We start from the raw sequence: 144179 nt of genomic DNA on the forward strand, positions 1-144179 counted from the left end.
TTTGTAAATTTTGCAGATTTCTAATAAATTCCACACCCAACTCCCACTCCTGAATCTATTAAGCTTCTGAAGTTCTTTCGCAATACAACATTCATTCATCCACCACCGCATATCCATTTACATATTATTCAGTCTTTTTGATCATCCATTCATTCATTCATGACGTAGGCATCAAATCAGCCATTTTCCCTCAACTTCAAGAGTGTATTATTTTACTCAAGTGCAATGCAAATTAAGTAAGAAAGTTCTGGTTGCCTAGAGGCCGACAATCAAATCCTGGAATTAAGACAGGATGGAGTTCCCAGAATATCTCTCTCCCAGTAAGGCAAAACATAGTCAGCCTTCTGTGAGCTGGGTTCAATTAAGAAAGGAAAATTAATAAAGTTCTACAAGCCCTCTCCCTGCCTGACCTTGGTTATTTTACTATAGAAAGGGCAGAGGGTTCTCAGAAAGGGCAGGAAGACACAGGAAGACTAATTTTCCTATAAATGTTTTAAAATTAGGAAAAGCACACAAAAAAAGTTTACAATTGTTAAAACTATTTGTCTAACACTAAGATTCTTTGCTTCCATGTTCTCGAATAATACTGAACTTCTGTGTTAAATCAAAACAGCCCTGTCACTGACTTTTAAGTACGTGGACACATGATGTTATTATAACTGAAACAGAATCTCTCAAACAAACATAATACATATATTCATTTTGGGACAAAATAAATCATGTTATTATTTTTTCTGATTTGTTTTTCAATGTAACATGACATCCAAGAGTTCATCTTGTGTCTTGAAAATGGTTGTGTCTAATTCTTGCTTGGACATATTTTATAGAAATTCCAGCCAAGGGACATAACTCAGAAAAAGCTCATTGGCTCTGACTGGCTGCAGGACTAATTAACGATTTAGGTCCAGATTAATGAAGCATTTTTGCGTTTGCAAAAGGCGCGATTCGAACAATCTGACCATTTGCAATTGCGATAAGGTTTTTGGTCATGCATTAAACCCAAATACCGATTCTGCAACATGTTACCAAATTGCCATTTGAGTCTGCACCCAAACAGAAATTCTGTATTTGTGAAGGGTCCTCTGGGGCATCCTTTCCAACTACCGAATCTGAATGGTATGTATTAATATTCTGCAAACGAAATCCAGTCACAAAAAATTAATACTTTGCCAGCTACAAAGATTTAGCAGTAGCCGATTTCCAAACATGAAGGGGTCCCCTTTGTGAAGATTGACAAAACCATTTTGTCATAAAGGGCAGAGGTCCTAAAAAGTTACTTAAATTGTCTTTTTTTTGTTTTTAAACGCACCTGTTTTTCTTTAAGGAAAATGGGTTGCATTTAAAAAACAAGCATTTGCAATGCAATAGGTCTCGCGTTTGCTTGAGTTAGAGCTATTAATGCTGTAAATTTCTAACTGGACTTATCTTGAGACAGAAATTGAAAATGAAAAGTAAAACAGTTGACATAAGCATACCAGTTCAAAGCGCCATGGCCGTGAGCACGAAGGAGAGACACAAAAGGAAAAAGAAGTTCGCTCGCAGTCAAATGTATCTGCAAACGTGCAATTATCCATGTAACCAGGTTGATGGCAAAGGCAGTCACAAAACTGCCCCATAGAAGGGACAAACGTAAAGCATTTACCAATGATAACAAATGATTTTTGAAAGGCAAGCCCATGAATGAGTGATATTGATGTGCGTGCGGGCGTGGTTAAAAGCCCACAGAGAGATTCCAACACCTCAGAGAGCTGGTGCGCTCAACCTAATAAGATTGGTTTATTTAAAAGCAATCACGGACATGATGGTCTGCTGTCCCCAGCAGGTCACCACCCCGTGATGTCTGTGCTTCATAGTGGGTCACAATTTGCAATCTACCTCATTAATATTCATGAGGTAGGTCAAATCGAAACTCACTGAGAATCGGGTTTTTGCAAACCAGCCTATTACTATATAAGTTAGCTCCCAAAAACAGAATGGACTTAGTAGACGTTGGTGCGCAATTTGCAACCACTTTTATCGACTCCGTTCTTCGAAAAATCTGGCCCTTGGTTACACAGCAGTACTTAATGTGTGCCAGTGGCTGCAAGCGATGGGCACTGAAATTAAGTTCTGAGGAGTGGGTCTTATTTTTCATCTGCAGACTTTGACCCAGAGCAAGAGAAAGATAAGTAAATAAGAAATAGGAAGACAAAGATATGAAAATATTGACAAAGCGAGAATCCTGGTATAAAAGAGAAACCTGCTAGAGTGAGATAAAGATACAGAAAATGAAGGAAAGTGGAAGAAGGAGGCATGAAGTGGAATCAAGACTAACCACCTGTGGTATTCAACAACCTTGGCATTTGATGGTGTCTTTGTTGGGCATCTAGAATTTCTTTGGGCCCCTGCAATTATTTGTATTCCAAATAAGCACCACTTCAGAGTCTGACACAGGCCCAGCAAGTGCTTACATCTGGAAAATGCCTGCCACTCAACAACCACGAGCTGCGCTTGAAGCCATAGCATAAGAAGAGTATTTCCATGAGCTTAATACTTCTATGCCAACAGAAACCATTTCCGTGGGTTGCTAGTCTCGCAAACAGAGCCTGAAGAAGTGAGGACCTGTCATATCAAAAAAATAGAACACCAGCTATAGAAAATATTCTGATGAGTGAGCAAAAAAGAGCCCAAAGAAAAGGTAATTATCAGATACCACATACACAGGGCTGTGAGTCCACACAGGCGTGATCAAAGTACAACCCAAGAAATTATACAGACCTGAGGAATGATCAGACACCACATGGAAAGGGTAGAATTTACTTGAAGGACATGTGAAACCCAAGAAATCATGCAGAACCCAATAAACCATATAGACCTGAGGAACGACCAGACACCACATGTAAAGGGCAGACTCCACCTAAAGGTCATGTGGAGTCTGCCCTTTACTCGTGGGTGGTTTCTGATAATTTCTCAGGTCTGTTTGATTTCTTGGGCTGCACTTTCACCATTCCTGTGTGGACCCTCTAAGACATTTGACCCAGAAGTGAAGTGGCTTCTAAAAGACTAATCAACAGGCTTTAAGGAGTGGCACAACTCAAGGAAAAATGGCCTGCAATGTGAATGGAAGGGAGGGTGTGGGGGTGTGGTTGCTCAAGGTGTGAAGTGCACAGGATTAGTAGTTGTAGTGTGCCACTGGGTACCCACATCATGACATCACATGCTTGCCCACAATCACCTCATTGTCCCAAGATTTTGTGCTTCACTGCTGCACCTCAGTCTGAAAGCATTGCGTCCTCCCCTTAATACTCAACACTATTGTGCCACTGGGCACCCACATCATAATATCACGTGCTTGTCAACGATCACCTCATTGTCCCAAGATTTTGTGCTTCACTACTGCGCCTCAGTCTGAACGCATTTGCGTCCTCCCCTCAATACTCGACACTGGTGATGAGGACAGATCAACATTGGCATTCCAGAGTAGTGCATAACCAATACATCTATTCCTGAGACACGCCCTTCACGCTTAGTGAGCGACCTTACACCATCCCATAGACTTTAACATAAAGAAACACAGTTCTCTACATTATGCACAACACCCTGCAAAAGAAATGCATAAGCCCAGTTGAAGCATTGTTGAGTAGAGCTCATCTTCCCCATACATGATGATGCCACAACAGCATAGCGCAGTGTCATTATCGAGTGTATTATATGCATCCATGCATACAGACCTAGTAACTGTGGGTGCATGTGCTCTTAGCACTCAATACCTAAAGAACACTGACCACAGGGAGCACAACCCCAAGAAAATATTGGACAACAACCCAGAGGTGCACTAACATCTGTGGCAAGAAATAGAAAAATACAACTGAGAAAAGTACATAGGTGAATCACACTACAGTGAAAGCCAGTATCAACACATAAACCATAGCTACAACGAGGCAAGATGCTAAACAAACCTCTATGGCAAGCACATCCAGCAGCACCACACTTTAAATGATTTGAGGCATCACAGTGCTAGCCACTGCCAGATAACTCCATCAAATCCAAAAGGAAAGGTCATGAGTAAGCCAAAATGAGGGCCAGTGGGCAGACCTGGGACAAGCTGGGTGCAAGAAGCTAGGTTAGCTCCAGCTGTGCTTAAAGCAGCAGGAGGTGCTATACCCAGAACCACTGTCCATCATGTTGGAGTGGCCACAGAAATGCCTTTACCACCGTTAAGTTGACTTGAAGCCCTGGCGACAGTGGCACTGAGGTTTCATGTCTGGACAATTACTCCAGAACAACTAAAGAAAGAATTAATGGTGTGAAGAAGTTCTTATTACTGCACTATGTGGGAGAAGAAATCTTCAAATTATTCCAAAACCTCCCTAACACATGAAAGGAGGAAGACTGTGAGAGAGCAGTAGCAGCCCTCAAGGCATTCTTTAACCCACAGCTCAACTCAGATTATGTGAGTTTCAAACTAAGGCAAGCAAAAAACAAAAGCTTGAGTCCATTAATGGGTTTTAAGCTTGAGTGTGCACTCTCATCATCCAATGATGGAGATGCTCCATGCCGAGGCTACTAATCCTAAATCAACCAGGGATCAGACTGGGCATGATACTGATTCTGGGAAAATAGCATAAACAAATGAATGTCAGAGCTGAACAGAGAGAGTAGGCACAAAAATATCAGTAAAAGTCAGGCACCTTACCCCATCAAGACAGAAGTAGAGTACGACCTGCAAGGTACAGAGGGAATTGCCCAGGGAGTAAACAGTAGACCAAAAGTGGTAAACACAATTGTACATGTTTGCAAATGTGAATCACATCAAAAAACATAACCGTCAATGACCATTTACTATGGTGACAAGGACATAGAAATATTTCACATCTCCATCACTGACCACACTCAAACTAACAAATAACAAGGTCCAACCTGCAAAATACAAATCAAAGAACTCAGCATAAATCCTCTCATGAACATAGGTACGTCAGTGAAAACCATGGATATGAAACAATTCAAGGACTGAGGCCACTTCCAATGTTGTCACCAACTAAAATTTGAAACTAGACTTCAACTTGGTGTTGCACCAATGACAACTATATTAGGCCAGTGGTTAATTCACCACCTTTTTGGACATGTAGGCTGCCACAGGTACAATCACTTGAATAATGGAATACCATCTGCAGCAGAGGGCTCCATAAACACCATCAGGGAATCACTTTAGGGGCCCAAGGTTGTTTTAAATGTAAGCAATAAACTTAATACTTTCCAAGACCACAAAGAGAAGAGCAGACTGGCAAGGCCACCCTTCAAAGAATATCCATAGTGGCATCACATTGCACCGAAAAAATATACCTTTTATGAGTATATGTTCTCACTTTACAGGGTAAGCATCGAACGCCAAAAGGCCGATGGCATTAAAAGTTGTAAAAGCCTTACAAATTGTATTTGAAGCTGGGAGCTTCCTCGAATGGCCACCTCCTGTGAGCATTGCCTTTCAAATCTGGCCCCCCTGAACAAACCATTGTGGCATTTAACTAAGAGTATAAGCCCCAGCCCTTGGAGAGAGGTGCATCAAAGAGCATTCTTACAAGTAAACGATTTCTTGCTAAATGATTGTTAGAAATTGGGTCTCGATTTTGCAGTGGCTTGTATCCAGTCCAAGTAGTGACCTCACTCTAGTCAGGGAAAGGGAGCCACACAGCTAAGATAACACCTTCTGACGCTTTTGATTGCTTGGCACGAGCATCAGGCTTATCTAAGAGGCAATGTGTAAAGTATTTGTACATACATACAGTAATACAGTGAAAACAACACAAAAGTACTCCACTCCGTTTTAAAGAAATAGCCAATATTTATCTGAATAAAACAAGACCAAAAATTGCTAAAATCCAACATACACAAGTAAAGATATCACTTTTCAAAGGATTCAATGAGTCTTAATCAATAGGAATCAATGGTTGTATCTTTTTAGCACAAAGTACTTGAGATGCGTTGAAAACAAAGATGATGTGGGCAGCAGTGGAGGTGAGGCGCCAGAAAGCAAACTAATGCATTGGTTTCTTACTGGTATAGGGAAGGTGATACCTCAATTATTTCCTCACAGTAGAGGCGATGCATCCGTTCCTTACTGTTAGGGGAGGTGATGCATCAATTCTTTCCCATCAGGAAAGGCGATGTGTTGATTTCAAGACATGCAGCTTTGGTTCCTTACTATGGTGCGGGGTCCATGAGAAAATGACGCTAATGGGACAATGCGTGGAAAATCCAAATGCGCTGTGTTGGTAGAGTTGCAGGGAAACAGGTGCTGTGTCGATTCTGTAGCTGCGAGACAGGTGCTGCATTGATTCTCCAGCCGCAGGACAGGCTCTGCATGGATTGTCTCCTTCAGGTCAGCAGCTTACCCTTCCCAGGGCCCAGGGACTGGAGTTGGCACCTTTTGGCAAGTCAAAACTCTCACCAGAACAGCCCCGGCACTCGCAGAAGAAGCCTTTGATGCCCCTGAGACTTCTTAACAGGAGGCAAACTCAGTTCAAGCCCTTGGAGAATGTTAGAAAGCAGGATGTAGAAAGCAAGATCCAGTCCTTTCACTCCCAGGACAGAAGCAGCAAGCAGCAGGCCAGTACAACAAAGCAACAGGCAGAGTAGCAGATCCTCCTACAGCATCCAGATCTTCTTCCTATCAGAATGTCCTCAGTCCAGATGTGTTCCAACTTTGTGGGGTCAGAGGTCCAGTACTTATGTTCCTTTCTGTCTTTGAAGTAGGTAGACTTCAAAGACAAGTCTTTGTAGTGCACAAGACCCTGCCCTTCCTGCCCTGGCCCCATACTCACTCCTGGGGGTGGAGACTTCTTTGTATAGGGTCAGGCACAGCTCTATTCAAGTGCAAGTGTCAGCTCCTCCCACCACTCTAGCCCGGGAGGAAGACTCATCAGGATGTGCAGGGCACACCTCAGCTCCCTTTGTGTGACTGTCTAGAGTAAATTCATACAGACAGGCAGAGGCACAGAATGGTTTAGCAATAAAATCCCTACTTTCTAAAAGTGTCTTTTCCAAACTGTGAGTTCAGAGACTTCAAACTCTATATTAAGGGAAATTACACTTAAAAGATATTTCAAGGAAATTCCCATGTTACCTTATGGGAGAGATAGCCCTTGCAATAGTGAAAAACGAATTTAGCAGTATTTCACTATCAGGACATGTAAAACACACCAGTACAAGTCTTATCTCCTAAATATACTGCACCCTGTGCATGGGGCTGTCTTGGGCCCACCTTAGCAGTGACTTACATGTAGCACAAGGGAAGGTTTTGGCCTGGCAAGTGGGTGAACTTGCCAGATCGAACTGGCAGTTCAAAACTGAACATACAGACAATGCAGTGGCAGGTCTGAGACATGTTTACATGGCGACATATGTGTGTAGCACAATCACTGCTGCAGGCCCACTAGTAGCATTTGATTTACAGGCCCTGGGCACACATGGTGCACTATACTAGGGGCTTACTAGTAAATCAAATATGCCAGTCATGGATAAACCAATCACCAACACCATTTAGACAGAGAGCACTTGCACTTAAGCATTGGACAGCAGTGGTAAAGTGCCCACAGTCCTAGAACCAGCAAAAACGAAATGCAGCCAAAAACAGAAGGACAGAGGTAAAACATTTGTAGATAACCCTGGAAAAAGGGCCATTTCAACCCCAGTCTACAAACAGAGCTCATAGTTGAAACAGGTTCTGTAGGACTTAGCACTGTACTTCTCCAAGAACAGTGAACCAAAGCCTACCCATCAGCAGCATTCAAAAGTTGAGCCTGCTTATATCCCAGTGCTCTCAGGTATAGAAAGAAATGCAATCGAATGAGAATGGATACATTTCCACCTTTACTTGTGTGAACACGATCTGCGTGTGATCACTCATTACAAGCCACTGAAACCCTTCTTTTCAGCATACTCCCTCCATCCTCCATGAGGATCCTGCCGATCCTACAGCAGCAATGCCTTTGATTATGTGCCACATACTGCCGTGAATGTGACAGTCTGGCTGACTACCTCTCACAACAACCAGGGACCTGACACGCACCCAAAAAAATGATTCTGAAGGGCTTGTCAACCTTGTAACACAAACAGCGTCCCAGAGAGCAAAATACCTGCAATACATAGCCTAAACCACAGCTCTGGACACCTGCCTCCAACTCATGCTTGAAGCATCAAGGAATAACACGTGGAACACGTTCTTGTGCATTTTGAAGGCTAGAGACCCCTCCATCCATCAAACTCTCAAAGCCATATGGAGAGTCTGTAATAAAATATGTGCTTTAAACGGTGGTCTACTTCTCTGAGACAACAAGTTTATAATCCCTATGTCATTTAGAGGCCAAGTATTTGCTCACCAAGGGCACTAAGCCATAGCAAAGACCAAAGCGATACCAACTGAGAAGCTATGATACCCTGAATGGATTTGTAGGTTGAAGAAAGTGTTAGCCAGTGCCACCTGTGCCAGGAGGAAGCAGCCCTGAATAACAGCGTTGGCAATCAAGTAAGAGGCCTGCAAATCCCTGTGAACCAACCTCAGCACATACTTATGTGATCTCCCTGATGGGGGAAGCTACTCATCATTGATGCATGTACTAATTATCCAGTTGCAGTAATATCCAAACCATTGCGTTTGAACATGCCCAACCAAGCTGGAAAAAATCATTGGAATTCCCAAGATGATAAAACAGATAAAGGACCACTGTTGAAAGGAGTGGTATTTGGAAGCTACTCCTATACCTGGGAATCTCTCACTGGAAGATCGCTCCCCGCTGGCTCCAAAGCTAACAGAGATTTGGATGCTATGCAAACCCTCAACAAAGGAGTTCGAATAGGGGTAGAGCAAAACTTGGATGTAAAATGGCAATCCATCATTCTTAAGTGTATATTGCTCCCCCGAATTTGACCACTGATAAGTGTTCTGGCCATTCTTCTTCTCAGAAGCCCTGTAGGAGACCAATGTCATCCCAGCAGCACCATCCTGGACCACACAAGTGTAGAATTCTCAATTAAGCAAGGAGGGCAAACTCAGAATAACAATTATGCCAGCGTGGTTAAAAAGTCAAAGAAGTGCACAGCCATTTCCAACCACACAACATTGTCCAAGACCAATACCCTGGAGCAAGTTCTGGACCCTTTCTGACTGTGATCCATGGACCATTCCTGCCAAGGAATAAACAATGCTCATGGCCAGGCATGGAGGTTAGACAGTGACCCAGAACATCTCCAAAAGTCCAAGAAACCATTTCATGATCAAACTCTGGAGAATTCCTGAAACATGTATGAGAAACTCTTCAAGTGAGAAGGGTAGAAGAACTCTGATCAAGCCCCCAACCTGCGTTGCCTGCTTGCACCTTCAGACAGGCTTGCCTTCCTAGCAGCAGCATCATGTAATTGACATGAAGGCGTCAAGAGACAAACAAAGGCATCTGCAAGAATAATTTGGAGCAAACCTTGAGTTCGTCACAGAGATTCAGAAAGCATTTTTGCTAAACATAATGCAAAGGCTGTATCCAGCTGATCTTTTTGATTTAATTTGAGTTGATGAGATATGTATTGTGACGGTCGGCACCCACGTCATGACGTCAATAATCTCATACACTCTGAGGCCGGGCAGGCTGAAAGAGTCAATAGGAAGGAGCTCTCAAGCACCGGTTCCGAGTTCACCTTGCTGCTGTGGCAGTTTGTGCTCTGCAGCTGCACCCTAGCCTGAGCCAGCGCTTGCGGCCTCACCTACCACACTCTACAAATACTGGTCATGCCAGAGGTCAAAGTGCATTTAAAAAAAGTGTGGGAACTGTGATGATGCACCGAGTAGGGGCAGGGTCAATGAGCTTGGATGGGGTCAACGGTGTCACTAAAAAAACAAATCATTCTGTAAGGTTTTTTTGGTCTTTCACCATCAGGTAACTACAGATAAAATAACTCACAGCTTAAATCAAAAAAATACATTTAAAAAGTTGTTACTCAGTGGGAAATGCATTATAGTATATTATGAAACCTCTATTAGTTAATGCTCTGCAGAGGTCTGTGTGTAACCAGAAAGGCACAGGATTATATCTTGGTTGGTGCAGTGGAGTGAAGTGACTTGTGTATTTTAGTGCTGCGAGGTCGCAGCCTATGACAAAAAGCAATGTGAGTATGCAAGCCATTATTTTAAGCTTTCATTATTCACAATATAACTATTAGAAAGACTGCTACAATATGCATAAAAAGGTTTAGGATAAAATGTTGCTTCCAAACTATAGATTTTAGTAATACCCAGACTGTACATAATCCATTGTTTTACATTACTGTCCCTTCAACACATCCAGGGTAGGAAATCGCTATATAAATACAACTACAATTAAAAGCAGCACTTCACAGCTCAGTTGTTAAATGTTTGCGTTACCACTCAAAAATAATAAATCTTTGTCATCACAAAGCTTCGATCAATTAAAGCCATTACTGCTCCCAAGCATCTTTTGCATTTGCAGATTCCCCTTTACATTTTTAGATCAACTCGTAGTGCACATTTGCATGTCTTACAGGCAAACAGAGACCCTGGCAGAAAGGCTTGTTTAGCTGTCTGCCAGCTTCAGTTTCACAGCACAGGAGACTCACTGAATGACACTTCAGCTGAAGCATTTAAACTATCGGTATTAACCATCCCGCAATGGTTGTCTTTTTACAAGAAGTAGGGGAATGGTTTTTCCTAAATCAAAAAAGTATGGGTATGTCATGCACCTCTGATCCCACCCACCTCGACATCTGGGTCTTGCTCACACAATAAAAGAGATAGCTGAAGAATACAATTTGATTCAAAGTGAATCTTAAAATAGCTGGAGTGGCCAGCATCCCACCTTGATGCACATTTCCAAAGACAGACATTTGACTGGCAAGTAGATACAGCGAGCCAGTGGTTTTTAACATTGTTGATGACCCAGTAGTTCCACCAACAATAACGTTTTACAGAAAGCATGTCAAAACTAAAAAACAAGCTTTGAGAAAAGTCAAAAGCCTGGAGCCAATGACAGGCCAGTTTGCTTTATTTGCTTTGCCAATGTTTGTTTTTTAAGGATGCTTGTTTTTTGAGTTTTTACTACTCGAGTTTCCTGTTGTTTGCACCTTTAAGCAATTGCTTGTTTTTAACCAGGTGCAGTCAAGCATTTCAAATACACATACATTAAAACGTGCAACTTTGGGTCTCAGGGGATATATAAAGTCATTCCCTGTGAGATTACTGTGCACGAAAAGGAGTGTGATGCCACTTGCATTTTCCTTATATGTCAGGGAATGTGGTGTGTTATATGGTGAGGTTCTGTGACCTCACCATGGAATACACTAGTGTTACCGACTTGGGTCTAGTGAGGCCCATTTGTTAAACCTCAGCCCAACCCTTGGTACCTGTGGCATCGTGCAGTCAGACTCAAACTAGTGTAAGCATTTAGAACATGGATGCTCAAAGTACCCCCTGGGGCCTACTTGTGGCACTCCTGACCACCGCATGCAGCCCCTGGGCTACTGTTTACTTGACTCAGCTCTGAAGTTAAGAATGCAGTATAACGGCCAAGTATTTGTTTACATGTTTACTAAATTAAAAGGAAAAGCAAAGAAGGTGTCCTACACCACTTACATCTCCATTTTTAGGTCGACGTCTTGTAAACTTTTAAGTATACTTCTTCTGTGAACTAATAGGCATTTCAGTTGCTCGTTTCGGTGTCATTTAGAAATCCTTGCTTACTAGTGGTCATTCATGCCTCTTAGTCCCTCCTTTTTCTCTTTGGGACCAGGAACCAAGTACTGTATAATTATGCTTTGTCATGGTCATCTGTTCCTTGGAGGACTTTTTTTTCTTCACTTCCTATTTGTGTTAGGCAAAGCTTCCCTTTTCATTTGCAGAGCATTCTTGCTCTTAGCTTAGCTTCATCACATTTGCTTGGCCATGTCTGCCATCTGTTACCTCCATGCTCGCACTTCCTCCCTCCCATCAATGCTGCCGTCTTTCTTGTCAGCTGCTTGTTTCCGACGATTATTACCATTGCACTTCTGATAAACACTGTTCGGTCCAAAAGACTGGCAGAATTGTTACGAACTATGCTGCCAACCATTGATGTCATCAAATATGCGCCTGCAGCTGGCTGCAACATGGTCTCTTCTATATCACAGTGACCTTTGTGCTTGGGTTTCTCTTTGTTTACTGAATGGGAGCAGCCGGACCTGAAGAGGAGCGAACCGATGTAAGCTCTTGTATTGGGCAAGGCGGAGCCTTTTGTATCCCTGGGGATTTGAGAATGTACAGGAGGATGAAGGGGTTAAGATTTGTTTCTAAAAATCTGCTTTTAAGTTGGTGTATCCACACTGCGGGGGCTGTATAGTTGTGGGGTACAGCGGCAAAGAAACGTTTGAGTACTAGTACAGTTTTTATCAGGAGACAGGTCTCGAAAGATAGCAGTCTTTAGGCAAGCATCAATGAGGTAGTAAACTAATGACTCTCTTTGTTTGACAGAAATGTGTTGCCTGACCGTGTTTTAGCAACGTCAGGGCTTGGTTTTGGTTGTGCAATTTTGTTGAACTGCTTGAGGACGGATAGACGGTGAGTATTCTATACTGTTCTTGTGAAGAACTGGTTTATGGCTAAGCTCTCATTGACAATTTGTTTGTTTAGGGGTAAACCTGGAAGAATTGTTTTTGGGGATGAGACAGTCCTAAGGACAGATTGGTTTTGTGTGTTAGACTTTGTGGGGAAGATGGCTTTGTGACCAGTTGTAAGTATTGGAATGGAGCGGTGTTAATACAATTCCGTTTATATTGACTCTGTAGCTACTATTAGGAAATATGATAACTTCCCAATAGAAGTCAGTGCTCTTCGGTGCTGGTTTCTGGACAGTGTGGTATGTAAGCTTGTCACTTTTTGATGTTGCTTGTCTGGCGCATGATTTTTCAAGGTATGATAATGAAAAGGGGTGCCTACCAATGTATACAGCATCACACTATAAAGTTGGGCTTGTATAACATAATTTTGTAATTTTGCGCTGGCTTTTTAGGTTGAGCATTGCAGTCCGAAAGCGCTGCAAGGTAAATATAAATGCTATAGTTATATGCAGGACCACTGGAATTATGTGGCAGGAAAAGACCAAATTATGGGGCAGGGCTGGCCAATTTATGTGGCAAGAAAAGTCCAGTTATCAATTTAAAATGCAAATAGCTCTAAGTCAAGCAAATGCAGGACCATTTCATTGCAAATGCTTGTTAACGACTGTGCAACAATCATGTACAAGTATGAAACTCTTCAAAATTCAAAGAGGTGTATTTCATTAACATGCGGTGGGGTTTCATTTTAGTGCATCAGATTATATCAATGTTTTGGCAGGTATTTATTAAAAGGGATAGTCCTCAAGCATGTACTTAAAAACATTCATGCCTTCCCCATCCTGACAACCGTGCCATCAGTTAAACAATTGGCAAGTTAGTTCGCATGTGCACCCGCTGTGTGTTCTTGGTTTTTATAATATATGGAACAACATAATAGTTCATTACACCAAACACAAGAGGTTTTGTACAGGAAACATCTTGATCTCATGTATTTTGAGGTGCTCTCCTCATATATGATAATGAGCAAAAAGGAGACAAAGGGCCTCATTACAACATTGGCAAGCTGTAACCGCCGGGCGGCTGCCAATGCATCCGCACTCCCGCGGTGCCCATTTGGACATCCCTGCTGGGCCGGCGGGCGGAAACCAAGTTTCCGCCCGCCGGCCCAGCGGGGATGTGGGCCGCAACATGGGAGCCGGCTCCAAATGGAGCCGGCGGTGTTGCGGCCGTGCGACGGGTGCAGTTGCACCCGTCGCGCTTTTCACTGTCTGCTGTGCAGACAGTGAAAAGCCGCATGGGGCCCTGTCAGGGGCCCCTGCACTGCCCATGCCAGTGGCATGGGCAGTGCAGGGGCCCCTTGGGGCCCCACGACTCCCCGTACCGCCAGCCTCTTCCTGGCGGTGCAAACCGCCAGAAACAGGCTGGCGGTAGGGGAGTCATAATCCCCATGGCAGCGCTGCTTATAATAATACGCCTGGAAGCACCGCCAGCCTGTTGGCGGTGCTTCCGTCGTTTTAGCCCTGGCGGTCCCATACCGCCAGGGTCAAAATGACCCCCAAAGTGAAATAAAAGAATTGCCAAGGATCACACAGTTTCGTCAAGTGAGGAAGCCGGGATTCATTTGATTTTTCTGGAGTCTAGAGGCTGAATTTAGAACCCTCAAAATAACACCACAATTTACTGTGCACAGCACGCACATGCTTCGCTTTCCCTATGTCCAACCCCTCCCCCACAACCCTGGTGCCATCAATGATGCCCTCTGCAACAGCACAGGCCATACTTTTTGGCCCCTAGGAAAATGTTTGTGAATACACAAGATTTAGGAGTACCAAAACAACAGAATAAGAAAGTAATGCAACACAAAAGTAATCCAACACAAATTTATAAAAATAGATTGTTTTTATGAGTTTTTTGTCTTCAAAATCAGCAAAATCCACCAGCAGGTTCTGAAGATATAGATTTTTTAACAAGATGGAAATCTCTGCTTTTACTCCAAAACACAAACAAGCACCGGTAACTCCAAACTTTGGAATCTTTGTAAAATGTTTAAAGAATTGTGTTATGCTACTCCAGCCCAAGATGGGTGATCAAATCAAACAGGGAGATGGCCAGGGGACAAATAAGGAGTAATCGGACAGTTAACATGGTACCTCTTGGTGTGTGGAGCTTGCTAGTGCACTCTAGGGTTGTGGCTACCTGTGAGCTACACACCCACAGAAAAAACAATTTGGCAACTGGTCTCCCTCCCTACCCCCGATGCCGACCCATCTACCTGACCAAAAAAGAGCAGCTCTTCTTGTATGTGATCATTTGCATTTCAAAGGCAGCTTCTCATCTGAAGCTCTCCTTTTGGGCTCACAACCCATGTGACTTACTGCCAGGGAGAGGTGATATGTCTTCTGATGACAGGCTTGCATTCTACCCGCTCCTGGGAGTTCTTCACATTTCTCTACAGGAAGACAGAAGGCTGTCTTGTGGCACTGGAAATCTTGGGAACCAGATTGAAAACTTTCTAAAAGTTGCATTTCTTAAAAGGTCACATTAAAGTCACATTAAAGTTGACTGCGGCAGTCAGGTTTAATGCAAAGATTCTTTTGATACTTTGAAGTATCGACTTTAGTAGTTCCATTTAACAGTTAGCACAGCTGAATTGTCAGCATGTAACCCAGTACTTGCCATTGGGGCTTCTAGCCTTTCCACAGTAAAAAGAACAAGTGAGCATTTTTACCTTTAGGACATACAGGCCCATATTTATACTTTTTGATGCAAACCAGCGCCGGCGCTGATTGGCGTCAAACATTTTACCGCCGGCTAACGCCATTCCTACGCACCATGCGGGTGCCTTATTTAAAGAATGACGTTAGCCGGCGCTGCGGACTGATCAGAGTAAAAAAAAATGACTCAAGCCAGGCAGCGCCGTCGTAGGGGAAAACGTGGGGTTGTGCGTAAAAAAATGGTGCAAGTCAGGTTTGATGCAAAAATCATGCCTCAAACTGGACTTGTGCCATTTTATGAGGCACAACCCTCATTGAAATGACTCCTGTCTTAGCAAAGACAGGAGTCATGCCCCCTTGCCCAGTGGCCATGCCCAGGGGACTTCTGTCCCCTGGGCATGGTCATTGGGCACAGTGGCATGTAGGGGGGCCCAAATTAGGCCCCCCTATGCCACTTTAATTTTTTTTTAAATAATGCTTACCTCAACTTACCTGTACTTACCCTTGATGGGTCCCCCCATCCATGGGTGTCCTCCAGGGGTGGGCGAGGATGGCAGGGGGAGTCCCTGGGGGCAGGGAAGGGCACCTTTGGACTCCTTCCATGGTCAGAGACCATGGAAGTGAGCCCACAGGTCCCTTTACGCCTGCCCTCACCCAAGCGGAAAAAAAAGGCGCACATCAGGCTGTGCGCCGTTTCTTAAGGCCCGCCCCCTTCTGTGCATCAAAATGACGCAGGAGTATAAATAAGGAGCACAGGCCTTAAAGTCATTTTTTGGGCGGGAACGCCTACCTTGCATGTCATTAACGCAAGGCAGTTTCCCGCATCCAACAAATGACGCACACAGAGGAATTTTGACATCCGCGGGCTTGGGCGTCAAACTTTAAATATGGTGCACGGTTTGCGCCGAATGTGCCTCAAAATGTTTGATGCTCACTCGGCACAAACAAAGTATAAATATGCCCCACAGAGTCACATATCCTACTTTTTAATACTGCATCTTACCTTAGGACTCAATAGAACTGCTGTAGGGGTGGCCTATATATATTAAAAAGGGAGGTTTGAGCTCTGCCATACATTTAAATGGCCAGGAAGCCTGGTAAAGCATTTTAAAACTGCTTTACCAGGCTGCACTAGCTGACTGGAGGATATGTCTCAAATTGGCCCATCTAGGGTGGCCCAATCAGTGCTGCAGTCTTGGTGGGGACACTTTAATTTACAGGCCCTGGATACCCTAGTATCAGATGCTAGGGACGTATAAGTAAGTAAAGTAATGCCAATTGGTTATAGTCAATTCAACATTACACTTTTAAGGGTCGAAGCACAAGCACAGGGGTTTGATTAGCAGGCCTCAGTGCACTCTCAGAGTTGAAAAACCAACAGCATCAATCCAAACTTTGGAGGTGAACATGCAAAAAGAGGCTTTTCCTTACTTTGTGTGTTTGTTAAAATGCATCAAACACACAAAATGTAATGGGAAGATGTTTGCATTAAGTCTAATCACTGACAATCGATTGGGGTAGCATTCTAACCAGTCATTCATTTGCCCACTATTCCACCTCAAATTAGAACCCAGCCATATGCAAATCAGTTGACCCTTCTCCAATAGGAACAGTCTAGCCCGAACTGCCTGGACAGGCTCTATCTGAACCAGAACACAAACAACCAAAGATCGTTTTTGCCTTGATTTGGGCTCTTCATTCAGGTGTCGCTTGGTTCCAGTAGTAGAATGAGCACGAGACCAATTCTGGGCATAACCTTTGCCACTTAGGGTTTTACATCAAGCACACAAAAGGCGAGTCACTCACTATATTAATAACAATTAGCCTTTAAATACTATTGAATGCCCCAATCGTGTGCTGATTTGCAATGGTCTGAATGAGGGGTGCCACTGTTGCCAAACTCAATGGTCCTCGTTGTATGTACCACAGAAGGATTAAAGTCTGTCAGGCCTGCTAGCATTCAGAGATGACCTAAAAGTTAAAGAAATATCTGCTCCTCGGCCTTGCAATCCATGGACCTATTTTGCCTGTATACATATTGCTAAAATCACGAGCCACCTTCATATAGTGGGTCGAGGAGAGGGAGAGAATGCTGAGAAAGTGGAACATTTTACACAGTTTATTAAAAGATGTGAAAAATATACACACATAGGACTGTTCACAAACCACCTCATGGCATTGTGCTTGTCGAAATTCTAGAACGGCCACATGCATCTCTCTTTCTTTATCTAAGTCTCAAGTCATAGAGACATCTTTCATGGTTCAAAACTGTTTTAAAAACTACAGAAGTAGGATTTGCCCACTATCCCTGCGAGCTCTGGGACTGATCGATCCCATATTGATACCTTATTTCCGATCCTCTGTTGCCCTGAATATGTGATAAATAATTACCTTTTCTGTTGAGTTGTGAGTAGACCGGTGTGGAGGGGGGGATTGGGGAACGAGGTTGGAAGTTGTGTGTTGGTGGTTGTTTCCATTTGAAGTTATTTTTACTGGGTTTTTTTTGCACTGCAAAATTAATCTACTAAAAAACGAATGAAGAAAAGTAAATCTAGTTTCAATGTTTATCAGGTAACACTTATGCCCATCTACAACTACCGGTCGGTGGGAGAACCAGCAAAATAAAATTACACGATTTCTTAAAACTCAGCAGCCCTACCTGACCCAACTTCTGCTGTCATTTAGTGCGTCCTGTCTCACTATCAGGTGCTCTGGATGCTTTTCATGAACCTCACTCCGTGCATCTTCCCTTTTATTCCTTGATTTGGTAGTACACGGTTAATATGGCTGTCTAGTCTGTGTTGTGTAATTGGTGTGGGAGCACTCTCAAATATCTGGGGCACGTGATCTCAGAATTCCTGAGACAGGAAGGTGATGCATGGATCCTGTTGCAGCTGATAGGCTAATATGAACATATTCTAATGATTTTCGTATACATACTAACGAGAAATAATGACAATTTGAGCTAATAATTGAAATAACGTCTAATGTGTAAATTAATAGTATAAACCTATGTTTGTGATGCTTCATGTTGTTAATTTAGCCTAACCCGAGGCCTGGTCAGCGCTGGGCCTTGCTTACTTAAACATGGAGACACGATGAGCTGCAGCAGACAGGAACTGGAGAAAAGGACCTTGAACTGTACAGAGTTCACCATTGAACACTGCTAGAAAAATCTGCAAACTCACCAGCAGACAGGAGACGATCAGAACAAATTGATACAATTATGTGTAGAGTAGGCTAAATGTACTTTCCCAGGACTTGAACAATGGAGCTACAGACTAAGAGCTGGGGGCAACAATTTAGTTACCTGAAGAGCTGGATGAATGTCCTCATCGACAGAAGGACCAATCATGTTAATGGAACTTGACTCTCAAAATAACGTAGACAAGTGGTAAACAAAAACTATAGGTTAGAGTCATAACCTCTGATAAGGTTGACCAATTGGCGAATTGTGGGATGGAATAAGAGACCCTAATAAAAAGTCATGACACAGGAGGAAAAATCAGAACGGGGAGGCGAAAGTTGATGACGTCAGCAGACGCTGTCCGAAGTGCTGAAATTCTGGGCTTGCTTCCTGTGAGCCAAGCCTAACTGATGACTGATGACCTGGAGAAAGACTGACTTGTTGCTGATCTATCTTAGATAGGTAGCTATAACTTGACTGACTAATGTATGATTTTTCCTTTAGTTACCAACTGCGCTGTTTCAAAATGTTTTTCTCTTTTAGTTAGATTTTTCCAAATTAAAATTTTTGACAAAATTGTTTTTGCATGAAGACCCAAATGCTGATGCTAATTTGAGATAAATAGACTGACAAGGGTGACTAATGGTGACTTTGACTTAGACTGACTGACTCGAATTGCTGTATTGTTCAATGCTCATGAATTGCTATGCTTTGATTAACGTTGATTGCATATTAAGAAAATCTTGGTGATTCATTATTCATGTTGCTAATAAAGTTACAGTGACTTTGGTTACGTTGAATAAAGGTATTGATTAGAGTTGTAATCAATAGGGAATAAAATGAACTAACCTTTTTATGAGTGATGGTATTTTTTTTCCTTATTAGAGTAGTCTTTGGTATTATTTGATGACTGAATTTATTATTGTGGATGTTTCTTACTCATAACACTTGACTAGGATACCCTGTGCGATCCAAAAGATTCATCGACCTATATGCGTCCCCTTGTGAGTTTACTCATTAAGGACAAGGCGCGCTAGCAGTTTTTGGCAGCAGCCTGATGGTTAGTTTCCTTAGGGAACTAGTTAAGTGGTGAGTAAAGGTTATGGTGGTAGTTTCAAAATTGAGTATAGTTGTCTAGATTTTATGAGGTTTGAATTTTGTTTTTGTTTTTTTAAATGGTAATGATGGCAAAGATTATGGCCCTCATTCCTACTCTGGCGGGCTTTACCGCCAATTGGCCGCTACGTGGTCAAAAGACCGCTGACGCCATTCAGACCTTCCCGCTGGGCCGGCGGGCGCTAACTGTGTTAGCGCCCGCCGGCCCAGCGGGAAGGAGGGCTGCAACACAGGAGCCGGCTCCGAATGGTGCCGGCGGTGTTGCGGCCGTGCGACGGGTGCAGTTGCACCCGTCGCGCTTTTCACTGTCTGCTAGGCAGACAGTGAAAAGCTGGCTGGGGCCCTGTTAGGGGGCCCCTGCACTGCCCATGCCAGTGGCATGGGCAGTGCAGGGGCCCCCAGGGGCCCCAGGACACCCATTCCCGCCAGCCTCTTCCTGGCGGTGACAACCGCCAGAAACAGGCTGGCGGGAAGGGGGTCAGAATCCCCATGGCAGCGCTTCTTGCAGCGCTGCCATGGCGGATTCGCCCAACCGGGGCTAAATCGGCGGGAAACCGCCGGCCCCGGTTTCCTGACCGCGGCCTTACCGGCGCGGTCAGAATGGGCAAGGAAGCACCGCCAGCCTGTTGGCGGTACTTCCGTCATTTGTGGCCCTGGCGGCCGTAGACCGCCACGGTCAGAATGACCCCCTATGTCCCCTTAAACCTAGAAATGACTTTTCCAGATCCTAGATCCCGTTGGTAAAATTGAGTATGTTCCCGGCATGTTTTGGAAATAGTATGAGAGTAGTAGATTGCGCTTGCCTAAAAGCTTAAGCAGACCGCAGGTGAATCGCAATGTATGTGAGGTGATAAGTAGGGAGTTTGTGTACCCCAGTTTAAGGTTAGTAGGAGTGTGCGTACTCCAAGTGCGAGAGTAGGGAAGTCGTCGAACTTCAATTGTGTGTGGCGCTTTGTGCTAAAAAATTGTCCACGTGGTTGTTGGTGATGTACGGACCCTGCATGGTCTAAGACTCCGGAGTACATTGCCAAGTGTAGAAGACACTTGGGTATATGTTGTAATCTGTCTGGTTTAGTAGGTTGATCGGGCGTAGTCAACAAGTCTGAATGAATGTTAAATGAATAAGAGAAGCTTCCAGAGATTTGAGATTTGGCGAGTCCTATGTGCACCAGGACAGACACAAAGATCTGTTGAGAGTAAGGTTTGCGGGTCGAATTTTACTTGCGAATGTGGGGGACTGAGAAAGAGGAATAGCTAAGGAATTAGAAAGTGCCATTAGTGAAAATCTGTAAGGTCCCTGAAGCGATTGTGTCCTTTCCTGTAGTAAACCAGCAGGTTTGTTTTAGATATTATTTGGTGAAGACACTCGCAAAATAATTGCATTAGTCGAATGAATTTAAGTCAAGGAGGACAAGCCGCAAGACTTTGTCAGCCGCTCTGTGGTAATGTGACATCAGTGTGTGCCGCGCTGGGATAGGTCGGTTATTGAAAAGAGCCACGACCGGATTGGCAGCCGTCCGTGAGAGGAAATTGGTTGAGCGAACGGGTGAAGGGAATCTTAGGAGTAAAAGTCATTTCATTTATTAAATTTGTATTACATAACAGAGGCAAAATGAAGTTTTTCAAGGCATTTAGGAGTGTGATGAAGGGTGAATCTTACATTAAGGCTTCAGTGGGGGAACCAACCCCCCCCCCCCCGGAGGATAGTCCAGCACATCTCGTAATGACAGAGAAAGGCATAGCTTCGTGTCTTTGGTTAAAGCAATGGAGCGCATTGACTAAGAATCAGGGATCCTTAGCATTTCCAGAGCATGGAACGTTTAATCTGAGGGTTTTGGATCAATTGCGATTATCATTATATGATATGAGACTGCTACCGAGACCAGCACAGTTTGAGGCTTTAGCAGTCTGGGAGCTAGTGGCCAGACAGCAGCATGAGTTAAAAACTAATAGAAGAATAAAGAAGATAGAAAAATCACTAGGTGGGATTGGGAACAAAAGAGATGGAGAATGACAACCATGAACGAAATTAAGATTCTTCCTGCAATCACAGAAAGTGGGGATTCAGATAAGGGGGAAAATGGCAAGGAAAGGGAGGATGAGGAAAAGAAAAAAAGACAGAAATCTTATGTGGATGATGACGATTCTGATGTTGAAGACTACATTACGCAGTTACTGAGGGATAGACCTCCACCAATGACTACTTATGCAGGGGGTCCAGGGAATATCGCTACAGCTCCTCCTGCTATTCCTGGGACATCCCAGGAAGCCGCGGTGCTGTATCAATAGAAGGAGGACAGATACCATGGGCAGTGCAGAGTACACCAGTTGCAGGAACCAGAGCGGAAGCTCAAGTACAGGTACCTACACTTTCAGTACCAGGAATTTATCCTAACATACCAACTCTTGAGACTGTTTCAAATATTGTGGTGCCGAGGGAACAGGTGCAATCGCAGCCAATGTTAGTGCAGACTGACTCCACTCCAATGTTACTGCCACCAGCACAGCTACCGAATATATCAAGGTTCAATCAGTTAACAGGGACATCAGTGGATCTCGCACCAGTTATGAATCAGGCATTGGGAGTACCACTCACACAAAGTGTAGGGTCTAGAGCAGTCCCAGATGCAGTATCATTACCGATTACTGTAGGGCCAGCGGTACCTATGTATGCCCAGAAACAGACAGAGAGTGGGGAACAAATTGGGACATCACAGAGCTTAGGAAGAAGGGGAGTGGGAGGCTCAGCACCAACGACATCATCTTCAAGTATTTGTCTGGGTGAGCTTAAATCTCCTGTGGGATTTAGTCCTCTTGTGGCATTGCCAGATGCCAATCATAGTATGAGACTTTTGATACCACAAGCTGTGGGAACAGGGGCACAACAGCTGCCAGTGGTTAATGTGAGCAACATTTCATTACAAGGGTTAACAGCACAGCAGTTAACTAGTTGGCTGGATAGTCTAAATTCATCGCAAGGTGCCTCAAAAGGTGAAGAGCAACTGAATCGAGTAGGACTAAATATCTAGGCAAATGAACTAGTTTAGGGAACAATGGATTGAATAGGTTTGAATCCTATACCGAAGAAGAGCTGAGGTATTTATGTCCAAGAATTACAAAGGAAGTTGGGAAAATACATCAGAAATTAGCAGAAGTAGCTGAGAACCATGACTGATCTTAAAACAACGAAGCATTTGAGACGAAGTTACAGATTAGACTTCGAAGCAAAGGATTTTGAACACATGCAGCAGGAATGAAGGCACATTTGAGGGATTTGCTGCAGAGTGTGCAGATTTGGGGAGCACTGGAGAAGTGGGAAGGCAGGTGGGCAAAAAGGAAGGACAAACGAAAATGAAATTCAGAAGGTGAAACAGAGGGAGCGGTGAAAGGGGAAGCAGTCAAAATGTTGCCGATGAGGGAAATTCCAGGAGGGCAGTTTGTTCATGTCCCATGGCATCGAAGTGACATACTGTCTTTTACAAATGATTATCCTAAATTGAGGGAGAAGCCAGTTGAATGGTACCAACAAACAGAGCGGTTTGTGAAACTCTCTAACGGGGTCATTCTGACTTTGACGGGCGGCGGAGGCCGCCCACCAAAGTCCCGCCGGCAGAATACCGCTGCGCGGTCAAAAGACCGCCGCAGTAATTCTGAGTTTCCCGCTGGGCTGGCGGGCGACCGCCAGAAGGCCGCCCGCCAGCCCAGCGGGAAACCCCCTTCCATGAGGATGCCGGCTCCCAATGGAGCCGGCGGAGTGGAAGGGGTGCGACGGGTGCAGTTGCACCCGTCGCGATTTTCAGTGTCTGCTTGGCAGACACTGAAAATCTTGATGGGGCCCTGTTAGGGGGCCCCTGCAGTGCACCATTGGCATGGGCACTGCAGGGGCCCCGAGGGGCCCCACGACACCCGTTACCGCCAGCCAGGTTCTGGCGGTCAAAACCGCCAGAACCAGGCTGGCGGTAAGGGGGTCGGAATCCCCATGGCGGCGCTGCTTGCAGCGCCGCCATGGAGGATTCCCTTGGGCAGCGGGAAACCGGCGGGACACCGCCGGTTTCCCGTTTCTGACCGCGGCTGTACCGCCGCGGTCAGAATGCCCATGGGAGCACCGCCAGCCTGTTGGCGGTGCTCCCGCGGTCGTTGGCCCTGGCGGTCCATGACCGCCAGGGTCAGAATGACCCCCTAAGTGTTTGTGGGAAGACTTGAACACTTTGTTTGAGATAGTTGTACCAGCTGATTTAAGGGTCGAATGCAAGAGAGCAGTAGACTGGCCAACAAGTGAACCTGAGAGACATAAGATTACAGGCGCACCCTCACCTGAGGTAATGAAAAATTATTATAAGGTGATTGAGTATCTGAAAACTAGAATTTTGCTGAAAAATATTGACTGGCGGAGAATTGACAGGACGGTTCAGGAAACCAAAGAGTCAATACACACCTATTAGGAGAGATTGTTAAAGGCTTTCAAGGAATACAGTTGCAAGGAAGCGGTTGAACCAAAGGACATGCTGCATTTTGTGTTCAGATTTGTTGAAGGATTGAGACCCGAAGTAGGGCAGATGATTAAGAATCATTTGATTTATTGGCAGGCAAAACCGAACCGATTGATGAGGTGCTGCATTATGCTAAATACTGTAGTGATGAGAATGAATTAAAAGAAAAGAAATTGAAGGAAAAGGCAATGGTGATGCAGATTAAGGCAGCACAATCAGGGGTGCAAGGAGCTTTAGTGCCACTGATGCCGCCGCAACAGATAGCTATCGCATTTCAGCCACAAGTGAGGTGTAGAGGACGTGGTATGGATGTGATGCGTGGTCCGGATTTGATTACAGTGGTTGTTCAGAATGACATGCAGGGCATGAAAAGGATGTTGCCATGTCACCTGTGCGGAAACGTGGGACACATTAAGCGGGAGTGCCCATTGATGGTACAGGAAGGAATAGTTCAGCAAGGCGATGTCAGTACAGTACAAACTGTGAGAGTCCCCAGAATGAGGGGCCAAGTTCCGAATGTTCAAAACCGAGGTCAAAACTTTTTGCCTGTACAGCAGATGCAGGTGCCATTCCTAGTGGATACTGGAGCCACACGCTCCACAGTGAGGAGTGTGGAAGTGCCAGATTTACCACTTTCCGGGACAACCATGCAGGTTGTGGGGGTGGAAAATAGACAGCTATCCAACCCTATCACAGAACCGCTGCAAATTGAGATTGGAAATTATATGGTATTGCATAGATTTGTGGTGTGCGAATTAAGTCCTGTATCCTTGTTAGGCAGAGACCTATTGTGCAAAACCAAATGTTCCGTAATTGTACAGATGCAGGGATAGAAGTCCAAACTAACAGTGATGATGAGGAAGAGCAGGCATCAGCCATGGTCCTTAACGAGTCATTTGAAGAATACCCATTGATTGAGATTTTTCCAATGTTCACAATGGAGGAGTTGCATGCAGACTTGCAGGGAACAGTGAAAGAGAAGGTCTGGGATTTGACAGGAAAAGAAGTGGGGTTGATCAAAGGAGTGGAACTGATTAAAATCACTTTAAAGCCAAATGTTGAGTTCCCAAAGCTTCCACAGTATAATATGCCGCAAGATGTGATGATGAAAGCGACACAAATAATTGGGGACTTCCTGAAGCAGGGCGTTCTAAAGGAAGTGCTGAGCAGTCCATGTAATTCACCGATAAAGGGACTGAAAAAGCCTTGTGGGAAAGTGTGAGTTGTGCAGGATTTGTAAAAAGTGAATGAGATGGTGGTTAAGTGTTGTCCGATTGTGCCCAATCCAGCAGTGATACTGTTTCAGATTCTATGCGAGGCAGAGTGGTTCACAGTAGTTGATCTGTCACAAGCTTTCTTTTCAGTACCACTTCATGAGGATAGTCAGTTTCTTTTCAGTTTCAAATTCCTAGATAAAGTCTACAGCTGGTGCAGGCTTCCACAAGCGTACACGGAGTCACCATCCTTGTTTAATCTGATTCTGAAAAAGAATTTGGAGTCATTGGAATTACCCTGCCAATAGACTCTTGTCCAGTACATTAATGATTTGTTGATTGCATCCAGAACAAGAGATGAATGCAAACATGACTCAATTGCCCTGTTCAATCATTTAGGGGATTTTGGTCACAAGGTCTCACCTGCAAAATTACAATACTGTCATAAGTCTGTCAAATATTTGGGTCATCAGATTGAGAAAGGGTTGAGGAGAATTTCCAGAGAAAGGATTACAATGATTTTGCAAAGGAACCCACCGGCTTCCCAGAAAGATGTGCGCATGTTCCTGGGAATGGTAGGATACTGTAGACAGTGGATTCCGAATTTTGCTGAAATTGCCAAACCTTTACAACAATTGACACACAAGGGGGTCGCAGACCCCATTGTTCTAGATGAAGATCAGATGAGGGCTTTCACTGAATTGAGAGAGAGTTTGTGCAGAGCTCCGGCGTTGGGAATGCCTGATTACACAAAGCCTTTCACACTGTTTTGTTATGAACGTGATGCTTGTTCTTTGTCTGTCTTGACACAGGTCCATGGAGGTGCTTATCGCCCAGTAGCCTATTTTTCAGCTATCTTGGACCCGGTTGCAGCAGCTTTACCAGGTTGTCTCCGAGCAGTAGCCGCAGTTGGTCAAAGTCTTTCCCAATGTGAAGGGGTGGTCATGGGATACCCACTGACGGTAATGGTGCCACATTCTGTTAAAATTTTGCTGATGAGGACAAAAACACAACATGTGACAGGGGCTCGACTGACAAGCTATGAGACGAGCATGTTAGGAGCTCCAAATGTTACTTTGAAAAGATGTACATTGTTGAATCCAGCAACACTATTGCCAAGTGATACCATTGAAATTCAAAAAGAGGAAGACATAGAGCATGATTGTCTTGAGGTTACCGATCTCTGTACAAAGCCTAGACCTGATATCAGAGACACCCGTTTAGAAGAAAATGATCAAATTGTTTTCGTTGATGGTTCATGTCTCAGAGATGGAACAGGCACATTGAGGGCAGGATATGCTGTATGTACCATTACAGGAACTCTGGAAGCATCCTGGTTTTCCGGGTGTATATTCAGCACAAGTAGCAGAATTTGTGGCTCTCACTAGAGCATGTTCCGTCTCTACCAGGGTGAGAGTGACAATATACACAGATAGCCAATATGGATTTGGAATTGTTCATGATTTTGGTCAATTGTGGTCACAAAGAGGGTTCATGACCTCCAGTGGAACCCCAGTACGAAATGGTGACAGAATAAAAGAGTTATTGTATGCCATACAGTTACCTGAAGAGATTGCTGTAGTAAAATGCAGTGCACACCATAAAACACCCAACTACATTTCTTTGGGAAATGGATATGCAGATCAGGTAGCAAGATTTTGCGCCCTGAATTGGATATCGTTCAAGGATAAGTGGGAACTAATGCAAGAAGAAGAGACCAGTTGTGCAAATTTTGCTCTAAAAGTAATTGACACCTTAGAAGAATTGAAAACTTTGCAAGAAAATGCAGACAAGGAAGAGAAAAAGCTGTGGGTAAAGTTGAAGTGCATACAAAGACCAGATGAAATCGGGGTATCTGAGGAGGGCCAGATGGTGCTACAGAATTGTCTGTTGTCTCAGATGGCTCGGTATTACCATGGTCAGGCACACATTGGAAGGGATGCTATGATTAGACTATTTAAAGTTGATTGTTTCAATCAGAAATTCAGGCAGGCAGCCAAAGCAGTATGTCATAGGTGTGTGATCTGTCAGCAGCTAAATGTGGGGAAAGGGACAGTGGTGAATTTGAGCCACATTGGAAGAGCAGGAGGACCATTCAGCAGAATGCATTTGGATTTCATTGATATGCCTGCATGTTGTGGATTGAAGTACATGTTGGTAATTGTGTGTGTGTTCAGTCACTGGATCGAACCATACCCCACACGCAGAAATGATAGTCTCACAGTTGCAAAATTGCTCCTCAGAGAACTGATACCAAGGTTCGGATTCCTGATCTCTTTAGAATCAGATAGGGGAAAGCACTTCAATAACGAAGTGATTAAGCTCTTATGTGCAGCATTGAACATTGAACAAAAGCTACATTGCAGCTATCGACCAGAAGCATCAGGATTGGAAGAACAAATTAATGGAATGCTGAAATCAAGAATTGCAAAAATGTACGCTGCCACAAATCTGAAATGGCCAGATGCATTGCCTTTAGTGTTGGTGTCAATGAGAAGTGTACCTGACAGGAAGACAGGATTATCCCCACACAAGATTCTTATGGGGAGAGCAATGAGACTACCAGCAATACCAGCCAATGCTCTAGTCAATATTACAGATGTGTTGGATTACTGCAAGGGTCTAGCTGATGTGGTTCGATCTTTCTCTCAGCAGGTACAAGCTGCTACCCTGCCACGTATCCATGATCCAGGTCACAATCTGAGATACGGAGACTCGGTCGTGATCAAAAAGCATGTGCGAAAGACTTGCCTAGAGCCACGTTGGAGAGGCCCATATCAAGTGGTGTTGACGACTACTACCGCTGTAAAATGTGCAGGATTGCCTAATGTATACATGTAAAAAAAAGGTGGTGAGTCCTCGAGATCATGAAGAGGTGTTGCTGAGAACGCAAGCAGCAGCAAACCGAATGATTCTACCTGAGCCAGAGTCAGAACAAGTTGAGCCGGAAGTAGATCCTGAATTGGCGGAAGAAGGAGGGTGTGGAAAATCAAGAGGCAGAACGTGAAAACAATGCAACAGAAGTGATAAGAGATCCATGTACAGGAGAAGTGATAAAACAAGCAAAAGAGACTGAGACACAAGAAGACCCAGTGCCAGAGCCTGAGGGGGATAGAGTTGAGGCAGGTCAAAGCAAAAGTGATCTGACTCCTCCTGAACCCTTTGCAGGCCCATCAAAAGAGGGCACATCAGGCATGGTGAAAGAGAAGAGTCCAATCTTGAAAAGGTTGTTGACAGAAGGAATAAGAAAAGGAGATCAATGGCCTGAGTCACAAATAGGTAAGAAAAAGGACTTGGTAATAAATGAAACAATAGAGGAAGAGCAAGACACCACAAAGAAAGATGATCTGAGTGATGGAGAATTAACAGGGGAAGGAGGTTGAAAAGAAAGAGAGTGGCAAGTCAGAAATGCGTGGGACCAGAATGGGCATACGCCTAGACAAGTGACTGGCAGAACAAGTTTATGTCCTTTTGCTTTGAAAGGGAGGTTCCAAACCAGTATTTTGATGCAACTTGAAGGAGAAAAGCACTAGACTGTGTTGTCAAACAAAAGAAAATTGTAATTACTGATTCTACTGGAAAAAGACATTAAAACCTGATATGACACTTAAAAACCCAGATATTACCAGCTGCTAACCGGATTGACAAAGGAAGTAAAAGGGTCCTGTTGAATGAAGTTTAAACGTGAAAGAGAAGAAGTATATTTTTGATTTTTGGTTTTTGATTTGCTGCATATTAATTAAGAGTTGAAAATCTGCTTTCAGATTCTATATGGATCATGGCTAGTTTAGATAATAACTTTAGGAACACTAGGTGTTGCAGATATTTGAGTGTAGGAATGGCGATTGTGTGTGGAATATTGTTTATAATAATGATTGTGGGAATGTCATTACATGAAATAAAAGAAGCAAAAGTTAAATTTGTGCATGAAACTACTACACTAATAGCTATAGAGAAGTTCAAATTAGATGATCAATATTTGCATGATTATACTAATGCACAAGGAGAGTTGTCTTCTAACGTCTTCTATCCCTTATTGAGTACGTGGAAACGATGGATGCAAAGGATTGTCTTGTGTGTACACAAATACCCTCCTCTGTGGAGAAAGGGGTTACTTATCATAGTCTACCTCTGACACGGTATAACTTGTAGTCTGCTACTAACACGTTTCTATAACCAGGAGTATATTCAGTATTTTTATTCAAATTACGATTTAGTATTTTCTTTTGTTCCTATAATTAGGTATTTGAGTAGGGTAGCTAAAGATTATGATATAGTATTAGTTAAAGGATTCTTTGAGCCTACACTAACTTTTGGCACAGCTTATGCGCATCGTAACAATTTGACTTGCTTATTAACCCCCATGGAAAAGAGTTTTATTGGGCATACTGATGATAGAAGAAAAACATTGAAAGAAAAACTAGAAAAAAGATTAGAGAAAAGGACTTACAAAAATGATTATGCTTATACTGCTATTAAAACACAACGGAAGTTAGCTCTAGATGCCTTACATGTAGGGAAGCTTTGTATATATAGACCAAAATTACGCACTGAAACTTTATTTGTGGTAACGGGTGAATGTAGACGTGTTTTTGTTTCAGAGTAAATGGATGTTCATGTTGAATGGTGCCGACCCTGTGATTCCTGGAATTTATTATATTTGTGGACCTAATGCTTATTACCGTCTCCCTAAGGGATGGTATGGGACATGTTACTTGGGAATAGTGTTCCCTAAGAATGATCAAATAGATGATTTAAAGAAAATACCAAAGATGAATGTATTACACTGAGTAAGACAAAGAAGAGAAACACCCTCTACAATAGTAGGGGATATTTTTGAGGCAGTAATTCCTTCTGTGGGAGTTATATTAAATGCAAACAAGATTTGAAAGCTGTCAACTATAGTAGATAATATGTTAACTAACTTCACAGGAGCTATATTGTTACTAAATACTGAGTTAGCTGCGGATAGAGCTATGACGCTTTAAAACAGGCTTGCTTTAGACATAATTTTGGTGAAAGACGGAGGAGTCTGCAAAATGATGAATGAAAAACATTGTTGTTCATACATTCCTGCGAATGAGCAGGAAGTAAAAGAATTGCTTACTAATTTAACTAATGCAAGTAAGGATTTAAAAGAGTTGAAGGAATCAGGAGTTTGGGAGAAAGTAGGAAATGGATTTGCAACAGTAGGCAATTGGTTTAGTCAAATCTGGGATGGGATATTGTGGAAAATTGTTCAAGGAATATTAATTGTGATCATTATCATATTAGGATTATGGGGGGCATGTAAATTATGGCACAAAATTCAATTGAAAAGAGCTAAAAATAATCAGAGGAGGGAAGAACCGCCCAGAAGAAGAATCTATAGGGAAAATCGAAATAGAAGTGATCAAAATGTTATTGTAAGTAATTTGTAATGATTAATAAAAGAAAGGTGTGATGACATATTTAGTCATCAGAGGAGGGACTGTTGCAGCTGATATGAGAATATTCTAATGATTTTCGTATGCATACTAACGAGAAATAATGACAATTTGAGCTAATAATTGAAATAACGTGTAATGTGTAAAATGTGCCCACGGGAAGGGGTCACCATGTGTGTTAAGAATACTAGAATAATGTGGAATTTATGAAATTATGTATTAATATGTCATAATTAATAGTATAAACCTATGTTTGTGATGCTTCATGTTAATTTAGCCTAACCTGAGGTCTGGTCAGCGCTGGGCCTTGCTTGCTTCAACGTGGAGACGCGATGAGCTGCCGCAGACTGGAACTGGAGAATAGGACCTTGGACTGTACAGAGTTCACCATTGAACACTGCTAGAAAAATCTGGAAACTCACCAGCAGACAGGAGACGATCAGAACAAATTGATACAATTATGTGTAGAGTAGGCTAAATGTACTTTCCCAGGACTTGAACAATGGAGCTACAGACTAAGAGCTGGGGGCAACAATTTAGTTACCTGAAGAGCCGGACGAATGTCCTCATCGGCAGAAGGACCAATCATGTTAATGGAACTTGACTCTCAAAATAACGTAGACAAGTGGTAAACAAAAACTATAGGTTAGAGTCATAACCTTTGATAAGGTTGACCAATTGGCGGATTGTGGGATGGACTAAGAGACCCTAATAAAAAGTCATGACACAGGAGGAAAAATCAGAAAGGAGAGGCGAAAGTTGATGACGTCAGGAGACGCTGTCCGAAGTGCTGAAATTCTGGGCTTGCTTCCTGTGAGCCAAGCCTAACTGATGACTGATGACCTGGAGACAAAGACTGACTCGTTGCTGATCTATCTTGGATAGGTAGCTATAACTTGACTGATGCTTTTTCTTCTAGGTACCAACTGCGCTGTTTTAAAATGTTTTTCTCTTTTAGTTAGATTTTTCCAAATTACAATTTTTGACAAAATTGTTTTCGCATGAAGACTCTGCTGATGCTAATTTGAGATAGATAGACTGACAAGGGTGACTAATGATGACTTTGACTTAGACTGACTGACTTGAATTGCTGTATTGTTCAATGCTCATGAATTGCTATGCTTTGATTAACGTTGATTGCATATTAATAAAATCTTGGTGATTCATTATTCCTGTTGCTAATAAAGTTACGGTGACTATGGTTACGTTGAATAAAGGTTTTGATTAGAGTTGTAATCAATAGGGAATAAAATGAACTAATCTTTTTATGAGTGATGGTATTTTTTTTCCTTATTAGAGTAGTCTTTGGTATTATTTGATGACTGAATTTATTATTATGGATGTTTCTTACTCATAACACTTGACTAGGATACCCTATGCGATCCAAAAGATTCATCAACCTACACGCGTCCCCTTGTGAGTTTACTCATTAAGGACAAGGCGCGCTAGCAATCCCAGTTATGTCTGAATGCATTTCCCCCCACTGCAGGCTAGATGGCAGTTTCTCCATCGAGAGGAGTTCCTATAGTTGCTGAGCTATGTGTGATAGACCAGCACAGTGTCTTTAACCCACAGTGCAGTGATCACTTGTTTAGCTGCAAATAGGACTAACGTGATTGCTTTGCCTCATGCTAAACACAGTGGGTATGTCAGTTTATTTGGTGGGTCCAGTAGGACATATGTTGGGAACTGAGAGCTGTTGGTTGCAAATATGGTATTCATGCTGGAAAGAACTTCCTGCCAATAACATTGTATTTTGAAGCATTTCCATGGCAGAGGTGCCAGTGTTCCAGTAAGGCCTCATTTTCTTCAACAGGCGGAGGGTTTTTGCTGTGGACCAGGGACTTGAGCTGTGATGTAATACTAGTACATTGCAATTTTGGTCATGGGTTACCTGCACTACTCATGGCCGAAGTGCGTGTTTTGTGAAAGATCTCAGCCCATTCCGCTTCTTTGTGCAATCTTGTTACATCTGCCATCTTCTCTGTACAGAGGATTTCACTGAGGAAACAGTCTTTTGGAGAAACGTGTAGAGTTCTGATATATGCTTTGTCTTCTGAGGTGGATATCAGCCATTTTTCAAAACGAGTTAATGAGCGGCTGGGAGTACTTCATTTGTGAAATGAAGAGGGAGGGTGCCCAACACGCTGCTCAGAAATCTGTGTCTGGCGCTATTAAATGTCACTACTCCAAAATGTAAAACTGCGTAGTCCTTAATCCACCTGAGGCCTCTTTAATCCACTGCCAGTCACCTCCTCCTCATTAATCTCACTCCTGCAGGATCAGGCTTTCTTCTTTGGGGAGATTTTTTCCATTTTTCTCTTCCTCCTTTTTCCTGTTTGTGTGTTTTCCCACTCTTGCTCTAGGGAAATGTCAGTTAAGGAAAAAATAAGTGCTGGTCCCCAAAAATAAATGCTGATGGTGGCCACTGGCAACCACTGGCTCAGATTAAGCACTGACGGCTGGCCCATGGCTTGATATTGGGGTAAGCCACCATGGCCCTCATTATGAACATGGCGGCAATCACCGGTCCGCCGGCGGTGGCAGTAACTACCTCCAACAGTCTGGCGGTCCGGACCGCCAAACAATGAAGCACATGAGAAACAGCCAGCGGGCCATCCACACACCCCCAGCATTGGAGTGCCAACAACAACGGAAGATGCCACCCACAGGCCGACGGAAAGGCCCTACCCGCCCAACAAATAATGAACTACAAGACCGCTGTCAGGTCCGGGGCGGGAACCATGTGGCGGAAACAAACAAAATAAAAGGAAACACACACCCTAGACACACACAACACACCAAAGCAGGCATGGCGAGAGAGTTGCAAATAATGCCAGTCCTGCTTCTTGCAATATACCTCCACGACCGTGACCGGCGACGAAGACGATGACGGTAAGTACCGCAACCTTGTAAACAAGGAAAAAAAGGGCACAGTTACACACCCAATGCAACACACTCACAACCCCTCACATCATCACAAGCCATACACACCAGAATAAGAGGTACTCACCCAACACAAGGCAAATAAAACCTGCCCAAAGTACACACATGTGCACACCACACCCCCACAATGAAACGATGAACCACGTCTCCATATTGTGCCAACAGCAACACTGGGCACACAAACTTTATTACAAAAGTAATATAGGACTGTCCAAATAAGGCCATTGGTCAGTCCATGATAAATAGCCTGAAGGGCCCAAATGGGCCAAACTTGACTCCCACATTGCACAGGGTACTCCACCGTAAAGGGACATCAATGGAGCGGCCAGACACCTCAGGGAACAGGGGCAGGGGGTGGCGGATGGGGACTTACGTCTGGAAGGGGGGGCTTGGGCTTACGTTTGGGAGGTGGAGGGGGTCTGGGTTTGCCCTTGGAAGGTGGGGGAGAGGGCTTGGACTGGGGGGTGGCAGAGGGACTTGGGGGCAGCACGGGGCTTCTTCCTCTCTGGGGAAGGGGTATGGGAATGGGAAGGGTGGACTGCGGCACATTTAGACGAGGAAGGAGTGGACAGGGGAAGGAGATGGGCATGTTTAGGGATGAGACGGGGTGGACCAGTGGGTTCGAACAGGTCAACACAGGACAGAAAAAGTTTTTTAGGGGCAATTGGGGTGGATATAGAGGAAGGTGTGGGAGTGCAGGTAGAGGGAGTGCTTGTAACAGGTGTAGGTGTGCTGGACGTGGATTCAGGTGCCTGTACAATATGCTGATGTGTGGTGGATATGTGTTGAGTGGGTGTTTGGGAACGTTTGAGTGACTTGGGAGGAGGGCGGGTGGACACAGTGGAACAACACAGGCTGCCAGTGTAAATGGATGCTGACTGGGTGTCTGCAGGTCTGGGTAGTGTGCTGCATGTGTCAGTCAATGTTGTTGTGGTGAGTGCAGGTGTGGTGCCTGGGGTGGATGACTGGATGTCAGATGTTGTGGTGACTGCAAGAATGGGGCCAGCAGCAGTGACTGAGGGTGCAGTGCTGTGTGGGTATGCATGTCGAGTTGACAGACAGGGAGAGGTAGACACTCTGGGGGAAGTGTATGTTGTCGTGTGAGCCTTTGTATGTTGGCTGTGTGTATGCCTGTGGTGGCAAGTGTGGTGCTTGTGTTTCTCTGTGTGCTTCTTGTGTGTTGAGGTGTGTGCATGGCTGTCTGAACGTGTGCTTGGGATGGGCGAAGGGAGTGGTTTGCTTGAAGGAGTAGAGGTGGTTGGAGGAGAGGGACGGAAAGACCAGGAACACTGGCTGCCATCAAAGGGGAGGCCAAAGCCTGAAAAGATCTCTGTAGGCCAGGCATGGCACCGTGAATGCCTTCCAGGTATGCATTGCATTGCCGCATCTGGGATGCTAGCCCCTGGATGGCATTCACAATGATTGTCTGCCCTACAGAAATGGTCCTCAGGAGGTCAATAGCCTCCTCCATGAGGGCAGTAGGGCTGACTGGGGCAGGGGATGTGGTGCCTGGGGCGAAGGAGACGCCCACCCTTCTGGGTGAGCGGGCACGGGCAACTTGGTGGGGAGCAACTGGGAGGGTGGTGAAGGTATGGGGGTGGCGAAAGATGACACAGAATGGGTGGCCCACTAGGGAGCTCCCATCGGGGGAGGTATCAGAGTTACTACTCGCCCTCCAACCCACTGGTCCCCTTGGCATCGGTCGACTCTGCCTCCTTGGAACCATGGGCCGCTGCATCCCCACTCACTGGTGACACTGCTCCCTTGCCAGATGATGCTCCCTTGCCAGATGATGCTCCCGTGACACAAGAGCACAGTGGTGGGGAGACAAAAGATGAGAGAAATCTGTAAATACCTGAATGGATGTACATACTGGTGCACACACACTCCCATCCAGCTTACACACCTACATGCAGCACCTACCGCAATAGTCATGACTATGCCCCTGACTACTTGCCACTACTCCAGAATATAACCCATTTCCCACATGAAACACGGACCTGATGAATTGTGTGTACTACACACATGAGGAACCGTTGCCAGCCAATGCACCCAATAGTCCATGTGCCCGGAAAGAACCCTACAGTACAGGTAGATCAATCCCCAAGGGCCTATTGTGACTGTTTGCACCTGCCCCATACCATTTCCATGCCCATGGGGGGGAAGGACTGCTGGAACACACCTGTCAGAGTATACATACCACAGCACCCAAACACATCCATCAAAGTGGTATGAAACAGTGTTGGTACTCACACCCTTGTGGCTGCTGTGCTGCCTTGAAACGCCCATCCAAATCCGGATATGCCACCGCCAGAATCCGGGACATTAGGGGGGGTCAGGGTCCGACAGGCCCCCTTCCTCATTGGGAGGCCTTCCCCAGCTGGGCCTCTTAGGTCTTGATGGCCCAGTGCAACAGGTCCTCCCACCGCTTCCTGTAGTGGGCGCTCTGCAGGTTGTAGTCCCCCAGGTTCCGCACTTTCCTGGCGATGACCTGCCAGAGTCCCCTCTTCTGATGGGCGCTGACCTGTATGGGATAAACAGAGAAGAAAAGCTTGGCGGTGGCGGGATGGGGTGTACAGCCTTTCGGCCATCAAGGGCTCTGGAGGTGGTAAAATATTTGGAGGTTTCTGTTTTTGGCATCATTAGATGGCAGTGTGGTCTTCTGTTCACTGTCCTCACGGCAGTCGGCGGTGTTTTCCACCACGTTCATAACGAAAACTCATGTGTTGAATGGGCATATATAGAATATGCTCTCTCTCGAGAATCCCAAAGCACTCTTTCAGTTGCTCAAAAGATCCAAGGCCCTCCACATTATTGAAGTCTTCCACCCTTTTGTAGTCTGCCACTTGCTACTATAAGTAATCATTTCCCTGAAGGGCTAGGGAGAAATCTGGGTTCCCAGTGATTGGTGTCAAGGGACAGGTTATGGGGGAAAGGGCATCAGAGACGGCTACTTTATCCCAGGCTCCCAGTGTGGCTTTGAGTTTTAAAGCAAGTATAATCAGGGGTTTGTTTCTTGGCTAGCCAAGGGACTTTCTAAATATGGATACCAGCAATGGATTCATCCATAAAGCACCAGTGTTTTTCTGAGGATGTGCTACTCTACCGTATATCGGAGTTAAGTAATGTGTTGAGTTTGCAACTCCTAGATCACCCTCCTTTGGTGGAAGATATGCTCATCATTTTAGTATGGAAACTTTTCCAGGACTTTCTGTAGTTTGTCGATCATGCTTGATAGTGGATGCAGCTAACACCTTCATCATGTACAGAATCTTTGGGAGGAGTGCCATTTTGATTGCAACAATCTTGCCAAACCAGGAGAACCCACCCATTTGACAGCTTTGTAAATCTGTGCGGGCTGTTTGTGCAAGGTCATTATAGTTATGTGTGGCTGTTTTATCAATCGCAGTGCATATCTTTATTCCCAGATTTGAAACATATGGCTGGGACCAGGAGAATTTTAGTCTGACCTGACAGGCAATTATGGAAGCAATAATATCAAAACAGGTGCACTGTTCCACAAAGGAGAGACATAGGAAAATGATCCAGTTTGGAAATGGCGAAACTGTACTGAGTAATCTTAGGAGGGCCCTCAACCACCCATTTGGGTGACAGGTATCATCATCGGGCTCACTCCTCGCCAGACTGGTGCTGCAATGCCTGGCGGGCCACCCAACATTCTGGGTGGCACTCAACCGTTGTAAAATTGCTAACAACAAGGGTCTGGGAAAGAAACTGAATCAGAAACGGAGAGTATAGAAAAAGAGACAAAACTCTAAAATTGGCTCTGAACCTGAGCCACTATTTTAATGTGATAGAAATTGGGTTCAGGCCAAGATTAAAAGCAAAAAATATATTAGAGTGTCACTGGAAATAATGTACCGTTACACTCTATAGTCTAGGAAGGTAGTTCGCCTAATCCCATATGGTCAACATGTTTCGCATCTATGTTTGGTCACAAAGTGATCCGGTGACGCTTCTTCAGGACCCACAAAAAAGCCTTTGATTATTAAACTACTTCTCCTATGTGTCAGTAATTTATCAAGTGCACATCAAGTCACTTACAGTGTAGAAGACAGAGTATGTCTGAGTCAGTCGGTCAGTATAGTCGCCCTGCATATAATCAAAAAGACATAAAACAGTTAGTGCCAATAGTCAATACAGAAAAAACACAATTGAAAAAAAGTATAGTGACAACCACCCTTAATCAGTGTGTAATACATAAAGATGAAAAGGTTTTTTCGATGCTTACCATCCCATATTAGAGATTGAGCTCCCTAGGTCTGCGCTAGCATCAACCAAGGAAAACGAACTAAATGAAAATATTAATGATATGTAATAATGTAGCACCGCATAGTAATACATGTAGACATAACATCAAACAAGTCTGGGTATTTCCGTCTGAATTGTATCACTAGATATGATATTAGACACATCTGTGCATAAAGATGTATGTGTACCCATTTATAGGGTGTGTTAAAAAACAATTGTATGGAAAAAAATGAATGAACTCTAATGCACTTGATGGAATAGTATTTAGCCTTAAAGGTATTATTGCTATATGGCTTCACAGTCCTCTTAAAAGTAGGTTACCCTGTAAATGTGCCTGGGTACTGTTGCACAAAAACACATATAGCAGAAACACACCTGTATTATCTATGCCTTAATAGACCTCTAATCAAATTGGTATATGCTACAATCCCCCAAAAAGGGGACTGGTGCATACTGCCACACGTCCATTAATTATTTTACATTGAAAAAATATTAAGTATCCTGAACTTAATCAGTCACGGCTGGCGCCCGGTGAAGATAGAAGCACCATGCAAATAATAAATCAGGCTACGTGAAAGTTCAATAGACTCATATGCTCGTAGAGCACAGCAATTATCACCCGATGTCCCCCGCTTACTTTTTTCGATCCTCAGTCCGTCCGGGAACCTGCCCCCTGCCGCGCGCCTGAAACCGGCGTGTTGATGAGGCAGGGGGTTATTTATGCAGGCGCTGTATAGCGCGAGTCATCCGGAACACACCAGCCGGTAGTTCCGGGTATTAGAAATAGAAATAGGACTAACGTCTTGGCGGCCATCTTACGAAGTTAGTCAAGACAATCGAGTTGTTGTCAAATGTTGTTAAACCTGTCTTGGTACCCATAAAAGACAGGGGGGGAGAGATTGGGGGTTACTGTGGGGGCCATCTTTTATTGACAAAGAATGGTAAAAAAGACCATGGAATAGGACTAGAAATAATAGAGTAACCGAAGATCCCCTATCTTTGTGTGGATCAACAAGTGATTAAATAAGCAATGAAGAAATTTTCTTATCATAATCAAAAAAATATGAATCATTCAAATTGATGAAAAAATATATATAAAACAATAGATATATATACATAATGCCCGCTCTGTTAGAATCTTTTAACTAGTAGTTTTGAGACAGTTCAAATGAATAAAGAAAAGGGGAGCAAATGACTGGTAAATGATAATCTGCCAAGGTTGAACGTAATGTAACTGGAATATGATGACCCTTGTGCTATCAAAAATTAAGGTGTTAATAAATTCCAAGGTATGTCATCATTCAGTCCTTCTTTATGGGTTTTCAATCGGAAAACCCATCTCTGTTCGATCTTGAATAAATAGTTAGGGTTGTTGCTGTCATATCTGGGTACTTGTAGTACTATCCACCACATATCGTCAGGGCCGTGTTTAGCATCCCAAAAATGTGCACTCAGTTTTGTGGTAATGCGGGAGCATCTGATATTGCTCCGGTGCTCATTAATGCGTAATTTGACTGGACGGGTGGTCATTCCAATATATTTTAATTCGCAGGGACAGGAAATTAGGTAGATACACTGTCGTGTATTACAATTAGTGTGTTTGTTCAGATGCCAAATCCCGAAATGATTGAGGTCAATGCTGTCAAGACGTTTAGTGAGGGGACATACATTGCATGTGCCACATGGATGGTGACCCGTCACTGGAGGTAAACTCCATAATGTAGTTTGTGTCTGTGTCTCATTGGGCATACGAGGACGGGTATGAACAAGTAGGTCTCGTATATTTGTTGATCTTTTAAAAGCAAAAAGAGGTTTCTGAATTGCCGTCCCACCACTCTGTAGTATGTTCCATCGTTTATTGATCAACTTTTTGATAGTGTTGGACAATGGAGTGAAAGTAGAGACACACGTCAGACGTGTTTCCGGATCTTTAGGTGTCGAAGTTAACAGGGCCTCCCTATGGTTGTTGCGAGCTCTTTTATAAGCTGCGTTAATGATCTTGTTCGGATAGTGTCGGTCCTGTAATTTATATTTCAAATCACGGGATTGAATATCAAAGGTTTGGGTAGTACTACAATTCCGTCGTAACCTCAAAAATTGCCCAAATGGAAGATTATCTCGCAATGCTTTTGGGTGATGACTATCGTACACAAGTAAACTGTTGCGATCAGTACTCTTATGGAAAGTAGTGGTGGTAAGTGTGCCGTTGTCAATTTTTATCACCAGATCTAAGAATGATACTTGTGTAAGAGATGAGTGGGCAGTGAATCTTAGGAATGGATCCAGAGAATTGATCCAAATAATGAATTCGTCAATTTCATCATAAGGACCATTCCAGATGATAAGGATGTCATCAATATACCTCTTCCATAAAGAAATCTTATCATGGAATGGATTGGATGTTCGTAATATAAAGAGTTTCTCAAAGTTATACATATACAAACATGCCAGACTAGGGGCAAAAGTGCTGCCCATTGAGGTCCCTTGAATTTGGTGAAATAGGGAATCTTCAAATTGAAAAAAATTGTTTTTCATTGCTAGAGTAGCGCACTGCATAATAAAATGGACTGGGGTAGAGGATGTCCAAGTGCTATCAAGTAGGGCAGATTCCACCACTTGTAAGGTTGAGTCCTGTGGAATGTTCGTGTATAGAGCTTCCACGTCAAGTGTAATGAGGGCTGTCGCTTCATTAGATAGGTTAATGTTCTCAATCAAGTTAAGAACATGAGTCGTGTCCTTCAAGAAAGTGCTTGATTCTTTTACCAGTGGTTGAAGAAAGAAATCACAAAAAACTGAGAGGGGTTCTAGAACAGATCCAATGCCGGATACTATGGGTCGCCCAGGAGGTGGGAGAATCCCTTTATGTATTTTCGGTAAGCAATAGAAGTATGGAGTCCTAGGGTGTGTAGTATCTAGGAACTCGGCTTCCTTAGGGGAGATCCATGTGTTGTTCCTAGCCTCTTCTATCATACTTCTGATTTTTTTCTGTAAATCTGTAGTGGGGTCATGAGTCAAGTGGGCATAATGAATTCTGTCACTTAGAAGTCGTAAACACTCCTGTCTATAATCTTCAGTGTTCATAATCACGATCGCTCCACCCTTGTCAGCTGGTTTGATAGTGATTGCTTGATCAGAGGCTAAATCTTTTAGAGCCTTCTTCTCGGTGGCAGGCAAATTCATGAACGGTCTGTTAGGAGTAATAGTGTCCAAATCTGCCATGACAGCTTTTTCAAAAGTCAACACCTCGACAGGGAGGGAATGTGTGGGGGGAATAAAAGTCGATGGTTTTTTGAGACCCGTATCGTTATTCCCAGAGGGAGCCGGCCTATCCAAGAAGAAAAAATGAAGACGTATTTTCCTGAAAAATTGCGCAAGTTCACAGTTAAGACGAAAAGTGTCTTCAGATGGAGTGGGGACGAAGCCCAAGCCTTTGTTCAGGGCTGAAAGTTCATCAATTGAAAGATTTTTATTGGAGAGATTAACCACTAAGCTCTCGGTGGAGGAGGGGTTTTGCCCTGACTTCGAGTAACCATTTGAGGTTCTTCTCTGTTCCAGTGGACCCGTCTGCCTCTGCACTCCTTCTTCCTCTTCCTCTGCCCTGGCCGCGGCCTAAAAAAGGTACATAGGGTGGCATAGGGCGGGGTTGGAAGAAGGGGTAAGGTGGTTGCCAGAAAAGAGGTTGGTTAGGAGGGTATGGTGGTTGGTTATATATGGGTGGGTGGTTGTATACGGGTGGTTGCATCCCGTCATCAGTGCTCCATCCATCGGATGAAGAACTGTTGCTATAATTGCGAATTTTTCTGTTGGGAGTAGTAGAGTCATCAGATGAACGAGACTGTGTATCCGCATCGTAGTCCTCCTTAATATAGGGGTAGACTTTCTCACGATCGAATCTCCTAATGTCTTTCTGTAGTTTTGTTATTTTCTGCTGAGTTAGAAACTCCCTCGTCTCATTCAATTCTGTATTGATCTCGAGAAGACGGCTTTTAAAAGAAGACAGAGTTATTGTTGTTTTTATGGTGCTTTCAATGCTGGTAATCTGTATCATAATTGATTCGGCCAGTCGCTTTGAAGCATTGATGATTAATACTAGCCAATCTCTGGTGCATTTCCAAGCGATCTGTGCCCAATCTTTTCTAAATGCCAGATCGTGTAGAAAGATCCTAGGTATATTGGCAACCAAGAGACCGCTAGGAGCAATATTCGCTCTCAGATATTCTGTCATTATCGTGCCGTGCATGACAGTTTTAATTAAATCACGTTTGAGAGAGGAGAGTTTATCCCAGTCTTCTTTTAGACTACCTGTGGGATTGGCCCCATCATTATCAAGTATGGATGGAGCTTGTAGGATCGCAGAAACTGCCTCGTCATCGAAGCTCAGACCTTGGAAAAAATCCATGGTCAATAGAGTGAAGGCAGAAATTGGAAGAAGAAGGTCTACTTATTGAGACCCGTATATATGTCCCACAGCGATGCTGCTGTGCTAAACTCTATAAACAAGGTGGGGACTGGGAGATTACTGGTCCAGTGCACAGTCTCCCAAATGAACCTATAATATCAAAACAGGTGCACTGTTCCACAAAGGAGAGACATAAGGAAAATGATCCAGTTTGGAAATGGCGAAACTGTACTAGTAATCTTAGGAGGGCCCTCAACCACCCATTTGGGTGACAGGTATCATCATCGGGCTCACTCCTCGCCAGAATGGTGCTGCAATGCCTGGCGGGCCACCCAACATTCTGGGTGGCACTCAACCGTTGTAAAATTGCTAACAACAAGGGTCTGGGAAAGAAACTGAATCAGAAACGGAGAGTATAGAAAAAGAGACAAAACTCTAAAATTGGCTCTGAACCTGAGCCACTATTTTAATGTGATAGAAATTGGGTTCAGGCCAAGATTAAAAGCAAAAAATATATTAGAGTATCACTGGAAATAATGTACCGTTACACTCTATAGTCTAGGAAGGTAGTTCGCCTAATCCCATATGGTCAACATGTTTCGCGTCTATGTTTGGTCACAAAGTGATCCGGTGACGCTTCTTCAGGACCCACAAAAAAGCCTTTGATTATTAAACTACTTCTCCTATGTGTCAGTAATTTATCAAGTGCACATCAAGTCACTTACAGTGTAGAAGACAGAGTATGTCTGAGTCAGTCGGTCAGTATAGTCGCCCTGCATATAATCAAAAAGACATAAAACAGTTAGTGCCAATAGTCAACACAGAAAAAACACAATTGAAAAAAAGTATAGTGACAACCACCCTTAATCAGTGTGTAATACATAAAGATGAAAAGGTTTTTTCGATGCTTACCATCCCATATTAGAGATTGAGCTCCCTAGGTCTGCGCTAGCATCAACCAAGGAAAACGAACTAAATGAAAATATTAATGATATGTAATAATGTAGCACCGCATAGTAATACATGTAGACATAACATCAAACAAGTCTGGGTATTTCCGTCTGAATTGTATCACTAGATATGATATTAGACACATCTGTGCATAAAGATGTATGTGTACCCATTTATAGGGTGTGTTAAAAAACAATTGTATGGAAAAAAATGAATGAACTCTAATGCACTTGATGGAATAGTATTTAGCCTTAAAGGTATTATTGCTATATGGCTTCACAGTCCTCTTAAAAGTAGGTTACCCTGTAAATGTGCCTGGGTACTGTTGCACAAAAACACATATAGCAGAAACACACCTGTATTATCTATGCCTTAATAGACCTCTAATCAAATTGGTATATGCTACAATCCCCCAAAAAGGGGACTGGTGCATACTGCCACACGTCCATTAATTATTTTAAATTGAAAAAATATTAAGTATCCTGAACTTAATCAGTCACGGCTGGCGCCCGGTGAAGATAGAAGCACCATGCAAATAATAAATCAGGCTACGTGAAAGTTCAATAGACTCATATGCTCGTAGAGCACAGCAATTATCACCCGATGTCCCCGCTTACTTTTTTCGATCCTCAGTCCGTCCGGGAACCTGCCCCCTGCCGCGCGCCTGAAACCGGCGTGTTGATGAGGCAGGGGGTTATTTATGCTGGCGCTGTATAGCGCGAGTCATCCGGAACACACCAGCCGGTAGTTCCGGGTATTAGAAATAGAAATAGGACTAACGTCTCGGCGGCCATCTTACAAAGTTAGTCAAGACAATCGAGTTGTTGTCAAATGTTGTTAAACCTGTCTTGGTACCCATAAAAGACAGGGGGGGAGAGATTGGGGGTTACTGTAGGGGCCATCTTTTATTGACAAAGAATGGTAAAAAAGACCATGGAATAGGACTAGAAATAATAGAGTAACCGAAGATCCCCTATCTTTGTGTGGATCAACAAGTGATTAAATAAGCAATGAAGAAATTTTCTTATCATAATCAAAAAAATATGAATCATTCAAATTGATGAAAAAATATATATAAAACAATAGATATATATACATAATGCCCGCTCTGTTAGAATCTTTTAACTAGTAGTTTTGAGACAGTTCAAATGAATAAAGAAAAGGGGAGCAAATGACTGGAAATGATAATCTGCCAAGGTTGAACGTAATGTAACTGGAATATGATGACCCTTGTGCTATCAAAAATTAAGGTGTTAATAAATTCCAAGGTATGTCATCATTCAGTCCTTCTTTATGGGTTTTCAATCGGAAAACCCATCTCTGTTCGATCTTGAATAAATAGTTAGGTTTGTTGCTGTCATATCTGGGTACTTGTAGTACTATCCACCACATATCGTCAGGGCCATGTTTAGCATCCCAAAAATGTGCACTCAGTTTTGTGGTAATGCGGGAGCATCTGATATTGCTCCGGTGCTCATTAATGCGTAATTTGACTGGACGGGTGGTCATTCCAATATATTTTAATTCGCAGGGACAGGAAATTAGGTAGATACACTGTCGTGTATTACAATTAGTGTGTTTGTTCAGATGCCAAATCCCGAAATGATTGAGGTCAATGCTGTCAAGACGTTTAGTGAGGGGACATACATTGCATGTGCCACATGGATGGTGACCCGTCACTGGAGGTAAACTCCATAATGTAGTTTGTGTCTGTGTCTCATTGGGCATACGAGGACGGGTATGAACAAGTAGGTCTCGTATATTTGTTGATCTTTTAAAAGCAAAAAGAGGTTATTTTTTGCTTTTAATCTTGGCCTGAACCCAATTTCTATCACATTAAAATAGTGGCTCAGGTTCAGAGCCAATTTTAGAGTTTTGTCTCTTTTTCTATACTCTCCGTTTCTGATTCAGTTTCTTTCCCAGACCCTTGTTGTTAGCAATTTTACAACGGTTGAGTGCCACCCAGAATGTTGGGTGGCCCGCCAGGCATTGCAGCACCAGTCTGGCGAGGAGTGAGCCCGATGATGATACCTGTCACCCAAATGGGTGGTTGAGGGCCCTCCTAAGATTACTCAGTACAGTTTCGCCATTTCCAAACTGGATCATTTTCCTTATGTCTCTCCTTTGTGGAACAGTGCACCTGTTTTGATATTATAGGTTCATTTGGGAGACTGTGCACTGGACCAGTAATCTCCCAGTCCCCACCTTGTTTATAGAATTATGGAAGCAATACTAGAGAGGGCTTTGGCCCGCCAATATGTTGCGTGCCATGAGTCCCTGTTTTGATTGGGCAGAGTTTGTATACTTACACAAAAAAAAGTACTTGCCCTTCACACAGATGTGATGTATCTTGCTGCATGAGTTTGAATTTTCAGGGGCCTACCCATGACATTGAAATGCTATTAAATTGCATTTAATAACTAGATAATTTATGTTGTTTTTCTCTGGCAGCAGCATAGATGAGAGGAGGAAACCATGAACCTATGTGGATTTCAGCTCTGGCTTGAAAGTGCAATGTCACCTGACCTTTTAACCTACACCAATGTCATCCTACAGTTCTATGATTCCACACACATTCAATCCAATGCTACTTACCTTGAATGCGTCATAATATCCCACAACATTCGTTGAAATCCAGACCTATTGACATTGCCAATGCTTGTTTTTCATATGTGTGATACTTAAATCCCCCCTTCTAGGGTCAGGCTTAGGGACCTGCAATACCAGCCTTGATGTCTGCTTGCAGTTTTGGGAAGTGGGATTACTGCCCCCCTGGTGCGTTTGCTGCCTTTCTTGCAGCTGCCCTAATTTGATCCTGTTTCAGATAATTTTGGAATCTATTTTTAGGTTTTGTTGACACAGCATGTTTAAAGATACCTGTGTGCGCTCACAGCTTTAATCACCAGACTGAACAGATTCCGAGCTATTTAATTCAGGATTTGACAGGAGATTTACATCCCGACCTGACTCGTGCAACTGCTGCTCTGAATTGTTCTCTTAGCCTGCTGCGAGGAAGGAGGGATGTGGGCTTTAACTTTCCGTTTTGAAAGCAGATGATAAAGTCTTCAGCCCCTTACAGTGAACGATGCCCCAATACGTCTGAAATCCTAGGTGACTTCATCAAACAAACAACATTCCAGAATGCCTATTTTGGTGAGTGATATTATAGACACAGGCCTGCCCACAATGTTTTAACTCTATACTTGATTGCCTCTTTACATGAAACCAATAATAGCGTTCGACTTTAAAATGACGTTATAGATGCAGTAAAATACTGCCTGCCGTAGCTAATAAGGATGTTGCAAGTCACCAGGAATTCTGGGATCATATAGAAGAAAAAGACCAAAGGCCGAGGTCATTTATAAGGTCATGGAACCCTGAGGAGACTCGCAATATCTGTGCAATGTACTGTGGGTTTTTTACTCCAAATAACAACTGGCCACTAAAACCCATGGCGTCTTGCTTATTCATACCAAAGACACCTTATCTGTGCAGATCTAACCAATAAAAGAAGAACTGGTAGTGCAAAACTAAACACACCAAAAAAGCAGTTAGTGATGTTTCTCAAAAAATATTAGCATCAGTTTAACATGTCAGATTTAAAAATGATGTAGCTCATAATGCCTGGAAACATGCATAAATTCTATCTTTGCAGTAATTGCCTAGACCAGTAGTTCTTAACCTGTGGTCCTGTACCCCCTGGTGGTCTGTAAAACCTACTCAGGGAGTCCACAACTGCTTAGAAAATTAAATAATATTAACACAGTGGAGGCAGTGGATGTTGGTATGTGTGCATGGGTATGATGTTTGTGTGAGTGCCTGTGGGATGTGTGGTTTTTATGTTTGCTAGAGCTACCCTTGTGTGTTGAGGTGTGTGCATGCTGGTCTGATGGTGTGCTTGGGATAGGCTGAGGTACTGGGGATTGGGTCTGGGTGGAGAAAGTTGGAGGGGGGAGGTTGGACACAGGGACAATGGCTGCCATCAATGCTGAGGCCAGAGTCTGAAATGCTCGCTGTTGGGCTGCCTGGCCAGAATGAATGCCCTCCAGGTATGCATTTGTCTGTTGCAACTGCCTCTCTACACCCTGGATGGCATTCAGAATGATAGACTGCCCAACAGTGAGGGATCTCAGGAGGTTAATGGCCTCCTCACTGAGGGCAGCAGGGCTGGCTGGGGCAGGGCCTGAGATGCCTGGGGCGAAGGAGATGCCCACCCTCCTGGGTGAGCGGCCACGGGCCACACGCTGAGGGGCTGCTGGGAGGGTGGTGCTGGTAGGGGGGGTGGCAGCTGTACCTGTAGATGCGGGGCATAGAGGGGCCCGCCACCGCAAGGGAGCTCCCATCAGAGGAAAAGTCGGTGTCGCTGGTCTCTGCACCAGTCCCTGGCGTGGAGCTCCCCTTCCCTCCGTCCCACTGGTGAATTCTGACTCCGTAGTCTCGCCCTCCAGGGCCACGTGGGATGCAGCTCCCTCCTGCTCCGGTGGCACAGCTCCTCCGCCTGATGATGCTAATGCACACAATAACAGGGAGACCACAAAAAGGGGGGGAAAGAAAGTAGAAAGACATGTTCAGTACATGCAATCCTGCTACCATTGGTGGACACTACAGACACAGCAGCCCTCTGCACAACACCATGCACTTAGAGTTCCCTAATTCCTCACAGGGACATGGGGTACATGGCCTATGCCCGATTGCTGCACACATGGAAGTCACAGGAGCCTGACTAGGTGTAGATGGCTCTTACTACTGGTGGGGTTGGGGTGCCACTTAGCCTGCCTCACAAAGGGTCCTTGTCTACAAGGCTCGCCCTGGCCTAGGGGAACCCACAGCCCACCTACGACACCCAGACACCTCCAATGCGCACAGAGTCAGAAGAATGTGCCTGTACTCACCCCCTTGTGGCTGCTGTGATGCCCTCAAGCGCCCATCCAACTCCGAATACGCCACCACCAGGATCCGGAACATCAGGGGGGTCATGATGCGACGGGCACCCCTCCCACGTTGGGAGGCCATCCCCAGCTGGGCCTCCGCCATCTTCTTGCTCCAGCGGCGAATGTCCTCCCATCTTTTACAGCAGTGGGTGCTCTGTCTGTGGTTGACCCCAGGGCCCGGACGTCCTTGGCGATGGCATGCCAATTATCCTTCTTCTGGTGGGTGCTGACCTACAGGAATAGCACAGGGGAAAGGGTACAACTTTAACTGTCCGGACCGTCACAGTCATTGGCCCACGTTCCCACCCTTGCCCTGACGCACATACACTCACCGTCGGATCATGCACGCCTCATCCCCCCCACCACCTATATGCCATCCACACCACTCAAAACAGGCACTGCCCATACAGCATGCTCACAGTGTACTCACCTGTTTGTCTGGAGGACCGTAGAGTAGCGTGTACTGGGGGAGGACCCGATCCACTAGTTTATCCAACTCCTCCGATGTGAAGGCAGGTGCCCTTTCCCCAGACACATGAGCCATCGTCGCTTCCAGACTGAGGTCACAGCAGCACTTGCAGTGTAGGTCCTCTCCTGTTGAAGATCAGGTATCAAGTGAGTGAACAGAGAGAAAATGGCAGTCACGTCCGCGGCGGTGCGTACCGTCACCGCTGGGGTACATCGTCATTGGCTCCTGGGACCCATAGGGTCCAATGTTAACCAATGCAGGATTGCGCCGCGGTCTTCGACCGCCTACCGCGACGGTGTACAACGCCAGCGCAGTTACCTCATATCCCCTTGTCCCACATATCCCCTTGTCCCACATTACAGGTCAGGCAGCCGCCATTTCAGGGGGCAACATGACATTCATTTTAAATGTGTCACACATTTCTAGGCTGTGCATACACACTAAGACAGGCACATAGCGGATTGACAAATGTGTGCAATAAAGTTGTTGTTTAAGTACCTCGGTGTTGGCTGACCCTCTCATCCATAGAGCACTTCCGCTGGGGCAAGTGATGAGATGGCGGCATCCTCCGGTGTACAGACTGCTGGTGGACCTGTCGACAATGGAAGAGCGACATGTAATTGTCACATATAGACTTGATCGTGCCACAATCCATGAACTGTGTGCCCAGTTGGAGCCAGACCTGATGTCAGCTATCCGCCATCCCACAGGAATCCCCCTCTAGTGCAGGTCCTGTCAGTACTCCATTTCCTGGCAAGTGGGTCTTTTCAAACAACAGTGGCCATAGCATCAGGGATGTCCCAGCCTATGTTCTCTAACATGTTGTCCAGAGTGTTGTCTGCCCTGCTGAAACACATGCGCAGCTATATCGTTTTCCCTCAGGTGGAGGATTTGCCTACAGTGAAAGATGACTTCTATGCCCTGGGACATATCCCCAACATCATAGGTGCCATTGATGGGACACATGTGGCCTTGGTACCCCCCGCAGGAGTGAACAGGTGTACAGAAACCGGAAGAGCTACCATTCTATGAATGTGCAGATGGTGTGTTTGGCAGACCAGTACATCTCCCATGTGAACGCCAAGTTTCCTGGCTCGGTGCATGACGCTTACATTCTGAGGAATAGCAGCATCCCTTATGTGATGGGGCAACTCCAGAGGCACCATGTGTGGCTAATAGGTGAGGACAAGGACCCTATACAGTGTGAATAGTTGTCTGGGTCTGGGGTTGTCCCTAAGGGTTAGTGTGTGTCTAACAGTTGTCCCCTGACATTTGCAGGTGACTCTGGCTACCACAACCTGTCATGGCTACTGACCCCAGTGAGGAATCCCAGGACAAGGGCAGAGGAACGGTACAATGAAGCACATGGGTGAACTAGGAGAGTTATAGAGAGGACCTTCGGCCTCCTGAAGGCCAGGTTCCAGTGCCTCCATATGACAGGTGGTTCTCTCTACTACTCACCGAAGAAGGTGTGCCAGATCATCGTGGCCTGCTGTATGCTGCACAACTTGGCTTTACAACGACAGGTGCCTTTTCTGCAGGAGGATGGTCCAGAAGGAGGTGTTGTAGCAGCTGTGGAGCCTGTGGACAGTGAAGAAGAGGAGGCAGGAGAAGAGGACATAGACAACAGAAACACTGTGATCCATCAATACTTCCAGTGAGACACAGGTAAGAAGACATCACTGCCTCCTACATCTGATAAAATTGTTCGGCCTATCATCTGTCTGTCACATTCACCCAGTGTATGGACCCTAATTTGTCACTTTCCCTTTCGATTTCACAGACGTGGGTCCCACTGTGTGACCTATGCTATGTTACCTCATGGACTAGAGCTGTGTGACATAGGTATGTTGACAATACAATGGACATTGCTATTTCCCTCAGTTATTGCAAATACACATTTATGAAAGCACAGACTGACTCCAGATTGTTTTGTGATTCAAGGGTGTTTATTTAAGTGTTAAATAGTGGAGGGGTTGTAAAATGGTCAGGGGTGATGGTGGAGGAATGTCCATGGCAGAGGCCAGTCTATTTGTCTCACAGATGCATTGTCCAAAGGGGCATAGGAAGTGGAGCTAGGGCAGTTTAAGGATGGACAGGGTGACAAAGTGGGACAGAGGGATGACATTCAGGGTGGTCTCATTTCCTGGCTGGGGTCTTGGCATTGTTCTCTGTCTTTGTCCTGGATCTCAGGGACCGCTTGCGGGGTGGTTCTCCATCTGCAGGGGGTGGGGCGCTGGTGTCGTGGTCCTGTGGCGTTGCCTCCTGTGCACTAGCGCCGGCGGAGGTGGTGGGCAGTTAATCGTCCCGGCTAGTGTCAGGGGCCCATTGTTGTGCCACAGTGTCCCTCCTGGTGTTCACGAGGTCCTTCAGCACCTCTACAATGGTGCCCAGGGTGGTGTTGATGGATTTGAGTTCCTCCCTGAACCCCAAATACTGTTCTTCCTGAAGCCACTGGGTCTCCTGAAACTTGCCCAGTACCGTTGACATCGTCTCCTGGGAATGATGGTACGCTCCCATGATGTTGGAGAGGGCCTCGTGGAGAGTAGGTTCCCTGGGCCTGTCCTCCCCCTGTCGCACAGCAGACCTCCCAGTTCCCCTGTTTTCCTGGGACTCTGTCCCCTGAACCGTGTGCCACCTGCCACTGCCCCCAGGTCCCTGCTGTTCTTGGGGTGGTGGGTTAGCTTCGGTTCCCAGTAGTGGTGAACACACTGCTGCTTGACGTGTCCTGGGGACAGAGGTATGGGCCCGCTGGGTGGGTGCTGTGCTGGTGTTTCCTGAGGGGGGAGGCTCTGTGGTGGCCTGTGACTGTGTGAGGGGAACTGACTGTCCCGAGGTCCCAGATGGGCCGGGCTGGTCATCTAGATCCAGTTGGACAGAGCTGCTGTCATCACTGTGGGCCTCTTCTGTGGGGGGAGTGGACATGTCTAACCTTCTGTCTGGTGACGTTGGGTAGGGGTCCTGCAGGGGAGTAAAGGCATGATTATTGCATCTGTGTGTGCCATGGTGTGCAATGGGTGGGTGACCCTGTACCCCAGTGCTTACATTATTGTGTAGGACCTTGTGTGATAATTGTTTAGGGGTCTGTGTGGGTATCTGTAGTGGACATGCATTGGTGATGGGTGTCCATGCTTTGTTGTTGCATGCAGGGCTTGGTGTTGGGATGTGTGGTTTGTGATAGTGGGACATATGTGAGGAGTTGGAGTGATTGGGGTGACGGCGAGGGTGGGGGTATGTGATAGCATGCAGGTAGGGTGGGGGAGAAGTAGTTAAAAATTTGACTTACCAGAGTCCATTCCTCCAACTACTCCTGCGAGGCCCTCAGAATGCAGTATAGCCAAAATCTGCTCCTTCCATGTTGTTAGTTATGGGGGAGGAGGTGGGAGTCCGCCGCCAGTCCTCTGAACCGCAATGTGGTGTCTTGAGACCGGGTGCTGGCCTGGATTAGGGGGGGGTGCTGACTTCAGTGGGGCGATGAGTTTTGCAGCAACTTAGAAACTTGCAATTTAAAAGCACCTTCTGAAAAGTTTCTTGTTGGTCCAGCCTTCCAGAAGCAATTAAAATGTCAAGACACCTCTTGTGATTAATGTTCCTGCTAAGGAGAGAGATGGGAGTTTTGCCTAGGGAAGCTTTGACTCGCCATAAAGTAGTGTAGGGGGTTAATATGCCTGCTGCAAAAAACAGAACTATATTTTATGTGGATAGCTGAGTGGATTAGGAAAGCCAGGCTTTACAACCTTTTTTAAAACAAATAAATGTGAAAGGGAAGCTATGGAAAGGTGAGATGCACATTTGCTGGGTGTTAGTGAGGGAATCCGAGAAGGTGGTCATGGGGTGGGTGGGGCCAAAAAAGACTGCCACACGGTGCTACCAGCTCTAAAGCCGGCCCTGTGCATACAAATGTTCACCATCATGCATGTGCTTCCCAGCCTAATGAGACACAAAGCGTTTTTCTCTTTTTTAATTATAATCCAAGATTGTAGACACTATTCAGATCAGTAAATAACAGATTAAAACACTGTGGAGCAGCCTGTCAGCAAATGGCAACTGTCGATCCCTCCAAAACTTTTTTTTTAAATACTTCAAAAAAGTTTGACACAACAGAGGAAAGGCCAGGGGAAGCAATGGGGAGTGAACAAGAGGGTCACTAAAACTTGGTGATACGTGTTTCTGTGCTGTGGAAAGCCCTGTGAACAGGTTGACTGGCCCCCATTCCGCTGCTTATTTCTGTATTTTGAAGATTAGGCTGGTACTAATAGGCCATAACCTTTGCCTAACTAGTGGTAACCTGTGTAAAAAGCCTCACTAAGTCATATAATTGTTTTCTTCCTGCATAATTTAGGTAACCCTGCCTCATATTTGGTCCTCCTCTACCGCATAATTACAGTGTCCCTGAGTATAGTCTCATTTTTCACAATGACCAGAGCGTAAACTTTGCACGTGCGTTATTTGCTCTGGTAATTGTGACATGTTTCCATTGACATCTTTTTGTTTAATTCGGAGATGTTGTTGAAACAAACCACGAGGAACATGCCTCTTGGCAGGAGCTTTTCAGACACATATATGGTGCATGAACATGAGAACAATATGGAAATGTCAAATTTCAGTGAAGCACGGTCACTGGCTCCACCCTCTCCGGAGCATGTATACAAAGAGGACTTTGGTGATGTTGTCTTTAACGCTCGAGGGCTCCAATGTTCCTTAAAATGCGGCAGCCCCAACGTTAAAATTGAGTTGCTGGCCCACCTCACAGAATTTCTAGATAAAAAAAAAGTGTCTTTCCACACAGCCACTGTCAGGAAATCTCAAACTAATATGGTCTTGATGTGCTAATGTCTTTGAGAGCATGGATACAGCTCAGAAAAACAATGCTGTAAGGGTCACCTGGCCCAAAACTTAAAAATAAAATGGTAATAAAGTTTATTTACTGCCATTTGATTTTCAGCACTCCGTCCTGAACCGAGTGTCAGGACTGGGTGGGGCAATTGCTGCTGAGTGGAAGCAGGGAGCTCTGTGTTTTAGTTTAAAGTGCACATGTCCTTGGACGGCCACCTTGCAACAGGTGCCTGACATGCGCACTTTAAACTTCTCTAACCCAGCTGTGGTAAGACAGCTGGGTTACAGAAAGCCAAGGCCTCCAGCGCTCTTGTGAGCGCTGAAAGAGGCTGTTACCTTTAATCCTGACGCTTCTCTCATGCTGTTTAACAGCATGAGAGCAGTGCCAGGATTGGTTAGTGCAGTTTCTGCGTTGGCCCTTCGAGTAAGTGCCACTTTTTAAAATATTATTATACCCCCCACTTTACATACAAGCCAGCCACCACTGCATGTAGTACAAACGCAGAGGGGTGTATCAGAGGTTTGGTAATTGTTCAGTCATCAAATGTGAAATGCGAGATGAATCTGACTCATTCAGGCGCACATAAGGCCATCCAAAAACGAACATGTCCCCCCTCGAAGAGACAACACCCAACCTGGTACATAGAGCACAAAATAATTCACGAACGGGTACAAGTGGGTAGTATTTCTTGTGCTATTTATTTGCAATAGACAAGTAACATTACATGTCCCACACTTCTAAGTGGAAACCCACCTCACACCATTTACTGAGACAGGCTAAAATATGTTAGAGGTTTAACCACCTCATGTTAAAGCAATAACATGTATGTCGAGGAAATACATGAGTAACTAATGCTACTAATGTATATTCAAAATGTATGAACAATGAAACCTTTAAAAAATGTTCTTACTTGGCCACTATGTCCTTGGTGCATGACGAGACTGATGCACGTGCGAGTGCAGTGACAAGAAAGGAGGGAATGACAATGGGCAGGACTGTACCACGGTGAACAGGAGTGCAAGTTGAGGAGCACCAATGTCATGCAAAGGAGAACAAAAGGTTAGCATTATGTCGTCCATGAGTATGTGAACAAATGTTCCACAATGTCAATGCTTGTTTTTGCGTCCTTGAGAATTTTTTTAGGATGTTGATCTCCCTTGCCTTCATCCTCAACATTACTGTGTGGCATCACGCTGTGTTCTGGTTCGGCTACATTGAGGATGGTGCAGCTCATGAAATTATACACTTTCTGAGGGTGAAACGTGCTTTCACCCCACAGATGTACAGGTAACACAATCCACTTTAATCTATTATTCTGTCTTCCATATCGCAAGTGCATTTTATTATATGGCACTTGTAATAAAAACGGACGGGATATCCATCATATTTGTGATGGAGCACATAGTTCTCCATACTTGAAATCAGGACCTTGGCTAATTGGCGATGGAGAATTGGCATCATTATCCATGACATCAGGGTGTATGAACTGTATGAATAATGTAAATCATACGTTTTGCACCGAGACATGTAACACCAACCCACGTTTATTTATACATTATGTCAACAGTCACTCAATAATCAATTACCTGTCACAACTCCCAGGACACTGCTGTTCCCCATGATCTACACATCATGTGCTGGCCATGGATAATTGGTGCATCAGTGTGTAATGGGCAGGTCAGCATCACATGTCATCTGAACATTCGAGGAATACCTCATCCTCACGTTCCTTGATATCTATGAAGTAAGATTCTTCCATGGGTGCGTTTCAGGCATCAACAATATCTGAAAAAAACAATTGCATTGAAAACCTCTTAGTAGCATTGAGTTCAATCTTGCTTTTGGGAAACTTGAAACAATCTTACTTTTGGGAAACTTGATACACCTTTCATCCCATCAAATACTTTGTTAAGTGGCTATAAGAAGGTGGGCTATGAGAGTCCAGATTTGTAGACATGCAGGACAGACAAAAGCTTCAACAGTAAGAATCTAGTAGCCCAGATGTCGGTGCAGGGTTTCAACTTGACCTGAATATGATCCAATATGTTCAGGATGCTTTTTTCATTAAACTTGAATGCAGCCTGTATTGGAGATAAGGTCACGTTGAACATGTTCCAAGTACAGTACATGTACATTTTAGATTGAACCTACCAAACAGCATAGCTGTCTGATTGCAAAAGCCCTATTGTCACCTTATCAGATCTTTAAGTGGGCTTAAAAACCATTCGATGCTTACCATTGGTTGGCATTATTGTCTCTCTCATTTGCTTGCTGATTATTCAATGCCTTGCCTTGTCTATCTTCTGCCTGTCCCTCCCTTGGAGCATTCCTCTATACTTGTGTCGTCCCACTGCTCTCCTTTATGGAACTATTTGTTTTCTTTTGGCTTAAGCACTTAATGATAGTGCATGTGTTTTTACAACTGTCACCCTTGTGTACTTCTTCACGCCCACAGGTGTTCAGGTTGCGCTCTCTCTCTTGTGTGCTTCTCTCCTCTCATTTTGCTTTCTTTCGCCCACGTGCTACTCTGTCCCTTAGCTCTATGTTGCCCGGTCTTGCACTTGTGCTTCTCTGCCTCCAAACTCCTCATTGCTCTTTCTTACCTGTGTACTTCCATCCACAGAGTCAGTTTGTAAGCATGCATATGTGTGGTGATGCATTCGCCTGCCTACAAAGTGGCACAGCTGCATTGTAGCACCTATTTAGGGTTGAGCGCAAAGCGCTGTGTCCCTGGTGTAATCTCTCTATGGGCTTTTAACCACACCCATGAGTTTGGTTGGTTCATGGGCTTTCCTTTTACAATTCGCTCCATTTCATTCGTGGAAGGCTGCGTACGTCATGCCTTTTCTGGTGTTTAGCCCTACTCGAGCGCACCGGTCAACTACTGAAAACGTACAAGGCTCCATGTTTTCCATATGGTTTCTGGACTACTTTTTCCTCTTTATTTCTCAGGCACCTTAATCTCACTGGGCAGTAGTTGAGCGCTTTGCATTACATCGACCTTGTTACATTGCTAATTACACGGATGATGACGGATCATGGATGATGGCACTTTTGCTGATAGGTTTCACTGCGCACAAACTTCTATTTCCTTTTGTGTGTCTCCGACACGCTTCATGGTGGCCATGGGCTCGCATATGTGGCAAGAAAGGTCCGGTTAGGATTTTAAGACGTGAATAGCTCTAACTCGAGCAAACGCGAGACCCGTTGCATTACAAATGCTTGTTATGTTTGTTTTTCTCTTTAGCCATCCTGCACAGCACTGGGAATGCTGGACAACATTACTTAAAATATTGGCAAAGCCAAAGATCCCCAAACTAAGACCTAATGGCTTTGCCAAAGCTTGTTTTGAGTGCCTCTGATTTTTTTCTTATTTTCAAATTCTGACACGCTTGTGTTGCTTCTAAATGTATGACGTTCTCCACGCCAAAATCAAAATAGCAGAGGAATTATTGACATGCCTCTTTTCTCTCTCAAATTAAAAATGTGAATTGTGTCTGTACGTTTCGAGGGTTTTTTTATGCATCAAAAATATTGAAGTCGAATCACCATCTTCTGCAAGACCTCTCAATGTGCATATTTAAGGTTACTGCTTAAGGAAACTGTTAACATGCTTATAACTAATATTATCGAAAATCTTTGTTAAAAGATGACAGAAATGTTGAAGCATTGATGGCGAAATCTGAATTAGGAGTAAAATTACATATTGAGACACAACACAAAAAAAACGTTGCATTTAAGATTTTACTGAGACTTAAATCGCGATCTTTGTTGCTAAGTTATCCAACAGAGACACAATAAATATACATGTCCTTGCAATGAACGTAACACACATAGGGCCATATGTACGAACACATTTCCCATTGACACAGAATGGGAAAAACCCTTTGCTACATCTGGCCCATAGTCCCCTGAGGTCACTCCGTGGAGCATTATAACTATCGTCTTGCTGTACAATTTGGTTCATCTCGATTGAGAATTTATGAAATATTGATCTTTTCTGAAAGGCGTTGAGCCTTGAGACAACTGAGGAGCCCTGAAAGGGCACATCAGATGGGGACTGAAGAGGAATATGGGTGCGGTGCTCAGGCCAAGGTCAGCAACTGTTCTGGGCTTGTGCTGCATGAAGATTCTTGATGCACTTGATGTCACAAACATAAATAAAACGTACACAATCTTTTTATCTGTTAAAGCATAAGAAAACACCAGGAAGCAAGAGAAACAAAGTGGGGACATCTGGGCAGGAAGCAAACGACTACCGTGAAAGAGAAGAGGAAAAACTTAGGGATGCATCGAATGGACAGAAAAAAGTATGGTGGCTGAATGCGAGAATCCTTTTTAAGGAAATCATATTTACTATTGTATGCAGCAAGGGCAGGCTGAGTGTAACCATAGACACCACCTCACCAGACTAAACCATTTCAGAATAAACCAGAGGTGGGAGCTGATCTGAAATTCTCTGATAGAGTCATACAGGTAGTTTAATGAATGTGATAAAATGTGCGTATTTTCTGTCACTCTCCAGAATGTAATAAAACGTTATCATGAATAAAGCCCTTCAAATCAAAGAGGCACCAACATGCTGGTCAGCAGTCTCAAACATTGGGATGCTGGAGTAAAGCCGGATTTATAGAGTTCTTCTGCTACAGATGAAGAGGCAGAGCAGTGCATCTTGGGAGTACCCCTTTAGAATCTCCTAAATGTACCCTTGACATTGTAAGGTTCTTCCCTGAAGAATCAGATAATAATGAATGGCTAAATTATTCTCCATGTGAATATTTTATCTGCGAGGCGCTTACCAAGCAGATGGAGCTCTGAACAGCCAGGGTGACCATGCTCACAACTGCCATTGTCCAACCTTGTGCCACTGCTTTTTGTGTGTGTTTTTTAAAAGCTAAAGCCCCCAATTTCTTACTTACTGTACACATAATTTGTAAAGAAAGTTTCAGAGTGGTTTCAATGTATAAAACAAGCACAACTAGACCTTATCTGCTATAATAAGTACTTGGGAGGCGTAAACAAGCAATTTTTTAACCCATAAAAGGAATAACAGAAGCGTATCGACCCGCTCAAGGACTGGCTGGTAGAAGAAACATTTCAATATCTGATAGAGTACTTCAATTTATATCACGCTTTGTGCAGCAGATAGCCCTAGCTCCAGTGATCCTGAAAGGAGCAGATGTTACAGGCCTCATTGTGATTATGAGGTGTGGTCTTTCACTCAGAAATTGACCCGGTGAGGGAAAAAATATTGGTGCATCTTTTTCACAAAAGAACTGGTAATCCAGAGTCTCCCTCCTGCTCCCTCCAGATTACTGATACAGTGGTAGGGGTACCTGCGGTGAAAGATTTGAATAATCCTCCCACCTCTGAGCCCCGCCTCTCACATTACAAGATGTAAATCTAAAAATATTGTAGTGCTTCCGCACACAAGTTCCACCAGAATCTACCTGTCGAAATTTGTGCTTAAAGAAATCATTTGTGTTTGTATGTAGCATGACAGAACCAAGTCCAAGTAAAAACTCAGTTAAAGAATACATCCAGAAGCAAAACTCTTCCTGGGTCTAAAAATTGAATTCGTTTTTGTTGTGTTATACTTGATATCACTTGTCAGTCGAAACACTAAGACCTTCCAAGAGTGGGATGAAACTGATACATGGCACGCAAGATGTGGTGGTGGTAATACTTTATTGTACATATTTTACATAAGAATTTTATCAGCAATGCTGGTACTGTTTTACATTATCAGATTGAGGCTATCTCAAAAAGCATCTTCTATATTTCTAAAACCTTCCTTCTTTTCTGTTGAGTGACCCTCTCCTTACCCTCCATCCTATGCAGGCCTTACCTTCTCCAAGTGTAGCTTACTCTACGGCACATGCCGTCACCCTTTTTCTCTATTGCTGTATGTTGGAAATAGAACTTTTTGCAGAGTTATCCCCAAACCTTTTGCCTTCTTCCTCCTATTTTTTCAGATCTGTTTTGCTGGTTTATTGTCTCTGCTCACTTTACCACTGCAAATCAGTGCTAAAGTGCAAGTGCCCCCTGTGTAAATTGTATTGGTGATTGGTTTGTCTATGATTGACACATTTGATTTCTAGTAAGTCCCTAGCAAAGTGCACTGTGTGTGCCCAGGGCCTGTAAATTAAATGCTACTAGAGGGCCTGCAGCACTGATTGTGCTACCCACATGGGTAGCCTGTAAACATGTCTCAGACCTGCCACAGCAGTGTTAGTGTGTGCAGTTGTAAACTGCCAATTCAACGTGGCAAGTGTACTCACTTGCCAGGCCCAAATGTCCCTTTTACTACATGTAGGTTACCCCTAAGGTAGGCCCTAGTTTGCCCTATGTGTAGGATGAATTGGATTTAAAAGGTAAGACATGTACTGGTGTGTTTTACATGTCCCGATAGTGAAGTACTGCCAAATTCGTTTTTCACTATTGCAAGTCCTATCTCTCTCGTAGGTTAACATGGGGACTGCCTTTAAATATCTTTTAAGTGCAGTTTCTCATTGGAAGCAGATAGAAATATGGAGTTTGAGGTCTCTGAACTCACAATTTTAAAATACATCTTTTTGGTAGAGTTGGTTTTTAGATTGTCAATTTCAAAATGCCACTTTTAGAAAGTTGGCAATTTCTTTCTTAACCATTCTGTTCCTCTGCCAACTTGTGGAATCCACGTCTGGGCCAGACTGACAGTTAGGATGTTTGTGAATTCCCTCTAGACAAGTGACACAAAGGGAGCTGAGGTGGGTCCTGTATATCCTGTTGAGTCTTAGTGGGCTACAGTGAGGAGGGAGGAGTTGACACCTGTACCTAAAAGGGTTGTGCCTGTCCTCTCACAAGGCAGTCTCGGTCCCCCTGGAGCATATCTGGAGCCAGGCCTGGGCAAGGTAGGATCTTGGGAACAACAGATACTTTACTTTGAAGTTTGCCTACTTCAAAGGTAGTATAAGTAGTGGACTCAAAACCCCAGACTTTTAGAACACTTCTGGATCAAGAGAAACATCTTCTAAGGAGAAGAGCTGGAGGAGGTGTACTGCCTCTTTGCTGTGTGTGCTTTGCTCGGTTGGCCTGCAGTTGCTGTTTCTACCTTAAAGAGGACAAAGACTGGACTTTGCTGTGTATCATGCTTGTGAAGTTTCTCCAAGGGCTTGGAGTAGACTTTGCCTCTCGTTGGAAGTCACAGGGATATCAAAGACTTAAGCTTCATCTGCCTAACGTGCTGGGAACTGTGTATTTTGTGCTGCAACAGAAGAAAAACCACTGCGACGCCGTCAAAGACGCCGCTGACTGCACCATGGCCTGGTGACGCCACACGGAGCCGTGCCCAATGTCGCACCGCAACCCTCGTCTTACGGCCGCCTCTTGATGCCATCACTGAGCCGTTGCTTGCACCTTTGGGCCCCACACTCCGTACCGCCTTGCTCACACTACAGTCTTGGTATCCCCAACAACAATGCTCCATGCTGACCCCAGCGTTGCTGCCTGCAACGTGGCCCAAGGACATCGCTCGTGAGGTACACAATGCACTATCCCAATCCGCAATGCAGCCCCGTCCCACTGACACCAGTGCCATCGACTCCAGCATCGTCAACAGATGCCCATCTCTGCACCGCTACCCACGGGCTCCGCAAGGAGCCTGTCCCACGCCACCACCTTGGGCCTATCAACAACAGCGCTTCAGCAACAACAGTGATGCTGCCTGCACCATGACCTGGAGACAATGCACCTCACACAGCCCCGCTTCACACAGGATGCTGTCACAAGCCGCTGCCCGCACGATGACCTGTGGGCACCGCACATTGCATTGTCCTGCTTTGCACCGCAACCCCGCTCCTGACTTTGTCATCAGCCCGGAGTTCGATCTGCAATGCGAGTGACTAAAGGGCCGGACGACCCTTGTACCGGCCTCCGGCACCAATGCCTGAGATGCCAGCTGCACCGCACTTCGGATCTCATTGCGAGGATCACAACACTCTGCATTTCCTAGGTACTGTTTGCAGGTCTCCCCGACACTATAGTACTCCCAGGCGGAGCTATTGGCTTCAAGGAACTGTTTTTTAAAGTAATTCTTGTAAAATTCATAACTTTACTGCTGTATGTTGTATTTTTTTTGTTTTGGTCTATTTTTCTAAAACCAGTGTGGTGTTCTTTTGTAGTGCTTTCACTGTATTACTGTGTATGTGCAAATGCTTTACACATTGCTTCTGAAATAAGCCTGTCTGCTTGTGCCAAGCTACCAAATTTGTGAGCAGGGGTTATCTGAGCGGTTATCTCCCTTATCCTGACTAGAGTGAGGGTCCCTTCTTGGACAGGGTGCAAACCGACTGCCAACTAGAGACCCCATTTCGAACACTGTATTTCAGCAAATTACCCACACTTCACCACATAGATTGCAACATGTTTCTGTGAATGTTCCTGCAAACTAGTAACACCTAAACACATCTCACCTATTCATTTGCCCCACCGACCACTGCATGAACTCACATTTTCCCCCACCAATGAGCGCATCTGAGCCCTAGTCATTTCATCTACCAGAGAAGAAACTGAGGTAAATGTGTGGAATGGCTTCCTGAGAGCACCAAATAATAAACAAAATGCAACAGAACTCAATAACAACTGGAGTAATCACTAACCTTACCTTCCGGAGTAGCATGCTAGTCTCTACCAGACGCTTCAATGCCTAGTCACTGGTAGTAAGCACTATATGAATACAATTAACGTACACTCATTCTGTGGTGTGCAGTGTGCAGGATTCCCTGTGCATTTTGTGAAGGCAAGACTGAAAATGTCCTGGTCCCTTGCTAGTGTGAAGGCTGGAACCTCTTGTCCCCTTCCCGCTATTCCACTGACTTCGGTACATCAACCAGCAATGACCTGCTAAACATTAATGTGAACATCACACACAAAAAAATATATCATGTGCAAAGGTCAGCCTCTCACCTCTTGCCCATCATGCCGTGCATCCCGCTCATAATTTTCAATAATGCTCTACAGATCCGCCATACACTTGCAAATTAAAAACCAAGGGATTGCATGTCCCTGGTGCCGCTTTCCACTATCCTGCACCCACGGGCACCTTGCACAGGGCATCTTGCGTCTATTAAAAGCCGGTGCAGAAGGTTATTGGGCGTTTCAGTAAATCTTATTGCTTGCCCTGAGTCCAATCAAATAGCGCTAAACACAGTGACTGCCGTCATTGGTCGCAGAGAAGCCACTCATATCGAAACTTGACAAGGCCTTCCTGTTTCACGAAGGTTGTGAGAAGTTTCAGTGTATCTGGCTGCCCTCTCTGCGACAAACCACACTGGTTCACTCTAATCTGATTGGTTGCAAGGTTGCTAATTAGTATGGCACAATATGAACCGTCAGGTAGCAGCTTGGCCCATATGGGATGTAGGGGGAAGTTGAATTTCACTTGGGGATGAATGCCAAACCAATCTGCCACTCTGTAGAGCTGTGGAAATGACTTCTACCCGCAAATACCACAGACCAGACAAGGTATGCTAGCTGAAGTAATTCAATCGTAATACTGGCAGGTCCTAGTATAACAATTTTGTTTGGGGTTTAAAAGAAGGTACCCTCTGCTATCCCTTCTCCACGTTTGGGTTTGTGACAGAGTTTCAGAGGCAGATGAATGAAGTACAAATAAATATGTTCAATTTGTTGTTTAGAACGTATACTGGAGTATGCTTATGTTAAGTCCATTTAATACACTGCATTTGTACTTCTCTAATGTAAATCTGAGCTTAGAGGTTCAGTACTCTTTGGTTTTTAAATCTGTGAATTAGTTTTCTGTTATAAATACACTAAAAGACAGAAGTTAATTTTGTAAGTATGTAAATCGAAAAAAATGGCCTTGGGCTCCGGCACAATCTCCCTCCCCCATTCAACCCCCCGTCTCCCCCCCCCATAACACCAATTCAGAGTGAAACTTGGTTTCGACCTGTACCCACTCTGACTTTTTGCAGCTCTCCGCTGAGCCTGCCAAGACGATGTGCCAGTCCCAGGCAGATACCAGAGTGGCATTTAGTGACGCAGTTCCCCTCCCGATGAGAACTCGACTTGGACCCGCCTGCGCTCCCAGTCCTAGCCAACAACGGGCAGCGCCTGCCAACCGGAGGCGCTTTAAGACTAGGAAGGCGCTTTCAAGCAATGCCAGCTCATCCTGCCAACCAGCCTCCCCGTGGGAGGTAGAGGGCATTCTCCGGTTCCTGGGATCAACATTGTGCGCTCAGATTCTTGATTACATTTTCTATCTAATATGCGCCCCCCTCCCCGCTACACCTTCCCCTGCTCCCCCCTCTGGTGGGACGCTTCGGCAGAGCTAAATATAACGTTTATTGTGCGCACTCCGTCGCTCCTTATAGAAACGACTTCCCTCGCTGACGATAAGCATCACGTTGTGCAGATTCTCATAACCAAATGTGGACGTAGCATAAAGAGGGCCGGCTTCATAATGCGCCTGGCCGGGCTCCAGGGCTGCTCTCCCACTGCCGGGCACCCGGCATCCCTGGAAATGTCTTCACGCATTGTTAAAAGAAAGCGGAAAGCTGTTGGCTGCATTGCTGCGGAGACCGAGAAAAATCCTATTGTTCGTAGCAGACGCTTCACATTTTCCACTGGGGACCTGTTGGCCGTGTAACCTTTTGAAGCCCAAGCCTGCCGGTTTGGGTACTGCCAGGCCGCGTTTACACCGAACGGCAGCTCCCGGAGACGCTGGCAAGCCGGCCTCTCTGTTCAAAAAAGGTCTTTAAATGTTAAAAACCAGCCAGAAGGATTTGTGCCTGGTTTTTTAAATGTCATTTGAGTGTGAGGCTGATTACAAGGTAGGTGAGATATGTAAACACTTGGTACACACAGTTACCCCGGAATAGATCTTTACCACATATTATAAATACCCCCTATTCCGATTTTGTGAACTTTTAAATAAGGCATAATATCTGGAATCAAAGCGTAACACACCTAATTCTGCGTGTTTTGCCTATATATTTATATATATAAATACGGGCCTCTCTCCTGCACCCCCAAAATGTTGGCAGGTTTGATCTGCCGGAATGTATCCCCTGTTTACACAGGGATAGGAATTTAGCACTGCACTTATCAGGACCATGTGACTTCAAGACAAATTATGGACTTCCAGAAATTTCCGGTTCACAAAGTCATTGTAAAGAGAGCAAGCATTGGCAAAGCCAATAGGTCTGGCGTTGGCCACCAGTCTTTTGATTTGGAAATTCTTGATTTATTCTCTCATGCTTTTTCTAATAGAAAGCTGCCAGGCTCTCATGAACAAAAAAACGGGATAAAAGCAAATATGGCTGGCTGCCAGCCTCTTGCTTTTGCTAATGCTTTTTTGTGTGATGGTTTCTAAATCTTTATTACACCTATATAAAAAGGCATGAAAAGGTAGATACATAGAAAAAGGGTTGAAAAAAAGATAAATGGAGAGGGTTGAAAAGATGGCTATATAGAGAGAGTGGCAAAGTCACAGAAATAGAGAGAGATAGATAGATAGATAGATAGATAGATAGATAGATAGATAGATAGATAGATAGATTGATTTGGTGGGTTGAACATGTGTGCACATTTTGCCCAGTGAGGGCTTGGAAAAAAGAGTAAAGGTGTCTACTCTAGTATGTTTTATAAATCCAGGTGCAGCTGTCTGGCTTTCATCATCGTCTTGGAGGAAGCAGACATAGATACATTTTGTGGTACTGGGACTGGGCCAAACTAGTTCCATTTAAGCCTATGTCTTGACAAGAGCAAAAACTAATCAAGGGCCAGGGTTGAACTGGTCTATAGCGCAATGTGGCAGAACCCAAAGGGCTGGTCTGGCAGAGCCGTGTGTGGGCCAGTTTTTGGGTGTTTGTGGACCTGTTTTATGGGCTTGTGTGCCTCTTTTTACAGTTAATTTTCATGACATTGCCACAAACATTGCCTGTAGCAAGCACACATGCATGCAGTCTTGCATATCTTGAAAACATTTATAAAGAGTGTCTTTACAAGTTTAAAATGAACACAACTTGCAAATGTGTGCACCACTTACCTGCCTGAATCATGAGGCATGCCTGGGCCTATTTTCTATGCCATTCCAACCCTGGGATGGGCCAGAGGTGTAAGTATAAAGGCAACTCCACATTACCCAATAGCACATCACTCTTCACTTACATTGCAATACTTACTGTTTGATAGATGTGGTAATACACAATAAGTGACTTCTCTGCAGACCTTGATTACAGGTGCTATTACTAGATGTGATTCTATAGACAGGGCCACTGGAATTATGTGATTCAGTGGCTGTGGCTGCTTTTGCATAATTATGAATTTTCCACATTTGCTGCATGATTCAGCATCTGTAGCAGAACCTGCAGATTTTAACAAAAAATGTGTTCCTAGCTCAGATGGATCAAAACGGATCCAAAATGTGGCAACATGTGTTCACGTGAGGTGGAAGGCCCTTTGCAATGGTTAACTAGTCATCTTTCAATTGCTTATTTCTGTATTTGGTTTTTAAACAGGTAAACATTAGGTGGAATATTTGCCCAGGCAGTAGTACCATGTGTAAAAATTACAAACAAATGAGAAAATACTATAAAAAACTATGCCGGATTGTGCCATATAAGTTGCTTTCTCTTGCTGAATAATTTAGTGTACTTTGTTGCATAATTTGCTGCACCCTGCTGCATAATTACAGTGGCCCTGACTATAGGTTTGGCTCTGATATGCACTTTATAAAAATGGAGAAAATCCATGACAGTATTCCAGACTGTTGCATGTTGCATAAAAATCTTTGCAGCTGGTCCATTTACCGGCTCAGTTATCTACTTCTGTACAGGAGCATATGTCTTTCTAATAGTTTTTGATTTTATTTACATATGCAACTTTGCAACGGCCCTTCTTTGCTGCTCTTTCCCATTTCCAGCAAGAAACTCTCAGCTTCTTGAAAGATGTATTGAACCTGACCCCCCACCGCTGATGGATGCATGCAGTCTTGCACATATTGCAAAACATTTATAAATGGTGTCTTTACAAGTTTAAAATGAACCTACATTGCAAATGTATGCACTTTTTTACCTGCCTGAATCATGAAGGGGGACACTTCTATTTTGATGCCTGGGCCTATTTTCTATGCCATTCCAACCCTGGGATGAGCCAAAGGTAGTTTTGCAGCAGATACGGTAATATGAGAATATTCTAATGATTTGCGTATACATACTAATGAGAAATAATGACAATTGAAACTAATATTTGAAAATAACGTGTAGTGTGCAAAATGTGCCCACGGGAGTGGTCACCATCTGTGTTAACAGTACTAGAATAATGTGAAATCTATAGAATTATGTATTAATATGTCATAATTGATGGTATAACCTATGTTTTCTGATGCTTCGTATTCCTAACTTAGCCAAACTAGAGGCCTGGTCGGTGCTGGGCCTTGCTTGCTTAACCGTGGAGACGCAATGAGATGCCGAGGACTTGAACTGGAGAAAAAGACCTTGAACGGTACAGTGTTCAAAATGAGCTCTGCTAGAAATTCTGCAAACTCACCAGCGGACATGAGATGATCAGAACAAATTGATACAATTATGTGTAGAGTAGGCTAAATGTACTTTCCCAGTACTTGAACAATGGAACCACTGACTAAGAGCTGTGGGCAACAATTTCATTACCTGAAGAGCCGGAGGATGTTCTCATCGACAGAAGGAGCAATCATATTAATGGAACTTGATGCTTGAAATAACGCAAACAAGCAGTAAACAAAAACTATAGGTTAGAGTCATAACCCCTGATAAGGTTGACCAATTAGCAATTTATTTGTGGGACGGACTGAGAAACCCTAATAAAAAGTCATGACACGAGAAAGGAAATCAGAGTGGAGAGGCGAAAGTTGATGACGTCAGGAGACGCTGTCTGAAGTGCTGAAATTTGGGCTTGCTCCCTGTGAGCCCGAGCCTTGCTGATGACCTGGAGATGAAGACTGACTCGTTGCTGATCTATCCTGGATAGGTAGCCATAACTTGACTGACTAATGTGTGCTTTATCCTTCTAGGTACCAACTGCGCTGCTTAGAAATGTTTTTTTTTCTCTTAGTTAGATTTTTCCAAATTATTGGTTTTGACTAAATTCTTTTTTGCATGAAGACCCACATGCCATTGCTAATCTGAGATAGGTAGGGTGACAAAGGGCGACTCAATGGTGACTTTGACTGAATGCCTTACATTGCTGAATTATTCAATGATTAAGATTGCTGCTTAGATTGAAGTTGTTTTGCCTATTAATAAAATGTTGATGAATTATTGCTCATGATGCTAATAAAGTTTGATTTACCATGAATTCTCGAAACAAAGGTTTTTGATTAGATTTGTAATCAATAGGCAATAAAAGGAATTAACCTTCTTGGGAGTGATGGTATTTTCTTATTAGACTAGTTTTTGGTATTATATGTTGGTCAGAATTATTGTTGATGTCTTCACTAGACACCACTTGACTAGGATACTCTATGCGACCCTAAAGATTCATCGACCTATACGCGTCCCCTTGTAAGTTTACCTACTAAGGACAAGGTGCGCTAGCAGTAGGGTCCAGGCTCCGCACCTCTTACTCTGAATATGGGCTGCCTAAGCCAGTGCTGATTCCCATGTTTTGTGCTGACAAAGAGACACTTCCTGGAAAGCAATGCACATGCTCAGTTTCACCTGGAAAGGTGTGCCATTAATTATGGCACACTGAAATTAAAATGTTCTCTAAATTAATTGATTCCCTCTAAAAGTTGAGGTCTACCTATAAATCTGATTTAGCAGATTTATTTCAACTCACTGCCCCAAGACTGGAGGTATGCTGACCCTTGTGGCATGTACAAAGAGCTTGGCATATCTGCATAGAGGAAGTTGAGGAAATTTTAGAGTTGTGGGCTACACTCCCATGACTGAGGTGGAAACTCGTCTGCTGTTGAAGGATCTAGAAGGTGAACTGCTCTGTGTCTAGAGTAACATGGTCAGCATGAGCACAAGTTCGACACTAGTACTCTTGCTGCAAGACGGATAGAGTTGTCCAGACTGCCAAGACCAGCAGATACTGCCCAGCCATACCTGTATTCCTCACAGGTGGCCCTCAACCAAGCATACCTCGCCGTAATGCCGCTAAATTAAAACCTGCTCCTTGACAGATGATCACGCGAGAAGCCTCTGGCTTGCACCATGCATTTACCAATGCTGCTGTGCTCAGTGGGCACCTGAGTTCATGTGCTGCACCTTATATTGGTGCCCTTCTTTTGAAGATAATTTGAGCCTATTTGCTGCACCTTGCAATGCAAGTGATTCATCTGCGTTCAGTTCCTGAATGAACCAAAGTGCTACTCTCTGCTGCATTTCTTCTGAGAATGATAGGATCCGGAGGCCTCCAGACGGCCCACACTCCCCCCGCCAGGAAAGCACGAGACGACATGGTTTGTTCGTTGGAAGGAGTATCTTTTATTTTCAAAAAGTCATCATATAAATTACCTCATAACTTTGACAAGCAAAACATCAAATAGCAAGTATAAGAAGGTTAGTCAATAAAGAAAACATTTTTATTTACATGTTACTGAGAAATTACTTGTGACCATAACCAGTGTGACAGGATCCCTTCCTGTCCTGAACCACCATATTGGACCACACAGGTGACCCGTGTCTCACCTGTATCCGTAGGAGGGACGGTTACCCTGACTACCCGGTACCTTGTCCTCCAGTTTAGGGTTCCGCCCCCCCTCCAAACACCAATCAGCCCTGGGGTGTAATGGAGGGAGCCAAGAGCGGGAGCCCCATGTTCTCCCCCAGCGATCTGAGGTCTCTTACCCCCTGATCTGGTGTGTACATCCGCTGGTTGGCTCAGAACTTCAGGATCCTATCCCAGATGTCCTCGTGGGGGCCCCACCTTGGGGACCCCCTCCTATTGTTTCTAGTCACATTTTTTATCTCAATTTCCGCCACAAGGGCGACCAGGGCCCCAAAGGTCCTTCGCCCTCCCCACCCAAAAAGAGGATGCGGGCAAAACCCCACATGTCGCGAATAAATTGATCGGTTCCTTCGTCGGACAAATGCACTTGGTCGCTGTGAAACATGTGCATACCTTTCAGCAGTTTGTGGGGGATATTCCATAGGCGCCCAGGGCCTGGGCAGAGCTTCGCCATCTCGGCATTAAGCCGGCGAACTGATACGTTGATGGTGCGAGATCTTAACCCTGCCCCCCACTTAAGACGTGGAACCATGTGTGACCAGGCAAATGCTGCCCTTGGGAATTGCTTTGCCACTTTCAAATTTCAAGAAATACCGTCTCCCGAAGGGTCTTCCGGCCTAAACGCACCAAATCATTGCCCCCCAAGTGAATGATGATCAGATCCGGAGACTGCAGTCCCCCACGACTACTCGCCAATTCGACCAAATGTTGCAGCTGGGTGATGCCTCCTCCGCCAATGCCACACCACCGAAAAGCCACACTGTGCAAGTCTGCCGGGTTCCTCACTCCCCAATTTTTCCAAGACTAATCTCAGCAGCTGGGACAAATCGGGGTCGCGCTCCCTCCCTTTTGGGATGCAGGCCTTCTTAGGTGGCATGGTGACCTGCCCTTATAGCTATCACCAATTGTAAAGGACTGCCCAATTCACAGTATAACCCCCCTTTTTTTTTTTTTTTTTTTTTTTATATAGGGGGTACGACCTGAAAAGAAATCAGAGGCAAAAAACAATCAAACACAGGGATCCCAAATGTCCACAAATTGAAACCCCTTAATCCTGTGTCCACCACGCATAAATCAAAAGAGCTGAAGAAACCAATCTGCAGTAATGGATGCAATAACTTTAACTAAGGCAACACCAAGCTACCACAGTGACAATTAAGTGTGGCTCAACTGCCCAATAATTAATGCAACCACACAGGCTAACCACAGTGAAAATTAAGTGTGGCTCAACTGCCAAATAATTAATGCAAACACCCAGGCTAGCCACTCTTTGGCTGCCTGCAAATGGGCCACCTCTTAATAATGGCTCATACACATAAAGGACTACACAGGCAGGGGGCCTAACACTGTGCTAAAGCACGATAAATTACAATACCAATGTTATGCAACCACTGTCACCCCCCCAGGTGAAAAAACCACAACTTTACACGAAATTGCAAAGGCAGAAAATTACAAACACTGAGCACAACGAAAAAAGACCAGTTCGCCCAACGCGTGTTTATCAAAATTGTCCAGGGCGTCGGGAAATCGCACTGCCCACCCCTTGCGAGCGCTTAAACTAAAAAAAAACCCGGCCAGTTAACACAGCGCGTGTTTGCAAAGCCATGCTCGCCACATGTGAGGTTTATTCCTGTGACCCCACTCCTACAAATACTTTAGCCGGCTGCCCTGAAATTGAATAAGTCTGGGCACGAAGAAATCCGGCTCAGGCACCGAGCTGGACGCGCCTCCGAGGCTCGGATGAACCCTTAGTTATTTATTTATTTTTTTTTTTTTTTAAAAGGCTGCGCGTTAGACTGCCCCCCCCACGCAGCTGGAAAGCAGGGGGCCCGGCACGCCACTTAGAGCGCGAAGCAAACCGGCTCCGAACCGGGCTGGACGCGCAAGAAAAACCCAGCAATAATTAGCCGGCCGCCCGACACGCCACTCGCGCTGCGATTTTTATACTTACAATCAGGAAGGACTTCCCCGAAGGCAGCAGAGGATGAAAACGAGGGGAGAAGCCGGAATCCTTCAGGTGACGTGAAGCAGGAAGGACTCTCCGAAGGTGGGCCGCACGCCGGGTCCCACCGCCGCAAAACCTCACCCAACTGGCAGCAGACGATGAAAACGAGGGGAGAAGCCGGAATCCTTCAGGTGACGCGAAGCAGGAAGGACTCTCCAAAAGCGGGCCGCACGCCAGGTCCCGCCGCCGCACACGAGTAAAGAAGGAATAACCTTCTTTGGGGGGCCTTTAAATAGCCCCCCACCAGTGTGCGGCGGCCGGAAACGGCAGTCGGCCAACGTCGTCCCCACGATGTGCCCCCTGGGGTATGACTTCCACCCCCAACGCCTCGCGAGGCATCAGGGCGGAAATCCGGCCGCACTCGGCACCCCCCCCCGGCAGGGGGAAAAGGGGGAAGGGAGTGTCCCAGGGCCTCGGAGGCCCCGTCCCCTAACGGGCCGCGCCCCCCCACTACGGGGGGGGCGCTCTACCCTTGTCATTCAGGCCTCTGTGCTTCACAGTGCATCTGCTACGTCAGACCACCTACCCTTCTTTGTACAGTGTAGAATGCATTGGATTTTCTTACTATAGATGTCCATCTTAAGTCCAGGCACAACCTCAGGTGCATGATCAAGATGAGGAACAACCAACAGCCCTGATTTCCTGACACAGCCATTGCTTCAGGCCCCTAGAAACAAAATTAGAAAAGTATGTCAAGTTAAATTCCAAAAAAGTGAGATAAAGACTTTTTAATGGAACTAGAGCGGCCTTTCATCACACTTTTCTGTGACTGGAAAGCTATTGGAGCACCAAGCCGTCATGAAAAGGCACTTGGCATGATCTCAATACAATGGTGAAAAAAGAACAAAGATGAATAGATTCATGGATGAAACAAGGGAGAAGACGAAGGTCTGCAAAATGAGATAAGTAAAGAAGGGTTGTAGGAAGGAGCCTGTAGGAGGGAGGAATGAGAGGGAATAGAGAAGCAGCCAAACTCTGGAAATCACTACAGCCAAGATTCGAAGTATCGAGGAACATATATACGTTGGAAGAGAGTTGAAAACATGGCTGTTTACAAGAAAACTACCCCACCCTACAATCCTCGAACAGTGCCTGGAATAATAATTGCACCTTTATTTACAGTCAAGAGTCACAAGATATCAAAAAACCCAACAACCTTAAAAAATTCTATCTCCAGGTAAGTTATGAAGAACTGTCCTACACCTAGCTGGGTATAGTGTAATAATGTCAATTATATATAACTCTCCTAGCCAGCACTAATACTATTACAATAACACGCAGTGGTGAGCCAGTCGATTGTAGTTCAAACAGGCTGCATAATAATTCCCCCACTCTGATTGACTCTGGTATGCTCACATAAGACAGTTCTGCTACGGACCAGGCCCATCACTAAGCACTGTATCAGTCCACAGTAATAAACCACTCATCACCAAACGTATAGGCATGGAATACCCAACGAGAACTGCACCATACCGCTTGGCAACAGAGGACTCTAATTCAGTCCACCACTGCAGGTTGCATCTAGCCACATACTGTGACCACTTTTGACATCTCATAATGACAATCAGAAATGGGACACAATAGTAACAAAGTCATTTCCATCAGATCTCCCCACCATATCTCCCCCCAGCTGCTGTTTACTCAGGACCATAAACTTTCAACAAAATATCGTAGAATGAACAACCGAGTGCAGTAACCAGTTAAGTGCACTATGATCATAACAAATACCATAAAGGGACTTGCAAGACTGTTCAAAGCTGCCAGCCAGAGCTGGCCTTTTCTCAGTTAGCGCCCTTGGCTAAACCAAATTTAGTGCCCCCTCCTACTCATCCTCTTTAATTGCCTGCGTATAAAAAACTTGGGAGGATTAGGAGGAAAGCGAGGGAAGAAACATTAAGGGGTGTCATGAAAGTAAAACAGACAAATGTAGACATGGGTGCCAGCAGCCTTCAGAAATAGTGTTTAAACACAATTTTCATTGGACCCATGTCGGAGGAAGATTGCTGCAAGCAACTTGTGCGCACTTCTGGAGGTTGTTGCCATTGGCACAGGCCCAGCTCACGCATTCTAAAGACCGATCCTGCTGCCAGTTTACTGAAAACCAAAAACTGTATGCCTGTCTCTTATACTGCTGAGTGATGTATCCCATAACAAGATAACCACACCTCAGTGATCATCATGCACGACGTAGAACCACTTGTCACGTAGGATAAAAAACAATAGACAGTATCCTTTCACCCATGCACCGTAGATGGTACAGCATGCTGCCCACATAGGTAAGCTCTTTAGCATCTCACACATGAGTGAGTAATAGATATATAAATGTTGTAAAACAACAGATTATAACAGAGAAGTAGAGAGCCACACAGAAAGGCATAGGTAGAAGTATGAAGGCAACTCCACTTCACCCAGTAACACAGCACTCTTCACATACATTTCAATACTTCTACTGGCAAACTGTTTGATAGCTGTGGTAACACACAATAAGTGGCTTCTCTGCAGTGATTACAGGTGCTATTAGTAGAGGTGATACTATAGACAGGGCCACTGGAATTTTGTGATTTTACTGCCATGGCTATTTTCGCATAATTATTAATTTTCCACATTTGCTACATAATCCAGCATCTACTGCTAACCTGCAGATTTTAACAAAACAAATGTGTTACGAGCTCAGGCAGATCAAAAGTCACCAGGAACTTGGCAGCAACATGTGTTCACGTGCAGTGGAAGCCACTTCGCAAAGATTAACTAGTCATCTTTCAATTGCTTATTTCTGTATTTGGTTGTTAAACAGGAACTAATGAGGTGGAATCTTTGCCCATACAGTATTATCATAGATAACAATTACAAAATAATGAGGAAATACTATCAAAAACTGTGCCGGATTGTTCTGCATAATTTGTCTTATCTTGCCGAATAATTTAGACTACCTTGTTGCATAATTTGTTGCCCCTAGCTGCATAATTATAATGGCCCTGAATATAGGTATGGCTCTGATATGCATATTTTCAGGAGAAAATCCACAACAGTGTTCCAGACCAGGGCCGGCTTTAGGACTGGTGGCACTCTGTGCGACAGTTTAGTTTGCCACCCCCCACCCCATGACCTCCTCCTCGGTTTCAATCACTTCCACCCGGCAAATGTGCCCCTCATCTCTCCATTGCTCCTATTTCACATAGATTCATGTGTTTTAAAGCACTTGTAAAGGCTGGCTTTACTAATCCATTCAGCTATCCCCATAAAAAATAGGGGCATATTTAAAAGACCCTAGCGCCATTCTAACGCTACAGTAGCGTCATTTTTTTACATTAATGTAGAGTTAGAAGTACAAAAACGCTGTGCCATATTTACAAAGAGGCACAATCCATGCATTATGCCACTTTGTAACCCTTTGAGCTACATTATGCCTACGCCAGGCATAATGTATGCAGAGGTGGCATTCCCCCATTAGGGGGGCCAAATAAATGGAGCAAAGAAATCTGGCAGATTTATTTGCGTCATTTTTTTCGGGACTTTTAATGCCTGCTCAGAGCAGGCATTAAAAAGAGGCTTCCGTTGGTTACAATGAGCCTCTGGGTGCTTTGCAGGATTAGTATCAACAATTTTTACGCTAATTCTGCAATGCATCTGACTACCATAAAAAATTCTGATGCTAGCCCCCTAACTACCGCCATGGTGTGCCATATTTTAAATAAAGCGCACACATGGTGGTGTTGGGGGGGGAGCTAAGGAGCACAAGAAAAGTGGCACAGCACTATGTGAAGCACCACTTTTTTCAAATATGCTCCACAGGGGCATATTTAAGAGCCCCTGGTGCCATTCTAACACCACACTAGTGTCATTTTTTTATGCTAATGTGGCGTTAGAAGGCCAAAAAGGCTGCGCCGTATTTACAAAGTGGCGTAATGCATGCATTGCATCACTTTGAAACCTTTTGCACTACATTATGTCTGTGCTAGGCATAATGTATGCAAAGGGGGTATCTGCCCGTTAGGGGGGCCAATAAAATGGGTCATTTTTTTCCAGCACTTTTAACACCTGCTCAGAGCAGGCATTAAAAGGAGGCTTCCATTGGTTACAATAGGCCTCTGGGTGCTTTTCAGGATTAGCATCAACATGTTTGATGCTAATCCTGCAAAGCACCAGACTACCGTAAAATATTCTGATGCTAGTCCACTAACTACCACCATGGTGCGCTGTATTTTAAATATGACGCACACATGATTGCGTTAGGGGGGCACTAAGGGGCGCAAGAAAAGTGTTGCAGCACTGTGTGCACCCCCACTTTTTTCAAATATGTCCAATAGGGGCACATTTATGAGCCTCTATTGGCCATTCTAATGCCACATTAGTCTCATTTTACTATGCTAATGTGGTGTTAGAAGGCCAAAAACGCAGCCTCATATTTACAAAGTGGCGCAATGCATGCATTGCGCCACTTTGTAACCCTTTGTGCTACATTATACCTGCGCAAGGCATAATGTATGCAAAGAGGGCATCCCCCCCTTTAGGTGGGCCAAAAAAATGACGCAAAGAAATCTGTCAGATTTCTTTGCGTCATTTTTTTCGGCACTTTTAATGCTTGCTCAGAGCAGGCATTAAAATTAGGCTTCCATTGGTTACAATGGGCCTCTGGGTGCTTTGCAGGATTAGCGTCTAATCCTGCAAAGCGCTGGACTAGTGTAAAAATATTCCGGCGCTAGTCCCCTAACTACCACCATGGTGCGCCATATTTTAAATATGACGCACACATGGTGGCGTTAGGGGGACGCTAAAGGGTGCAAGAAAAGTGGCACTGCACTATGTGCTGCGCCACTTTTCTTAAATATGCCCCATAGTTCTGTTTTTTGCAGCAGCCATATTAACCCTCTATGCTACTTTATGATGAGTCAAAGCTGCGCTAGGCAAAACTCCCATCTCTCTCCCTAGCTGGAACATTAATCACAAGAGGTATCTTGACATTTTAATTGTTTCCTGAAGGTTGGAGGGACAAGGATCTTTTCAGAAGGTACTTTTAAATCTCAAGTTTATGAAGTTATTTCTAAACACAGCGCCCCCTGAGGTCAGCGGCCGGGTGCCACCGCACCGCCCGGTTCCAGACGGTTGATTGTTGCACTAAAATCTTTGCGATTGGACCATTTGCCCGCTCAGCTGTTTACTCCTGTACAGCAGCATATGTCTTCCTGATTTTATTCACAAATGCAACTTCGCAACAGCCCTTTGTAGTCCTTTGGCATTTCCAACAAGAAACTCTCAGCTTCTTCAAGGACGTGTTGAACCTGACCTGCCACGGCGGAGGGGGGCATGCTGTAGCTGAGATAAAAGGCTTGCTTCATATGTGCTAAAAGCTGTTGTGAGCCCTGCCCATTAAAGCCCCGTAACAATCAGCCGACTAACGCCGTCTCCCAGGAATAGACGTGATGGATTTGATATCAGTATAGGTGAATTCCGGCCCAAACCTCCCAGCTTTCTCTGTGGATTCCACAACAGCTGCACGCGCTCCTCGTCTTTCGGCGGCTCCGCCTCGCATCCAGTCACACGTGGTAAAAATAGAACCGCTAAGAACCGTGATTAGAGATAAGCCCGCTCTCGAGAAAGGACTGTTCCACAGGGCCCGTACAGGGCTTGCGCCTGCACACCGGCCCCAGGCATTGAATCCCCATTTGGCGGGAAAACCCAGCACATGCCAGCCGGTGGGTCCTCATCCGAGCGGGATTTACTGCTGCGCCACACTGGTCACAATCCCCTAAAATAGATACTCATCAGTCATAGCCCAGGCGCTGGAAATTCTTTGCCACGCCTGTGCTTGTGTCTGGGGCACCCTGAAGCGCAGCTGGCTAATGACGAAAGGGGTCGACTGTAAAATAATATGTGTAAACACAAGGGTCACAGTGCACAACATTCGCAAGGTCGACTCCTACTTTCAGATACTCACACCGACTTCTAGGAGTGTTCGGTTGTTGTGTTTGGGTCAGTGATCGAAGTGTCTCAAGAAAAGTATAGAAACTGGCCCTTAGGAAAACAGGGATGGGGTCAGCAAATGTAGGGGCAGAATTACGTCTAAAAAGAAAACATATTCCGTAAGTATCTTGTTGGGCTTTCAACCTCATAAGTGCAACTTAAATGTATCTCTGGGAAACACGTTTGTTTGGATGGAAAGCTCGGTTGGTTAACTCGATCACATAAGATGTCTATGGGTGTAACCAGACGGTCACTGATTTAATTCCTGGTCAGTGCACTGGGGAACTAGTGAAATGTATTTATAATGTTGGGACGACAAAGTCTGTGACAGAAAGCCCTGCCAATATGTAAATCATTAGTTTACATAGATGTTTAGGCACAGTATAAGATGCATTGCATACAATACAAATAAGCTGTCTCAATATGTGCAAAAAGACGTTTGTTTTTAAATGTTTACGGTGCACTTAAAAAGCTATGTTTTTAGTAATAAGTTGACTGTCCCTTGTGTAAACCTTTTTCATGGGTTTCTGATAAAATTACAAATTTCAAAATCTGTCAATTAAAGCCTATGCTGGCCTCCAAACGGCCTTCAGATTTGTTGTTGTTCTTTCTTTCAGGAGAGGAACCCTGGAGAGGAGACTTGTTTCTTCTTTAACTTCCCCTCTCTTTTCTCAATTCACAGTAGAGGAGACCACTCTCCTCCACTTTCAACCTGCTGGAATCAACAGCATCTTTTGTTAACAAAAAGTAGGGGAACTGTTTTGATCAAATGTTGGGAATGTTGTTCCCTTGTCCACTTCGACCTCTGGTTAGGGTGTGTTTAACATGTTGGACCTCATTACGAGTGCCCCCGTAGCCAGTAGCCCCAATCGGAGTAGTAAAAATTCTGGGGTATTGGAGGAGGTGGTGGTAGGGCAATGGGGCGGGATGAGCTACAGGTTTATTAAAAAGTAATGAATAGGTAATTGATAGTTCTAGTCCTGATTACCCCAGTTATTGCTCATTGTTCCGATGGTATTTTATCTAAAGGCACCCATTACTGGCACCATCTGAATTAGGGAGCAAACGTTATGAGGTTCGTCATGTCATCTCTCATTTACCATCCTTTCTTGAGGCAAAAGCAGAGTTTGTGTAGTAACAAGGCCACCCAGACTTATTAAAGCACCATACGTCAGGTACACAGAAGAGTGATAAAAATGATGTATCTAGGAAGAATTTGAGGGCACAGTGCACCAACTAAAAGAGGAGAGTTCATTCCCCACTCAACATCTACTGATTCAGCCACTACACCTGGCCTGTAAGGGTTACAGAAGTTAACTTATGTGGTGCTATGCAGCACATGCATGGTTTAATGTGCGTGCTGTGTGTATATATGCCCATGGATGGTACAATACACAGAAGAATCTAGGTTCCATTTTGGAAGACTCAAGGTTAATTGGAGGAGCATGTGGAAGTAGAGGACGATCCCCCGACAAATGTGTGGATTGCTCCATGCCTGAGAGCTGGGTTGGACACATACTGGAGGAAGACTAGCCAGGCTCTTTAGTACACTTCAAAGGGTGCTCATTGATTAAGAGAGAGGTCACAGAAGAGAGGCCTGAGCACATCTCAGTAAGGAGATTAGGCTGATAAGAGAATCATAAAGAGAAGGGCTGGGGCCCCGAGGTAACCTTTGGATGCACATATCACTGTGGCTGACATCCAGGTATGAACTTCTAGTATCTCCCATGGTCTGCGTTGTGGGGCTATCAGATTTGGAGTCATTCCTGCTGTGGCAGACTGCTTTCCAAAGGAAGCGCAGGACAACAGAGTGGACACTTCAAAAGGAATCAGTCCCCCATAACAAACTTCAAAGACTTAGACCCCAAGTCACATTTAGTGATTTGAAATGGACCATATGAAGGGGAGCTCGAGGCCCCCAAAATTGTCATCTGTCAAGAAGCCAGTTAGACTGCATGTCGAGGAGGAGAAGCTCTGGAAAACCTCTGCATGTGACCAGGAATGAGGGATAAGGCCTGCCAGTCTCCTAGCTGAGTGAGAGGATGTCACCCAGGGAAATCCAAAACCACCTGCCCCTGGAGCTTGGAGCACCAGTCACTACCTGCTTGCCAAGACCAGTGTACCCTGTGAGGAGGAGAAGAAAGCACTTGGAGGTAGCAAGGTCTGCTGGAGGGATCCTGACAGGTGTATCCCCATAAAAAGATGTGAGGAGGTGGCTGCTAAATGTTGCCCAAGTGCAGATTCCAGTCAGCAACCCTTATGCCAGAGGATACTGTTGTGAAGTTAGCCATGGTTACACCGATTGGGCTTTGACCTGTGTGCAGAGTATGGTCGGCAACCCCATATGCCAGAGGGTGCCACTGTGAAGTTGGCATCACTAACATGCCATCCGGGCCGCAGCCCTAATTTGGAAGTGAAGTCAGCGACCCTGTATGCCAGAGGGGGCTGCTGTGAAGCTGGTTTCACTGCCATGCTTCAGGTCAGGCTGAAGCCCATGTGTGGGAGAAGCAAGAGACCCTGTATGCCAGAGGGGGCTGCCGTGAAGAGTGCCGGACCACCTTGCCAGTGGGGCCATCGCCCGTGTGTGTATTGAAGTTGGTGACTCTGTTTGCCAGAGGGGTGCCACCATGAAAAACAAGGAATGTTGCCTGGTTCCGTGATCATCATGAGAAGAGGACACCATGGTGGTTTGTGTGTGCCTGAGCTGCGACCGAGTAACAGAACGCGAGCTAGCATCCCCCATCACCTTTTGGAAGGATCAGAGAAACTTACTGTCTCACTGGAGGAAGTGCCGAGGCTACCCAGCTGCTGCCCCTGCACAGTGCGAGTGCCACTCACTGTCAGCAGCTGTTGCAGCCCTCCAAGATGTTCCCAAATACTTCAGCAGTGCAACCCCTGCAGGACCGGGTAAGAGTGATTGTAAGGTGAGAAGGCCCAGTGGGAACTTGTTCTGCCAGAAAGCACTTCTGGCACTGGAACATTTTGACTTTTGGAAGAGCCGGAGTGGGACTCCTGAGACTTAGACTACTAGTGAGGCTTAACCTGAAAGTCACCTATAGTGAAGGGGAAATAACCACTACCGTTAGTGATAGGGCAGTAGGACTTAGGGACCAGCCTATCGAACACTAGAGCTTTGACTTCAGAGGCATGTGTGTTTGTTTGTGTATGTTGTACTTTACTTTGTGTTCATATATAAATATTTCATTTTAGATTGAAGCCTACCAGACAGCACAGCTGTCTGGTTTGCTAACGACTTCTAGGGGACATTATGAAAGCTCCCCTCGAAATGCATTCCACCCATTGCTTACTGTTGGCTTTGTGTTTTGTATCTCACATTTGCTTGCATTCTATTTGCTAGCTTAATTTGTTTTAGGCTGTCTAGCTTGAGTTTGTCCCTCATGAGGAGCATAGCCTCTTTGCTGTATTCTTCTGAGTGTCTGCTTTCTGTAAACAGGCCCTGAATTCTTATTCTTACCTTGTCACATTTGATGGTGCATTCAAACACAGAGGTCAAATGTCAGGCTCTGTCTACCAAGAGAGCTTGCTATTTACTTTTCTTTCTCTGACTTCAAAGTGAGTGGATTTATGTGACAATCTTGCTGTGAAAGAAAAGGCTTTTTTCTAGCACACGCAAAAATTAAATGTCTTAAAATGAAGTGTGCAGTTATTTCAGAATATATCAGAATTACGAAAGGACAAAGGAAGTTATTTTTTTGTAACGAAAGTGTGGTGCAAACAAATATATGAAAATGATCAAAATAAATCATTAGACTAGGTGATGCCATTTACATACATTATTGTTTGTGTCTTGCATACTTTTATCAGTAAAACTGTATGCCTGTGCAAACATAATGGTAATTTCAATTGAAAATTTGTTGACGGTAATGACAGTGCTCTAACACACCATACATACTCAACACTATTCCACTTCAGTCTACACCAGTTCTACTCTAAAACACTCTACACTACTCTACAGCACTCTAGAATATGGCGCTTCATTCTACAATACTTTACTCTGTTCTAGGACACGCCATTCCAATTTACGGCATGCCACTCCACTCTATGAGACTCTGCTCCACTAAACAACACTTCACTCCACTATATGCCACACCACGCCCCTCCAATCTGCACCATTCCACAACATATTGATCCACTCTACGACATGCCACTCCAGTCCATTCTACGACCCTCCACTCTAAAACACGCCACTCCACTGTACTCTATGACACGCCACTCCACTGTACTCTATGACACGCCACTCCACTCAGTACCACTCCCTTCTATGCCATTCTATGGAATGCCACTTTACTCTGCGACACACAACTCCACTCTACGTCGACACAAAACTCTATGCCACTCCACTCTACAACATGACACTCTATGACACAACGCTTTCTGATACAACACTCTACTCCACTCAACAAAACTCCACTCTACAATACTCCACTGTACGACAATATACTCCACTCTATGAAACTCCACTCTGTGAGACTTTGCTCCACTCTCACTATGGCACTCCACTCTATGACACTTTAGACCACTCTACACCACTTTATGACACTCCACTCTATGCCACTCTGCTCTGCAACACTCTACTCCACTCTACAGCACTTCATGCCCCTCCACTATATGACTCTCTACTCCACTCTATGCCACTTCACTCTACCACACTCTACGATAACTCCCTCCATGCCACGCCAGGCCACTTTACCCCCTCTACTTTATGACACTACTCCACTCTGCTCCACTACACCACAGTATGCCACTCCACTCTACGACACTCCACTCTATGACACCCTACTCCACTCCCCTCTATGACACTCTATTCTATGACTCCACTCTACGGCTCCACTATAGGACACTTACTCCCACTCTATTCCACTGTACTCTACAACACTCCATTCTAGGACACTCCCTTTTACGACACAGAACTCAACACCACTCTCTGCAACTCAAATCTACGACCCTCTACTCCACTCTATGACACTCCACTCTACGACAGTCTGGTGATGCATTGATTCTCTCCTCGAAGGAGAGGTGATGCGTTGGTTCCTTTCTGGCAGGGGAGGTGGTGCGTCGGTTCCTTACTGGCAGGTAAAGTGATGTGTCAGTTCTCTCCCCGCAGGAGAGGGGATGCGTTGGTTTCCAGTCACGCAGCCTCGGTTCCTTGCTGCAGTTAGGGGTTGATGCAAAAATGACACCCAGGGATGATGCGTGGGAAAATTCAGGTGCACTGTGATGATAGAGCCACGGTGGAACAGGTGCTGAATCAATCCTTTTACCACAAGGCAGGCGCTGCGTTGATTCCTCAGCCGCAAGGCAAATCCTGTGTTGATTCTTCTGCCGGAAGGCAGGCGATGTATTGATTTTCAGCCGCAGCGATCCGATGCATGGATTTTCATCCTCACAACACCAATTTCCACTTCCAGGGACCCAGGGACTGGATTTGCACCACTTGGCAAGTCAGGACTCTTAGCTGAAGAGTCCAGACACTGGCAGATGCAGTCTTGGATGTCCCTGAGACTTCTAACTGGAGGTAAGCTCAAATCAAGCCCTTGGAGAACCTTGGGAATCAGGATGTAGAAAGCAAAATCCAGTCCTTTTGCTCCCAGGACATAAGAAGCAGGCTAGCACCATAAAGCAACAGGTAGAGTGGCAGTTCCTCCTACAGTATCCAGCTCTTCTTCCTGGCAGAATGTCCTCAGTCCACAAGTGTTCTGAAGTTGTGGTGCCAAAAGCCCTATACTTATACTAATTTCTGCCTTTGAAGTAGGCAGACATCACAGGAAAGTGTTTGTAGTGCACAAGACCTTGCCTTTCCTGCCCTGGCCACAGACACACTCCAGAGGGTTGGAGACTGCTTTGTGTAAGGACAGGCATTGCCCTATTAAGGTGCAAGTGCAGCACTCTAGCCCAGGAAGGCCCATCAGGATGTGCAGGGCACATCTCTGCTCCCTTTGTGGGACTATCTAGAGTGAATTCACAAACAGCCCAACTGTCATCCTCACCAGACATGTATTCCAGTATACAGGAAGAGGCACAGAATGGTTAAGCAAGAAAATGACCACTTTCTAAAAGTTGCATTTTCAAACTTACAATCTAACAAAACAACTTCATCAAAAGATGTATTTTTAAAATGTGAGTTCAGAGACCCACAAACTCCATACCTCTATCTGCTCCCAATGGGAAATTACACTTAAAATATATTTCAAGGCAATCCCCATGTTAACCTTTGGGAGAGATGGCCTTGCAATAGTGAAAACCAAATTTAGCAGTATTTCACTATCTGGACATGTAAAACCCACTTGTATATGTCCTATTGTTTAACTACACTGCATCCTGCCCTTGGGGCTGCCCTGGGCCTACCTTAGGGGTGACTTACATGGAGTAAAAGGGACGGTTTGGGCCTGGTAAGTGGGTGCGCTTGCCAGGTCGAAATGGCAGTTTAAAACTCACAAGCAGACACTGCAGTGGCAGGTCTGAGACATGTTTACAGGGCTACTCATGTGGGTGGAACAATCAGTGCTGCAGGCCCACTAGTAGCATTTGATTTCCCCCTTAGCACACATAGTGCACTTTATTAGGGACTTACTAGTAAATCGAATATCCCAATCATGGATAAACCAATTACCAATACAATTTAGACAGAGAGCACTTTAGCACTGGTCAGCAGTGATTAAGTGTCCAGAGTCCTAAAGCCAGCACAACAAGCCAGAAAAAACAGGAGGAAGAAGGTAAAAGGTTTGGGGATAAACCTGAAAAAAGGGCCATTTCCAGCACTAGGTGGGACTCATGTTTGCTGTCATTGCTGCAGGGCTAGGAAGACATATGGAAAAGTAGGACACAGCAGGTCATTTGGGAAATGGAGAAACAGGTTTGCATTGTGAAATGAGAAAAAGAGTCCTAGACTTAATGAATGAAACACCTGTTAAAGAGGGAAGCAACATGTAGCAAAAATTCAAAGGTTTGTAGAAACTGGAGCCTGAAAGACTCCACCAATCCCATCTTGCCAATCGATAATGCTTAGGCACTACACCGAGGGGTAAAGGAAAGTCTGGCAGGGGGTACCAAGAAATATAATAATTAAAAGAGAAATGTCTTGGTCAATATCTTGGTGGAAAATGCAAGACTTTAGGAAAGTGCATTAAGGCAAGAGAGAGGAATAAAGTGCTACTGTTGGAAATGGTCCTTTTTGCTGGGCTATTGCCAAATCTTTTGCCTTATTCCTCCTATTTTTTCAGATCTGTTTTTGCTGGTTTATTGTCTCTGTGTACTTTACCACTGCAGATCATTGCTAAAGTGGAAGTGCTCCCTCTGTAAATTGTATTGGTGATTGGTTTATCCCTGATTGGCAGATTTGCTTTACTGGTAAGTCCCTAGTAAAGTGCACCAGAGGTGCCCAGGGCCTGTAAATCAAATGCTACTAGTGGCCTGCAGCACTGATTGTGCCACCCACATAAGTAGCCCTGTGAACATGTCCCAGACCTGCCACTGAAGTGTCTATATGTGCAGTTTTAAACTGCCAGTTCGACCTGGCAAGTGTACCCACTTGCCAGGCCCAAACCTTCCCTTTTGTACATGTAAGGTACGCCTAAGGTAGGCTCAAGGTAGCCCCATAGTCAGGGTGCAGTGTATTTAGAAGGTAGGACATGTATTGGTGTGTTTTACATGTCCTGACAGTGAAATACTGCCAAATTTGGTTTTCACTGTTGCAAGACATATCTATCTCATAGGTTAACATGGGGGCTGCCTTTAAATATTAGTGTGGTTTCTTTTTGAGAGCAGGTAGAAATGTTGAGTTTAGGGTCTCTGAACTCACAATTTTAAAATACATCTTTTAGTGAAGTTGGCTTTTAGATTGTTAGTTTGAAAATGCCACCATTAGAAAGTGGTCATTTTCTTGCTTAAACCATTCTGTGTCTCTACCATTCAGTTGGGCTGATGTGAATACCCTTTAGATATTGACACAAATGGAGCTAGTGGTGTAGCCTGCATATCCTGATGAGCCATCTGGGCTAGAGTGTAGGGATGAGTGGTCACTTACACCTGAAAGGGCTGTGTCTGCCCTCAGACAATGCCGTCTCCGACCCCCTGGAGTGTGTCTGGGGCCAGGCCTGGACAAGGTAGGATCTTGTCATCAACTTTCCTTTGACGTTTGCCTACTTCAAAGGTAGCAAGGGGTATAAGTAGTGGACCCAAAACCCCATACTTTTAGAATCTTTCTGGAATCAAGAGGAGCCTCTGCCAAGGGGAAGTGCTGAAGAGCTGGAGAAGGAGTACTGCCCCTTTGCTGTGTTGCTTTGCTAGGTGGGCCTGCAGTTGCTGTTTCTACCTTAAAAGAGAGCAAAGGGTGAACTTTACTGTGTATCCTGCTTGAGAAAGTTCTCCAAGGGCTTGAAGTAGAGCTTGCCTCCTGTAGGAAGTCTCAGGTATATCAAAGACTTCAGTTTCATCTGCCTACAGCAGTGGGAAATGTGTTTTATGTGCTGTTCAATATGAAAAACTACTGCAACGCAACCGACGATGCTGCTGGCCTGCACCATGACCTGCTGACGCAGCACGGAATCGCACTGCCCTGCTTCGCACCGCAAACCTGGTCTCACCACCACCGCCATCTGATGCCACCACCGAGCCGCTGCTTGCACTGTGACCTGTGGGCCCCGCACTCGGGCATCGCTTTGCTCACACCGCAGCCTGGGCATCCCCGACACTGCCGCTCCTGCTCACACCGGCACCGCTGCCTGAACCTTGGCCTGTGGACACCGCTCGTGAGTTACACGAAGCACCGTCCCATACTGCATCCCCGGTCCACCGACACCAGCACCATCGACTCCAGTGTCGTCAACAGATGTCCCTGTCTGCACTGCGACCCGTGGATGCCGCACAGAGCCCGTCCCGCGCTGCCGACTTGGGCCTACAGAGGACAGCGCTTCAGCAGCGATGACACCGCTGCCTGAATCATGAACTGGTGACACCGCATGTCGTACCGCCACACTTCACACTGTAGCCTTGGTCTTACCGGTTCCGCTGGATGCCGTCACCGAGCTGCTGTCTGCACCATGACCTGTGAGCACTGCCCGTCACATCGTCCCGCTTCCCACCGCAGTCCCAATGCCATTCGTGCCAGCGCTCCTGACTTCATCAGCCCCGAGTTCGATCTGCAACTCAAATCTTCAAGGGCCCGACGACCCCAGCACCAGCCTCTGGAACCAACGCCAGAGACACTGCTCTTCGGATCTCATCGTGAGGATCACGATGCCCTGAAATTCCAAAGGTACTGTTTGAGGGTCTACCCGACACCGTAGCTGGTCCGCGACGCCACGGCTGGCCTAAACTGTTGGTTTTGTTGATCACAATGCCGTGATAGCTCCAGGTCAAGCTATCAACTTCAAGGAACTGCCTTTTTAAGTAAATTCTTGCAAAATTCATATCTTTATTACTGTATGTTGATTTTTCGGCTTTGGTCTTGTTTTATATAGATAAATATTGGCTAGTTTTCTAAAACCGGTGTGGTGTCCTTTTGTAGTGTTATCACTTATAACTGTGTGCTAGGTGCAAATTGTTTACACATTGCTTCTGAGATAAGCCTAACTGCTCGTGCCAAGCTACCAAGGGGGTGAGCAGGCGTTATCTGAGCTTGGTATCTCACTTATCCTGACTAGAGTGAGGGTCCCTACTTGTACAGGGTGCAAACCGACTGCCAACTAGAGACCCCATTTCTAACAGCTACATGGAAAGTGGACCTTGGGTGACTCTAATAATGGGCTTCTGCAGTTCAAAAGTTGTATTGGGATTTCCCTACGTGAGGTGACCTGGTCAATCCCAGGTCTTCCAGGGTATTTTCTAAACTTGTAAGTCAGTTCCTAACTTACTGGATTTCAAACACTTTGAAATATCTGTTCCAGCCTAGATATCTGTAGTGCCCCTGATTACAATAGGAATGGAGGCACAGAGCTAGGTAACTGTAAAACAGCTTTTCTTTGTCATTCCCTCTCTATTATCCATTACGCTTCCTGAGCTTATTTCCAGCCATTCTGTTCCCAAGCTATCCCTTGCTGGATTGTCCATTTTTGCCCTTGCTTCCTGTTCTTTGACATCCCCATACAGAAACTGTTGCCAAGTGTCCAACTGCCATCCCCATGGTCCTAGTCCCCTCCAGTTTTGACAGTATCCAAACTCTTTTTTTGCACCAGGTGTGTCTAAATTCTTCATAGAACATGTTTGAGCACCAGGTTAAATGCATACAAAAATCCTGGAAAAACTCATATATAAATCATATTGATCTTCATCCACATCAAAAGATTTCACAAGCTCCATCGACAAATGTCAAGCCAGAAATCTGCCAGAAGAGGACTAAGATTGCCCTTCACTGATATGTTGATATTCATGCATATTTTGCATTACCAAGTACTCAGGAACCCTTTCAAATCGCACCATGTGCAGTACTCCTGATATGTGCTCTTCGATTAACCCATGCTCTTGACCATTAAACATTTCATCCTTCAAATGAGCTGCAATAGTCAAGGGTATCCCTTCTGCCGTATTATGATTCCATTATAGCCTATGAAAATCGTAATACGGAGGATGGGATATGCTTAATGTTTGGGATGGATAACCCATCCTCCAAACTCTAAATCAGGCCCTGAGAGTCTGAAGGTGAGGGGAGTGTGACTAACATATAGAAGTAAGGAGCATCTTGTACTTGTGTAGTCTACCGGTTGCCATCAACGTGTCTTTGAAAAGAGGCACCTTTAGAATGGAACAGTTCAGCAGACCTAACTTGAAGTCATTGAAATTCAACCAAAAATCCCTGTTCTTAACGGCATAGGCTAAGGCTGCACTCATGTATCTGGGCTAGTTGAGTGTGCTACAGTCTTGCCTGATTGGAAACTGTGAAATTAGAGGAATTTTGCCCACTCCCTCATGGCAATAGTTAAGAACCAATTGGAAGATGACTATGTGACCCCCATATGGTACACCTTGGATTTTTAAAATCATTTTGTCTGCTGCCCAGAGAATTAGGAAAGCATCTGGGGTGTATACACAATTTCAGATGGTGGAATATTCGAAAGGGCATTTTTTTCCACATGAAGGGCTGACATACAGTCACGCTGTCCTCCTTTGCAAAAATCCACATTGTGCATCTCTGAGTACATCACTTATACTTGTTTAGGTGTATCCTCACCCTTTGCATGGCCTTTTCCCTGTCCACATCCACCAGTGAATCACCTCCCACGCACAGTGGAAACACTTCAGTACTATCCTCTTTTTTATTAAAAGATAAATGGGGAGTCTCCACAAAGTAGGGGCGTGTGCAGTAGGCCCACACGTGGTCAGCTGCAATGCAGGTATAAATGGAGCTTGATGTTTTGCTATAGTGTTCTTTGACTATAGTTTTGTACCTCTTCTGTGGGTGTGAAGGAAGCTATTGATGTCCGTGCTGCAACAATTCTTTGAGAGACAGAAGTTTGAAAGGCTGCTGTTTTGCTGTATCTGTTTCATAAGGCATAAAAACGTGTACCATTGTTGCCCAAGCTGTTCAGGATCTGTGAGAGAGAGATGCTTGTACTGCGGTTGCTATGCTGTAGCTCTGTTGTGAGGAAAGACACTAAGACCCTCATTACAACCCTGGCGGTTGGTGTTAAAGTGGCGGTAATACCGCCAACAGGCTGGCGGTAACTACCACCAAATTATGACCATGGCGGAAAGATCTCTGAAAGACAGCCAATGTACCACACCAACCGCCATGGCGGAAACAACAGCCACCACAGCAGTAGCCGCCTACAGCCAGGCGGAAGTCAATGTTCCGCCCACCATATCATGACCCTGGAAACTGCCACCTTTTCCAGGGTGTAACCAATGACATCAAAAGCCTGGCGGAAACAGACCTCAGAAGGGAAAGGATTCACCATCGGAGACACAGGGAAGAAACACGTCGCCATGGAGCCTGAACTGCATGTCTTCCCCATGATCTTCTACGTTCTGCTCCATCACGAGCACCAACACCGGCGAAGACGACGACGGTGAGTATAGCCACCTAGCACACAAGGGAGGGAGGGAGGAAAATGACAGTGACACACAGACGCACCACACTTACCCCTTCCCCCATACCATACACACAATAAGCTGCTTTACAAAAAAACTTTACCCCGTAACTCGGATGAATAATGCAAGGACAAAACAATTTAAAAAAAGTGAATGTAATGAGATGAACGCAGCATGAAAAATAAGTTAGGCAAGATAATAGATATACACATATGTACAGAAAAAGGGACACAGTCCAGTCCACAATTTTCGTAGGCCACATGGCCGCAGTCCAAAGGCCAAGGCCACACATGTCACCTGCCTCAACATGCCCTCTGCTTGGCCCTGGGGAGTGCAAGGCCACAGTCTCTGGAGTGGGCGTCTTGCCCACTGGTTCTGGAGGGGGCAACATGCCCTGTGCTTGGTCCTAGGGAGTGCAAGGCCACAGTCTCTGGAGTAGGTGACTTCCCCACTGGTTCTGGAGGGGGCAACATGCCCTGTGCTCTTGGGCCTGGGAAGTGATGGGCTACAGTCTCCTGAGTGGGTGTCTTGCCCACTGGTTTTGGAGGGGGCAACATGCCCTGTGCTTGGGCCTAGGGAGTGATGGGCCACAGTCTCCTGAGTGGGTGTCTTGCCCACTGGTTTTGGAGGGGGCAACATGCTCTGTGCTTGGTCTTGGGGAGTGATGGGCCACAGTTGCTCGACTGGGTGACTAGCCCACTGGTTCTGGAGGGGGCACCATGCCCTGTGCTTGGTCCTGGGGAGTGCAAGGCCACAGTCTCTTGAGAGGGTATCTTGCCCACTGGTTCTGGAGGGGGCAACATGTCCTGTGCTCTTGGTCCTGGGGAGTGATGGGCCACAGTCTCTCGAGTGGGTGTTTTGCCCACTGGTTCTAGAGGGGGCAACATGCCCTGTGCTTGGTCCTGGGGAGTGTAAGGCCACAGTCTCTGGAGTGGGTATCTTGCCCACTGGTTCTGGAGGGGTCAACATGTCCTGTGCTTTTGGTCCTGGGGAGTGATGGGCCATAGTCACTCGAGTGGGTGACTTGCCCACTGGTTCTGGAGGGGGCAACATGCCCTGTGCTCTTGGTCCTGGGGAGTGATGGGCCACAGTCTCTGGAGTGAGTGACATGCCCACTGGTTCTGGAGGGGGCAACATGCCCTGTGCTCTTGGTCCTGGGGAGTGATGGGCCACTGTGTCTGGAGTGGGTGTCTTGCCCACTGGTTCTGGAGGGGTCAATATGCCCTGTGCTTTTGGCCCTGTGGGTGATGGGCCACAGTCTCTCGAGTGGGTGTCTTGCCCAATGGTTCTGGAGGGGGCATCATGCCCTGGGCTCTTGGTCCTGGGGAGTGTTGGGCATGTGGGTGTCTTACCCACTGGTTCTGGAGGGGGCCTGGTGCCCTGTGCTCTTGATCCTGGGGAGTATTGGGCATGTGGGTGTCTTGCCCACTGGTTCTGGAGGGGGCAACATGCCCTGTGCTCTTGATCCTGGGGAGTGCAAAATCACAGTCTCTCAGGTGGGTGTCAAACCCACTATATTTGCAGGGGGCAGGCCGCACAGCAGCCCATGGAGGCAGGATTACATACCGTCCACCGGCGGTGTCGGCTTCTCAGTGGTGGTGCTGCTGCTGCTGGAGGGGGGAGGCTCCTGCCCATCCCCTGCAACCTCGGACGGCTGTTCAGTGGAGGTGGTGGTGCTGCTGGGGAGGGAGATCCTCCCCATCCCCTGCAACCTCGGATGGCTGCACAGCATGGTTGGTGGTGGGGGCTCCGTCACAGTTCCTGCCCCAGGCCCCTTGGTCTTCCTGCCTGCTGGTGCAGGCCCTTTGCTCTTCCTGACAGCTGGGGAAGGCTCCTTTCTCTTCTTGCCTGCTGGTGCAGGCTCCTTTGAATTCCTGGCAGCGGGGGCAGGCTCCTTTCCCTTCTTGCCTGCTGGTGCAGGCCCCTTGCTCTTTCTGGCAGCTGGGACAGGCTCTTTTCCCTTCTTGCCTGCTGGTGCAGGCTACTTCACCTTCAGTACATGTGGCCTCGATCCTTTTCCACCATTAGTGGGTGTGGTGACGACTGGGCCCGTGGACTGTGTGGCTGAAGTGCTTGGCTGGATTCCTCCAAACCTGCCCATATGTGCAGGACAGGGGGGAGGGGTTAGTGAAAAGGTCAGTGGTGGATAGGAACAGTTTGTTAGGGACATTGGGTGCAGGCTCATGGGCTGTATGATGTTGTGAGGTGGATGGCAGTTGGGTGTCTGAGTGCTTGCGTTTGTGTACCTTAGGAGGGGGGGACAGACACAATGGGAGAGGACACAGGGGACATGTGCAATGCTGTTGTGGATGTGTCTGCCAGTGATGTGTGTGTTCTGCTTGGTGTGGTGATGATGCTGGTAATGGATGATGATGTAGTGCATGCAGGTCTGAGTGTAGACGGAACTGGGAGGGAGGTGGAGGAGGAGGAGGGTGAGACAGTGGAAATAGTGGATGTTGGTGTGTCTACAACTGGATGGTGTTTGTGTGAGTGCCTGTGGGATGAAGTGTGGTGCTTGTGTTTGCCTGTACCACTCTTGTGTGTTGTCTTGTGTGCATGCTCATCTGGCTGTGTGCTTGGGATGGGTTGGGGTTGAGGAGAATGCGATGGGAAGAGGAAGTTGGAGGGGGAAGGGTAGATACACGGACAATGGCTGCCATCAGAGAGGAGGCCAGAGCCTGGATCGGTCTCTGTTGTGCCACGAATCCAGTGTGAATGCCCTCCAGGAATGCATTAGTCTGTTGCATGTGGGCTGCCAGCCCCTGGATGGCATTTCCAATGGTTGACTGCCCTACAGAGATGGATCTCAGGAGGTCAATAGCCTCCTCACTCAGGGCAGCAGGGCTCACTGGAGCAGGGCCTGAGGTGCCTGGGGTGAAGGAGATGCCCACCCTCCTGGGTCAGCAGGCACAGGCAACTCAATGAGGGGCTGCTAGGAGGGCGGTGCTGGTACTGGGGCTGGCAGATGTACATGTAGCTGGAGTGGTCACAGAAGTGTCCGCCACCACCAGGGAGCTTCCATCGGAGGAGGTATCTGTGTCAGAACTGTCCCCTCCAGTCTCCACCATGGTGCTCCCCTCGCCCTCCGTCCCACTGGTGCCCTCAGCGTCAGTGGACTCTGCATCCTGGGTCCTGTGGGATACAGCTCCCTCCATCACCGGTGCCACTGCTCCTCTGCCACTTGATGGTAATGCACATAAGGGTAAGATGACAAAACAAAAAGGGCGGGGGACAAAGGATAGACTGGGTCAATGGCTGCACCAACACCTCTGTTGGCGTACACAGCACCCTCACACACAGGGAACAGGCCTACTCAATATGCCGTAGCACTAGCAGAGAAATAGCTTGCCACCAAGGCATGGGGAGGGGCACACACTGCCAAATGCAGCACACCTGGGACCCAGGCAGCCCTGACCAGTAGTGAATGCCTAAGAGCTAGGTAGAAGGATTATCCCTTCAGAACCATAGCCACCAGGAGACCTACGCTGCAACGTCAGGCCTGGCCTAGGGGCACCCACTGACACACCTGGATACCACCCTACCATGCATAAGTTGTAATGATGGGCACTGTACTCACCCCCTTGTGGCTGCTGTGATGCCCTCACGTGCCCATCCAGCTCTGATTATGCCACCGCCAGTATGCATGCCATCAGGGGGATCAGGGTTCGACGGGCACCCCTTCCTCATTGGGAGGCCATCCCCAGCTGGGCATCCGCCGCCTTCCGTGCCCAGCGTCTCAGGTCCTCCCACCGTTTGCGACAGTGAGTGCTCCACCTGCCATAGAACCCCAGGGTCCGCACCTCCTTGGTGATGGTACGCCATATACCCTTCTTTTGATGGGCGCTGACCTGCAGAGGCAATACACACAGGAAAATAGAATTAGACAAACAGTCCTGGCTGTTACACTTATGGCCCACCATACCCCCTTCACATCACCATTTACACACACACATGGCCCAGCACACAACCTACACGCCCCCCAGAGGATATCCACACATCCCCCTTACACGAGGCCTTCTCACACACCACTCCATGCGTTCCTGCCACATGCATCATGCCCACAGTGTACACACCTGTTGGTCTGGAGGCCCATACAGCAGCCCGTACTGGGGTAGGACCCCATCCACCAGTCTCTCCAACTCCTCTGAAGTGAAGGCTGAGGCCCTTTCCCCAGTCACATGGGCCATGGTAGGTTCCAGACACAGGGCACAGCAGCACATGCAGTGTAGGTCCTCTCCTATGGAAGATCAGGTAGCAAGTGAGGGATCAAGTAGAAAATGGCAGTCACGTCCGTGGCGGTACATACCGTCACCGCTGGCGTAGATTACCATTGGCCACTGTAACCCATAGGGCCCAATGTTAACCATTGAGGAATTGCACAGCGGTTCCTGACCGCCTCCTGTAACGGCGCACAACGTCAGTGGAATTAGCTCACTTCCACCTGTCCCTCTACACTGGACAGGCGGATGCCATGTCGGGGGGGGGCAGGTCCTGAAAAATAGCTGTGTCACTGGTCAAATTAGGAGATACTGGACAAATCACACTGACCCATTACAAGTTAACGGCATGCAAAGTTCTGTTGTAGCTCCATTGTTCAATTTGTGACCGTCTCTTCACTCTTTTGCCCCATAGATTCCTACCGCTGCTGATGAATAGGAGATGGAGGCATACCCCTGTGTACAGACCCCTGATGGACTTGGCAACAGTGGAGGACAGGCACATAATACTCACCTATAGACTTGACAGGGCCACAATCACAGAGTGGTGTGCCCAATTGGAGCCTGACCTGATATCTGCTGTCCGTCACCCCACTGGGATCCCCCGTCTTGTGCAAGTTCTATCAGTGCTCCATTTCCTGGCAACTGGTTCTTTCCAAGTGACAGTGGGCTTGGCAGCAGGAATGTCACAGCCAATGTTTTCAATAGTGCTGACAAGAATGTTGTCTGCCCTAATTAAACACATGTGCAGCTACATTGTTTTCCCCCAGGTTGAAGATTTGGCGACAGTGAAGGCCGAGGTCTATGCAATGGGACATATCGCCAACATAATTGGGGCGATTGATGGAACACATATTGCATTTGTTCCCCCTGTCAGAATGAACAGGTGTTCAGAAATCGGAAGAGTTTCCACTCTATGAATGTACAGATGGTGTGATTGGCGGACCAGTACGTCTCCCACGTCAATGCTAAGTATCCTGGGTTGGTGCATGATGCTTTTGTCCTGAGGAATAGTGGCATCCCAAATGTGATGGGCCAATTACAGAGGCACAGGGTGTGGCTAATAGGTGAGCCCTGGTTCCCACCTGGTATATGTTGGTGTATGGGTATGGTGTGGGCCATATGGGATAGTGTGTGGCTAAATATTGTCCCTCAATAATTGCAGGTGACTCTGGTTACCCAAGCCTATCATGGCTGCTGACCCCTGTGAGAAATGCCAGGACAAGGGCAGAAGAACATTGTAATGAGGCACACGGGTGAACCAGAAGGATCATTGAGAGAATCTTTGGCCTCCTGAAGGCCAGGTTCCGGTGCCTCCATCTCACAGGTGGATCCCTGTGCTACTCATAGAAGAATGGATGCCAGATAGTGGTGGCATGCTGCATGTTGCATAACCTGGCCCACAGATGCCATGTCCCATTCCTGCAGAAGGAGGAGGCTGGAGATGCCTGTGTGCCAGCAGTGGGCCCTGTGGACAGTGAGGATGAGGAGGCAGAGGATGAGGATGAGGACAACAGAACATCAGTAATCAGACAATACTTCCAATGACACACAGGTAGGACAGTGTTACTTCACATTTCAATGAAATTTGTTTGAATTTCTGTGGCACTGGCATGCTGATATTTCCCACTTCAATGCCCACTTACTGTTCCCTCTGGCAATTCATTTTGCTGATGTTGGTGACCTCACATATACTCCTGGTGTGATCACTGCAGCCAGCCACAGATCATTAATCTATGCTCATTTTCTGTACAGTTGATTTGCAATGTTTGTACCTGTTTCAATGAATACATAATTGAAATACATGACTTACCCCAAACTTCTTTTTTTTGCAAGGGTGTTTATTGAAGGGCTAAAATATTGAGGGGCAAGTGCAAGGGGATGGGGTGATGATGGAGGAAAGTCCAGGGTAATGTTCCAATCTGTTTGTAGCACAGTTGCATTGTACAAGGGGACATAGGAAGGGGAGCAATGGCAGTTCAAGCTGGACAGGGTGACTGAGTGGGACACATGTGTGACAATCAGGAGAGTCTCATTTCCTGGTGGGGGTGTTGGCAAGGGTCTCTGGCTTCTGTCTGGATCGCAGGGAACGTTTGAGGGGTGGTTCTCCTTCTGCAGGGGGATGGGTCCTGGTGGCCTGTGAGTCCTGTGGCGGAGCCTCCTGGCCACTAGAGGCAGTGGAGGTGGAAGGCTGTTCAGATGTCTGGCTAGTGGCAGGAGCCCACTGTTGTGTGACTGCCTCCCTTATAATGTTGGCCGTGTCTGCCTGCACCCCTGCTATGGAGATCAGGGTGTTGTTGATGGCCTGCAAGTCCTCTCTGATCCCTTGGTACTGTCCCTCCTGCAGCTGCCTGCTCTCCTGAACATTGTCCAGGATCTGGCCCATTGTGTCTGGGGAATGTTGATAGGCTCCCAGGATCTCTGCAAGTGCCTCCTGGAGAGTCGGTCCCCTCGGCCTGTCCTTCCCTTGGCGCACAGCACTCCTCCCAGTTTCCCTGTTGGCCTGTGCCTTTGTGCCCTGAACCATGTGCCCACTGTCACTGACCCCAGGTCCCTTGATTGTCTTGGGTATGAGGTGTGGCCTCTGGTCCCTGTAGAGGTGGACACACTACTGATTGACGTGTCCTGGGGACAGAGGCGTGGGTACGCTGGGTGGGTGATGAAGTGGTGTTTCCTGATGAGGGAGGCTCTGTGGTGGTGTGTGACTGGGCCTGGGTAACCGGTTGTCCAGAGGTCCCTGATGGGCCGGGTTGGTCATCCAGATCCTGAAGACCAGAGTTGCTGTCATCACTGTGGGACTCTTCAGTTGGGGGACTGGATAGTGCTGGCACCTCCTCTCCGCTGACATTGGCTGGGATACCAGTGGGGATGTAAATGATGTGTTATGGTTTCTGTGTCTGACATATTGTGCATCCGTGACTTGCCCTCTTTGGTTGTATTTGCCCTGGCAGCTTTCACTTGTGTATATTGGTGTATGGTGGGATTGTTAGTTCTCTATGGTCTGCATGCTTTAGTGATGAGTGTCCATGCAGGGCTGTGAGGGGTGTCCATGCATTGGTACAGCATGCAGGGCTTGGCATTGGGATAAGTGAGATGTGATGGTGGGGTATGTAGGAAGTCGTGAAGTGATGGGAGTGAGGTTGAGGGTGGAAATATGAGATGGCATGCAGGGAGGGCGGTGATAGTATTAGAGAGTTGATTTACCAGAGTCCAATCCTCCTCCTACTCCGGCCAGGCCCTAAGGATGCAGGGTTGCCAAAACTTGCTCCTTCTATGCTGTTAGTTGTGGGGGAGGAGGTGGGGGTCCACCGCCAGTCCTTTTTACAGCGAGCTGGTGTCTTGCTGCAATGGAACGTACCTTCCCCCGTAGGTTGTTCCACCTCTTCCTGATGTCATCCCTAGTTCTTGGGTGCTGTCGCACGGCGTTGACCCTGTCCACGATTCTCCGCCATAGCTCCATCTTCCTAGCTAGCGATATCTGCTGCACCTGTGCTCCAAACAGCTGTGGCTCTACCCTGATGATTTCCTTCACCATGACCCTTAGCTCCTCCTCTGGAAACTGGGGTGTCTCTGTGGTGCCATGGGTGTTGTGTGAGGTGTGTAGGTGAGGGTGTGTTGGGTAATGTGCTTGGGTGTGTGATATGGAGTGCATCAGTGGTGTATAGGTGTGTATAGTGTGTGGCTCTGGTTGTGTCTGTGGTCTTGATGTCTCTCTGCTGGCAATGCTTTGTAATGGTAAAGAGTTGTGGGTAATGTGTGTGTGTGTTTTATAGTGGTGTGTGGGTGTGGTGTGTGTATGGGTGTCAGGTGTGTGTTGTTTGAATTGTCCAATGTGGTGTTATTTTGTATGTGTGTGTCCATTTTGAGCGCAGCGGTATGTACCACCGATGATTTTCTGCAGTTGAATGTCTGCTGTGGTGATTCGTGGGTCGTAATGTGGTGAGTGTTGTTCTGTTGGCGTAACAGTGTGAGTTTTGATACCGCCAGTTTATCACTGACTTTTGGTGTGGCGGATTTGTGAATGTGGCTGAATACTGACGGATTGGTGTGTGTGTCATAATATGGTGAACAGATATCCACCACGGCAGTGGTAAGTTGGCGGCAGTCAGTGTGGCGGTAAGTGGGATTTAATGACTAGGTCATAATGAGGGCCTAAATTACTAATGCCCATGCTGTTTATGTTCTCATAGCAAAGAAAGCTCACACTACTGAAGATCATGTGGTACCTGAAACAATGATCGAGGAAAGCTTGCTTTGCTGATGCCCACACTATAACTGTTCTGTGAGGGAGGGAAGCTTGCACTGCTGGTGTCCATATTCTGTCTATTGTATTAGTAAGGGAAGTGTGCACAAAAGATGTCCAGGTAGTGCTTTTTCTCTGAATAAGTAATGTTTGCACTGCTGATGTCCATGTGGTGCCTATTTTGTGTGTGAGGAAAACTTGACTGCTCTTGCCCCATTGTACCTGTGTTGTGTGTGTGAAGGAAGCTTTAAATCCTGGTGTCCAGTGTAAAAAAACAGTTTAGTTCCAATAAATTATCCTAATGTCCACGCTATATCGATTCTGAGAGGGAGAGACACTGCTGATGCCCATGTGGTACCTGTTCTGTGTGTGCAAGGGAAGCAGGCACTGCTGATGCCCATGCTACGTCCATTTTCTGATGGAACAGACACTTGCACTGCTGATGCCCATGTGATATCTGTTGTCCTAGAGAAGAAAGCTGGCATACCTTATGCCCATTCTTATCCTGTCTGTCAGGGAGAGAGGGGAGCTTCCTCTGTTGATGACCTGTGATACATGTTCTGTAAGCAATTACACTTGCACTGCACATGCTAATGTTATCCCTGTTCTGTTAACGAGAAAAGCTTGCCCTAGGAGAACCAGAGTGGTACTCAATTCTGTCAGTGAAAACATTTTTGTATTATTCAGTGTATACTGTACCTGTTCTGTGAGTTGGGGGCATGCTCTGCTGATGTCAATAACGCCAGCACAGGATGCTTGCACTACTGATGCCTGTGAGGTACCTGTTCTTTCTGTGTGAACTAAATGTGCCCTGCAATTATGCAGGGTGTGCCTGTTCTGTGAGCAGGGTTGGCTTTAGCGCTTGTGGTGTCCGGTGCAGCAATCGTTTTTGACTCCCTCATCCCATGACCACCTCCTGAGATTCGCTCACTCCTACCCACCAAAAGTGCCCCTCATCTCTCCATAGCCGGTCTCACATACATTTCATTTGTTTTAAAGCACTTGTAAAGGCTGACTTCACTAATCCACTCAGGTATCCACATAATATATAGTTCTGTTATTTACAGGAGGCATCTTAACCCTCTGGGCTACTTTATGGCGAGCCAAAACTGCCACGGGACAAAACGCTGATCTCTTTCTCTCTTTAGCAAGAACATTAATCACAAGAGGTATCTTGCCATTTTAATTGCTTCCTGAAGGCTGGATGCAAAGGGACATTTTCAGCAGGTGCTTTTAAATCGCAAGTTCCGTAAGTTATTGCTAAGCACAGAGCACCCCTGAGGTGAGCACCCCCCCACCATCCAGGTCAGCATCCGGTGCGTCTGCACCCGTCGCACCGCCCTAAATCCGGCCCTGTCTGTGAGAGAGGGAAGCTTGCTGTGGTGATGCCCTTGTAGTTAGTATCTGATATAGTAGGGAGGAAAGCTTGCGCTGCAGATGTCCATTCTATAACTGCACTAAGAAGCTGGACAGTTTACTCATTTGATGTAATGTTGCACCTGTACTGTCAAGGACACTTGTGAGATTGCTGCCTTAGTGCTATAGCTGCCCTGTTAGCAAAGGAAGCTTGCACTGCTGATGTTCAGTCTATACCAGCTGTTTTAAGAGAGTGAAAAGCTTACTCTTCTGATGCACTGCTGCAGCTGTTATGTGCCTGACACCTGTGCAGTTTTGCCTTTTTTGCCTTAGTGCTATAGTGGGTCTGTTAGTGAGGGAAGCCTGCACTGCTGATGTCCATTCTATAACTATTCTAAAAGCTTGCTCTTCTGATGCAATACTGTGCCTCTACTTTAGAGAATACTTGTGCTGCAGATCCCTACATGTTATAGCAGCTCTGCTGGAGGGGAGGCAAGAGGGGGGCACAATCACATCACATTTATACAATGATGCACCTGTTCTAAGGAAGACACTTGTGCGGTTAATGCTGAAGTGCTCCAGTGACTCTGTTAGTGAGGGACGCTTGCACTGCTGATGCAATACTATACTCACTCTGTGGAGGACACGTGTGGTTGATGCTTAAGTGTTCTAGCAGCTCTGTTAGCGAGGGAAGCTTGCACTTCTAATGCAATGCGGCACCTGTTCTGTGGAGGACACTTGTGCAGTTGATGCTTACGTACCCTAGTGGCTCTGTTAGTGAGGGAAGATTGCACTGTTGATGCAATGCTGTACTCACTCTGTGGAAGTCCCTTGTGCGGTGGATGCTTAAGTACTCTAACGGCTCTGTAGGTGAGGGAAGCTTACACTGTTGATGCAATACTGTACTCACTCTGTGGATAACACTTGTGTTGTTGATGCTTAAGTGCTCTAGCAGATTTGTTAGTGAGGGAAGCTTGCACTGCTGATACAATGCTGTAGTCAGTTTGTGGAGGACACTTGTGCAGTTGTTTCCTTAGTGCTATAATCACTCAGTCAGCGAGGGAAACTTGCACTGCTGATACAATGCTGTACCTGTTCTGTGGAGGACACCTGTGCTGCTGAAGCCTAAGTGCTATACTGGCTCTGTTAGTGACGGAATCTTCCACTGCTGATGTCCATTCTGTTAGCGAGGTAAGTTTGCACTGCTGATGCAATGCTGTACTTGGTCTGTGGTGGACAGTTGTGTGGTTGATGCTTAAGTGTTGTAGCAGCTCTGTTAGCGAGTGAAGCTTGCACTCCTGATACAATGCTGCACCTGTTTGGTGGAGGACACTTTCACAGATGATGCTTAACTCCTTTAGTGCCTCTGTTAGTGATGAAAGCCTGCACTGCAGATGCAATGCTGTACTCACTCTGTGGAGGGCACTTGTGTGGTTGATTGTTAAGTGCTCTAGTTTCTCTGTTAGAGAGAGAAGCTTGCACTGCTGATCCAATGTTGCACCTGTTCTGTGGGGGACACTTGTGCAGTTGATGCTTAAGTACTCTAATGCCTCTATTAGTGACGGAAGCTTACACTGTTGATGCAATACTGTACTCGCTCCAACTAATCCAAACCAGCAAGAGAGCCTTCTACAAGGATCGCATCGACAACAATGCGCACAAACAGCAAAGAACTCTTCAGCATTGTCAAGGAACTCACCAACCCCAGGTCCTGCTCCATCGACCCCCTCCCTCGCAAGACCTCTGCGACTCCCTCTCCACCTTCTTCCACTGCAAGATCACTGACAACCACAACAGCTTCAACACCTCGACCACCACAGGCACCACTAACCCCAACACACCCAACCGCTCCAACCTCCTGCTCTCCTGGACCCAGATCAACAACGAGGACACCATCAAGACCATGAGCACCATCCACTCCGGATCTCCCTCAGACCCTTGCCCCCACCACATATTCAACAGAGCAAGCCCCATCATCGCCCCCCAACTCTGCATGACAATCAACAGCTCCTTCGAGACCGCCACCTTCCCGGAGAGCTGGAAGCATGCCGAAGTCAATGCCCTGCTAAAGAAACCCAAACGGACCCCGCAGATCTCAAGAACTACCGACCCATCTCTCTCCTCCCCTTCCCGGGGAAGGTCATAGAGAAGATTGTCAACGGCCAACTGACTCGCTTCCTGGAGGACAACAATACGCTGGACACCTCCCAATCCGGATTTGGGAAAAACCACAGCACCGAGACCGCCCTCATCATACGCAACCAACGACATCAGGACCATGCTCGATAAAGGCGAAACTGCAGCCCTCATCCTCCTGGACCTCTCGCTACCTTAGACACCGTCTGTCACCACACCCTCCATACACAACTCCACAACGCAGGAATCCGCCACAAAGCCCTGGACTGGATCACATCCTTCCTCTCCAGCAGAACCCAGAGAGTCCGCCTCCCTCCCTTCCTCTCTGAAGCAACCAAGACCATCTGCGGCGTTCCCCAAGGATCCTCGCTCAGCCCAACCCTTTTTAACATCTACATGACACTGCTCGCCAACATCGTTCGATCCCACAACCTCAACATCATCTCCTACGTCGACGACACTCAGCTGATCCTCTCATTCACCAAGGACCCGCCACTGCCAAAACCAACCTTCACGACGGAATAAAGGCCATCGCCAACTGGATGGAGAGGAGCCGCCTAAAACTGAACTCAGACAAGGCAGAGATCATCATCCTCGGCCCTAACCGCTCTGCATGGGACGACTCCTGGTGGCCAGCCGCCCTTGGAACCGCACCACGCACGCAACTCAGGTTTCATCCTAGACCCAGCGCTCACCATGACCCGCAAGTCAACGCCGTCTCATCCTCTTGCTTTAACACCCTCTGCATGCTCCGCAAGATCTCCAGATGGGTCTCCACCAAAACAAGAAGGACGATCACCCATGCCCTCGTCTGCAGCAGACTAGACTACGGCAACGCACTCTACGCGGGAACCACTACCAAGCTCCAGAAAAAACTACAGCGTATATAAAACACCTCCGCATGCCTCAACCTCGACATCCCATGCCGCAACCACATCTTAGCCCACCTAAGAGACCTACACTGGATCCCCGTCAACAAGAGGATCACCTATAAACTCCTCATCCACACTCACAAAGCACTCCACAACGCTGGCCTTGCCTACATCAACGAGTGTCTCACCTTACACACTCCCAACCGACAACTTTGCTCTGCCAACCTCGCTCTCGCCACCGTCCCTCGCATCCACCGAACTACAGCCGGTGGCAGATCTTTCTCCTACCTCGGTGCCAAGACCTGGAACTCACTCCCCATCCACCTACAACAGACCCAGGAGCGAAGTTTCTACTGCTGATGTTCATTCTATATCTGTTCTAAGAGGGTAGAAAGCCTACTCTTCTAATGCATTGCTCTACCCTTTCTGCAGAGGACACGTGCTGCTGCTGCATAATTGTTATAGCGGCCCTGTTAGCGGGGGAAGCTTGTACTGCTGATACAATGCTGCACCTGTTCTATGGAGGACACTTGTGTGGATGATGCATAGCAGCTCTGTTAGTGAGCGAAGCTTGCACTGCTGATGCAATGCTGTATTTATTCTGTGGAGGACGCTTGTGTGGTGGATGCATAAGTACTCTAACGGCTTTGTTAGTGAGGGAAGCTTACACTCCTAAAACAATGCAGCACCTGTTCTATGGAGGACACTTGTGCGATGGATGCTTAAGTGCTCTAGCGGCTCTGTTAGCGAAGGAAGCTTCCAGTGCTGTACTTGCTCTGTGGAGGACACTTGTGTGGTTGATGCTTAAGTGCTCTAGCAGCTCAATTAGCGAAGTAAGCTTGCACTGCTATTGCAATGCAGCACCTGTTCTGTGGAGGACACTTGTGGGGTTGATGCTTAAGTAGCCTAGCGGCTCTGTTAGTGAGAGAATCTTGCACTGCTGATACAATGCTGTACTCACTCTGTGGTGGACCCTTGTGCGGTGGATGCCTAAGAATTCTAACGGCTCTGTTAGTGAAGGAAGCTTACACTCCTGATACAATGCTGTGCCTGTTTTATAGAGGACACTTCTGCGGTTGATGCTCAAGTACTCTTGCGGCTCTGGTAGTGAGGGAAGTTTGCACTGCTGATGCAATGCTGTACTTAGTCTGTGGTGGACAGTTGTGTGGTTGATGCTTAAGTGTTGTAGCAGCTCTGTTAGCGAGTGAAGCTTGCACTCCTGATACAATGCTGCACCTGTTTGGTGGAAGACACTTTCACAGTTGATGCTTAAGTGCTTTAGTGGGTCTGTTAGTGAAGAAAGCCTGCAGTGCTGATGCAATGCTGTACTCACTCTGTGGAGGGCACTTGTGTGGTCGATGTTTAAGTGCTCTAGTTTCTCTGTTAGAGAGGGAATCTTCCACTGCTGATTCAATGCTGAACCTGTTCTGTGGGGGACACTTGTGCGGTTGATGCTCAAGTATTCTAGTGGCTCTGTTAGTGAGAGAAGCTTGCACTGTTGATGCAATTCTGTACTCACTCTGTGAATGACACTTGTGTGGTTGGTGTTTAAGTGCTCTAGCAGATCTGTTAGTGAGGGAAGCTTGCACCACTGATACAATGCTGTAGTCAGTCTGTGGAGGACACTTGTGCAGTTGTTCCCTTAGTGCTATAATCACTCAGTCAGCGAGGGAAACTTGCACTGCTGATACAATGCTGTACTTGTTCTGTGGAGGACACCTGTGCTGCTGAAGCCTAAGTGCTATACTGGCTCTGTTAGTGAGGGAATCTTCCATTGCTGATGTTCATTCTATAACTGTTCTAAGAGGGTAGAAAGCTTACTCTTCTCATGCAGTGCTCTACCCTTTCTGCTGAGGACATTTGTGCTGCTGATGCCTAAATGTTATAGTGGCCCTGTTAGCAGGGGAAGCTTGCACTGCTGATACAATGCTACATCTGTTCTGTGGGGGACACTTGAGGCTCTGTCAGTGAGGGAAGCTTGCATTGCTGATGCAATGCTGTTCGCACTCTGTGGAGGACACTTGTGTGGTTGATGCTTAAGTGTGCTAGCAGCTGGGTTTGCAAAGGAAGCTTCCATTGCTGAAGCAATGCTAGACCTGTTCTGTGGGGGACATTTGTGAGGTTGATGCTTAGGTACTCTATGGGCTCCGTTAGTGAGGGAAGCTTGCATTGCTGAAGCAATGTGGTACTCGTTCTGTGAAGGACACTTGTGCATTTGTTGCTTTAGTGCTACAGTCACGCTGTTAGCGAGGGAAGTTTGCACTGCTGACAGTTACCTCTGTTTTATTTTGCCAAGTCTTCTTTTCTCACTTTGCACTCATGTTTTACTTTATTTTTTGCTTGTGGGCGCTGTTCTCAAAAGATGAGGATTATGTATTGAATATTGCAAAGTGACTGTTTCTTTCTTATTTGTAATTTCTGAAATTATGCTTTAACACATAATCAAGTCCAATCCACCTCATCCCAGTCCTATCACTCCAATCCACCCACCTCAAACCAATATAATAATCCCCAGTACAAACCACCCAGTACAATCCACTTCACCCAATTTCAATCCACCCCACCCCAATCCATCTAGTCCACCCACTCTATCCACCCCCACTTCACTCAATCCAATCCACTCCAATGCAATCCACCCCACTACCTCAATCCAATCCACCCTACTGTACAACACTCCTCTCTATGACACTGCACTCTAAGAAACTTTCTGCCACTGAATCACTGAACTCTACTTCCCTTTATGACACTCTACTCCTCCTACTCCACTCTCACCACTTTACTCCAACAAATGCAGTCTGCGCCACTGGTATGCTACATGGAAAAGCACATTGCCAAATCCAGTAGGTCTTGCATTGGCGAGACCTATTGGCTTTGCCAATGCTTGTCTTGAATCGGATCCAATGAGCCGACCACATCAGTCATAAACTTCGGATCTGCAAGTAACACGCGAATTCCAACAGCACCTGCATTAACCCATTGAGCTATCCCGACTAGATGGAACCGCAGCCTTTATCCGCCATTAAGTGCTATTTTTCCATGTGCCTATGTCGTCATATGCGGCCAGGTTTCAACGCGCTTCCCAGATATTTCTTGCAAGTGCGTATTCAACGTTTTAAAGCCCCCTTTACAACTTTTGGGCACTCGAGGGGAATTTGGCCAACTAAAACCATAATACGATTGTTGCAAATAAGCGGCGCACATCTCTTTTGGAATCCCTTGACGATTTGCGTGGTGGCAGGCCACTTGCTAAGTATATGATACATTCCCCTGCCGTCTGACGGTGCCCTTCCTTCTCACGCGCACGCCTCACCCTCCCTCACACGACCATGCCAAGTGCAAACAGCGCGAGAGCAGAGATGTACCCGGGGTGTTAACGCGCCTCCCCTCTCAGCGCTGCCGGGTGATCGCATCCCCAGGGGCACGTCATCTGCCAGCAGGATGTCCCATTTGGTGCTATGAGATCCGGTCACCCAGGTGCTTCCGGAAATACCGCACAGCTGTCACCACCGCAAGCAGTGATCCGAGGCGGGCCCAACAGCTTCCCACTGTCCATTTGGCAGGTGTTTTAACTTTTGCTCTGTGTAATAAACAGTTGTTTTCCTTTCTTGTGCAAAAACTTTCACTTAAGATGATCCCACACAGTGGATGTTGTAAAATGCCATCAGGACCGGGGACACACGCAGTTTGACTGTAAATGTTAGTCATCTGTTGAAGGATTGTTTTATAGTCTACGTGTGACGTAAGCCTTAGGTTTTTTTGTCTTTAGGCAGTGTTGCACTTTTATCACACATTGCCCCGTGTGTTTACCACCGTGCGGTCGGCACACGGACGCCAGATTTACCAAAATTGGTGCAACAGTGCGAGAAAATCTGCAGTGTTCGCACTAAAAATACATTGTTCGATCCTAAACACTATTTAGCATTAAGGGAAAATGAAAATGGAAGTGAGCAGTGTCTTGTAAAATGTTAAAATGTAAACTGAAGTTCCATTCATATTGCGCTAACTACCCCTGACAAGGTGATGAAGCGCTCCACGTCGGGTAGCACACTTCTCCAAAACCCAGGGTTAGTGGTTAGCTGGGTGTTATCGTTATGTAGTGTTAAGTTGCAGGGGCATCAATTTCTTAAAAACGGAGAGATTGTGAACTTTTAAATTAGTTGTGGGCAATTTGCATAAAAACATTAAGAGATTAGGGCAAACATGCACCTGATTTAGAGAAGATTGTGCTCAGCGAGATGAGACATGAGAGGATGGAAAGGAAAGAGAGAGCCATTTTAAAGAAAACAACCATTGGCAGTTCCAATAGGTTTTGCATCTGCAAGAGCTATTGACTTTGTCAATGTATCTTAGCCTGTTGTACAGTATTGTGGCTGCGGTGTAGCACGGCTGAGATAAAATAAGCATTATGACTTGGCTTTTTTTTTCTAGCGGGACAGAGGGGACAAGAAACAATGCAGGAAGATGTCGTGGAAAGTAACAACACAGGAAAGTGGTGGGAGGTATGGGGCAAGCAACAACGTGGGAGTGGAGCAGGGGGATAGAGTAAGCAACAACAATGGGGCAAGCAGCTATGCAGGAGGAGGCAGGAGGGACAGTGCAAGCAACAACCACATGGCAAGCAACGACGTGGGGAACAGGAGGGTCTAGGAAGCAACAATAAGGGAGTGTGATGGGGGACCGAGTAAGCACCAAGGACTGGTCAAGCAATAACGCAGAAGGTGGTAGGAGGAACAGGGCAGGCAACAATCACAGGGCAAGCAACAACGTAGGGAGCAGGAGGGATGGGGAGGCAACACAGTGGGAGTGTGGCAGGGGTAAATAGTAAGCAACAATAACACGCAAGCAACAACGCAGGTGGGTGCGAATGGGACAGCGCAAGCAAAAATGACAGGGAAAGCAATGACGGGCAAGCAACAACGCAGGGGCAAGCAACAACGCCGGGGCAGGAGGGACTGAGAGGCATCAATGTGGCGGGGGCAGGAGGGATGTAGCAAGTAACAACAATGGGGCAATCAACAACTCTGGAGGGTGCAGGTGCATGGGACATCACAGATGGTGCAGGTGCGAGCAATAACCTGGAGCAGGACTGGGGGAGACAGCCTGAAAAACAAACACTCTTATGGAGTGCTGCAAGAACAAAGTATGACCAATAGAAGGACAATGGGCTATGAAGCAGTAGCTGGGCTATGCTGTAGGGCAGTGGTTCCCAAAGTGTAGTCCGTGGACCCATGGGGATCCGCAAAGCCTCCTCAGGGGTCCGTGACTGCTTAGAAGATCAAGTAATTTTACCAGAGTAATAAAGTGTATATAAATAAAGTGGCTAAATGTACAATTAAACATTTTAAAACATACTGTAAATGTCAAGGAATCTTAATTTGGAGGCTAAAATTTAAATTATGTATCCTCAAATTGATTTGTGGGAGTAGTGCAGGTGCGTTAAACAGAATATAGTCTAGACGACGTGTGGCTTCAATTGAATTTAGAAAAGCTTCAACCTTCCTATTAAAATTCATATTCTTATTTTTTGTATTTATGTATGTTTGCAAATTAAATAAAATGTGTTATCATTTGTGAATGTGTTTGATGAATGCTTGTTTCTGTATTTTTTGTGTACTATTTTGCATATCAAATCATGTACAATGTTTAGGCTGGGACCCCCGGCTTCCAGTAACCACTCAGTGGTGGCTCTCCAGATTCCAGTGATGATTCGGAGGGGGTCCCCGGGTTCTGATAATGATAAAGTGGGGGTCCACACAAGTCAAAAGGTTGGGAACCACTGCTCTAGGGGAGGGACAAGTGAAGCTGGTACACGCTGATCAAAAAGAAGCAAGGAAATGAGATTGGCGATGAAGCCAACCAATGGTAATCTTTGGGCGGTCTCAAAGCAACCTGCAAGTAAATAAATGTCTCACAAGCAACAGTGCATGCATTGTCTCGGGCGAAACCTAAAAAGAAGAGCTGACTGTCTGAAATTCTAAGTAACAATCAGCTTTTCATGTCACATTTTAGCAATAGAGAGGGCATATTTGAAATAGCATGCAGTTTGAGGCTGCAAGACTGTTGAATGAAACATTATTTGCATGTGATGCTAGTGCAATAAAAGGTATCTTAATAGGGTCCAGAAAATAGGTGAAAAGACTATCTACTAGTAGGCTACCACTAGACCACCGCTTCAGCAAGGACTGCTGATCGGTCATGGGTTGGAAGAGTAAAGTAATATAGTTGGATGTAAAAAATTGAAAGGCGATTCTGCAGAAGCTGGAGCACATTTACTGATGTTCATCCTTATGTTTGACTCACAGTACTAATTATAGTGCACATTGAGATCCATTTGGGATGCTTCTGGTTTGACATAGCACAAGACGGAGTGCAAGGACACCTTACCTATGGTGGAAGTATATTGTCTGCATTCCTGTGGGTGGAGATCCAGCCACTAAAATGAGAGGAGCTCCCTGTAAATCCAATAAATACTTTGTTAGTAAGGGATTGGTGATAAGACGTCTTGAAGCACTGCCCTCCTATTAGATGGGAGAGCTGAGTGGGGAACTACAGATTCTGTAACTCAGGGGCAAGGGGGCATTTTAGGTGAGGCCCAGCCTTTTGTCTGCTTTGCTCGCTGCCTTGATCTTGTTCTCTGGAATAACTATCTCCACAACCTCTTGGTCAACAGAGTGAGAACCTCTTGCTGCAGAATAGTTGCAGATACCTTTATTTTAGGAGGATCACTTAGTAAGAAAGCACCTACAATTTCACTGTACCTGCATGTTTCCACAAATAGTTCTATATATAAAGGGATAATTCATAGGAGGATTGTGCAGCCCAGTGTGGTTCCTCTCTCTGTTTCTAATTCTTGAGAGCTCTCTGTTAGTGCCAAACCTTGCTATAGAATGGTGTTCCCTGCATGGCTGTGCAAAGTTTTGCCATTTTGGCCTGTAACCGTTTTCTGTACTGCCCAGTGTTTTCTCTCCAGTGGACTTGACAACCAAGCAAAGCCACTAGAGGTGCACCAGGTTTTGTCACCATGACAGCTGTGCTGTAATGCCAAGAGGTCAACCGCTGGGCGCCTGATTTTAGGAATTAGTGAATGTGGGGCCCACTTATCCCATGAGATCCTATATCTAGAAGTGGCAGCTTGACTATAGTCTAGGGGCTTAAGCCTTTTTATCTGTACTCTGTGTGAAGACTGGCTGACGGTTCCACTAAGTAAAGGCCAGTCTAGTGCCTTGCCTATATAATTTCTGGTACAGCATGTAAGATGTATATCTGTTGGTGAGCAAACTGTGGTTCTGGGGTGGACTGGTGAATGGTGTAGTCCTTTGGGACCCTGTGTTTGAGATGGTTGTCTCCTTTGTGTGAGCTGGCTTTATGCATACTAGCCGGCTCATGATTTTTCCTTTCTGCTTTTCAGAAGTGTGTGTTTCTCTTGGTCAGGGGAGGTCTCCACCCCATTTCTTTTTCTCTGAATAGGTTTCTCCTGCAAATGAATGCACTAATCTTTCATTTTATGTTTATTGCCCATGTTTCATGGAACAGAAATAGATACCAGTCTAAGTCACGTCACACCACACTGACAACACAATTTCAAGTCACACCAAAAATGTGGATACATACAGTGCAACACTAAATACCCAATAGAATATTGTTCCAAAATGGAGCAACACTCCAGATATCGCATCACATTACCCACTAACATGCAAGATTACAAGCACCATGCCCAGTCTTAAAATAGCACCATTGCAACTCAAATCAGTCAGTATCAATACAATACAGAACACAAACACTCCACCATAACACTGGTCTTGTCACAACATTCCACACAGATTAATACTAGTTATCACCGTACACTGTAACAACCTTAACCATTAGAAACTACCAAAACAAGCTCCCAAAACATATCACACCAGTCACCACCACACCACTCAGAACAACTCAACACCATACCTCCCAAACCCACACTATACCAAACTTAACAGTTCACCTCACCAATCTCCTATCAAACTGCTCCATGACACCATATCACACAACATAAAAATCCAGCATACATTTTAGCACCACCCACCTCTTCAAATCTCTAGGCCAGGGCCTACATCAGTCACCACTCGGTAACCCACGTGGAACTAAGAGCTCAGAATCCCTGTTGGATCAAATATTCAGTACCCCTTGGGGGACATACGGCTCAGTACTTGTGTAAGGCCCAACATTCAAAACCCCTGAAGGACCTAGGACTCAGTACCACAGAGGAACCTAGGGCTCAGTACCCCTAGGAGACCCAACATTCAGTACCCCTGGGAGACCTAGGGCTCACTACCCCTGGGGGACCTGGTGCTCAGTACTCATGAGGGACATACGGCATGGTACCCGTGGAGGAAACACAACTCGGTGCCCCTCAGGTAACTAGGGCTTGGGACGTATAGCTTGATGCCCCAGGAGGACCCTTTACTCATGACCCCCTGGGGATCTAGGACGAGGTACACCTGGGGGACCTAGGGTTCATTACCCCTAGGGCAATTAGGACTCTGTACCCTGTGGGGACCTAGGGCTCAGTACCCCTGGGGGTTGCTAGTGCTTGGTACCCCTGAGGGACCTTAGGCTTGGTACTCCAGGATGACCCCACACTCAGTACTGCATATGTCGGATTAGTTGGCTGTCAGGAGAAAAGTAAGTCAAAGATAAAGTCAACATGTCAAAATAGCGAAATCATACAAACACTGTCCAAGGATAACACTGAGGATTTTTAATGCCTTTCATCATCGATAGTGGTGCTTCAATACATATAGTGCATGAAGAAAAGTACAATAAACTTTCTGTGTTACCATGGCTCACTCCATCAAAAACTAAAGTATGCACTTGGGCTGCATCGACACCCATGAACAGTACAGGTTTGTTTAAGGCGACAGTTTAACATGAAAGCACTGATCCATGCACGCCGTGGTACAGCAGCAAGTGCTTGTTTGCTAATTTTCAACACAACTGCTGACATGGGACTGATTTCAGTGAAGTACAACATTAATGCTCATGATATGACAGTGAGTCAATTCCCTTCATTGTTTCATGGTTTGGGAAAGTTCAAGACTATGAAAGTAAAACTGAATAATAATGAAGATGTTCCTCTTTTTTCACAGCGGCATTGACGAGTTGCTTTTCATTCACAAGAAACTGTTGAAAAAGAACTTGAATCATTGCTAAAGCATGACATTATTGAATGTTCCACTGGTCTAATGCCATGGGTTTTCTCCCATAGCAATAGTGCCTAAAATGGAATATGAAGGAGCTGTGTGCATAGGTTTTGACATGCGCCAAGTGAACAAAGCAATTGAACGAGAGCGACATTCAAGGCTGCACTTTGCAGATATGAATCCAAAATTAATTGGTACCAAGATCTTTTATTGACTTGATTTAAATAACGTTTAGCACGAGTGAGAACTAGAAGAAAACTGCAGATATATGACAACCTTTGCAACACATGTTGGTTTGTTTAGATACAAGAAACTTAGGCCCTCATTCTGACCTTGGCGGGCGGCGGAGGCCGCCCGCCAAAGTCCCGCCGTCAGATTACCGTTCCGCGGTCGAAAGACCGCGGCGGTAATTCTGACTTTCCCGCTGGGCTGGCGGGCGGTCGCCTTCAGACCGCCCGCCAGCCCAGCGGGAAAGAGGCTTCCACGATGAAGCCGGCTCGGAATCGAGCCGGCGGAGTGGAAGCTGTGCGACGGGTGCAGTTGCACCCGTCGCGTATTTCACTGTCTGCGCAGCAGACAGTGAAATACATGTAGGGGCCCTCTTACGGGGGCCCCTGCAATGCCCATGCCAGTGGCATGGGCACTGCAGGGGCCCCCAGGGGCCCCGCGACCCCCCCTACCGCCATCCGGATCCCGGCGGTCGGACCGCCGGGATCTGGATGGCGGTAGGGGGGGTCGGAATCCCCGCGGCGGTGCAGCAAGCTGCGCCGCCGTGGAGGATTCAATGGGGCGGCGGTACACTGGCGGGAGCCCGCCAGTGGTGCCGGTCCGACCGCGGCTTTACCGCCGCGGTCGGAATCCCCATTGGAGCACCGCCGGCCTGTCGGCGGTGCTCCCGCGGTCCTCCGCCCTGGCGGTCAAAGACCGCCAGGGTCAGAATGACCGCCTTAGTTTTGGTGTGTCATTAGCTGCAGAACTTTTCCAAAACATCATAAAACACATCATACAACCTGTTGTGAATGCATGTAACTATAGCAATGACATATTGAATTTTGGTGCTACACAGAAGGAGCACGATAGACCCCTCACACAAGTATGTCAATTAGTCAGTGATACATGTTTGACTTTAAATGCTGACATGTGTGAGTTCGATAAAACAAAACTGAAATTCTTTGGCCACATATTTTCTGATGGAGGCATGATACCTGATCCAGCAAACGTGCCTGCTTTTGACAAATGCTGGACCCCCACAAGATGTTTCCATGGTATATTCTTTTCTTGGAATAGTCAGCTACTGTTCACAATTCATAAAGAACTTTGCCACTGTCAGTGCTCGATTACGAGAGTTAACAAATAAAAATGTTTCTTTTAAATGTCCACGAGAACGTGAAAAGAGGTTTAAGAATAAAACATACCAAATAAAATGCTACAAAACAGCATACTTACCCTCACTCTCAGGCCAGCTGGACCCTGACCCCAGTTCTGCAAAGACATCGCCAACCTCATCGCCCCCAACCAAGCTCTCACCTCCTCTGACTACATCCTACTTGGTGACCTCAATTTCCACCTTGATACCATCAATGACCCCAACACCTCAAACCTCCTGAACAACCTTGCGACTCTCAACCTCAAACAACTCACCAATATACCCACCCACAGAGCCGGACATGTTCTCCATCCCTTGGACAACATCACCATCTCCCACACCTCCAAACACCAGTGGACCGACCACATATGCATCCACTTTACCTACACAAAGAACAACGCACGCCACCACGCCCCCTAGTGCCCCGGCAGATGCTGGGGCAAAGTCACAGAAGCACAGCTCACCAACGCTCTCAACCACTCGCTCCCACCAGACGCAACGGACGCTAATTAAGCCGCAAGCAACCTACACCGCTGGCTGTCAGACTGTGCCAACAATGTAGATCCCCTAAGGAAGTCAGCAGGGAATCGTCAGAGCAAAACTCCCAGGTGGTTTATGCCAGCTTTACAGGAATCCAAGCGCACCTGCAGATGATCGGAATGTAAATGGAGGCTCAGAAAATTCACAGAAGACCGCACAGACTACAAAAATGCAGTCACCACGCACCATCAGAATGTCAGAGATGTCAAAAAAGCCGCCTTTCAAGCATGCCTCAACCCCAGTACTCACATCAAAGAGCTTTTCGCCATCATCAAAGAGTTCACTAACCTCGGGGCAGACACTTCATCCATCCCTCCCTCCCAATACCTCTGCAACGACTTTGGTACCTTCTTTCAATGTAAGATCCAGTACATCTACGAAGGCTTCAGGAACCAAAGCCCATCAGCACCGGTCACCACCAAGGACCTAGCACCCCACCAGATACTGAACTCCTGGACCCCCATCACCATAGAGGACACCCAAAGACTGATGACCTCCATCCATTCAGGAGCACCCTCAGATCCATGTCCTCATCACATACTCAACCTGGCCCGCAACTACATAGCACCGGAGCTCTGTCGAACCATCAACCTATCCTTTAAGACTTCCACATTACCCTCAGATTGGAAATACGGCGAAATCAGCTGGCTACTCAAGAAACCTATTGCCGACCCTGGGGAGTTGAAAAACTACAGGCCCATCTCCCTGCTCCCTTTCCCAGCCAAGGTAATGGAGAAAGCCATCAACCAGCAATTCACCGAATTCCTTGAGACACACTGTATCCTAGACCCTTCCCAGTCCGGATTTAGAGGCAACCACAGCACCAAAACCGCAATCTTAGCAGCCACAGATGACATACGCATCATACTGGATCACGGAGGCACCGCCACACTCATCCTCCTGAACCTCTCCGCTGCATTTGACACCGTCTCCCACTCCAACCTCTGTGACAGACTGAACGATACCGGCATCTGAGACAAAGCCCTGAACTGGATCAGGTCCTTTCTCACAGGAAGAACACAGAGGGTCAGACTACCACAGCTCACATCAGAACATAAAGACACATGCTGCGGGGTCCCCCCCAAGGATCCCCACTCAGCTAGACGCTTTTCAACATCTTCATGGCCCCGCTCACTAAGATCACAAAACAACATGAGCTAAACATAGTCTCCTACACCGACGGCACCCAACTGATCCTCCCCCTGTCCGACGACTCTGCGCAAGCCAAGAGGAATTTCCATAACCGGATGAGAGCCGTCGCCACCTGGATGGAGGCCAGCTGCCTCAAGATCAACTCGGACAAGACAGAGATCCTTGTGATCGTCTCCACCCCTTCTGCCTGGACGACTCCTGGTGGCCCACCGCTCTGGGTAACGCCCGCCCCCACTGACCATACCCACAACCTGGGCATCATCCTGGACTTCTCTCTATTGATGACCTGCCAAGTTAACGCTGTCTCCTCATCAAGCTTCGACACCCTCCGTCTTATGTGGAAGATTTTCAAATGGATTCCCCTCGACACGAGGAAGACAGTCTCCCACGCACTCATCACTAGCAAACTGGACTATGGCAGCGCACTCTATGCTGGCAGTACCAAGAAACTTCAATCAAGATTACAATGAGTCCAGAATGCAGCAGCCAGACTCATCCTGGACATCGCCCGACACAGCCAAATCTCCTTCCGCCTCAGAGACCTACACTGGCTCCTAGTCAACAAGCGCATCACTTACAAACTCCCGATCCACTCCTTCAAGGCACTGCACAACATAGGACCAGCATACCTCAACTACCGCCCCACCTTCTATGTACCCAACAGACTTCTCCGTTCCTCACAGCTCGCCGTTGCAGCCGTCCCCAAGGTCTGAAAAAGTACAACAGGAGGAAAATCCTTCTCATACATGGAACACACTGCCCCTCAAGCTCAGGCAGGCTGCATCTCCGAAGCAGTTCAGGAAGTACTTCAAGTCCTGGCTCTCAGATTGAGCAGCACGCCTACATTCAGCGCCGTAAGCCCCTATGGGTGATTAGCTGCACTTTACAAATCCATGATTGATTGATTGTACTTCATTCCAAAGCTCGATACTGAGATTGTGGTTGATGCTAGCTCCTTTGGTTAGACAACATACATACCCACAGTGGACGCCCAAATGCGAGACAACATATTGTGGCCTATGCTAGTAGAAGTGAAACTCAAACAGAATGTGCTTACTCACAGCATGAAAAGGAAAGTTTGACTTTAGTATGGGCTTGTGAACATTTTCATGTATTGCTGTACCGAATGCCTCTTACACTGGTGACTGATCATCAAGGCTTGCTGAATTTCTGTGGCAATCCAAAGACCAAGATGCCTCCTCAAATTGCACAATGGGAACCACGATTGCAAGACTATGATTATACAATTGTGCATCGACCTGGAAATAATCAAAATCCTGCTGACTACTTTTTGAGAGTGCCCATTCAAAGTCATGGCACTCCTTCAAAATGGCTGAGGCCTACACCAACTTGACTGTCAAGTCAGATGCACCAGCTGGTATATTGTCAGCCCAGATTGTCACCGCTATGAGTCATGGTAGTGACATGTTAAAGTTAAAAGGCATAATTTTACACCATTCATGAAACAAACATGCTTGACCTCTAGGTAATTATAGCAAACATCAAAAGTATAAGAATGCCAAGGATGAATTATCCATAACTCAGGAATAAGTTATTCTACGAGGATCAAGGATACTGGATAGAGAGTCTACGACAAAAGTGATAGAAGTGGCTCGCGAAGGATATTGTGGTATTGTTGCTACAAAGAGAGCTCTCCAAGATCGAGTTTGGTTTCCATACCTAGATGAAAGAGTTGAAAAGAAGCTCATAGCCTGTCACATATGCAATTGCCTGTCAACCAAAGACACTCAACGTAAGCTAAGCATATAAGAACTTCCTAATTTTCCTGGGAGAGAGTAGCCATCGATTTCTTCGGTCCACTTGACAATATACATCATTTAATGGTGATAGAAGATGAATATTCATGTTTTACATTGGTCGAAGATCTCTCATCCACGACACATGAGCGAGTAATAAAAAAACCTAACGGCATATTTGCAATATGGGGCTTGCCAGCCATTGTTTAGTCTGACAATGGTCCACCATTCAGCAACAAAGAATTTAATGAATTTCTGGAGCATCTGTACATAAAGCATCAAAAAGATCACACCCTTGTGGCCACAAGCCAATGGACATGTTGAACGTTTTATGAGTACGCTAAAGAAAGCAATACAGCGTGCAACTCTTGAGAAGCTCATTTTAAACAGTTCTGAACTCTACTTTACAAGCATATCATTCAATGCCTCACTCGACCACAGGTGAAAGTCCTACAGCCTTGATGTATGGGAGAGCAATGGCAACCAAGATACCCCAATGTACTACAGAGAGATACTAACGAAAACTTGATTCGTAAGAGGGTCTTGGTTCAAAAACAGAAAATGAAAATGTATGCAGCCAAGAGGTGACATGCAAAAGACCTCTGATTCCAACAAGGAGATTTGGTGATCGCTGGACAACTAGAAAAAAGAAAACCTGATGCCCCTTACAATGATGATCCTTTTCAAGTAGTGTCTACCAAAGGACACATGGTGCTTGACCACCATCCAGGGAAGTCCCTTACCAGATACGCCTCTCACTTCAGGTCTGTGTTTCATCGGTCTTCAACTCAAGATGGTGAACAAAAAACTGATTTGGAAAATTCACTGACTGTTGCTAATTCCTTACCATCATTGGCAACTTCAGACATTGAAGACAACCGTTTACAACGCCAGCAACAAGATCAGGTCGACAGATGAAATCATACATGTTCCTACATATGTAGCAATTTTTCATTTCTCAGAGGCGGAGATGTAAAGTCATGACTTACAATAGAACCTTTCTGGCTCCCCGAGGACTCTGTATTAGTGTATGATGTAATCTCTATAAAAGAATATATGAAGCTAGCTTTAGAATGTTGGAGTTCACAGGTAAACGCAGAGGAATAAAGACGTGATTTACAGCTCTACGTGTGGCCTAGTCATTCAGCGGGTACCAGGCTGGGGAAGACGTTACACCTAAGATTAAGATTTTTAGGCCACAAAAGGGGAATCGCATGAGAAAAAATATATTTCCACATTTTTACAGGTTTAAGGCAAATAGTGCCTGATTTACAGTTTGGCAGACAAGTTACTCCATCACAAAAGTGATTGGTATCCCGTCCGCTGTATCACAAGTGCATTATATTAAGTGGCACTTGTAATGCAGCCAACGGTATATTGGTCACATTTGTGACAGAGCAACTTCTCCTCCGAACTCTAACTCAAGCCCATAGTTACTAGCAGTAAACAACCACATGTATTTTTGCATCGCCACTTTTCATAAATATGCCCCATGATTCCTTCAGCCATCTCTCCTTCTTCAGTGTATCTTTAAGTGTCTGCCTGGTATTACGTTGTCTGAATCTCGTCAGACATAAATATCTGTCATATAGCTATCCAACCTAAATATAGTGCCTTTGGGGTTAATAATAGAGAATCTACACCCAATTGGATGATGTTTCTGTATATGAAATTTTGACACACAGCTCATCTGCATTGGTCATCTATGGTCCTAGCTTTAATGCGATGAGGAAATCAAAGTGCGAAAAGAAATGTGTCAATCGGCATGTCTCCAATTGCAGGTATGAGCTGTGTGCATAAAGCCCACGTTTTGAAAATCTTTGGTAGCTGTGGATGGTTGGTCAGCTCTTTCCAGGTGATACTGCCTCAAGAAGATGGAATCCCGAATTATAGACAGTCTCTTCTTAAAAAAGGTGTCATTCTTTTCTGTGTAAGCGCTTTGCCTTCCGTTACTGCTGTTGCCCTCAGCAAACCCTGTATTCCCTACTACATGTGCTTGTTGTTGTCCTGTTAGCCAGGATGTGCACCTCTGAATGCTGTTGTCATTTAAATGTCAATTACTGGAGTCGGCAGTACACACATTTTTTTTTTTCATTAAGAAGGGTGTCCGTGCCTCTCACCTGTCTATCGTCTTCTGAGATTTCCTAGGTGAAATTGAACCAAGGACAAGGATGTTTTTTCTGCCCTGCTTACTGGTCCAAAATTAACAAACAAAGAGATGCTTTGAAGGAGGATACTCTATCCAGATATATGAGAGGAGCACTTCTCACATCCAACTTGGTAGGCCTGATCTCTTCCTTTGACACTGAGTGGGCAAAGAACTCGGACAAAATCACTTCCCTTCCTGATCCTTATGAAAAGGAGAGTTAACTTTCGGCACAAAAGCTATACCTATGTGAATAACAACCATAGCCTCAAAAAATGTACAGAAAGGATGCCTACGTGATTGCGAGCCCGAATCCCGAAGCCTTTCTAGGTCTCGCCTGTGAACTCAGCCTTGCAAGAGATATTGTGTACAACAAGGGGCTTTCAGCTGCCCATTACTTAGCATTTGTTGGCTTTTTTGTTACTCTTATTAGCTGCCTTGTAATTGGCCATTGCATGCGGTCTTTTCTTCCTCCAACTGGAGTATGGACCAAGTACTCAGTGATGCAGCTTAATTGTTATCCTTGTGCTGATCGCACTGTGATTGAAACACTACTTTTATTTAATTTTTTCTTCCTTATCATCCTTGTTTAACTATTTGCAGCTAAGAGTTAATATGACACACGCTTCAGAGTAGCCCCTTTTCCTTTGGAAGATGCTATCTGCTTTGATTGTGACAACAGATGTTATCTTCCTCCAGATGTGTTTTCACTAAGGCAATGGAATGGGTGAAAGTGCTTTCTTTATGTGATAGTTTTCTTTTTGCCAAAGATCATATTTGTTTTCTTTTTCATGCTTGGCGATATGCCAGTAGCCCTCAAAGGCACAACCCATTGGCTTTGCCAATACTTGTTGCTGAAATGACTGCCACAAGAAAAAAGGATTTTAGTCTCAAAGTCTTGACGTTGACTGACTCTGGTGGTGGGGTGTCCAGCCTTTTCTGTAAAAAGAGCTACATATGGTAGATGAAAATCATCCTGAGCCACTAATATTATTAGTGTGGTACTAGTGACCACGCCAAAGATTACATTAGTGCCCACCCTAAGTAAGATTACTAGCAGCGGTCACCTTATTGCATCAGGCCTGGTTGCCAGCAGTAATGTGAAAAAGGCTTTATGAATTTGGAATACCTATCTATGGTTCAACTCCCCTGGCGGCAATGTAATGATATTAGTGAAAAGCCCCCCCAGTGACGCATTATTGTATAAACAAATATCACCTTTTCTATGTTTCCCATTATTTTATAATATGTTCTCACATCATGCCAGTGAGAGGGAGGACAGGAACCACCTTACACAATAAGTTATTTTCTGGGTTGCCCTTGCAACCCTCTGTCTTCCGGCCGAGACACCAGGCTCAACTTTGACCATAAGCAACAAAAAGATCACATCTTCTCCCTCATCCATAGACAATCAGCTAGAATCATTGAAGGGTCTGCCACATTAGCAACTAGATACACTTAGGAATACTCTAATCGCATTGGAGGCGTTTATGAAGGAGCTTGACGACACATACAATCAAATCAAATCAAGGGGCACAATACATGGTGTTCGGCAACAGGGTCAAATCCCAGCACCAGAAATTAAACAACTGAAGTCACTTAAAAAGGCTATGAATAAAACCCTAAGAGACCTCTTCGACAGGTCGAGAGATACAACCTTACAACGATCACTGAGAGAGAACAAAACGACACTAAAGAGCTTAAAAGACGCCATAGAAAGGCAACAGGATGATTAGCTCTGGACCATATTGCTCTCTGTATAGGTAAGGAAAAGAAGTGGGGGGGACCGGGAGATTAAACTGGTCCAGTGTACACTCTCCCAACAATAGTACGAACACAAAAGTAGTGTTCTGCGATCATTTTTTACAGGCACTCATTAAAAATTCCTCGACATATCTTAAGGACACCAAAGATGTCCTGAATCTGATTGAGTCTATTAATGAATCTAGCACTGTACAAGGAATAATCACTATGGATGTTGAAGCATTATATACCAACATTCCACAGGAAGCAACACTGCAGGTTATTGAATCAGCTCTTCTGGAATCACCAAATGCTCTCTCAACTCCAGTTACCTTTATTATGCAGCTTGCCAGATTGGCGTTAACTGAAAATTTCTTTCAATTTGAGGATCAGTTTTACCATCAAATCCGTGGGACATCTATGGGCAGCACTTTTGCCCCTAGCCTGGCTTGTTTATATATGTTTGATTTTGAAAAGAAATGTATTCTTGCACCATCCAACCCCTACATGAATCATGTTGCATTATGGCGCCAAGATGTACCAGAGACTGGCTAGTCCTAATTATAAACACCTCCAGGCGTTTGGCCGATACTATTACGGTTCAAATTAATGCATTGGAACATAGTCTTAAAACGACAATAACACTTACAGCCTTTAAAAGCCGCCTCTCTGAAATTACAGTTGAATTGAACGAAACCAAAGAGTTTTTGACACAACAGAAAGTAACCAAACTGCAAAAAGATATTGTGAGATTTAGTAGAGAGAAGGTGTATCCTTATATCAAGGATGATTATGATGTAGATACCCAATCTCGATCATCTGATGAATTCACCACTATTCTGAAAAAGACCTGTACTTACAGTAGTGGGTCATCTTCTGACGGTTGGAGCACGGACGAGAATCCGCCACAAACTTTCTACAACTATCCCCCCTATCCTGTACACCAACCTATGCATTGGCAACCTCCTTACCCTTTCTTTCAGCCCGCCCCATGATGCCATATATGCCTTTTTTAGGCCACGGCCGGGGCAGGGGCAGAGGCAGAAGAAGAGGAAGAGGCAGGCGGGTGCAGTGGTCCCGAGAAGAACCCCAGATGGTGACCAGGAGCCAAATGAAAGGACCTCCAGCGAGAACTTAGTTGTTAATTTATCAACTAGACCTTTAACATCTACTGAGATGGGCGTACTCAACAGAGGTTTGGGATTTGTCCCTACCCCTGAAGAAGATTTTTTCCGCCTAAACATTGAAATGGCTCAATTTTTCCGGAAGGTCCGGTTACATTTCTTCTTTAAGGACAAGACAACAGAACCTATATCAAGCGACTCGGGTCTTAAGAGACCGTCGACTTTTGTCCCACCTCAAGTGGTTATGCCCAGTGAAGTTACCACTTTTGATGAAGCAGTATTAGCTGACCTTAATAAACTATGTCCTAAACACCCTTACATTAACATTCCTAATAAAGAGAAGAGGGCTCTACTCACTTTAGCCTCTGATCCTCAAATAACTATTAAACAGGCTGATAAAGGTGGTGCGATTGAAATTATGAACTCCACTGATTACAAGCACAAATGTTTACGCTTGTTAAGTGATTCAACCTACTATGCTAAGATCAGGTACGATCCCACCACTAGATTACAGACTCAGATTAGGATTCTTATTGAAGAAGCTAGGAATAATCTTTGGATTTCACCTAAAGAGGCAGAATTCCTTGATACTCCTCATCCCCGTGTTCCGTACTTTTACTGCCTACCAAAGATTCATAAAGGCATTACACCTCCTCCAGGACGCCCCATTGTTTCTGGAATTGGTTCACTTTTAGAACCTCTTTCTATGTTCTGCGATCATTTTTTACAGGCACTCGTTAAAAATTCCTCTACATATCTTAAGGACACCAAAGATGTCCTGAATCTGATTGAGTCTATTAATGAATCTAGCACTGTACAAGGAATAATCACTATGGATGTTGAAGCATTATATACCAACATTCCACAGGAAGCAACACTGCAGGTTATTGAATCAGCTCTTCAGGAATCACCAAATGCTCTCTCAACTCCAGTTACCTTTATTATGCAGCTTGCCAGATTGGCGTTAACTGAAAATTTCTTTCAATTTGAGGATCAGTTTTACCATCAAATCCGTGGGACATCTATGGGCAGCACTTTTGCCCCTAGCCTGGCTTGTTTATATATGTTTGATTTTGAAAAGAAATTTATTATTGCACCATCCAACCCCTACATGAATCGTGTTGCATTATGGCGCCGCTACATAGATGACATCCTGATTATCTGGAATGGTCCCTTACCACTAGCTGACCATTTTACCACCTGGATCAACACTCTTGACCCCTTTTTGAAGTTTACTACCACTATATCTGCCTCGCAATTACCTTTCCTTGACCTAATGATTACTATCCACAATGGCAAATTGTCCACCACCGTTTACCATAAACCCACTGACCGCAACTCCCTCTTACTTTATGAAAGTCACCATCCGAAGTCATTACGAGATAACTTACCCGTAGGCCAATTTTTACGGCTCAGACGGAATTGCAGCTCTTCTCATGAATTTGATTGCCAGGCTGATGCTCTTCAAGAGAAACTGTTGGCTCGCCACTATCCTTCCAGAATTGTGAATCAAGCACGGAAAAGAGCCAAAAACCACAACAGGGATACTTTACTTACAAGTTTTGACAAAACACCTCAAACAAGGATAACATGTGTGTCCACTTTCACTCCTTTATCTAACTCAATCAAGAAACTGATCAATAAAAGATGGTCTATTCTTACTAGTGGAGGGTGTGAAATTCCTAAACCTCTCTTTTCTTTCAAACGATCAGCCAATATCAAGGACATAGTGATCCGCACTCGACCACGTCCACAACCTAATACCCAGACTCAAAAGACATTATGGGACCTTCCCCCTGTTGTAGGCCATCATCCCTGTGGTAACTGCAATGTCTGTTCCCTTACTAAACACCTATCAACTATTAATCTTGATCCGATAGGTACATGGTATCTCAAGAAACACACCAATTGTAACACAAGGAACTGCGTCTACATGATTACTTGCCCTTGTGGTTTACGTTACATTGGTATGACAACGAAGCCGGTCAAGAACCGTATTAATGAACACCGAAGCAATATCGGGTGCCACAGAATCACTACCATGCTCAGTGCACATTTCTTGGCAGTAAAACACTCTCCTGATGACCTTTGGTGGGTGGTATAAGAGACGCCTAATGTCCGATCCAACGACCCAGGACATCTCTTTAAAGTTGAACAGAGATGGGTGTTCAAATTGAGTACCAACACGCAGGGTCTTAATGACGACATCCCTTGGACTAGTCTTGCATATTAATCTTTAATCTTTAACCGACTTAATATTAAAAAACAATTTTGTATCATAAACCTTTGCAAAAAAAAATCGATGCATTTTAAAAAAAAAATTGCCATCTCTTGCGCAATGATTTAAAAGCACTAATATGATTTTCGATCTTTGACTGAATATATATGTCATTGACATGACTCCAGAGTCCTTTTGTGTAAAAGTATGGATTTTGTTTTGTAAATCTAGAATTTACATGCTCCTCTCTTTTGTGTGAACCTCTTACTGTTGGTACACGAGTGCTTATCTGTAACTTGTTTCCACCAATATGGCCGACTTCTTGAATCCTTCCTTCATTTTTGTAACCTTGGTTCACGAGTGCTCTACTAGAATCCGTTCCCACCAATATGGCCGACTTTCTTAGTCCTTCCTTTATTGTTGTAACCCGTGAACACGCCCGAGTGCCAGGTATCGGGACGCGTTCAAACGTAATGTTTCCATGACCACGGATACACTTCCGGGTCCATGTTGTTCTCAAAACGCTCCGTGTGCGCCTACCGAGTTGTCTTGCGGTTTGGCGTTCACGGAGGGTAGGTCCTTAGTCTGGACCGACGACAAAATAAGTAAGTGCTATGTTCGCTTTTCTAGGGCAGGCGACGGGGCGATTATTGACCCGTGGGTAATTGGAACATATGAAAGAAAAAAAATTTAAAGAAATTTTTTTATCGACAGCTCGTAATGTCACCCTAATGGCTCCATGACCTAGTTAGTCACTTTCCTAGTGCCTGGACACCCGTTTTTTTCTAACGATCTCTACTCATTAGGACTACTATTGCTCCACATTACTCTATATGAGGGTCTACAACAGCAATTCCCTCTTAGATCATTCGGGCAACAAACATTTTTCCACAATAGAAGTGGTTTTGACTTGTGCTTTAATAAATACCTGAATAATGGTTGTTCTAAACTGATTATCTGACCGATTCTTCATTTGTGGATGTTTTTATGTTTACTACACTTAGTAATCGTCCGAGTCCTCGGAACGCACTTACCAAGGAGCCCGAGCCCAACTTGGGGGCGGTAAGCTCATGTGTATTGTTGGCTTTTTCCATCACAGTATTTTTTCATGGTACACCTGCTTGCATGTTTACACCTGTGACCACTGTTGGGTACATTGTGGTGTTATGCTTTATTATTTATTCTTTCTTTTAGGGCGACCTGACAACGACTTAGCTTGTTTACTGCAATGTAAGTGACCGGCTGACACCTTTTCAAACTTATGCATTGTCATATGTTTTTGATTTAGGAGAAGAGCTGATTCACCTTTTTGTCATTTTTTTGGTCCTGATGAAGCGTCACTGGATCCTTTAGGACCGCATGACGCGAAACATGTTGACCTAGTTTAGGGGATTTCCAGAATGACATCCTTTTGAGTTTACTGTTTGTGAAAGTAATTGAGCATTGATACTCAACTGATTACTTTCCCTTGTTTTTAACCTTGGTTTCATCCCTGACTATTGATTAAATTATGAAATATGTAGTGATGAACAACCAATTTTACTTCAATATTTTTTTGTTCTCTCCTTTGTGCGTCTGTGCCTGAATGTAGACACATTCGCTTAAGATAGCTGGGACTTACCAGTTACTATCAAGAACAAAACGGCTTGCTGCTCCCCTGTTGGGGAGCCCGTCAGGCACTGCACTGCCAGCCTGGCGTGGAGTATTACCCGATGATGATGCGAGTCATCCACTGTGATGCTTGAGGGTCTTACTCCTGAATGCTCAGGTCTCCCTGTTGCTCCTGACGTGGAACAGTGTACTTTTGTGTTCGTACATATTGCTCTCTGACCTAAAGAGCAAAGATAGTGCACAGTTCTGGTGCACAGTACAACAAGCCTCTATGTCCTGCGCAAAAAGGAATCAGTTCACACCTAACAGAGGACGCCTTTGCCAATTTTTTTTTTGAACACTTCAACCAGCATGCTGTGGGAGTAACCTCCAAAAAGGCCTCTGAAGGAAAACTGACAATTTGCCCCAACGACCGTGATGCGAACGCAGGCCATCCATCCTCTGTGCCCTGCGGCTCTCACAAAACACCTCTAACTCAGTCTCTTCAATAGACAGACAGGTAATCAGGCGAAAAATAGCCAAGGGCAGATGTGAGGGGGCCCCGGGACCTAATGGAGTTCCTCCGGCTCTGTTTAAGCATGATGCAAGATACAGGGCTGAGAATCTGGAGCATGTTTTTCAGCAGATGTCAATTGAGGGGACAATACCGGCCTCATGGAGAGGTTCTATAATCTCCTCCATATTTAAGAGTGGTGATAAATCTGTTGCAAGAAACTAATGTCTTTTGGAGCTCATTGACAATGAAGCTAAAGGGCATATTTATACTCGGGTAGCGCTGAATTAGCTTCATTATTTTTACACTAATTCAGCGCAAACCTAGCTCCATATTTATACTTTGGCGCTAGATACGTCTAGAGCCAAAGTTATGGAGTTTACATCACTTTCTGGACGTGGAAACCTACCTTGCGTCAATGAGATGCAAGGTAGGCATTTCCGTGCAGAAAACAACGATATGGCCAGTGCCATATTTATCCCCGTGCTAAAATCTAGCATGGGGGATGGGGGCCTTAAATAATGGCGCTAAGCCTGCTTAGCACTATTATTTAATGCCTGGGTCAGGTTAGGGGACCTGTGGGCCGTTTTCCATGGTCAGAGACCATGGAAAGAGCCCACAGGTGCCCTTCCCTGGCCCCAGGGACACACTCACCCACCCACACCCACACCAGGAAGACGCATAAGGATGGGGGACCCCCATCCCATGTAAGCAGAGGTAGGTATGGGTAAGTATTTCTGTATATTTTATGAAGTGTCATGGGGGGGCTAGCTTAGGCCCCTCTACATGGCACTGGGCCAAACGACCATGCCCAGGGGACATAAGTCCATTGGCCATTGGGCTGAGGGGCATGGCTCCTGTCTTAACTGAGACAGGAGTCATGTCCATGGGGTTCTAACATCAGAAAAGTACGCTAGTCTGGGCAGAAGCATATTTATGCCTCGCCCTTACTAGCGTCATCCTTTGACACTAAACCCCTTTTCCCCAATGCCTCCCCCATCCGGCTAGTGTCCTTTTCTATGATGCTAGCCGGGCCTTACCACTGGCTAGCGTCATACCATAAATATGATGCACGGCTGGCGTCTTGGTATGGTGCAAGTCGGCGGTAAACTTTTTGATGCTAAATTGCATTAGCGCAGTTCAGTGTCAAAAAGTTTAAATATGGGCCTAAGTACTTTGCAGGCACAATCCTAGAAGGTCAAACATCTTGGGCCTCCTAAAAGGCCATAATCCTGCCAGACCAGACAGGATTCTCTAAACACATGGGTATTACAACCAACATCTTGGCCCTATCCCTATTGATTGATGCAGCAAAAGAAGGAAGGTTGCCTTGGTACCTGTGCTTCATTGACTACAGGTCTGCTTTTGATCATATCGACCAAGGTAATCTTTGGCGAAAACCTTCTAACTGGTATATTGCAATTGCTCTATTGAATGAGCTCATACTGCTGCATACGAACACATGGGTGCAGGTTGAGCTGGGAGCAGGTGCACATGTCTCCAGACAAATTCCATCAGCTAAAGGGCTGAAGCAGGTTTGTGTTCTCACGCCCACTTTGTTTAATCTTTTTCTGGCCAGCCTAACATCAAGACTGAACATCTGCAGCTGCTATACGTCAAAACTAGGAGGCATGACCCTTTCCATCCTCCCATACGCCGATGACTTGGTTCTAATAAGCAGCGCACTGGTAGGGCTATCGCAACCTACTTGACATCACACAGGTCTACTCAACTGAAAACAGCCTGATCGTCAACTTAGAAAAATAAAAAACGATGCCAATTAACATTGTAAAGAGAAGACCACTTTACTGGTACTTGGCCAAGCAGCAGCTGGAGACAGAAGGCAAACACAAATATCTAGGAGTCATCATAGACAAAACGGATCATTCAGTCCCCAGAAAGAGGCTTTGAAGAGAAAAGGTAATTAATTGACCCTAACTCTTAAAAACCTGAAGAAAAAACTAGCTGGCCCAATGCATACACCACTACTCTGAGTAATCCAAGCAAAGCTGATGCCCCCTATAACATACTGGAGTGAACCCCTGCGACAAAGGGATACACCCACCTTGGACTGCATGGTGATTTGGGCCAATAGAATTATCTTTATCCTCCCTAAATTCACATCCCCAGCGCACATAAGGCTTGAATTTGGACTCCAGAAGCAGTATCTGGCCAGACAAGGGGCCTACATGAACTGCTTGCATAAACTCAGGAGAGCAGAGCTAAACTCCTTGAAGATCACACCTCTGGTTGGAGCTGCAGAGCAGGAACAACTAACCCGCTATAGATTACCTCAATGGGTCGTTAACTAAAACATGCCTTAACGATCTCTGGGAAACTCCAAACACCTATGCATGTTTCAAAAAACGGGTTAACAAAACCATCAGATCCCTCAAATCCCTCTCAGTAATCAAGGACAAGGCAGCTCTGGCAGGAAGAGCCCAAGGCTGGCTTGCTCTGACACCGCAATCCTACTTTCATCAGGGGTACACAAATTCTGTCAAGGAGAACTCATCTTTATTACATGAACCGCCCTATAAACACAACCCAGCCATGACCAGCTGTCGTTTATACGATGATGGTAAAGAAGATGTGCCTCACTGGCTCCTGGAAGGAACTATTGGTAGAACAAGACTACTGATCAGAACACTGTTTAACCAAAGAGGAATCTGCACACGCAGGCAGATGGTGTTGGCCTGCTTTGTTCCAGGTGACTTGCAACTAAATGTCCGCCCTGTGAGGTTCCTTAAAAAGGTAGAAGGAAAAATGGCAGCAGTGGACAGTCTTCAAGGGATGGCCAATACCCTCTGCTCCTCCAGCAGACATCTTTCCTCTTGAAATGCTTCACGGACCTCCCAGTCTGAGCTCATCTTGCAAACATTCGCTGATATTGTAATAAGAAGTTATTGTGAAGGAGAGGGGTTTGCTAACAGCGAGGGCAGCATTAAGGAACTTACCAACAGTCCTGACTGTTATGAATTGAAAGACATCCCACTGGAGGGAATAGGAATATCGTACCCACAGAAGGGTTCTTCATTGACAAACTTTGGTGACTACTCAACATGCACTTTACAAATTGTTATGCACTTTGCTTACACAATAGCTTTATAAGTTGCAACTGTCTATGGTAAACTTATGAACTAAAAGTAACCTTATAGGAGGGCACAGTAAAGATCTTTACACAGCTGGCTCTTTCTGTCTAACAAATATTGGGGGTCGTTAATCGTGCATTTTATGAATGGTTATGCATTTTACACACATGATAGTTTTTTATTTTTATTGCAAAGTTTGATGGCAACTTTGGAAAAAGATATACTATGCTAATGTTTTTGATTCTTTGGACTCTTAGCTTGAAAATGGTGAAGGGGCAGCCACTTTTATTTTTCAAGACTCAATTTGCACTTTACATTTATGCCGTCATCCTAAACAAATTATACTAACACTGTTGATTTTAATTTTGCAATTGATGAATGGCTTTACTTGGTTGTACTCTATTATGTGCTTTTTTAATGTTGCAAAGGTTTTAATTAACAGAACAATACTATTAAATTTAAACCTTTTACATTTTTGGATCCATATATTAAATGAACCAAGCAAAAGCTGCTTATTTAGTAGGCTGGCCTGCACACTGGGTAGCTATTTGAAGAAGATGGAGAGCTACCAGTATCTCATGTGCTACTCTTTGGCGAAGCCTGCTCTAGAGACTCACAAAAGGGATCTTTTAATGACTCTAAAACTAAAGACAAATCCCAAGAAGGAAAAGTAGGTGTGTGAACAGGGCTGATATTATTAAATCCCTAAAATAGATGTTGTACCAAACTTTCCACATCTGAAATATTTCTCCTTGTTCCCCTAAAAGCACAGATGGAGTCCCACCGGCTCTTGAGTGTGAAACCTTATTTGAAAATCATCCTTTAACAAGGAGACAACTTAGACAACTCTACAATCTGGGGATCTAAATACATTTACTAAATGATCCAATGTTTGATTAGGAACTTAAAGTCGATTATCTCCTAGAGGCCTGAAGAGTTCTAGCCACAGCATTTGAAAACCCCCTATGTATTAAACCTATTGTTTCATCCTCCATTCCACTAACTTGAGCCTGGTCAATGTTTCCTGATACAACACTGGAAATACCAAGGTTATGTATGGTGGGAAGTCGAAGCTCCTGACCTTTTTTTCATGTCTATCAGAAGAGGAAACCAGCCAGAGAAGGACCATATTGGAGCAATCAATATCACTGATGCCTTCTTTCTTCTCACCCTGAATAAGAATCAGAGAAGTTGCAGGAACAGAGGGAAAGCATTAAGCAGAGACTGCTTCCACTCCCCAGGCTCCTATTTCCTTCCTGCTTTAGCAAAAGACCTTTGCTTGAACATTGAGAGGAGATGTACATAGATCTGTTATGGGTCTCTCCCAAATATTTGCAAATCGCAGCAGATGGTTGAGAATGCAAATACAAATCCTGAGTTCTCCCCTGAATATTTGAAAATCGCAGGAGATGTTTACGATTGTAAATAAACATCATGAGATGTCAGAATGAGCTGAGTTTCAAATCTCCTATGTAAAATGTATATATATATATATATATATATATATATATATATATATATATATATATATATATATGTAGATAGAAATCTTGTCTGATATCCTGAAAAGGGATGGTGCTTTCAAACCTCCATTTGTTTATGTAAGTTTGCGCTCATGTTTTCTGTCCTGATCAGAACCTCCTTCCCAGTCAAAAAGTGACAGAAGTTCAAAAGGCCTATCCAAATGGCCTCTATCTCCCTCAAGTTGGAAGATGTCTGTTTGGTGAAACATACACCAACTCCTTTTATCCGGTGAGAACACATCCAAGCCCTGCAGTCTGACAGACTGAGATGGAACAATCATTCATGTGTAAAGAGCCTCACTCAGCAGTCCCTCACAGAAGAGGAGCCTCCTGCCTCGCAGCCTCATATTTTTGGTGGCCTACTTCCAAATAAATATTGGCCTTCACATTTCTGCCTTGGTGAGGATTATGGAAGGCAAACTGAAAGCAGGACAAGGTGTCAGGGTGGAGCCATTTATTATGAAAACTGTAGTGATTGCATCTATGAAGGCAAGCCTGCTTCATTTTGTAGGGACCCCAATGGACCCATTGAGGAATGAGCTGTGTCCTAAGTCTGTTGAGCTGTATGCAGCACTTCGCCCCCTCCAATATTGGAAAAGAATATGGACAAATTCCAAGTTGAGGATGTATTTGGGCATTATGCAGTATGTCTGGTCGCAAGCCAAGTCCGTAATACTACCCTGGCACAATCAAGTGGCAACTACTTTGATAGGTATAGGTGTGCGGATTGCGGGTTTGAACTAGAAAGGATGATCACCGAAAGCAGCAGGATTGTAAAGGAAAGGTTTTGGCTTCGTATTTTCAACAATCAGATCGGGAAAAAAATTGGCCCAGCTCCAGATTCTCAAACCCATTCCTACTTTCGAACCATACCTAGACATGCTTTATCCAACTCTTAAAAGATCTCTATATATCAGGTGAAGATAAGGCACCCTGCCGGTGAAACTGCATACTAGTACCTACGAGTTTGTCCTGGGGTGGGGTGGGGCTAGAATTTGTAATGCATTTTATGTTGTTTTTGCATCTTTTCCCTAAAGGCTAGAAGAGAATACCACCATTTGCTTTTTAGTGCTCATGGAATAAGTCACTCCAAGGATGCCTTGATTTTATGCATGCACACAGACTCTGAATTCATCTTTACAAGGTCTCTCTCTCTCTCTATATATATATATATATATACACACACACATGTGTGTGTGTGGGTGCGTGGGAGGGGGGGCTTGGAGAGCGACTAGGTAATTTCATTAGACACTGTCAATTGTGAAATCCAGGGTCTTTGACACTCGTTCTGCCTTACCTGTTTATGTGACTTCACTAATTTAAGTTTGCAACGTAGTTGTTGACATTTGTTTTTACCAGGAAATGGGGATTTTTGTACAGTGGGAGCACTCTATCGGTAATTTTGAATTTTCCTGGACCTTTTTGCAAGAAGAATGACAACAAATCTCTGCAGCATTGAACCGTTAGATACTCATTTTAGATGATTTTTATAAAGTGTTTTAATTGCTGCCTTTCTCATAATTAATCAGTTGGCACTTCGGCCAGTTTCCGTTGATGCATTTATCATAAATATTAGCGCTTTTCTAGACTGCAGGACCATTATGCGCGAGCACTTTATTACTGACGTCTCATAATTATGAGCGGACTCTTCTGTCAGTGGAATTCCTTTTAAGCTTTTATTTTAAACAACAAAAAAATGTTTTTAGCATGTAATTATTTCTGATATGTTATCAGAGGCTTAATGGTTGTTGATTATGCATTGTATATTGTATGGCCTGCTTTTGTCAGCCTGACACAATAACTATTCTGTTTGTGTAAATGATGGAAGCTTGGGAGGGGCAAGGGGCTTAGACTCTGTGTTCAATCAAACGGAGACAATGAAACACTTTTCAAGCAAGCCTTCAGAGGACAGACAAGAAACGATTATTAGTTAAATATTGAATGACATATCTACGGAGTAACCATAAATCTCTCTTGAAAGACTGACAGGCGGCCAATAAAACATTGTAGGCTTGTCAAGGCAGTGTACTCAAACATATGCTTCATATAAGATGCACATGCTGTTTTATCAGCTGTCTCTTTTTTTATAAATTAATCCCCTCTTCGTGATGATGCTGCATGCGTTACTTTTAGGTCATTGTATCTCTGACGGTATAGAACACGAAATAACAGCCTTTGTTTTCTAGGCTCTAAAATAACTTGTAGGAGTGTTTTCCCACCACAGTGATACTGCCCCGCACCAGTACAAGAGATACATCTCAATAGCAAATATGTTACCTTAATGAACCTTACTGCCAGAGGCTTAAACTGCAAAATTATGAGCCTTGTTTACGGCCTTTATAGAGCCAGGTCAGCAGTGCTTAATTTGTAAAAAAAAAAAAAAAAATCAAGGGAAGAGGGCCAAAGTTTGGTTCAGAAATGCATGTTTATCACTATCGAACGCCGGGGGTCTAAATGCCAAGGCTGACATACTCGATGCCTCATTAATCCACCATCAGGCATTCCCTGACGCTTTTTCTCACTTTTATGGGCTTTTTTCCATCCCTGGTTTCTCCCTTTGTCACTGTTTTTCCGTCTTTCTCGTCATTCTTCTTCTCCCCTTTTGTGTTTTCTCTCTGTGGCTCTGAATCAGTCTGATGATGTAAAATAAGTGAACAGAAAATGAGTGCCGGTGGGCCCCGAGGAAACCACCGGCTCAAATTAAGCACTGCAGTTGTATTGTATTGTATTGTAATCGTATTTATATAGCGCTTACTACCCCTGACAAGGCGTCAAAGCGCTTTTCGATGAGTAGCACGCTACTCTGGAACCCAACAAGAATTAGTGATGGATTAGTATCGGGAAATAATGAGTACAGTTTTAGTATTATTATGAGTTAATTTGAGCCGTGGATATGAGAGTTTGTTAGTTAGATTGACTGGAGTAATGGAGGGGTGTAGGAGGAAAGAAATCCAGAAGTGTTAATTGGGAGTATATCCTTCATTTACTCAACCCAAAGGCTTGGGATGAGTAAAGGGGGCGGAGGAGGGAAGAGTATGTGGAAGGGTTAGGGAGAGCATAGTAGCAGGGTTAGATAAATGCGGGAGAATTTAGTATGGTTGTGTGGGAGGTCACAGTAGTAGAGTGAGGTTTGGTGAGTTAGATGTGGAAGTGGAGGGAAGAATTTAGGCAGGATTATTTAGGAGATGAAAGTAGTAGAAGGGATTTGGGATGAGTCAGAGTGAGAATGGAGGATAGTTTGATAGAGACATGACATATGGTGATGAGTAAATAAGTGTGATAAGATGAGAGCAGGAATTCATAGATATCTAGTATAACAACCCACCCAGGAGCCATGCAGTGATCCACGAACATGCCAAGCACAGAAACAACATATACACATACATACATATATATATATATATATACACACACACACACACACATGAATACACACACATATGCGCATACAATACATAATTAGAACCATGGGTAAAAAATACTTAGTCAAACAGGTTTAAAGAGTGTGTGTGTATTTTATTGTTATGACATAGTAGCGATACATATTTTCTAAAGAAACTATAAATAAATAGAAATATACACAAAATCTGAAAAAATATTAATCAACATAGGCATATGCAGTTCATAGTTGTTTGAATATGGTGGTTATGAAGGAAAGAGACAACTCTTGAGTAGTTTTCTGAAGACAAGAAAGTTATCTGTGGCTCTTATAGTTGGGGGTAATGAATTCCATAGTTTGGCTGCTTGGACGGAGAAGGATGTACCACCTATAGTCTTTTTCTTGTAGGTTGGTGTTCTAAGGCGGGGTGCCAATCTTGAGCGGAGGGTTCTTTGTTGGATGTATTTGGTAATTTTCTTTCTGATAAAAAGCGGTCCTGTTCCATGTATAGCTTTGTGGGTGATACAAAGCAGCTTGAAAGTGCATCTTCTGGCAACGGGTAACCAGTGTAGTGCTCTCAAGGCAAGGGAGATGTGGGCTTGCGGCTTTACATGTAATAGTCTCTGTTGTCGGATTGCACACGGCAGCGTTACCACGCGCTGTCGATCGCGCACACACACTGGTGTGTAGTTTCCCGGAACCTGGGGAAACACGGCTCCACGCGTACAGACTGGTTACACCAAGGCCGTATCTTGAGTGTTCTTCCTACCATGGATACACTCTATATGGTAGCTTGCTAACTTCTTTAAATAATACTCGTGTTGGAATATTAAGGTACTTCCACTATGATGGAGAACCCATCGGTCTCCCTGACTTCTCACGTGGAGCCTTAATGAAAACATTGTCTGATTCTTATTTACAGTATAGTTCATGAGCCTTGAAGAAGTCCGCTGAGGACGAAACACGTGTTGGCTGTTACCGAACTTTTTTGCATGTATTATAATCTATGGACAGTACTATCACTTATAAATATCAAGTTATCACCATGGAGGTTTTACTAATAAATTCCTCTGAGAATTTACCTATTTTGTTTTCATGATTTAAGGAGTGCCCTGGTTGCTTATTTCTCTACATTTTGTCGATTACAGCGCGGGACATAGGTGGCTCCCTTACAGTGCCACCAATCTCTCTGTGCATTCTGAAACCCGTGGTGGTTGGGTTTATTTACCAGGTTGGCACCCTCCACAGAATTATACTTGTGTGTATTTTAACATTTTGACTTACCTATTTCGGATGTGCGACGTTGCAACATCAACCACCGGAGGGAATACTTTGATTATTTACATGTAATAGTAGCCTGGCTGCGGAATTCTGGATACGTTGTAGCCCGTCTGCGCCCGTCCGCGCCTGAAACGCGCCCAGCGCCACCCACCCTGGCCCTCGCGCCCCATGCCTTCGTTACTCGGCCAGCGAACTCCTCGCCTTCAACCCTGGCCCCTCCACAGAGTGCTTCCAGGCCAGCCCGAAGCACACCAAAGGACCTTTTTCCTGCCGTACCTGCAACTTCACCTGCAACAGAACAACGAAGCCAGCAACAACCAACACTAACCATCTGCACTGCATCCTCCTCAACACACGCTCCACACGAAAACACGCCATAGAACTCTGGGACCTGCTCGACAGCAACGCCCCAGACGTAGACTTCCTGACCGAAACCTGGTGGACCGACTCCTCGGCCCCTGACATCGCCATCGCCATCCCTGACGGCTACAAGATCACCAGAAGAGATCGCACCAACGGAATCGGCGGAGGAATAGCCATCGCCCACAAAGCTACCCTCAAGATCAATACCCACACAGACGACACCCTCAAAACAGCCGAACACCTCCACTTCCAGATTCACACGGACCCCAACACTACCCTCAGAGGAACCCTCATATACCGTCCTCCAGGACCAAGAGCCCTCTTCAGCGACACCGTCTCCGACCTCGCAAGCACCCACGCCCTCGCCTCTTCAGACTACATCCTCCTAGGAGACCTAAACTTCCACCTGGAGAACAACAATGACGTCAACACCGCATCACTGACCACCAACCTCTCCAACCTCGGACTCCGTCAACTGGTCAACACTCCCACCCACATCGCCGGCCACACCCTTGACCCACTCTTCACTTCAAGCAACCACATCTCTTTCAGCCACACCTCCGAACTCCACTGGACCGACCATCACTGCGTCCATTTCTCCTTCAAGAAAAACACCGAACACCACCGCACCCCTCTTCCGCCTCACCGCCGCTGGGGAAAAGTCACCAAAGACCAACTCACCAACAACCTCGCCAAAAACCCTCCACCCGACCCCACCGACCCGGACTCCGCCACCATCAACCTCCAACAATGGATCCTCAACTGCGCCAACATCCTAGCCCCACTCAAGAGACCCACCGCCAACCAAGAAAAGAAAAAAACAGCCTGGTTCACAGACGAACTAACCACCTCCAAACGCACCTGCCAGAAACTCAAGAAAAAATGGATCCTCGAGCGTACACCCGAGAACCTTGCTACCCTCAAGGAAGCCAACCGGAAACACTACCAACTGATCCAACTCGCCAAGCGCTCCCACTTCACAGAACGCCTTAACAACAACGCTCACGACTGCAAGGAACTCTTCAGCATCGTGAAGGAACTCTCCAACCCCAACGCCAACGTCAACGACATCCCTCCATCCCAGAAACTCTGCGACGATCTCTCCACCTTTTTCTACCAGAAAATCGCAGCCATCCACGACAGCTTCAACACCTCACCTCCGCCAGACCCCACCCCCAACAACTCCTCCCACGCCGACCACATCACCACCTGGACCCAAGTAGACGACGCCGAAACCCTTAAAACCATGAACTCCATCCACTCAGGATCTCCATCTGACCCCTGCCCACATCACGTTTTCAACAAAGCCGACGTCGCCATCGCCCCCATACTCCGCAAGATCATCAACCTTTCCTTCAACACAGCTACCTTCCCGGACAGCTGGAAGCACGCAGAAATCCAACCTCTCCTCAAGAAACCTAAGGCTGACCTCAACGATCTCCAAAACTTCCGTCCAATCTCCCTCCTCCCTTTTCCAGCAAAAGTCATCGAGAAGATCGTCAACACACAGCTCGCCCACTACCTAGAAGACAACTCCATCCTCGACCCCTCCCAATCCGGGTTCAGACGAAACCACAGCACAGAGACTGCACTCCTCGCCGCCACAGATGACATCAGACTACAAATGGACAACGCCAAAACCTCAGCCCTGATCCTCTTAGACCTATCAGCCGCCTTCGATACAGTCTGCCACCGCACCCTACTAACCCGTCTACACGAAGCCGGCATCCAAGACAAAGCCCTCAACTGGATCTCCTCCTTTCTCTCCGACAGAACCCAGAGGGTCCGACTCTCACCTTTCCACTCCAAAGCCACCACCCTCATCTGCGGCGTACCCCAAGGCTCCTCACTAAGCCCAACGCTATTCAACGTCTACATGGCACCCCTCGCACAACAGGCCCGCCAGCACAACCTCAGCATCACCTCCTACCCCGACGACACCCAGCTCGTCCTCTCCCTGACCAAAGATCCTCTCACTGCCAAAGCCAACCTTCACGAGGGACTGAAATCCATCGCCGAATGGATGAGCAACAGCCGCCTAAAACTTAACTCCGACAAGACGGAAGTCCTCATCCTCGGACGCACCCCCTCGGCCTGGAACGACTCGTGGTGGCCCTCCGCCCTAGGCCCTCCTCCCACCCCAGCCAACCACGCACGAAATCTCGGCTTCATCCTCGACTCCGCCCTCACCATATCCAAACAGGTCAACGCAGTCTCATCCTCCTGTTTTATCACCCTCCGCATGCTCCGCAGGATCTTCAAGTGGATTCCAACAGGAACCAGAAAGACGGTAACCCAAGCCCTCGTCAGTAGCAGACTCGACTACGGCAACGCACTCTACACAGGCATCCCAACAAAAGATATCAAACGACTCCAACGCATCCAAAACGCATCCGCCCGCCTGATCCTCGACATACCCCGCCGATGTCACATCTCCCCTCACCTGAGGGACCTCCACTGGCTCCCCGTGGACAAGAGGATCACCTTTAAACTTCTCACCCAGGCACACAAGGCTCTACACGACACCGGACCCACCTACCTGAACACCAGACTCAACTTCTACGTTCCCTCACGTCAACTATGCTCTGCCAACCTTGCCCTCGCCATCGTCCCCCGAATCCAGCGCAAGACCTCTGGTGGCAGATCCTTCTCCTACCTCGCCGCCAAGACCTGGAATGCACTCCCTACCTCACTACGCCAGACCCAGGACCTCTTCACCTTCAGGAGACTCCTCAAGACATGGCTCTTCGAACAATAGCAGCACCCGCTCCCACCCCCTCTAGCGCCTCGAAACCCTAACGGGTACATAGCGCACTTTATAAATTATTGATTGATTGATTGATTGATTGTAGTTTTTTCATAACAGATAGCGATGATCCATGGTAGAGGCCATTGGCATAATCCAGTTTGGATAGTACAAGCGAGATGGTAGCTTGCACCTTGTGTGGAAATCCGAGGTGGGGGAAGATGCGTCGTAAAGCCTTCAAGGTGATGAAACTTGTTCGTGCTAATTTGTCTACTTGGGCATTCATAGTTAACTTGGAATCCATGGTGATTCCTAGGTTTTTAACTTCCTTGGATAATTGAGGAGGTGGTCCGAGATCGTCAGGCCAGACGCACAGAGGGTCATAATTTTTCCAGTCACCACATATGAGTATTTCTGTTTTGGAGGTATTTAGTTTGAAATGGCTCCAGGTCATCCACTGATCAACGGCTCTGAGGCAACTGAAGATTTGTGAGTTTTCAATGTTTTTGGGGCATTCTAATTTAAGTAGTATTTGTGTGTCATCTGCATAGTTGTAGCATGTGAGATGGAAATCATTGATCAGTTCTGGTAAAGATATCATGTAGATGTTGAAAAGCAAAGGTGAGATGATTGACCCTTGGGGGACCCCTGCTTTTGTGAGGTAGGGTTCGGACGAGAAGTGGGGGGCGAGTGGATGATATTAGATCTTTTTTGAAGATAGGAAGTAATCCAGTCGAGAGCAATCCCTTGTATGCCGGCTTTGTGGAGTCTTTGAGTTAGGGTGTCATGGTCAACCATATCAAAGGCAGCTGAGAGGTCCAAGAGAAGTAGTGCAGCAACTCCATTTCGGTCGACTGTGTTTTTAAGATCGTCCCAGATTGCCATGAGTGCCGATTCAGTGCTTCTTCCTGGGTGGAATCCAGTTTGGAAGTCTGAAAGTATAGAATTGTCTTCAATGAATTGTGACATCTGGGCGAATGCTGCTCTTTCTATCAATTTGCCCAGGAAAGGTCCTTTTGTGATTGGTCTGTAGTTGTTGGGGTCTTGCGGGTCTAGGTTTGTTTTCTTTAATAAAGGTTGTATGTATGCCTTTTTCAGGTGTACAGGAAAAGTTCCTGAAGTTAAAGAGTTGTTGATGATTCTTCTTACAGGTGTGGCAGCAGAAGTAGATAGAAGAATGTTCTTGAAGATTTGTGGTGGGCAAGGGTCAGAAGGGCAACCAGAAGGTCTGGCTTGCTTTGACCAAATCCAAAAATTCATCCTGGGATATTTGTTTGAAGGACTGTAGAGGTTGGGTTGATTTATTTTTAAAGGGTATTTTAGGAAAGGGGTTGATGCTGATGGTTTTCTTCTGTTTTAAATAGGAGTCCAATGTGTCTGCCTTGGGTTGTGTAGTGATGTGCCAATTTGTTTTTGAAATCTTGAGTAGTGGGATGACTTCCTTCCATGCATGTAGGTTTTCGAAATTCATTGAGAATTTTATAAAATTCCTTGGTTGTAGATTGAGCATTTTGAATTCTGTCTGAGTAGTATCTTTTTTTAGCTTTTTTGATTGATGATTTGTATATCCTGTTAAGTTTGTGTAGCTGCAGTTTGTCTTGACTGTTGTTTGTTTTGAGCCAGGTCCGCTGCAACTTTCTGATTTGTTGCTTTATCTTTTTAAGTACTGTGTTTCTCCAAGGTGTTGGTTTTCTTTTGTCGTGTTTAGTTTTTCTGAGTGGTATTAGGACATCAAAAGCTTCCTGTAGCCACTCATAAAGTTTTGGCACAGATCTAATTGTATCTAGATCTGTGTTTTCTGTTAGTTGTGTTTCTAAGTAATCCAAATTGAGTTTGCTCCATGGTCGATAGATGTATGTATGTAAGTAGTTGTGGGGTGTGTTGATTTGTGGAGTTGTATGTCGGAAAGTTATCATATGGTGGTCTGACCAGGTGATTGGCATGATGTTATGAATAGTAACTAGTTCAAGCCTAGAAAAAATGGCATCTAGAATGTGACCAGCGATGTGTGTGGGATTGTGTACAATCTGATGTAGGTTTAAGGCGACTAGGCCAGTGGTGATAGCTTTTGGATGGGGCATATTGGGTTTGTCAAACCAAATTTTTAGATCACCAAGAATGCATAGATTGGAGTATAGTGTAATAAGGTTTGAGACTGTGTCTAGAAAAGCATCTGGGAATGTGGAGTTGTTAGGTGGAGGTCTGTAAAGGAGGAGAAAGTTACAGGAGGAAGTTGGAGTAGGGTGGCATCTGTTAAGGAGGGCTTCACAACCTTGTATGGAGATGTTGTCTGTTTTACTGAGGTTCATCGCCCATTTGAATATAATAGCTAGTCCACCTCCTCTCTTGCCTATACGGTTTTGAGTGATGGTTTGATAGCCTGGAGGAACGGCTTCGTGCAACACTGGTGCCATGTCATCTCCCAACCAGGATTCAGTTATGAATAGTAAGTCAGGTTGTGTGTCTGTGTGCAGGTTGTAGATGTGGTGCTTGTTTTTTGAGAGTGATCGAGCATTTATGAGCTGGCAGTTTAGAAAAGGTGTGTTAGTGGTAGTGTTGATTTGTTTAGGAGAAGGGTAAGTAGTATAATGTGAGCTCGAAGCAGGAGTGTTGCTAGTTGTGATAACTGTTTGAGACTCACAATAGTCTTGCTTTTCAATATAGTGTTGCTCTTCCAGCAGTTTAAGGAGACATTTTGTTGGGTCTGTGTGTGTGGGTGGTGGACTTGGTGGCTGAGAGAGCCATGAGGAGTGTACCGTTTTTTGTAGGGTAGTTTTATTATGTAACAGACAAGAGGATGCGAGGTTGCTATGAGTGGCATGTTTTTTATTTTGTTTGCGTTTGTTTAGTGTGGATGGAGTATGGGTTAGGGGTGTTGGAGGAGCATGTGGATCATTATGTAAGGCTCTAAATTGTGCAATGGAGGAGAGGTGAGTGAATTAAACTTGCTGGGTTGGGGTGCTTGTGGTAGGTGTTTGTGAAGAGTGAGAAAGTAGGGGTGGAGATAGGATGGAATTTGTATTCTTTGTGTAGTCCTGGTGGTGGGAGTGGGTATGACGATAAGTGTAATGTAAGTTTGTGTTGCTTTGATGTGCTGATGTATGTGGTCGGTATTGTTTTTGTGGAATAGTGAGAGGGGATATTGGTGTAGTTGTTTTTGGTGAGGGATTTGTATGTGAGTTAGTGCTGGTAAGTGGAATTTGAGTGTTAGATGGGGTGTTGATGTGTTTTGGAGATTAATGTACGAGGTGTGTAAGAGGTGATGGGTGTGTGTCAGGGGAGTTAGTATTAGTTGCGATGACTGGAAGAGCTAATATGTGTGGTGGAGTGAAATGTGGGGATTATTGTGTAATTGGTGAAGAGAGGGGAAGAGTGTTTGTAGATGATGTCTTTGAAGGCAGGGTTTGGGCATTGTTATGATGACAGGTGGTCTGTGTGGAGCAAACAGAGGATAGTGTTGTTGGTTAGTATGAGCAGAGAGTGTGTATCTGGGAGGCTGAGACTGACAGAAATGTATGCTGCAGTTTTGTATTGTGTGGGTGATGGCAGGTTGTGTTAGTGGGAGTGGACAGAGTAGTGTTGGCTGTGAGAATGCAGGTGTTTGACTCTAGTAGTTGTGGGGGATATGTGTATATGTGTTGTAAATAGGGTATTGTGTTGGGTGATGGGGCAATGCAATCTGTCTGTGGTCAGTTTGTGATGCATGAGTTGGATGTCTTTGTAGAATATGTGTTTGCATGTTGTGGGATGTGTAGGGGCTGAAACCATTCCTGGTCAATTGAGAATTGGGCAGCGTTTCTGGCCCTAGTCCCTAGTCCCTACCTGTCCCGAACAGGCCCAAACAGGCAGCTGCCCTTGTCCTCTCCGCCCTTTGACTCAACGCCCGGGCTGAGACGCCCTGGGTCCTAGCCTTTTATAGCCCTACTGGCCAATAAGAAGCTGGTCCTAACCCTAGCCAATCCAATTTCAAACCCTGATTCAAACAACTAATGGGAGACCCATCCCTAATCACCAATCATAGCCCTATTCCTGACCACCAATCACAGCCCCAGCCCTAAAACCAGCAACCAATCAGGATCCCAGCCCTTTCCACCAATCACAGCGCTAGAACCAACAGCCAATCAGAATCTCAGCCCTATCCACCAATCACAGCTCTAGAACCAATAGCCAATCAGAATTCCCAGACCTATTCACCAATCACAGCCCTAGAACCAACAGCCAATCAGAATCTCAGCCCTATCCACCAATCACAGCCCTAGAACCAACAGCCAATCAGAATATCAGCCCTAGAGCCAACAGCCAATCAAATTCCCAGCCCTATCCACCAATCACAACTGCAGCCCTGGAGCCAGCAACCAATGAAAGACCATCTCCCAACAACCTATCACTACAACATATGCAACAACCAATAGGAACATATATAAGGAGCAAGTTAACTGAACTCCAGTCCCTGTGGTCAGGGGGAAAGGCAACTGCTGCTCTATTCAGATTCTCCGTGGATACAGACAGGCTGAATCCACACTTCCAAGCTAGCAGAGTCTACTTTCCAGGTAAGGGAGAGATTGTTTAAGAAACAAACACTGCAATAGTGCTGGGGGTGCACTCTAAAATCGGGCTTTTTTAAAGGCAAAAATACAGAGGGGCAGACAGTTTTTAAGCACAATTTAAATCACACAAACAGATTAAAACCGTCTCCTAAAAACACAATCTGCAAGATGTATGTAGTATTTTTACTTAGAAGAGAAAAAAGGGGGGGGGGCACAAATTAGCAAGGCAATTCACACAGTCACGGCAAAAACGAATAAAAAAAAAAAACACTTTAAAAAAGGCCAGGCTGCCTGAAACACAGAGAGCCCACAGTAAAACAGACACAGGTAGCTGAAACAAACACTTTTGAACAAATAATACTATTTACCCAGAAAAATCTCAGGGCTCCTTACCTAGGTCTTTTTGCACTCCTTGAACACTGGGCTGTATCAGGACACAGGGGAGATGCAGAGGCTCACAAAATGGAGGTGGCTGTCTTGGGCTTCCCTCCACAAACTTAAGGGGACAGAGAAGGTGGGGGGGAGTGGGCAGGTCTCAGGTGCAGCAGGGACTCAGGGAGCCAATCAGCTAAGTCCAGTCCCTGTGGTCAGGGGGAAAGGCAACTGCTGCTCTATTCAGATTCTCCTTGGATACAGTTTCAGATTCAGTGATGCAAGTATGTCAATATAGATTCGCCAAAATGGCACTAGTAATGGAAGGGAGATGAGGCACTCATTGACCACCCCTCCACCATGACATCAATGGGGTCAATGCTGCAGGTCATGTTGGAATGGTTGAAGCCTCTCAATTATTGTTTTTTTTAATTTATCCCAGATTAGGGGGTTAAATACCGAATCTTCATTGTTGAGGCCCTTGGAGTGTGGGGTGCATTGGGACGAGCTGGACAACATGTTCTTAATTAGATAATGATATGACTAAATGGATCATCACCTTGTATCCAACAACAGTTCTTCGTAATGGTCAAAGAGAGACAATAGGTCAGGAAGTAAATGGACCCCCTGGAGATGTTTTGAGGCGCCATCATCTTCTTTATCAGCGTGTTTGAACACGGTTTCTAGGTGCTTGCTCATGCAGGTACCAGGCTCTTCCATCCGAGGTAAGTTTCCTGTGCCACCCCCTGGAGCCCTAGACAAGGTATCACTAGTATATCCTCTAATTGTGGCATGGTTTGAAGACTAAAATGCTCAAGATACCAGGCTTCAAAAAAGCCCCAGTAGAAGGATCCATAGAGTGCAAAACACAGCAGCTCGGCTGCTGAAAGGAGTCTCTTGCTCGGGCTTTAGATCTCCCTTGTGTTCCAATCAATAGGCTCTCTGTTATCCTACCTATCAGATTCAAAGTATGGTACCAGAATAATGCGGCCTAAATATCGGATGACATAAATATTTTGTCCTAAATATTGTTTGCAAAATTTTCAACCTGGAGGATTTAATTAAATAAATTCTAAACCAATGGAATGATATTTTTATAAACCATACTAAGAGCACAATGTCTGTGTCAGATGATATTTTTGTTATCAGTAATCTGACGTACACCTGGATTCAAGATGGCTGCTGTGGTGAATGCAAACTTTAGAAGTTCAACCAAGGTAAGAGAAATCCAATCATTTGACAGTCCTCACAGGTTTATTCAGACTTGAGGTATTGCACACAAAGCCAGAAGTGCATGTTATCAAGTGTAGATTTGAAGTGTGCAGACTACCTACATTAGGTGCTTAATTTGAGGTGGTGGCTGCTGGTGGGGGCCACCAGCACTCATTTTTGGGGACCAGAGCTTATTTTCCCTGAACATTCTTTTTACCGAGAGCCAGAGATGGAAACAAACCAAGACAAAAAAAAGAGGAA

The sequence above is a fragment of the Pleurodeles waltl genome, chromosome 7 (genome assembly GCF_031143425.1).
Source record: "Pleurodeles waltl isolate 20211129_DDA chromosome 7, aPleWal1.hap1.20221129, whole genome shotgun sequence".
NCBI classification, from domain to species: Eukaryota; Metazoa; Chordata; class Amphibia; order Caudata; family Salamandridae; genus Pleurodeles; species Pleurodeles waltl.